This window comes from Trematomus bernacchii, unplaced genomic scaffold (assembly GCF_902827165.1).
Source record: "Trematomus bernacchii unplaced genomic scaffold, fTreBer1.1, whole genome shotgun sequence".
NCBI classification, from domain to species: domain Eukaryota; kingdom Metazoa; phylum Chordata; class Actinopteri; order Perciformes; family Nototheniidae; genus Trematomus; species Trematomus bernacchii.
The window spans coordinates 5,216,685-5,360,863 of NW_022987342.1; the positions used below are offsets into that span (position 1 = coordinate 5,216,685).

General features: G+C 40.5%; 1 pseudogene; it reads right to left on the reverse strand.

The window, feature by feature from the left end:
• Window positions 1–9,686: 9,686 nt before the first annotated feature.
• On the reverse strand, window positions 9,687–70,479 carry LOC117481248 (annotated as a pseudogene).
• Between the last annotated feature and the right edge of the window lie 73,700 nt (window positions 70,480–144,179).

Here is a 144,179-nt window from a genome sequence, read left to right on the forward strand (position 1 = left end):
GCAGTCTTATGAAGAACTCATTGATTCCAGTATTGTGTTCACACCTTAAAAGGTGTGAAAGGAGGGATTGTTAGAAATTAAAATCAATGTTGATGTGGCGTAATTTGAATGAAATACACTATTTCATTTAAATCTGTTTTATTCTGAAAACCGAAGATTCACATGTGACTTCCGGTTTTTCCGCTGGTGAATTTCGTCATTTCCGGTTAGCATTAGCTTGTGGCGAAATGCTACGTTTTCAAACCGTGAATTGAAGGTGAAATAACGTGATGTTGCACACTAAACACCCTGAGTTTAACACTCATTTATTGATGCTGGAATGAGGTTTATTAGGGAATGTTTAGATGACCACAGACATCAGAGTGATGTAATTTAGCAGCAGAAACCGACAGGATTTGCATTGGACACGCCCCCGTCGACGCCGGCCAATAGGAGAAGACTACAGGTCTTACCCGGGAGACCCAAGGAGGATCTCGCTCTCTCTCCTTGCCCGCAGCTGACCCGGACGGACGGGACCAAAACAGCTGGGAGGAGCAAACCACCAACGAGCACATAACTTTTGTAAACCACCGCATCTTTTGTGTAATTAAATGCTGTTAACTTGTATAAGCTTGCCTTGACTCTTTTCAGTCTCTCCTGCTCTTGGGGTTCAAGAATAACTAACAATAGTGATGGAGATGAGGATGAAATGGCTTCACCATTGTCTACTTTCACCCAGCCCACACCTGCCTCACCCTCACATTCCTCAACTTATTATAATTTTCTCAGGCCTCGTCACCGATCACAACCGATCGGACTACTGGAGGAAGAAATGGCCATCTAACTTCCAGGCTGGTGTGTGGCAGACAAAGACTGTTCCCGTTCCTGACGCTGTGTTGGACTACAACCGAAGCATGGGCGGCGTGGATGTGTCTGACGCTTTGATCGGGTACTACAGCGTTCTCCACAAAACGATGAAATGGTACAAGAGTTTTTTTTACCATTTTATGGACATTGCAGTTGTGAACAGCTTCCTTCTCCACAAGGAGCTGTACAAGATGAAGAGTGACCCCAGCAGGACAAAGCCACACACACAGAAGACTTTCAGGGAGCAGCTTGCTGCAGAAATGTTGGAATATGCTGAAGGCTCTGCACCTCCACCACCCCCCCCACCACTCACATGCGGGCCCATATTTTATGGGAAAGATGTCCGTATCAGGAAGTACTGAAGGAACTGCCATGATGCTGGCAAAAAGAGGGTGAAGTACCAGGTCCCTCTGTGCTTGAATATCAAAAATAATTGTTACCAGGAGTGGCATGCCAAAATATTGTAACATTCAGGAGGTAAGTATAAAGTTTTACATTCAGGAGGTAAGTATAAAGTCTACCTATCTAGAGTGTGGTTTTATTGTATAGTGTGTTTGTAAAATGTTTGAAATAAATCTGTAAAATGTTTGAAATGAATCTGTAAAATGTTTGAAATAAATCTGCTCCAGTTGGAGTCAAACTTCATTTTGTATGTTTTTAAAAAATAAAATAATTCAAAGTAATAAAATGATTTTTACAGTGAAAAAGGTCAAATGGAACTGATGGTTCCCAAATTACCCAGAGGTGAGTCCGCCTGGACTTTATTTTTCTAAACCTCTCTAAAAAGGTCAAATTTCACTTGTTTTGCATCAATCTTGATACAGGGTATTTATTATATGTTATAGTTTGGATTCCTAAAGCTTTTAGTCTACTAACCCATCATTCAAGGGTGGTTTTCACTATAAGTAATGGTTTTTTTTAGGCGGAGATTAGAATTTACATGTTTTTACTATGTTCCATATGAATTTACTTTAAAATAAAAACATCTATATTGATTCTGACACTTCTACATCCAACTCACAGATGTAACCTTGCTTTGAGAAAAAAGATTATTAATTTACCCCTTTTAGAAGTGAAGATATAGTCTTTGTTGTGTTAGTGGCATTTTCGAGCCTGAAACCTGAAAAACAGGCTCAGGGCTTAAGAGGTTAACAATACCGTGTAACTGTCACGTTTGAAGGGACGAAACCGTGACATATTCACGTCTCCCAGCATGGTAGATTGTCACATGTTCGGGTCTTGCCGTGATACCGGGTTGACTGAATCATAGCCTGTTAAGACTTCACAGAGGCGGTATAAATCTGCAGTTCTGCTGGGTGCCTGCACATGAGGGGGTAAAAGGGAATGAGTGTGCTGATAAATTATTAAAAAGTGCACTACAAAAGGAAATAACATTACCAGTTCAACTTGGAAAAGGGGAAGGAAAAGCAGTAATTAAGAAAAAAGGGATGGAGATCTGGCAGAAAAGGTGGGAGAAAGGAACCCAGTCTCACGGCATTTCGTGTTATAGTCACGACATTTAATCTATTGATTCGTGTTCACCAACACGATTTTCCCCTTTTTTTCGTGTCACACAGAACGATTTTAAAAGCAATGTATTTCTATTGGTAGTGTGTTTCGTGCCTGCACCACGTCTTTTTGTCCGGTCGGGTCTTGGAAGACCGGAAGCTGTGGGGTTCATAAAAACATCTTCTTACTCAATATCAAGCCACGATTATTGTTTTTATTTAAAATCGTATAATGTCGGACTTTTTTTGTCGTCTGTGAGGAAAATAAATGGGGCTCAGAGCCTCAGGATACTGAAATCTAATTACGTTTCGCTAGAAACTTATTTTCTCCCACGTTACGTTTTTTATGAACGTATCTCAAATACGTTTATTTTCTACATATCTTCTAGAAACCTATTTTCTCCCACATTACGTTTGTTTTGCATGTAACTCAAATACGTTTACTTTCTACCTATCTTTGCCATTTATTTTCTAGCTTATAATAATGATAATAGTAATTTATTAATATCATTTTAGAGCAAACTTATTTTCGCGCTGGCGGCTGGTTAATGGGTAAATAATCACAATATTGTTTGTAGTCATTTCATGTCTTAACTACACACTTTTAAATTGTTATCATCCAAAAAGCCTCTTTCGCTGGTACATGAAGGCACTGTGGGTTATTCAAAACCATTCTATTTATTCTAACGTAAATTACATGCCAGTGTTTTATCTTTTTATTTAGCGATTTGTTATTGCATGTTTAACTAGGAATGTTTTCAATTGGAACCGGAAGTACGTCACTTGACTTCGTCTTCTTCGTCCCTTTTACGTTCCAGACAATGCATGGCTCAGCGTAACAGACTGAACAGCGACCCCAGGTGTGTCTACATTGGAATTACATCTTCATTACTGAAGAAAAATACTTTACCTAGTGTTTGTTAACTGGGTTTTTAATGCAGTTGGCTTTTCTTAATGGTTAAAATATTGCTATGAGTTATATCTGAAGCAAATTATGTTTCTGAAGATGTGTAGTTGATTCCACCCTTCAATGTAGCATAAATGTGAACTCTCATTACAGGAACAGCCTTCTCTTAAACAAACCTTCACCATTTTCTAGAAATAATTCTGGCTGTTAAAGGATATACTATGTAAAACAACAGCAATACTTGTTCTGACAGAAGATAAAACAAATACATAATCAAACAGTGTGCTTTTATTAAAAAAAAAAAAAGCATCTCCGAATTATTGAGAGAGGCAGCCAACCGCCTCGATGGGATGGTGATGTGACAGCCACCGGCTAACGTTAGAGCTGCCGAAGTGGGCACCCCAAGCCCAAGAACCCCTGTCCAAGGTAGGTAACTAGCAAGGTACCGATTAATCAAAATCGGTGTTCTCCGGGTAAACGTAACATTAGCTAGCAAGCTGACTGCCCGCAAACACAATTAGTTTAACGTTGATTATTCAGTATAGATGGCACTAAGTTGTTGGTATGGTTGACAACATTTGATGAAGCAATCTGTCAACGTGATCCTGTTCTATTATAAGAGAATGGAAACATGTCAACTGAATCATTGTGGTAGCATTACTTCAGATAACGAATAGCGCGATATTGACACTATAGATATATGTTGTGCCGTAGGTTGAAGCTTGCCGCAGATTGAAGCCCTGTTTGCAGGGACGCGCACAGAGACGTCATCGCGTGTATTGAGCGTTCGCCTAGTTTTCTAAGCGGAAAAACGAAAGAAATTATTTACTTTCTCTATTTTGAATGATATATTTCCCATCAGATTAAATAGCAAACGTGCATACAATTGCGAGGTGGCTCGTTTTAAGGACACAATCTTCGTATTGGAACAAACTTCCGTTTTTAAGTGTAGTCCCAACTTTATGTTCCTCCTTCCTACAGAACAGACAATGTAAGTATAAGATGTCATTTGTCAGTATAGTCCTATTTCTTAAAACCTTCTCTGTTGTTTAAGTGTCTGATACTTGATAACCACGAATAGTAAGCAATGATATAACAGTAATGATATAACATATATATGATAATGTCAGACACTGTGTTATTTTCGATCAAGCCTAAAAGATAATTTGTTCAAACTGGCTTCACTCGCTTGAATTGCTCGTTTGAATGTAATTTTCCTCTGTGGTTTCCTACATGTTTGTATTGTAATGCCACTCATATTTTATTTTCTATTTTATTTTAAGGTGACATTGAATGTTTTGAAAGGTGCCCTAAAATAAAGTGTATTATTGATCTTATATCTGTGCCTCTATCACACTATTAATGTTCCTTATTTCAGACTAGGTTCATCCTGGTGTCAATAGGGAAGATCTGCACTGTTCTCTACATCAGGGGTTCCCAACCTTTATTGTGCCAAGGACCGGCAGATACATTAAAAAAAAATCGCGGACCGGTTGTCAATTTGAACTGATTTTAATATTTACTCACCACCAGCAGGTAGCAACATAGTCTAATTGTATGTAACAGCCTGAACAAATACTAGAACAATATGCATCCAAAACATATTAACAAAGTTTAAAAAAGAACCGGTGTCATTTTTTGGTTTTTCGGAAAACCAAAAAACCGACGTTATTCAGTTTTTAAACCAAAATGGGAAAACAGATAAATTAACGTTTTGGTTTTGTTTGTATGATTTACGGATAATCCAGTGAATGCTGGGAAAACGTTGGAGAAGCCGCATTATGAACACTGGCATTTGTTTTCAGAAGATATTATGATAGTGTCGTTCGTTCCGGTGCACTCCGACAGCATTAGCACTACATCGAGATTAAGATTAAACTAATTTATTTTGGGAACAGCCGCATATATGGAGTTAGCCATATGTGTGTAAATTACTGTTCATAAACATTTGAAAACAAATGCCGGTGTCGGACAGACACAAACACACCGAACACACAGAGCTGAGCTGAGCAGAGCACATACACACACACATCATGCGCCTTGGTGACTGACTGGACATCTCCTTCATAAAACTAATAAAAGAGGGAGTAATCGGGCAGTTCGATGTGTGTAGAGGTGTGTGTAGACTGAGGTGTGTGTAGAGGTGTGTGTGGTTAACACGTAGCAGCCTGCAGTCACTCTTAAGCTGTTCTGATGAAGTTAAACACAGCGAAGGCGGTGCGTAAAAAGGCACAGCACTTTACCCACTGGTGCTGCACTTCTCAGAGGTGCCTCCGGATGCTGCAGCCGTTTTAAGAAGTGAAGGAGGGTTTCCTTCTATAAAACAGCTGCGGGCAGCTGATACCGTGAGAGTCCCGGACATTAATTCATAGATCAAGGCAGACTGGTTTACTCTTCTGTTTTGCCAATCCGGTGCTTAAACAAATAGCTCTACACCCCTGGCCGACATGTCCTTAAAATGAAGTCCGAGTTTGAAATATATCTCAAATAATGTATGCACCACCATTTCCCCACCCATAAACATAACAGTCTGCAATCAAACGGTTGTCTCCTGTGCGCTCCTCTTCCTACTTGGCGCACCGGTAACATTCTCGTGCGCACGAGAGGAGACCTTAGGCTGAGCCGCCGAATCCCTCGGAACATCATAAAAGCCATTTTCAACGGTTTTCTGGTGAAAGATTAACTAGCTACTGGATGAAATAATATGACTGGTGGCATAGGTGCGAAAATTAAACACTTTTTGAAAAAATATTATGATAAAATATTTTTATATATTTATAATTCTGCAAATATTACGATAAACTCACAGCTATTTCGCGGCCCGGCAGTAACACCTCTGCGGCCCGGTACCGGTCCGCGGACCGGGGGTTGGGAACCCCTGCTCTACATAACATGTTCAGCAGAGCAGGTATTTCTCCTGCCAGATATGGCACCCCCCCTGCAATTTTGTCCAGGATAGTCACAATGTCACCAAAATCACACTGGTGTTGCCTGTTCCCCTCTAGTTTATGCTCACAAAAGCATGTTACTCTGGGCCCAGCAGGTAAAAAACTAAAGAGGGGCTTCCATATCCGGCAGAGCAGGTGTTGTAGCAGCCGGATTTTGAAGCGCCCCCTATAATTTTGTCCAGGATAGTCACAACGTCACCAAAATCACACTGGTGTTGCCTGTTCCTCTCTAGTTTGTGCTCACAAAAGCATTTTACTCTGGGCCCAGCAGGTAAAAAACTAAAGAGCGGCTTCCATATCCGGCAGAGCAGACTTTTAATTCTGAGGAAGATTAAGATCTTGTATTTGCATGCAGTCCAAGTCATTTCTACGTTTCTGTGTAATATCTGAATACAATTACCCTTTTTCCTGGCAAATAAAAATCCCTGTAAGTTCAAGTGTTTTGAATTTTTTCAACAGCGCACAACTTCTTTATTACCCTAGATCAGGGTTCTGCAACCGGCTCCGGAGCCGCATGCGGCTCTTTAACACTAGAACCGCCAGAGGTTTTTGTATACCTAAAACCGCCACCTGGGTCAAATTGACCCGCTATTAGAATGCATTGATTTTCAAGGTAAAATGTTCTTTTATTGAACAGTGAGTTTTGATCGCACAGGGATGAAACGTATACCAATAGAATCTGTGTACTCTCAGCTTTTCATATGACAGGGCTCGACATTATAAATGGCCCGCTGGCCCGGAAGTATTATTTAGACACCCCGGCTAGCATAACGTACTTTCAACTCGCCCCACAGCTGTTTGCTGCGGAGCGCAGCGCGAGCAGTCTCCCGTGAGCGGCAGCGCACTCCTTCACTACAGACTGTCTCTATCTCTCTCTCTCTCTCTCTCTCTCTATCTATAACTATCTATCAATATATCTATCCATCTATCTCTCTCTCTCTCTCAATCTATCTCTCAATCTATAACGGGCCGTCTCCACGGCAGCGTTAAAAAAATCTTGGAGGTGGGCGTATCTGAGGCTTGGGGATTTTTTTGCGATCAACCAATCACATGAATCTCCCGCCCGCGACATACGAAGCCAAAAAGCCTGAAGTAAACTGGATATAAACTCCCCAAAACAGGCGAAAACATACCACTGTCTCTGCCACCTCCCTCCATGCCTGGCTCCTCCAGTTTATATCCCGGTAGGTCTGGTCATAAAGCACCGGGTGATTGATTCGCTACCGCTAATTTCTCCTCCATTTTTTGGAATATGAGGAAATGACCTGCGGTCTGGCTCTCCCAGCATACACGCCGTTTGATTGGCTAGAGCTTGAACTGTCAGATTTGCGTACACGGGATTTGATTGGCTGACGCTTCCTCCTCAGCTTCAAAAGTTGAACATTGTTCAACTTTGGATCTTGAAAATCCTGAGAATCTCCGCTCGCCTGCCCACAATGCATTTCGGCGAAAGCGAAAAAAAGTGACGTCACCCCATTCAAAGTGAATGGGCAGAAGCGTTTCAAGATTTTTTAACGCTGCCGTGGAGACGGCCCGTAAGGAACCGCAGTAGACAAAAGGCGTTGCTATAGCAACACGTCATGTTTATATGAAAAGGGGTAGAAATAGGTATAAATGGCAATTTGTTGGGCGATTTCTTCAATCTGACTTCATATTGACAATTTTTAACAACATAGGGTGCTACATAACACACTTTCAGGAAAAGTCACGGACTGGGAGACTTTAATATTTACAATAAAATAATACAATAAAAAATAATACAATAAAAAACAGCTCTGGGTCAAATTGACTCGATTGGCGGTTCTAGTGTTAAGCCCTCTGCTTTGGCTCCCTTGAGCTTAGACAAAAATAAGAAGGACATTTTATAGGCTACAAATATTTGTAGGAATATTTATATGTTGTTGCATGGTTGAAAAATGTTTTGTATCTTGTATTTTGAGGTGATACTGTGACACATAAATAATATATGCGTTATATCCTGCTACGGTCCCGCACCAGCGCATTTTCTTGCAGGTGAATAACCTGACCCCCGGCTCGATGAGCGACCTATGGATAAATCAAAGAAAATAAAAGTATCGAAGGAAAACAGAGGATTTAATCCTGCGTAGACAGAGTTATATGCTTGCACATGTGCTTTCACAGCTAACGATGCTGGCGTCCCTGGTATGTTTGATCAATCAATCAATCAATGTTTATTTATATAGCCCAATATCACAAATGTTACATTTGTCTCAGTGGACTTCACAGTTTGTACAGAATATCAGTATGACAATACAACACCCTCTGTCCTTAGACCCCCACATCGTACAAGGAAAAACTTCCAAAAAATGAAAAACCCCACAGTTTAAAGGGAAAAATGGGAGAAACCTCAGGGAGAGCAACAGAGGAGGGATCCCTCTCCCAGGACGGACAGACGTGCAATAGATGCCGTGTGTAAATCGAAGAGATAATACATTTTACACCAAATGTTTGGAAATGCATGTGTCTATAATAAGAAGATGAATCCACGAGGATGTCAACAATCCTGTGGGAGCCATCAGGGAAGTAGTATGATGAGAGTCAGGCAGGACCGCAGAGACAGGTGCAGCCACGACTCGAAGTCCAGGACTCAAATCCAGAACTCAGGATAGAGGATCCAGGACACAGGACCACAGCAACAGGATCAGCCACGACTCAGGATCCCGGCGTAGATACAGACACCAAAAAGAAATTTGGGGGAAGCTGGATTATTCGGAACATGAGAGTATGTCCCCCGACAGTCTAACGGCCCGTCCACACAGCGAAGTGCGTTGAAAGCTTCACCATTCACTTTGAATGGGGTGACGTCACTTTTCGCCGAACTGCATTGTGGGAAGCGAAGCGGAGCTTTGCTGGCGTGGCTTGCTGCAAAAGTTGAGCAATGTTCAACTTTTGAAGCCTCGGCAGAAGCGCCAGCCAATCGAATCATATGCCAGTACAAGCTCTAGCCAATCAAACCGCTGCTTGTGTGTCAGGGGCGGGAGACTCATGTGATTGGTTGTTGGTCGAGTTTCAGACACGCCCGCCGGCAAGCTTCAACGCACGCCGCTGTGTGGACGGGCCGTAAGCCTATAGCAGCTAAACTAACGTGTCTACGTACATGCACTCCCTTAGGATAGGTTGAGGGAAGAAGTAAGAAACAGAGGAGGAGAGGCACAACGTGTCTACGTACATGCACTCTCTTAGGATAGGGTGAGGGAAAAGAGTAGGAACTAAGATGTATGCGCCACATCTATACCATGAGTGCATTGCTCCAAAAAGTGTTTCTGGCACTGACACCAATCAACAGTTGTGCGTCGACTCGGCAGGGATCAAGGCACATAAATGCCTCTCCCTGCTTCCACCGTCTACACACAACCAAATTACATACCATCAGTAAGGAAAAAGAGTAAGAACTAAAATGTATAGGGGAAGAGGCACAACGTGTCTACGTCAATGCACTCTTATTCGATTATTTTATCAACTATAAGCTTTATCAAAAAGGAAGGTCTTAAGCGTACTCTTAAAAACGGATAGGCTGTCTGCCGCCCGAACACAAAGTGGAAGCTGATTCCACAAAAGTGGAGCTTGATAAGAAAAGGCTCTGGCTACCATTGTACTTTTAGAGACTCTAGGAACAACCAACAACCCTGCATTCTTGGAACGTAATGCCCTAGTACAGGGGTGGGCAATTATTTTTTCCATGGGGCCACATGAGAAACTGAAAATATTGTGGAGGGCCGGGCCAAAAGGCTGAACTCAATTCTGCATAATATTAATTGTATTTCTTTATAAAAAGCAGTAAATAGCATTGTTTTGACAAGCTGGTAAGAGTATATGTTATAGTTAAGCAATGAAAAAGTGAGGTTGCCTTACAAAAAAATGTCATTTATTAAATCAAATTTCCCAAAACAATGGTAAACAAAATGAACGTTTTTCACCATTTGTGACTCATATTAGTGAACATTTTCAGTCACATTCACTCAAACACATTTTGAGTTTCATTTACTGTTGGAAAGAGGTTCTTAGCATTCTAAAGACATCACAATATTGTCTTTGTACTCCAAATATTAAGCAAGATACATCATATTGAACTGTCACTAAACATCACTGAACTGTGATTTTGAGAAAAAGGCTTCCAAAGAAAGTGTCCCAGTTCACTGCTAGTTGGTGCCTTTACATGCCAACATTTGTAGTCTAACCACCTCATTTGGTGTTTTTAAGTTCTCTTTTCTTGTTCAGTGAGAGAAATCTAGTCTCTGCTGGGCTTTAACGAGTGCATCAAAGTCAGGTTGAATGTCTGAGGTGGAGATGCGAAGCACAGCTGACAGATGATCATCAGTGAGAGAGGATCTATACCTGGATTTCGTAAACTTCATAATTGAAAATGTTTGTTCACATATGTATGCGTGTCCATGCACTCGTTTACCTCCGTGAACAGATCGCTCCCTGTCGTCGTCCCTTTCATCGACCGCATTGCTGCCAGCTCCTCCGTAATCTTGAAGTCCGGTGTTATCCCGCGGACGAATACGAGTAACTGGGCTGTGTCGCGGACATCACAGCTCTCGTCCAAAGCCAAGGAGAAAAAGTCGTAACTTGCCACTTCACGTTGCAGCTGAAGCTCCAGATTCCCCGCAATGTCCTCGATCCTTCTAGTCACGGTTCGCCTGGACAGCGGGACTTGCTCAAATGCGGCTTTTTTTTCAGGGCATATTAGTGCTGCAGAGTCCACCAAGCACTCTTTGACAAACTCCCCCTCCGAGAACGGCTTACTGTTTTTAGCAATTTTGTGGGATATCACAAAGCTGGTCATGGTTGCTGCATCACTGGATGTGTGAAGCTTGGTAAAAAAGCCTTGCTGCTTTTGCAGCTTAGCTAGCAAAGCTTCCGATGTCCGCGCCCTTTCAGCGTCAGTCAAGTTTTTATATTTCTCCGCGTGTTTTGTCTCGTAATGTCGACTCACATTGTACTCCTTAAACACGGCGATCTGCTCCCCGCAAACTAAACACACGGTTTTACCTCCGACTTCAGTAAATAAATACTTAGCAGTCCAATTTTTGTTGAAAACCCTGCATTCAGCATCTACCTTTCTTTTTTTAGCGGACATTTTTTTGAGGGCTAAAGTCGTCTTGTGACAAGGATCCAATAATGTGCACGTCTTGATATACGTATTGCGTCATTATGCACGTGAATAAAAAACAACTTCAAAATAAAAGCAATGCAGCTTTAGTCCATGCATGAGGTAAAGTTAGAAAATATGTTTATTTTGTAATTTCCAATTAGCCTTACACGGGCCGGTCAGAGTCAACCAAAGGGCCGTATGTGGCCCGGGGGCCGTACGATGCCCAGGTCTGCCCTAGTAGGACAGTAGGGTATAATGAGTTCTTTAAGGTAAGATGGCGCCTGCCCATTAAGGGCTTTGTAGGCGAGAAGAAGAATTTTAAATTATATCCTGTGTTCTATAGGGAGCCAGTGTAAGGCAGCCAGAACAGGAGTAATGTGGTCCCTTTTCCGAACTCTGGTTAGTACACGTGCTGCAGCAGTTTTTAATCAGCTGAAGCGATTTAACTGACTTCTTGGTACACCCTGATAATAAAGAGTTACAATAATCCAGCCTTGAAGTAGCAAATGCATGGACTAGTTTCTCTGCATCGTTTTGAGGCAAGATATGCCTGATTTTTGCAATGTTACGTAGATGAAAGAAGGCGGTCCTTGAGATTGATTTTATGTGGGCGTTAAAAGATTAATCCTGATCAAATATAACACCAAGGTTCCTTACAGTCTCACTGGAGGCCAAATTAATCCCATCCATAGTTAGTATATCTTTAGATAATTTGTTTCGTAGATTCTTTTGGCCGAGTACAATAACTTCAGTTTTAGCCGTGTTTAACATCAAAAAGTTTAAGGTCGTTTTTAAGTCCTTGAGGCAGTCTTGAATTTTATTTAGATGATTGGTTTCATCAGGCTTGATGGATAAATATAGTTGAGTATCATCCGCATAACAGTGGAAATGTACAGAATGATTCCTTATAATATTGCCTAACGGAAGCATATATAATGTGAACAAAATAGGTCCAAGCACTGAGCCCTGTGGCACTCCATGGCTAACTTTGGTTTGCATGGAAGATTCATCGTTGACACACACAAACTGAGAGCGTTCGGATAGATAGGACCTAAACCAGCCTAAAGCAGTTCCCTTTATGCCAACTAAGTGCTCTAGTCTTTGCAATAGGATATCATGGTCGATAGTATCAAATGCAGCACTGAGATTGAGCAAAACAAGAATAGAGACAAGTCCTTTGTCTGAGGCTTAATTGACGGTCATTTGTGACTTTAACCAGAGCTGTCTCTGTGCTATGATGTGTTCTAAAGCCAGACTGAAAATCTTCAAATAAATCATTGTTTTTTAACCTGTTCCACTCTGAGCCTGTTTTTCAGGTCTCAGGCTCGAAAATGACATTCCCAGAACAAATGACCATATCTTCCCTTCTAAAAGGGTTAAATTAATAATCTTTTCTCAAAGTAATGATAAACCTGTGAGTTGGATGTAGAAGTGTCAGAATCAATATAAATGTTTTTTATTTTAAAGAAAATTCAGATTTTACATAGTAAAAAACTGTAAATTATAGTGTCCGTCCAAAAATTATTTTTTACAGATAGTGAAAACTACCCTTGGATGATGGGTTAGTAGACTAAAAGCTTTAGGAATCCAAAGTACAACATATAATAAGTACCCTGTATCAAGATTGATGCAAAACAAGTGAAATTTGACCTTTTTAGAGAGATTTAGCCAAAAACTGGGCCATCTGAGGTCATTTGGGTGGATTTGACCTATCTCTGGCCCCCCTTGCTCGATCTGGTTGGTTGACATACCCTTGTGACCGTTAGAGTCAATAGAATCGAAGGAGGATACTTACATAGACACACATTGTAAAGAAAAAATGTTGCCGCTTCGCGTGTGGAAAGCGAAACTAAACTGGAGGAATGTCTCCTTCTGGAGTTTGGAAACTAAAACGCAGTTGTATTGCTTATGGATTATCAGAAATAATTTCAAAGAAGGCACAGACACATAGGATGAACCTATGGATTAACTGCAGCATCGTTTTTTTATCGTTTTAATGCCATTGAAGACCACTTTTGACCAAGGTAAGCCATATTTATATGTTTAGCTTCTTGGCTCCACATGTGATGATGTACGCTTTCGTTGATAGCGTCGCGAATGTTTATCACTGAGTGTTGAGGTGGGCACCGTTAGATTCAGTGTCTCCAGGACACCAAAAAATAGTGTTTGGTTGTGCATCTAGGATAAGTAATAAGGGAGTTCTGAGTGAGTTTATGTGCCTTTGTCGGTCCCGTTTTTTCGATCGAGGCTAATTCAGAGGCTGAGTGCTAGCATTGTGGGTTTTTTTTGAAAAAAAAAATTAAAAAGATCAGTTAGCTGAGTTTCTTCCCGTTACATGGATATAACACATTCATAGTTTTATTCAATATTAAGATTCCTTAGACGTTGTTTCCTGCAAATGACGCGTTTATCCGCCCGGTACCGGGGGGAAGGCGTGAAACAGGTTAAGTAATCACACAACTGTTTTGCGACCGCTTTCTCAAGAATGTTTGAGAGGAACGGAATATTAGAAATAGGTCTAAAACCTCTGGATCGAGGTTGTGCTTTTTAAGAAGAGGTTTTATCACTGCTACTTTGAATGATTGTGGAACATAGCCTGATAATAAAGACATATTCATAATATTTAATAAAGAAGTGCTAATTAATGGAAAAACTTCCTTTAACAGCTTAGTTGGAATTGGGTCTAAGATACACGTTGATGGTTTAGAACAGGGGTCGGCAACCTTTTTGATATTAAGTGCCATTTAAAAAAAAAAAATTGGATCAGTGTGCCGACGATCGTGAACTGTCAACGGGAGGGCGGGGGGAGCCTCACTGCGGGGAAGCAGTGTGTTGATCTCTGTCACCTGTCAGCACAACTTACATGATGCGGTTTAAACAAATTTAAATAATTGGTTTAAACGGCATTATAATAATGACGACGGTCCGTTCTGTGATTCTCCAGAACACACAGATGGCCAGTCCGCCCCTGTGTAGCATATTATTTTCAATGAGAGATGAACAGATCGCCACTGGGCTTTCAACTAAAGACACAGCCACGCAAAAACTGCGGCATGTGTACAGCTCCTTATGGGTAGCCTACTGCAATTTGTGAAGTGCGGGCGCGCTCCGGCAGCACTACACCCCTGATCGTTTCACCACGGAGGAAAGCAGCAGAAAGTCGACTGGAGTTAAAGAGAGCGGGGCTGCGTTGCGTGCGTGGCTTCCTTCTGCAGGTAACGGGGAGACGCGCTCTGGCGGCGGTCTCGTTCAGGATCCGAAAATAAAATTGTAATATTTTGCACACTTATTCCACTTATTCCTAGTGTGCCACTGGTTACGGTGCCGCGTGCCAATGGTGGCACGCGTGCCAGGGGTTGCCGACCCCTGGTTTAGAAGAAAGAATCATTGAATTCAATTGTTCAAGGTTTATGGCTGAAAAGCATTCTAGTTTACTATCTAGTGTAATATTAGAACTTACGTTTCCGGGAGCTGTTGATAACACTATACTGGTCAAAGGCAAGAGGTCATTGATTTTGTTTCTAAGAGTAACAATTTGATCATTAAAAAAGCACATACAATCATTACTACTGAGTGCTATGGGAATAGAAGGCTCAATAGAGCTGTGGCTCTCTGTCAGCCTGACTACAGTGCTGAAAAGAAATCTTGCATTATTGTTATTCTCATCTATTAATGAAGAGTAGTAAGCTGCTCTCGCTTTACGCAGTGCTTTCTTATATTCATTGAGAGTAATATGCCAAAATTAAACGAGATTCTTCAAGTTTAGTGGAACGCCATATCCTTTCAAGTTGTCTTGACTTTTGCGGGTTTCGGCATTATGGCATGGAGCTAGTCTATGTTGTTTTATTTTCTTCTTTTTCAAAGGAGCAACAGAGTCTAATTTTATTCGCAGCGCATCTGTAGCACTATCAACAACATGATCAATTTGGGGTGGTGTACATTTTGTATAAGTTTCCTCCCTTACATACTGTTACGTGCTCTTGGTTGTTTTTCTCTGTCTCTCTGCTGCGCAGGTACACCTGATCCGCCCCTGGCTCCGCCTTCCCCAGGTGTCCTAATTCCATTCAGCTGGGGACTTAAAAAGGAGAAGCTGGAGGAGAAGAGGTCTCTCTCCCTTTCCCGATGCCAGAAGACTCTGACCGTGGATATCTCTCTCTGCCGTTTGGATTTGTAGATCCCTGTTGTATTATGTTAATGTGTGAACTTTGGAGGATCTGTTAGAATAGGTTTTTGCGGCTTTATTTTTCCCGTAGGGTTTTTTGTTAGATCTCTGGGTAGAGGAGGGAAGCTCTGGGTCCTACGGCCCGTGGTGTGGCTGGCCCAGGCCCCCTTCTTCCTTTTGTTTGTTTTTGCCCGTCCTCCAGACCTTGTTCATTTGCCGGTTGGCTCATGTTAGTAACGGCTGTGCTCTATAATAAATGCTCGCCGTTAAGTGCTGCGTGTTTATGGAAAGCCTAATGTGCCATAATACGCATACATAGTTTTGCGCGAATATACGAGGAGGTCCGTATATTCGCGCGAAACTACGCGCGAATATACGGACCTCCCCGTATTTTCGCGCGGTTTTTAATATGATAATGAGCCCCTCCTTCTGATTTCCTTAGCCAATGAGTTCAAAGTGTCTTCAACCAATCAGTGAGGGGTAAAGCCAGACCAAAGCAATCTGTAGATGAAAAGTTCCTGACATTGTGAGGCTGTGCTGTAAATTGTACATTATTCCAGATTCAGGGGACTAAGAATTAATTTGCCTTTGAATATAATAAATATATCACCTTCATTGTCTTTTAAAATAAAATCACATTACCCTTTTCCTTAACCCTCTGGAGTGTGAAGTGAAGGGTATTTTCTCAATTTTTAGATGTCTCCTTAAATCAACTTTTAAATGTACTTCTTATAACATGGCATGGTGTTACATGTCAAAATGTTCAGTAGTCTCTGGTCTTGCTAGAAATGCAAAGCCACTCACTGTCACTCAAGAGCACTGTCTTATGATATACTAAGCTTAGAAATCTGATTTTTGGAAAACTTCAAAACTGTTGTGAAACAATGACTCATGTCATCCTTTTTTTTTGGTGTTTCAGATTTGGTTCACCAGTCTTTGGTTCACAAAAGTAGTGAAATCTATGAATTATACTATAGGCCTATATAAATGTTATTCATGTCTAAAATGAAAATGTGTAAATTAGAATTTGGAGTAAGTAAAATAGTTTTATCACTCTACTTTGTCTGTCTTCCAAGACAGTGGGTCTGGCTGCTGTGTAGGTGGGGGTGATGGTGCATGGGCTGCTGGTGGCTGTGTCGGAGGGAGGTAGGTGGGATTGTCCCGGGTTGATGCTGGTGGCTGTGTGGGAGGTACGTGTGCTGGCGAGACTTCTTTGCTGGCTGGGTTGATCGTGATGGCTGTGGTGGAGGCCTTTGTACCGAGGTGTATCTTAATCTTATGGCAGGCACAGATGGAGGTGGAGGCTGCTGTAGTGATGCTGGTCCTCTGGTCCTTGGTGGTGATGGCTGTGGTGGAGGTCTTTGAACCACGGTAGATCTTGACCTGGGGGCCGGCACAGATGAAGGTTCTGGCTGCTGGATAAACACCGCCTGTGGGCCACTAGGCCCAGGCAGCTGTGAAATCTGAAAAAAAACATGCCTTTACTATTAGCAAATCAAAATAACTGTATGACGTATTTGTCTCTAATAAAAAAATGGAAATAAATTTACATGCCATATTATGACTTTAATGGAGGATTAAACAGGGTGCGTACGGGTGCTGGAAATCCTTGAAAATGCTTGAAATTGTACGAGGTGTTTTCAAGGTTTGAAAAGTGCTTGAATTTTGGGAATGGTGCTTGAATTTGGGATAAAGTGCTTGAAATTGTAAATGCTTTACTTCGCTTTTTAGATTAAAAGAAAATAAAGAAGTCGGAGCGCGCTTAATTGCTTCGCTTTTACATAAAACAGCTCCGCTCCGGCCTTCCCGCGCAATGCGCGTGACCGGCAAGTGTTTTTGTTACGTGTGTGACCTGGGCATTCTGATGAGAGTGATAGATGACAGTATGCCAGGAGGTTGCTGTTTCAACGAGCGTTGGCTAGCAGAACACAAATACAAGCCATGGCTAAGACGAGTGTCAAGCGAAGCCCAAGAGTAGCCTCCTGCAAAGTGTGCAACAATAACGATGCGAGAGTCTGCGCTGACGAGCCACACACCACACGAAAGGTACGCCATAGTAGAGCATTTTAGATTAGGCTATCGTTGCATGTAAAGTACATGACACTTTTCTCTGTGTGCGGCAAAACAAGCTCGCCAAAATGGCTTCACTAGTCTGGCAGTATTTTAAGTGTCCGAAAATGACAATAAAATAGCGGTATGCAACGTGTGTGTCCACCCGCTGTGACGGACCGGTGAGCGGAGCAGAACACACAAGAGTTAGACCTAACACACTTAGCTATTTTATCTACCTCTGGAACAAGCTAAACTAGTTATAAATATATGTATTCTTCACTGTCGGGTCGCTCATTACTGGATCAGTGAGCTGCAGGAGATACTGACGGGCTGTCAGGAGAGAGAGAGAGGGGGAGAGAGGAAAAGAGAGCGGTATCGGCCGATACTGATTCCGGCGATCGGCTCCAAAATTGGCGATTAGCATCCCTAATAATTGTATATGATATGTTTTATAATGCTTGATCATGAAAGTGTTATCAAAGCTGGTAAAGTTGTAGCTAGTTTGAATGACTTTGTATACTGCAGGGTAACTTGTGAATTTACTCCAGGTGGAACTAAAGTCTGATTTAACACTTGATTATATTTCACATCATTCATCCACATCTGTAAAGTAACTAAAGGTATTACATACATGTAGTGGAGTCAAAGTACACCATTTACCTCTGACTTGTGTTTACTGCCAACCTAAAAGTACCTCAAAAATAGTAATCAATAATATATTGAAAAGTTATTTGGCTGATTGTTTTATATGCTTTTTATAGCATAAAGAACATCTGATTTAATGTGAGGTAGGGAAATAATCATTTGAGTATAAGTATGTGTATATAAATATGTAATTTACAACAGCTGTAAGATGCTTGAAAAGCTTGAAAATGCACCTTGAAAATGCTTGATAAGTGCTTGAATTTGACTTTGGAAAATGTGTAAGAACCCTGATTAAAGCCTTCTTAATTTACAGTATATAATACAGTGATAACACACACAACCCGGTTGACTGTACTCCCTTTAACCTGGCTCTGGTGTACACTGATAGGCACAATATTAGCATAGCATTAGCGCTATTAGCATTGCAATACTATGAACAATTATGAACTCAGACCAGCATTTCACATATTTATACAAGCAGAATACACTTGAAATGTAAGCCAAACTAGTGCACGGGAGTCATACACCTAGTAACATAGTGGTTTTAGCCCTACATTATTCAGTGGGCGATAGCCTGTGCTAAAGAAGCTAGCGGACGCCATTAGCCACTGTAGTGGAGCCGAACTAGCTCACAGAATGACATTAAACTACACATAAAGAACAGTTTCAAACACACTTCTTAGATCGAAATATGACATCATCTTTGTACACACTACTAACCTGTTGAACAGGAGAAATGAATGAAGCAGAGGGAACGTTGCTGCCTTTCTGGCCAGAATGCCAAGTCTGAGGCAGACACATAATAACAACGCTTACTTTACGGCGCACTGAGGCCTTTCCGTGTCCTATACTGCCCTCTGCTGTTTGTAATGATATACACTGTTTAACATAAACATGCCTTGGAGAGTATAACTTAATTTATACAAGACAATATACATTGAAAATGTAACCACATATTTATGCGGTTCTCTGAATCATATTTCTACCCCTTATATTCGAAAATATATGATTAAATACGTAATTTTGCTTCGTATGTCGGGGGCGGGAGATTCATGTGATTGGTTGTTGGTTGCGTTGCTCGCAAAAAATCTCCAAGCTTCAGATATGCCCACCTCCAAGATTTTTTTTAACGCTGCTGTGTGGACGCTCCGTTAGGCCCATCTTCTTTATTTATTATATTTATTTTAACTTAATTTAGCTTACACTCTTTTCTGTGACCATCATTCTTCATTTGGCATTATATTGATAGCATTAGCAGCTATATGTTTAATGCTGTCTAGCTACTTTGGCTAGCTTTCATTGTTCGGCCAGATGTGGCGGGAAAGTTTTTCATATCTGCCTCTTGTCGCTACCGCAGTTGAGACGCAGCATCATCAGCACGTCAGGCCGGCGGGCTTTCCTTCCAACTAATCAAATTGTTGGAAGGGAAGGCCGGCGGGCTTTCCTTGACATGTCCCTGACAGCGCACTGTGGGTGTAGTATAGTGAGTGTAGCGTGCAATACTGTGTTTCACCACAGAGTAATTAAGAGGGGCGCTGTTTCAGTCTTTGTAATGGCGCATTTCCACTACACGGTCGGCCTCGGCCACACTCGGTACGGCTCGGTACGGCTTGGCCGCGTTGGGCCTTAACAGGGCCGACTCACTTCATGCTGCGCTTCCATTACAGTTTAGGAACTGGGGTAGTTACTATAGTAACGCAGTGTAGGCGGAGCCGTGACGTCATCTTGAATGAGAACTCCAGAAACACAACACAGCCGTTAGCTGTTAGCACTCAGAGCTCACAGCTCCTTATATATGTTCAGAAACTCGACAAAAGTTAAACAAGTACACACCACAGACTGCCTGTGTCATGGTGAATACAGTCGCTGCTTTATTTATGTCTGTATAGGCCGTTGTTGTGAGTGTGGACGGTCAGAGCATATACTGCGTTAGCTTAGCCAATCTCCATCTAGAAAAACACGCATTTTAAAAGGTTTTTCGCCTGCCGTCTGTCTGCAGACTTGACAAAGCATTAATTCATGGTTTTTACTAACCGGTATCAGTATGTTGTTACTTCGGCATCATTTTGAAACGTGTATTACAATTAAATCACGGTCAAATATGTCCATCTTGTTGTAGTTCTAGCCCTCTTGCCAGCGCTCCTCTCTCTAGTTTAGCATACTCAGCCCGACTCAGCCCTGTTTGTTGGCCCCGATAGAACCACCATTTTCTAGGGCCAGAAAAGAGGTGAAAAAGTGGCCCCGCGCCGTGCCGCGCCGGGACTAGGCCTAGTGGAAGCACAACAAAAAAAGGGGACGGCACGACACGGCACGCTTAAAGCGAGCTCCGCGCTGCAGTGGAACTGCGCCATTAGATACTCACTGACAACAGCGGAGAGATGTTTTTTAAGTGTATTGATCACAAAATGTAAACGGCATGAAATAAAATCACCTAAACATAAGAAAGTAAGGCTGAAACATAACATGTTTTCTCTCTTGTCGTACAGCTGGAGCGGGTTTTGTTTGGAGGGGGCTGGGGAAGTGTCTCGCTGGGTCTGCACCGCTGAGGTCGCACACTTCTCTGCAGTGGTGGGCCGACCCTTCGTCTCTCAAAACACCAGATCAACACAGAGGGTGAGTCCGTGTTCTTCTGTATTCTTGAAACCTCAGTCTTATGTTCTGTGAGACTTCTCCGTTTCTGGTCCCTGTCCTCAGGATACTCCGAGCTGTGCTCCCAGCTCTCCTCGCCTTCTTTTAAAGGCGTCGACTCCTTCTACGTGCGGGTCAATCTCAACATGGAGCCTCACGGGGACTCTCCGTCTCTGGGTGTATCCTGTGATGATATTGTACACGTCAGAGACGCAAGACACAACCCTGTCCTCAGGAAAATATTGCAAAAACTCTAGCTCAGAAACATCAGGTTCACCAGATGTATAATTTCCAGCTTGGTGACCCGTTCAGTAATAAGTGCAACGTCGACAATGCCTGCCCTGTGAATATTGGTTCTCTGAAAAAAGCTGATATTATACTGGAGGGACTGAAATCAGCCCTAGATGAAAATGTCACGATGAATAGCATCATTTATGTCACACATTCGCTGACCATAAAGGGCCGGACATACAGGACTGGATCTGTGCTGCCCCTTAAAACACAGCATCAAGGGGAGCACTTATTTGGGGACATTTTTCAACTTATACCCCACTGTGAGACATTTCACTCTCTCATTAGAATACTGCAAGTTCAATACTTTGATGATCATTTCTTTGCATACGTTATGCAAGAAACTGAAGACTTTGAAATGATAACATTAGGTGATGTTGCTAATGTTACACCTCTTGATCTACTTTTGGATTTTAGCACTGACAAGCTTTATCTGAATCCGAGGTATATGATTTTTTAGGTGGGCTTTTTATAAACTGATCTGTTTATTCTCGAGAGAAAAAATGATTTCATATTTAATAACATATCTGCTTGTAGTGACTCAGTGATATTAAACATTTGACGATTATGTTTATGCAACAATAGTTTGCTGAAGATTAAAGCTCCCATGTCATGCTTTTCCAGTTATTACCCGTCCCCTTGTGTGTTATGAAGGTTTTTATGCATGTAAACGGTGTGCAGAGTCAAAACCCTCAAAGTACACCCTGTAGCGAGTAAAACTCTAACACAGAAAATACCTCCCCAAAACGCCTCGTTGGAGATACGTCACTGCCCATTTGATTCTTCCGGGTACCGCCTGATGTCATGCGGTACCCGGAACGAAATGGACCAATCCCGAAGAGCTATGGCCACACCAGCAGCGGCGTGTTCCTCCTCCAGAGGTTCGAAGAACCGGCATTTCACAGACGAAAGCTTCCAAAACATTGCCCAGTTTGAGGCCGGATATGCACAGCTTGTTTGGACCGTTTGGAGCAGGGGAAGATCTGGGTATACAACCTGTAAGTTTGCATTGTTATTTGTGTATTTATCAAACAAGACTGTTTAAATGTGTAAACTGTGTTGGACTGCTAAGCCATTGACACAGTGCTAACTGTGCTAACTAAGTTGCTAGAGTTTCCATATATCAACTCTAATATCAGCAGATGGCCTTGCATACATGTATCTCATAGCAGGAGAATGTCTGCATTCACACACACGGAATACTCATACAGTATACTGTACTGTGATTTACCGTACATTGTGACCGTACATATACTGCATGTAGCTAACGAGGCTAGCTGTATGCTAGCGCAAAACAATGTATTCATGCAAGTTACATTGTATGGTAGCAGAATACCCGTATACGATTGCAATTATAAACACGTTATTGCTAGCCTAATATGAACCACTAGCTTTTGTTCATAGTAGTTTTATTACACTGCATTATAGTTGCCTTTCCTCCAAGCTAACGTTCATATCGTGTTAGCTACCAAGGTAAACAAAGCTAGGTTAGCATATTAGCAGGCAAGCTGTTCATTACACAACTACTACTAACGAATCTAAAACAACTAAGTTTCTCTAATATTTTGTGATTTGCATTTGATTTCGTCCAGCCAGATCCTGGCGGACAATCCATGACGTGCTAAAAGGCACTTCTACTACTACTGAGGCGTCGTGCTAAAAGGCACCGCACCGACTGTGCCCTGCGAGGAGGAGGAATGGATGATATACCGTGTATATATGTATATTTATGTTCATTTTGTACATTTCTAAAAATAAAGTTTAATGGAAATACTTAGTAGGCCTATCCTTTCTTCCCTGAATTCATATATAGCAAACCATGATTTGATTTCTCATCAAACAGTAGTAGTTTATAACGGGTAAAAATAACTTACTCTTTGTTATGAGCGGCTCGTAGGCCACAACGGAAAGACAAGGAGACATACACGAGTTTACAAAACCACGGCACATTTATTGTGGTAAATGCAGAGATAGGTGGTTGAGAGGATCGCAGAGTTAGTCTTCCTGCAGCCGCTTTGGAGAGAGACTGGGGCCGTAGTGTCCGGAGGTGTCCGTGATCGTGCTGATTACCCTCTTCAGCTCCACCCCATCGTAAGACAAAGGCCCTGGGGCCGTCACACTCTTCTATAACAACAGTTAAAAATATATATGTATATAAAATATAGGGCTGTGCCGACGCCATGATAAGACTGATGTTACGCTGAGAGCAGCCGGGAAAAGCACTGTTAGACATGGGCGCAGCCTCTCTGGTGGTTGACTAATCAGAACGAGTGGCCGAGCTGACCAATCGGAGCACACTAGGCTCACAGGGAGGGGGGGGCAAGAGCTCCAACGAGTCGTTTAGTGGAGAAAGTGAATACTGCTGAATACACATGCTTGACAGAGATGCTGTATGCGAAACCAATGTGAGTTTGGAAAATTGCACAGTATAAATCTATTTTAGTATACCTCAACAATGTAATTATGACCAGTGGAAATGGCCATGACATGGGCCCTTTAAGTTTGTTTTAACCAAGGTTTTTTTAGGTGTGATTTTAGGAATTATCTGTTCTGTCAACATTTGATGAATTCAAAAAATATTAATGTTTTTAAATGTTAAAAATTATTTTCTTAATGAGATATGAATGAATATGTGCTAATGAAATCCTTGTAAATAAATGTCCAATGAATGTATTCTTGCATTTTATTTTTGAATAAAAACCATAACAAGTGTGTTTCTTCAGGACCAGAAGCCACTCCTGGCGTCCGAAATTATAGAAGTGTTTAAGACTGGGAGGGTTTCGGAGCCTGGTTCCAACCGCAGGCGGATGGAGGCCAGGACCATTGGCTTTTGGCGGGACTGGCTGCTGCAGGTGGAGGGTAAGAAATTGCCAAATTAACACAAATTGCATTCCTTATGCAAAGACTCAATAGGCAAAAAGAGATAAAGGACACCTATAGTTATACACTAGAAAGACATAATCATAAGTATGAGAATATTTCCATAATATGTTACACAATCACCTACATTTAATGCAGCACATCTGAATAAAATGATTAGCCTACTGATTTAATATTAGCATGCATAATGTACAATGTATTTGCAAACCTTTATTAACTCTAATTAATTATTAATTTAAGGAAGCCCAGGAAACGCATGTTTCAGCGCACGAAACCAATACTGCCATCTGGGGAGCACAGAGAGAGGGCCAACGAGCCCCTTGAGTCCACAACCACCATGAGGGAGCAGAAAGTTCACGTTGGAGCTCATTCCAAAGCAGTCCCAAAGGAGCTAGAACCTCAGCCTATTGAAAGCATCACCAGCTTCCGATCAGATTATATCGCCCATCCGGTGCAGCCCAGGAAACGCATGTTTCAGCGCACGAAACCAATACTGCCATCTGGGGAGCACAGAGAGAGGGCCAACGAGCCCCTTGAGTCCACAACCACCATGAGGGAGGCCTACAAAGCTTGGGACACACCCAGGTGCAGGCCAATAATGAAATAATTACATTTTATTTAAAAAAAAAAGAAAAATATCCTCAAAAGGAAAAGCTTGGACTTGTCCACGTCTGAACTGGGAGAACTTTCAAATCAATCATATTTACATCATATACAACTAAAGCTTTCTTAAAAAACATTAAAGCTATCATTTAAAATGTGGCCAAATTGTCCATATGCATATCAGCCTTCCATATTATCTTGGGTGCTCCAGTGCTAACAAAAAAAGGACCAGAGGTTAATCTAAGGTCGAGAGTGTGATTATAACAGTGAGTTGGTTTATTTACACTCTTGACGGAGTGGTTTATTTACACTCTTGACGGAAACCAATAGAATCTAATATAGAGTTAAATGCAACAGTAAGGCTATTTTTATCATCGTCAACATGAATATTAAAGTCACCTACGATAATTACTTTATCTGTTTTAAGGCGAGACACCCCAGGTGAATAGGGTAATTTTTTTAACTTAAAGATATCAGCTAGAAATTTCTCCAGTTAATTACTTACAATAAGGCAATTGTTTTTTGTATTACAAGTTTTCTGAAATAGCATGTTTAAATATGCAAATGAGCCATTATCTCATGAAATATGGGCATATTTTAACACATTTCAGGAACCAAAATCTGAATTTTGGATTAAGCCAGGATCAAAATTATTGTTTCATTTTGTAGTCATATTAGTATCTAAGGCTTTTACAGAAGGGATTTTGGATATCTCTTTGTATCACTCCATAAATCAGAAAATACTGTCAACAGCCCTAAAATATCAATTTTCACCATGTTTTTAGGTATAAAATGTTATATAATTCAGGCTATGAATTATATATGACCAAACCCTTCTGTAAAAGCCTTCATAATATTGATAGGAATATAACTGGAAGGTTTGGTGTATGTAAGTGCTACTGAAGTGGAAATTTCGAACTCAGAGTAGGAGAAAAAACTCATTTTGAGAAAACGACCTTTAAAGATTGCAGTGTGACGCTAGCTAAACCCTCCTGTTATCTGGATGATGGCTTGCGCATCGACGCACTCCGTGAAGGTATTTCATGTTCGGGGTCATTTGTTTTTTGTATAACCTTGCTTTGTGCAAGTGACAATTGTTGTCGTCTTCTCTGTGAACGTTTTTTTCTCCGTTATTTTGCCATTTTCAGATTTAAATTTCTAGCGGAAAGCTAACCAGGAAGTGTTTTAGCACACCACGTGACGCATCTGAACGATTCACGTTGTCAGAAATTGACACCAGCCAATGAGATTTCGTTTCTTGGTTTAAGACCCCTTTGCACTTTCACGATTGGTTGCTGATACAAAGGAAATGACCATATTTGGATCCGATGAGATTGTGCAGGAGACACGGAGCTTTCCAACGATACCTCTGAAGACATGGTGCAAACAGCGGTCGCGGTACTTTATGTTACCTTTAGAATGCTAACTTTTGGTGAATTTAGGAGAAATCTACAGACGCAAATAGACAAACTATAGTAAAATAAACACTTAAATGTGTATTTTGTACGTTTTCCTTCCAAAAGCCTGAAAGAAAACATGTTATGGAATCAAAATAGCACAAAATCTCAAATTGACCAGTGCAGGAAAAACGATGTTTTTGCCTGCCGTGTCTCGCCTTAAGTACCAAAGTTGATAAAAACTCAGAGAATTCTGATAAGAATTCTGAATAAGGACCTGGTGCACGGTACACTGTAACAAATAAGATTGGCTGTAAAGTTTTCCAGGTCGGATGCGTAAGACTAAAAACAAGGCTTTCAAAGGAGATATAATTTAATTTTGGTTTAGTATTGATAAGTAAACTTGAGTCAAAGATGGCTGCAACTCCACCTCCTCGGCCTGTGCCTCGAGCAATATGAGTATTGATATGGCTGGGTGGAGTGGCTTCATTTATGCTGACATATTCTTCATGTCTCAACCAAGTTTCAGTGAGACAGCATATATCAATATTATAATCTGATATTAAATAATTTACCAATATTGCTTTAGATGCTAGAGATCTTATGTTTAACCCCTAGATTCCACCGGGTCCGTCTGCGGCGCGTTACGGGCGCTTTTACGGCTGCGCCGCGGTGCTCACGGCGATCGCGGCCACTCTAGTCAATCGGTGCTATTCCACCACACGCGGCGCGTTACGGCTCAGAAGCGTCTCGGCGCAGGGCTCCTCTAAAATTAGGATGAATCCTATTTTTCACGCGGCGCAGCCGTAACGTAAGGTCGGGCAGGCAGGAAGTGGAACGTTCAGAGCATATATATGTGTGTGTATATATATATATATATATATATATATATACACACACTGTTGGAGCAGAACACCTCTGCTACGCGCCGTTCGTTGGATGAGGCTGGATCTCTATTAAATTAAGAAAGGAATTGAAAACACCGGAATCAAAGTTATAACAAATTATCTGAGTTTACTTCTAGTAGGAAACCAAACACATATACAAGTTATACAGAGTACTCGAGCACTGCGGGCTTCAGGTTTGTGACGCGGTTTTACAGGTAGACAGACCAGCTTTCAGAAAACGAGAAGTATGGACTCCAGGTTTGTGATGCGGTTTACCGTCTTCTAGCACCAGCTTTCAACAAACCAGAAGCATTTTTACATACAAAAACATCAGTATTCATATCTATTTTTGGGGCGGAGATGTCTCGACTCTTCCTTCCCATTTTCCTCCCAAGCGAATCAGAGTTCCGTGAGGAGGAGCTGTGTAAGCTGATCACCTCCCCCAAGTGTCCTGATTGGCTGGATTCACTTCTGGTCGAGGTCAATCAGAGTTCCGAACAGAGAGTGAGATCCTAAATTTCACCAGGTCAAAAGTCAACGTTTATCTCCACCCTATCTACACCACATTCCCTTCCTATGGGGGTTTTTCACATAAAGTATCCCTTTTCAGACATTTAAACTTTTCCTCACCTATTTAACGATGTGTCTTTAACGACTTAAAAACAACATCTGTTCTTAGGGGTGATAAGAAGCGATGTAATGTTGTCTTTAACGACCTTAATGACGACATCTGGTTTTAGGGGTGAAAAGGCCAAGTTGGTGTGTGTTGTGAAAACAGAATCTCTGGATCAGTGAGTTTGAAAGTAAGAATATCAGTTCTATATATATATGATTACCCATAAACCGTTGTGATTACATAAAACAGTTCAAACAATACATGTTCACTAAAATACAATTCAAAATAATACATGTTTACTTCAATACAGTGTAGAATCATATCTTTTTACTTCAACACACACACAAACTAATTTTGCAGACCCTATCCCCAGAGGTGTGGACTCGAGTCACATGACTTTGACTCGAGTCAGACTCGAGTCACTAATTTGATGACTTTAGACTCGACTTGACAAAATCACAAAACACTTGCGACTCGACTTGGACTTGAACACCAATGACTCGGGACTTGACTTAGACTTGAGGTGACTTGATAATTTAAATCAGGGGTCTCAAACACGCCGATCGCGAGATGCCACTAGAAGAGCAGACTCCCGTCGGGGAGAGCAGAATCTTCAGCCGCTGCAACTCTTGCTGTGAATCCATGCAGGCAGGGGCGGGACTTTATTTTGCTGAGCCACCATGCGGCCAATCATATGCGAGGACACACTAGGATCATACCATTATGTGAAAGAAGGGTGGGGGGCAGACGCTCCAAAGATAGCAGGTGTAGTGGTACAGGCCAGCTACACAGAGCCACGGGGAGACGGATTTAAATGCAAACGCGCAGGAAAAAGTCAAGAAATTTGCGAAAACCGAAAAAAGAAGTAGCATCTGGCTGCATTTCAATGATATTGGAGAAAGCAAAGCTGAGTGCAGGATTTGTAAAATGAAAATAACCTTCAGAGCAGGGTTTTTATTTTGGTAACCACTCAGGATTTATTGTCAGAGGTGGGAGAAGTTCAGATCTTGTTCTTGAGTAAAAGTACCAGAGTGTAGGAATACTCGGTTACAATAAAAAGTCCTGCATTCAAAATGTTACAAGTAAAAGTACAAAAGTATTATCATCAAAATATACTTAAAGTACCACCTGCAGAGGGATCTAGATTCAGGTGTGCAGAGAGACAATTGATTATTAAATTATTAATGTGTCTAATAAAGAGCAGTTTGATTATTAAGTATTATTCTGTTGATCGATGTCATTACATTTGTTGAAAAGCACATAAGGACTTGTTTAAGACTCGTTTTGTCAAAGTTTAGGACTTGGACTTGACTTGAACTTGCCCATCCTGACTTGAGACTTGACTTGGACTTGAGCGCAAAGACTTGAGACTTAACTCGGACTTGAGCGCAAAGACTTGAGACTTGACTCGGACTTGCAAAACAATGACTTGGTCCCACCTCTGCCTATCCCTCCGTAGTCTTTCAAGTAGGAGGAGAAATGCCAGCGTTCTCCTCCGGTTTACAGGCACTGTGTAAATTATATATATATAGAATAATTATGATGATGAATGCATTTTTTTACCACTAAAATACAGCAACACATCTTTGATTCATGTAGTTTATAACTGGAATATTACAGTTATTATTAACTTTGTCTGTACAAAGTAGCCTGTCCAGGAAATATGCCCAAATCAACAAAAACTGCGCGCCGGCAGGCAAGACGCTCCGCTTCTGAAATGCTTCTGAAACGCGCCTGGTAGGGTATGACGCCGGAGGAGGCCGGACCAAAACCGCGGCGCAGCCGGACCCGGTGGAATCTAGGGGTAAGAGTCCACATTTTATCTTCCTGTTTTGTTGCACTGTAGTAGTTGTTACATTTACTTTTATTAAGTTATTATGTATGACACCTCTATTAGGTTTTACTTTAAATTGTCCTTGGGCAGACACACACACCGTTAATATTGGGTATTTTATTGGAGAGAGCGCAGAGAAGCGTGTAAGACTCCGCCTCCTGGTCTCAACTCCAGTTTGTCATGGATTACGTCCACAAAGCTCTGAAATGTTTGCTGAAATTAGATCTGCACCTTCCAGAGTAGGATGAATGCCGTCTCTCTTAATCAGATCAGGTTTTCCCCAGAAGGCTGTCCAATTATTTACGAAGCCCACATCGTTTGCTGGGCACCACCAAGACAACCAGCGCTGAAATGATGACATGCGGCTATACATGTCGTCATTGATCAGATTGGGGAGGGGACCAGAGAAAATTACGGTGTCCGACATTGTTTTAGCATATCTACACACCGACGCCACATTAGCTTTAGTGCATTCTGATTGGCGTAAACGAACATCATTACCACCGACGTGAATAACAATCCAACTGTATTTATGTTTATTCTTAGCCAGCAGTTTAAGATGCGCCTCAACGTCGCCCGCTCTGGCCCCCGGAATGCATGTGACTGTGGAGGCTTTGGTCTCTAAATTCACATGTCTCATAATAGAGCTACCAATAACCAGAGTTGACTTCTCAGCGGGTGTCTCGCTGAGTTGGGAAAATCTGTTAGATAAGTGAACGGGTTGGTGGGGACCTGCGGGTCTCACGTTATGCCCCTTCTTAACTATCACCCAGTCTCCCGGCTGCTCGGGAGTTGCCGGGGGACGGCTTGTAGGAGCTACCCCTTGCCGGTCCGCACCGACTAACATGGGTTTTACTGTACAGGGTGCGTACGGGTGCTGGAAATCCTTGAAAATGCTTGAAATTGTACGAGGTGTTTTCAAGGTTTGAAAAGTGCTTGAATTTTGGGAATGGTGCTTGAATTTGGGATAAAGTGCTTGAAATTGTAAATGCTTTACTTCGCTTTTTAGATTAAAAGAAAATAAAGAAGTCGGAGCGCGCTTAATTGCTTCGCTTTTACATAAAACAGCTCCGCTTCGGCCTTCCCGCGCAATGCGCGTGACCGGCAAGTGTTTTTGTTACGTGTGTGACCTGGGCATTCTGATGAGAGTGATATATGACAGTATGCCAGGAGCAGTGGCGAGCCGTCAGGGCCCTCTAGGCCCTCTGTGAGGGCCTAAGATATTCCAAAAAATAATATTTAAAAACATTAAAAAAAAATATATTTTTTAAAAATATATATTTTTTTTATATTATTTTTGTTATATTTTTCATTAGTTTTACCGAAAAAAAACTTGATTTAATAAAATAACATTTCCAAAGAAATAAATCCTTCGAATCTGCCTGTTCGGTCTCTGTTTGAATGTGAAGGGTTACATGAAAGAAGGTCTGGCCCTCTCTGCGATTCACAGAGGGCCCGCTATAGTAACTGAACGAGAGAGTAATGTCAAATGACAGTACAATTGACCAATCATATCTTCCCTCTAAATGGGTGGGTTTCATTATCGCGGACTTTATGACAAGTTCCGCCCGCTGTGAAACTTTTCTTGTTTCCATAGCAACAACAACTTCCTGTCAACAGCGTGAACTCGCCTTCAAAATAAAAGCATGCCAAATTACACTTAAGACATACAACTGTAACGAAAGTAACAAACACAATGCAATATCATTTTCAATGTCAAAGAACACAAATTGGGTTCACAGGTGTTGTTTTGTGTGGTAGAGGGTCGCTGTCATTGATGAGTTTTGCACCCTGGGCCGTTGTTTTGATATTCCGCTGAAGTATACGCTGTGACGTAATAACTTTTTTTTCCTTTTTTTCGAGGGAAGGGGTGGGGGTCAGAGGGCCTAGGTATAAAGCTCACGGCTCGCCACTGGCCAGGAGGTTGCCTTTTCGACGAGCGTTGGCTAGCAGAAGACAAATACAAGACATGGCTAAGACGAGGGTCAAGCGAATCCCAAGAGTAGCCTCCTGCAAAGTGTGCAACAATAACGATGCGAGAGTCTGCGCTGACGAGCCACACACCACAGTAGAGCATTTTAGATTAGGCTATTGTTGCATGTAAAATACATGACACTTTTCTCTGTGCGCGGCAAAACAAGCTCGCCAAAATGGCTTCACTAGTCTGGCAGTATTTTAAGTGTCCGAAAATGACAATAAAATAGCGGTATGCAACGTGTGTGTGAAGCAGAAATCCTGCAGCTCCACCCGCTGTGACGGACCGGTGAGCGGAGCAGAACACACATTAAGAGTTAGACCTAACACACTTAGCTATTTTATCTACTTCTGGAACAAGCTAAACTAGTTATAAATATATTTATTCTTCACGGTCGGGTCGCTCATTACTGGATCAGTGAGCTGCAGGAGATACTGACGGGCTGTCAGGAGAGAGGGGGAGAGAGGAAAAGAGAGCGATATCGGTATCGGCCGACTGATTCCGGCGATCGGCTCCAAAATTGGCGATCGGAGCATCCCTAATAATTGTATATGATATGTTTTATAATGATTGATCATGAAAGTGTTATCAAAGCTGGTAAAGTTGCAGCTAGTTTGAATGACTTTGTATACTACAGAGTAGCTTGTGAATTTACTCCAGGTGGAACTAAAGTCTGATTTAACACTTGATTATATTTCACATCATTCATCCACATCTGTAAAGTAACTAAAGGTATTAAATACATGTAGTGGAGTCAAAGTACACCATTTACCTCTGACTTGTGTTTACTGCCAACCTAAAAGTACCTCAAAAATAGTAATCAATAATATATTGAAAAGTTATTTGGCTGATTGTTTTATATTGGCTCAGCCAGGTTATATGGGATGCCCAGTCTACGTACAGATGGGTCACACATTTTGAAATATTAAACTTAGTTTTCTTTTCTAACATTTTTAATTTTTCATCCTCATGTAGAATGCTATTATGAAACACACATTTGGTTGTTTATAGCATAAAGAACATCTGATTTAATGTGAGGTAGGGAAATAATCATTTGAGTATAAGTATGTGTATATAAATATGTAATTTACAACAGCTGTAAGATGCTTGAAAAGCTTGAAAATGCTTGAAAAGTGCTTGAATTTGACTTTGGAAAAGGTGTAAGAACCCTGACTGTAGCTGAGTTACTTTCTAAAATGCGGAGCCGGGCTTCTATAGCTGTGATTCCCGCCTCCAACCTAGCAACTGTACTACATTTAACACATGTAGGCCTATCGGTACCAGTAAAGGAGGAAGGGAAATAACCAAACATAAGACAGATTGTTGTAGCAAAACACCTAGGTGGTGGCTGAAAGCCCCCCCCTCCGCTACGCGCCGTTCGTTAGATGAGGCTGATTCTATTTAATAAAGAAAGGAATTGAAAACACCGGAATTAAAGGTTATAACAATAATCTGAGTTTACTGGTAAGAAACAAAATACGTATACAAGTTTTACAGAGTACTCCGGGTTTCCACTGCTGTGCGATACAGGTATCGGGACCAGCCAGCCAGCAAACAAGAAGCATTTTACATGCATAAACAACAGTATTCATATTCATATTTTGGGGCGGAGATGTGTTGACTTCTTCCTTCCCATTTTACTCCGAAGCGAATCAGAGAGTCCGTGGGGAGGAGCTGTGTGAGCTGCTCACTCCCCCAGGTGTTTTTACTGGTTGGATTCACTTCTGGTCGGGTCCAATACAGCGAATCAGAGTTCTGACCAGAACGTGAGATTCTGAAGTTCAACAGGGGCAAAGTCAATCTTATCTCTGCACCGATATTTACTCCCTTACTTTCCCATGGAATATTTCACATAAACTATTCTTTCTCAGACAATTAAACATTGTGCACAGATATAATGATGCCCAGAAAGAACCTTGAAAAGAATATGTGTTTGTGTGCTAGTGGAAAGGAGGTGTATGTGTGTGTAACAGGATCTCTGGGTCAGTGAGTTGTAAGTGAGAATACAATATCTATATATGTGATTACTTAAAACAGTTCAAACAATACATGTTCACTAAAATACAATTCAAAATAATACATGTTTACTTCAATACAGTTTAGAACCATATCTGTTTACTTCAAGATAGAGCAGGAAATAGCACCCGAGGGTGGGGAAGGAGCCATGGCTAGCTATCAAGCTAAAGTAGCTACCGTTAGCAAACCCGAAAAGAGTGTAAGCAACTGTGGAGTTACAGTCGCTAAGAGAAGGAGAGTTGTGAGTGCTTAAGCTGTAGTGACATGTGATTACAACGTCAGGTAGCTGCCGTGATCAAGAATTGTAAAACGATCGATTTAGTTTAAGATAATATAAGCTATCAGCAGCAGAACAGGCACACAGGATACTAGCCCGGAGGTGACTGACAACAACAACCGGAAGTGACAACACACTTACCGCAATAGTGAGGGTCCGTGTAGGAACAAGCCTGTGTATTTGTTAATTCCCCTATAACGGAACGTCTACACAGCAGCGTTAAAAAAATCTTGGAGGTGGGCGTATCTGAAGCTTGAGGATTTTTTACGAGCAACCAATCACATGAATCTCCCGCCCGCGACATACGAAGCAAAAAAGCCCGAAGTAAACTGGATATAAACTCCCCAAAACAGGCGAAAACCTACCACTGTCTCTGCCACCTCCCTCCATGCCTGGCTCCTCCGGTTTATATCCCGGTAGGTCTGGTCATAAAGCACCGGGTGATTGATTCGCTACCGCTAATTTCTCCTCCATTTTTTGGAATATGAGGAAATGACCTGCGGTATGTCTCTCCCAGCATACACGCGGTTTGATTGGCTAGAGCTTGAACTGTCAGATTTGCATACACGGGATTTGATTGGCTGACGCTTCCACCTCAGCCTCAAAAGTTGAACATTGTTCAACTTTGAATCCTCAAAATCCTCAAAATCTCCGCTCGCCTGCCCACAATGCATTTCGGCGAAAAGTGAGGGAAAGTGACGTCACCCCATTCAAAGTGAATGGGCAGAAGCGTTTCAAGATTTTTTTAACGCTGCTGTGTAGACGTTCCGTAAGAGTTCTTTATTTATTATTAGAGGTAAACTGTTTTCTATGTAATAAATAATAAATGCAAAACAAATGTAGTTTTTGTCTATAATATATACAACTTTATCAAGCTATCAATTATGTTTTGCGGCTCCAGAAAAAAACATTGGTGGAAAACGGGGCAAAATGGCTCTTTTGGTCAAAAAGGTTGCAGACCCCTGCCCTAGATGTATAGACTGTATTTCATAGAAAGCATATTTTAGTTCACACAATTCTCACTGTACATGCATGCATGGTGGTGCGTTTTGTTCAAACAGTATATTTGTGTTTCCGCACATATTTCTTTGGTGCAGAATTCTCCCCATGCAGAAAAATCCCATAACGATGAGTGTGCTTTAGATACATCAGTGTGTAGTTGGTTGGACAAAGTGCTGTGAATGAAGTGTGTGCCATTTGGTGCAAAAGTTTGTTTTGGATAAGTGCTTATGTGGTTTTGAGTGCAGTGCTTCATTTTGCATTTTCATTATGGTGTGTTGTGCACTTTGGGTGTGTGGTTTTCTGAATTGTGTTTTGTGCTTTGGCCTGCTTTAAAAAATGTGTGTAAACAACTGTTAAAAAAATGCAGATGTGGAAATTATTTAACAACTGTGTAAAAAGTACAACTGTGTAAAAAACCTCGGGCTATGTAGGGCCCGTTACGCTCCTATTACGCCACTTCCATCCTTATTTACGTTATACGTAAACAACTTCATGTTAAGTCGTAATTTCACCTTTAGCCAGAAACACTTTAAAAGACGCGCCAGAAATTACATTATCAAGCAGCAGGCTACCTAAATAATGTAATTTGAGTACCAGAGTTTTTACAGGAAAGTTGTGACCTTTTCACCGAATTTTGCAAGCAGAAATGGATCCAAATGTTGTTTGCGAAATATTGAAATACAAAACAAAAGGCAAGTATCCCGAGGGTGCCTCGAGAAGTCAGCAAAATGTAATCCGACGACGATCCATGAAATATAACACCAAAGGTGAGAAATGTAGGCCTACATATAGCCTATGCCTACTGTATTATAAACTATTGTTTTGTGTATTGAATAATCGTTTCTTCATTTTAGGTTTTATTCAGTTATGATTACACTATACCATTCCGCAGAGATGCAGAGGTCAAAGTAGCGTAATAGGAGCGTAAAGGGCCCTATAGCCCGATGTTTTTCAATATAAATACAAACAAAGTTCAACTGCAGTTCAATTGTACTTTTTATGTATTAGCAATGGAACCATTTTTTAACAGTACAATAACATAATGAATCTGTGTTGATTTAACAGGAGGAGATTTATTCTTGAAAGGTAAATCCTAGAAAATAAAAGTGGTCTGTGGTTCTGAGGAAGCGGGCAAAGTCTTCATAGACTTTCATGCAAGCCCCACAGATGCACACTGTGGCCAAAAAAAAAACAGAGATGCCATCTCCAAACGCTTTTTCTGGCCCGGAATGTGCAAAGACATAGATCAATTAGACCCTCCAGAAAAACGCGATTATGCGATCGCATAATTTACCGCATAATCAGCAAAATAGCGCATATTTTTAAAAGGCCGCATATTTCTTAAAAGGTCGCATTTTTCCACACAAAATTGAGGGAAAAAAAAGTTAACGTGAAGTAGTGATGTCATCAGCTCGCGCAGGTAAACAACACCGTAGAGTGAATGTGTGGAACTCACACGAGAGAGAAAAGCAACAAGATCAGCGCCATATAGATTATTATATAGCCTACTATTATACTATTATTATTATATACTATTATAATTATACTATTATACGGCTCTGACCAAGATGAACAAATCGAATCCATCCCATTTGCCTACGAACATTTCTGCTAAAGACCGGGCAAAGCAGTACGCAGATGTCTTGCACGAAAGTGGGGGGAAACTATTCTGCACCCCGTGCAACTGTGTGTTGGAACATACAAAATTGAAGCTGGTCAGATAACGAACGGGTAAATGAAAACAGAATGAGGCGGAGGTGTGTGTGTGTGTGTGTGTGTGTATATCATAGGAACTCTTTAAAAGGGCTTCCTTTCATTCAGTAGTAGCCTAGTAACAGGGTGTGGGAGAAGAATCACCTTTTTTCCGCCTCCCGCATATTTCCGCATATTTCGCAACTTCTCCGCATATTTCGCATAAAAACCCTGCATGTTTAATCGCATAATCAAGGATTTTAGCCCGCATAATCAAGGATTTTAGCCCGCGTTTTTCTGGAGGGTCTAATCAATGGGTGAGCAACCTTGATTATCATAAACTCTTCTCATATCCACATAACTACTTCAGCCCACATACATCTGTTACAATTAATGATGCGTTATCAACCGTAGGGTTACAATGGTAGTGCAGAAATGTGAGAAGAATTGATGCTTATGTTGAATTTCTTTCACCTTAAATTGTTATGTTGAGATGATAAATTAAAACATCAAGGAAATGTACCAATAACTATTGAAATGGTATGATAACATGACCATTTTCCTGCATTAAGGTTGCACAATGTACTGTATGCCAGGCCGGTGCCATTGTCATTAAACAGGAGGTGAAGTACACCCCAATCAAGGTATGTATATTTTGTTAAAATAAAGACCTACACATTATTCATTTGCAGTATAACAGCTTGATAGGATGATTATAAAGAATCCTCTAACCTATTATTGTGATACTCAAATTAATGTCTAATTATCACACCCTCGAGTTACCCTCTGCAAATAGAATACTTCATGGTCTTTCCATTGTTGTCTTTCGTAGGTCACACAACCATTCAAACTAATTGGGATGGATTTGATTGGGAAGCTGGCAATAACCAAAAATGGGTACCAGTATGTCTGTGTCATGATTGATTACATGACCAAATGGGCACAGGCATACCCTCTCAGGTACCAAATCAGCTGAAGAAGTGACCGGGTGCATTCTCAAATTATTTTATCAATTTGAAGCACCAAAAATAATCCTCACAGATCAAGGCAGAGAATTTGTCAATGCCGTAAGTGTTTCTTAATAAAGGCTTAACATCTGTCATGAATAATCAATGTTTACTTAATTTAAGTCTTATTTAAGACATTTCAATTTATTTTACACCATGCAATTATAGTTTTGAGGAAGTAATTTCATGTTTTGTTCCACGGACCAATTTTCAGATCAATACCCGGGTCTGTGAAATTCTACAGATAAAAAGAAGTCTGTGTTCACCATATCATCCTCAGACCAATGGAGACCAATTGGTGGAGAGGATGAATGGTACAATACAGAGGTGAGCAAAGAGTCTGTGTTAATTCATGCCCTGTTCCATTATTAGAAGCAGCAAGAAGTACCTGTCATAAAGATTCAATATTTATTTAAGTTTTGCTTAACTTTAATTGTTATGAAGACATATTTTGTGAGTTTAAAAAGATAATGCAGCTTATTCAATATAAATAGAATCTTATAGAAACCTCTGTGTCTACATGTCAGAATTATAGGTACTTCAATCTCATCTGATCCTTTTTTTTCTTTTTTCAGAGCACTCAGTAAATTGGTCGGACAGAGGCGTGGGATGAGCACCTTGATGCAGTAATGTTTGGTCTTCGGACAAAAAAACAGATGACCACAAAATGTTCTCCCTATTTCCTCATGTTTGGGAGAGAAGCTCGCTACCCATCAGAGGTGCCAGACCACTACATGGTTGGTTAACCTATATACATTGAGTCCAATCTAATCTAGGCTATGTGTGCATTATAAAAATGTTACCTTGAACTTTTTTATGAAATATATTTTCTGTATAGAGTGGCGAAGTCACGCCCATCTACTTCCGCCCCATGGGACCTTATTTCGGAAAAATAATGTATTGAAGTCAATGGAGAGAGAAAACTTATCTTTCGATCCCGTTTGAATTGTGCCATGAATTACACATATGATGTTTGTCAATCTTAAAAAATCATTTCCATGTAAAAAAAGTCACAGTTTGTCGTAAAACTGTTGAAATATATGACTATGAAAAATACGCAACTCGAAAGACTACAAATCCCAGAGTCGCGTAAGTGATGTCACAATTGTTTTCCTCCACTAAGAGATAGCTAAGATCAGCACCATATAGATAGAATCTATCTATATGGCGCTGGCTAAGATAAGATAACTTTAACAAGATGCCTGTGTGCTTAGTACCAGGTTGTTATCATACCAGCAATGGGTCTTGCTCGTTCTTTCGCTTCCCGTCTGATGAAAGGACTAGGAGTGTCTGGATCAAGCTAGCTAGTAGCTAGCACGTTAGTTAGCATTACAGCCTTGTCATTTGTATTAGCCTTAACATGAAGTAACATTAAGTAACCCAAAATGTTAAACAGTAAGAGTAGTAGTCATATTTCGTGAACCCTTTGAAGAGTACTGTCACACTGGTGTGATCATTCTATAATACACAATTTAAGCCAGGGGGAGAAATGCTAACGCTAACGCTAGCGATCTTCTCTACTTCATGCTATCTGCACAAATGGTTGACATTAAACATTAAAAAGACCAGGCAGTTCAGAGAGAATCAAAGGAAGGCAGGCAGGCAGCTTTGCATGACTTTCTTCAGGACGTGTTTCATTGTGGTGATAGTGAGGGTAGTCAATCGTTTTGTTGACAAGACAGTAGTGACGGCCATCTTGGTGACGTGTGTTGTTCTGTGAGACCAGAGATGTAGTTCATTGAGCGTTTCACACAAACAAATGTGTTACTTCACAGTTTTACGACCCTTTTTCTTTTTTGACTTGCAAAATTATCTTTTAAATTGACGAACATCATATGTGTAATTCGTGGCACAATTCAAACGGGATCGAAAGATAATCTTTCTCTCTCCATTGACTTCAATACATCATTTTTCCGAAATAAGGTCCCATGGAGGTCCACCGGAAGGGGAGGGACTTCGCCACTCTATTATACAAGTTTGTCACCAGCGAATTTCTGTGTCATCTCTGGCAAATGAGAGTAATGCAATTCTACAACTTTTTGCAAAGGTTGATGGTAGTGTGGAGGATGTTGTGGGCCAGGAGAGTTTGACAGAGGAAATCCTGCACCTGGAAGACACCCTGAAGGAAGCCAGGGAGAACGTGACAAGGGCCCAGGAAAAAACAAGGCAACGGCTGAAGTCTGCTAGCGGTAACGGAGCGTCCATACAGCAGCGTTAAAAAAATCTTGGAGGTGGGCGTATCTGAAGCTTGGGGATTTTTTGCGAGCAACGCGACCAACAACCAATCACATGAATCTCCCGCCCCTGACATACAAAGCAAAAAAGCCCGAAGTAAACTGGATATAAACTCCCCAAACAGGCGAAAACCTACCACTGTCTCTGCCACCTCCCTCCATGCCTGGCTCCTCCGGTTTGTATCCCAGTAGGTAAATAGGGACTGGTCATAAAGCACCGGGTGATTCCCTACCGCTATAATTAATTTGTCCTCCATTTTTTGGAATATGAGGAAATTACCTGCGGTATGTCTCTCCCAGCTTACGCGCGGGTTGATTGGCTAGCGCTTGAACTGTCAGATTTGCATAAACGGGATTTGATTGGCTGACGCTTCCACCTCAGCTTCAAAAGTTGAACATTGCTCAACTTTTGAATCCTGAGATGCCTGGAAATCTCCGCTCTGCTTCCCACAATGCAGTTCGGCGAAAAGTGAGGCAAAGCGACGTCACCCCATTCAAAGTGAATGGGCAGAAGCGTTGGAAGATTTTTTTAACGCTGCTGTGTGGACGGGCCGTAAGACCGTTTTTAAGGTTGGAGAAAAAGTTTGGAGGCAGAACAAACGCAGCCAGCAGAGGAAGGGAGGTAAGTTGGAGCCCAATTTTCTTGGTCCATTTACAATCTTAAACCTTCAGGGAAAAAGGGGCCCTCATACATAAAGTCAATATAGATCACCTGAAACATTGTAAAGAGGAGGGCCCAAGAATCCCACAGAAAATTAAGGGTGTCGCAAAACCAATGACAAGACCATCGGTCATAGTGTTTGCTGGAGAACCTGCATCCTCACCAGCACCACCTGCCACAGGACCTGCAGCAGCTGCACAACCACCTCCATCCTCACCAGCACCACCTGCCACAGGACCTGCAGCAGCTGCACAACCACCTCCATCCTCACCAGCACCACCTGCCACAGGACCTGCAGCAGCTACACACCCACCTCCATCCTCACCAGCGCCACCTGCCACAGGACCTGCAGCAGCTGCACAACCACCTCCATCCTCACCAGCACCACCTGCCACAGGACCTGCAGCAGCTGCACAACCACCTCCATCCTCACCAGCACCACCTGCCACAGGACCTGCAGCAGCTACACAACCACCTCCATCCTCACCAGCACCACCTGCCACAGGACCTGCAGCAGCTACACCCACCCAGGTCCAGACTCTACCAGACAAAAGTAAGAAATGTTTACACACCTGCTTGTTCTCTGACTTGGAATGCTTTACAGACTAGTGGTATTTATTCATGTTGAAATGTTTTTGTATTGTTCTTGCAGTTGTGAAAGACGCTTGGGCAGGGAATGGGAGCCATGTTCTGGTGTCCAAAATTGGTCCTTATAAACTTTATTACTGGGACATAAAGCAAATTGGTCCAAACATGGAGCTTGAGAGTGAGGTATGATCTTTTCAGCATTTTAAATAAAATTCATGGCACTTATACAGAATGTGTTGGTCTTAAATGTTATTCTTTATATAAAAAATATGTACATATGCCCATGGTGTATTAATAGGCATTGTAGGTACAATACATCTTCCTTGCTGTTCTTTTATAACATTGATGAACCTCTTTTATACTATTTTGTTACAGGTAATAAATGCATTTTTTTTCAAGGACTTCAACCAGGAGAACCCCAGACAGAGAGCCACCTTCATTGACACATTTGAGATGACAAAAATGTGGAATAACGGCACATCAAGGCTCAAAGTTAGTTACTGATAATTACCTATCCCAGCCATGTCAATAAGTGAAACAAAAGTTCTAAAGTGTTTTTTAAATATATATTTCAGATTGATCCATTGGACTATGATGTCATCTTGGGGATCGTCAATGATCACCACCACTGGACATTAACGGTGAGTGGAATCAAGGCATTATTAATACATATTCCTGTAATCTCCCTGTGAGTAAAATAAAATAAAAACGTTTTTTTTTCTTTCCTCCCGTTCTTTGTTCTGTCTTAATAATTAATTAATATCACATATGTGATAAGTACTATTATAAATCTTACTGTTCTTTTACAAAAACTAATATAATGCATGAAGAATATTGAGGGTGGTTGGAGTGGTAGAGGGATTTTCCACAATGCATACTTTTTAACATATTCTCTTTCTACTCTCATGACATGATTGTATAGGTTATGTATCCAGGCCAAAAGAGGTGCCAGTTCTTGGATCCATTAGGGGAGTCCGCTGTCAACGTTAAAAGGTGCACGGCTATAACAAGGTAGATTTGAAGTACTGTTTTTCAGCTGTCACCATCTACTATACATTTTAGATAGAATAAAACAGATGTAAAGACTACTAGATTGGAAGTCTGAACCAGATGTGGATAAAGCTGCAAAGCTGTACAAGTCCAAATTACTCTCTCAAAACGAAAACAAAAAGGCGCTCCTGCTTAGAATGGACTTGCGAGATTCGGCAGAAGACCAGGAGAGATCTTTAATCTGCTTCTACAAGGCTCAGAAGACGGAGTGGGCTAGCCCTCTCAATTATAAATTGGAAGGTACTGGTGGTCTGTCAGTGTTGAAAAATATAAAAATGTGTTTCCTGTACAATTTACTCAAAACATGCAACTTTCTTTCCATAGGGGATGCAGCTGTTGGGGAGGATGTCAACAGGTTCTTCCTCTCAAAATCAATGACCCTCCTGCAGTTTAGATTTCACATCAATTTTGGTATGTTGCGGCTGAACATGTATTTGCTTTGTGGTAAACAATGGGGACTTGTTTAAGGTTGCTTTCCACTTGTTTTTAAATTTGAAACCCCACTGCATTCTGTACAGGGAACACCAACATCACGCGAATGTTTGAAGGAGAGCCAGATCACCTAACTCCATCAACCACTCAATTCCTTCTTGAGAGTGACATGTTCCTAGTGGCAGGTATGATGGGTCGTACTGTGGGGTCTTAACTAAAAAAAAAAACGTTGCTGTTTTAAGGGCCTGTGTCCACTGAGTGCTATTTTTCTGACAGAAGCGCCGGGATGATGCACGCTCCTGTGCAGTGGAGGGGGGAAAATGCACCTGGTGTTTTGTTTTTATGACAACATAACTGAAATATCAACATATCTTCGATCCAGTATCACCACTTTAGCGGTTTTGCTTACTTTAGGATATCCTTTAGCAGGCAGGAGATAGGTTGCCTTCAGTCCCCTTTTTGACCCTGAATTATTTAGCTGACCGAAAATAGGCCATTGTGTTTATGCTCGCGCCTCCCTTATTAGCACCACATTGGCTGTTTGGGGAAAAGTGGCGATGACGACAGGAGAGTCTTTCTTAAAAAGTTAAACTTTTAACCTGAAGCGCTCCGAGGCGGTCATACACTCTGTTCTCATTGGTAACAACTGAAAAGAAAAGTGCAGGTGTTGAGGAAAAAAGCGGCCAGTGGACACATGCCCTTAATCAGTTCTTTGCTATTCAGATGTTTTCTCCTGACCAATAAAAGCATGAAATTAATATTTTCTTTATTGGCAATTTAGGAAGGATGATGGGCCATTCATTCCTACACAGTGGACCCTGCATATCTGGCCTAAGTCCTGCAATAACTCATGTCCTGTTCGGGGGATCACCAGAAACTACAACATCCGTACCACTATCCAGTTGGTAAGAATGTTGGTTGTGTTATTTGTTTGAATTAAGAACAGTGTGTTTCCTCTGTCTCTCTCTCCGTCTGTGTATATATATATGTGTGGCTATACTGTTTAGCATCCAAAGTAAAACAAAGATATGTTCTCACACTCAAGGAGCAAGGTGACGTCCATGTCCGACGTGCTGCTGTCCTCCGTGCTCTGCCTGCATATCTGCATGAAGATGACTCCACGTTTCTGTGGCATTACATGCCACAGAAACGTGAGGCCAGAGAGGATATGGCCGCCCCGGAGAAAGACTATGAGGAGGTGGGCACCGACAGCGTGGGGGACGAAGGAGAAGAAGGGGAGGAGTACTGAAACACTGAAAACATCTGTGGTGAAGACTGACCCTCCATTGTCCAACTTCAGCTCTTTTCACAACAACAACACACACACACACACACACGCACAATTGGAAACAATCCCAATAAAGTTCACTTGGGTTCCGACATGAACTCTGACTCTGTCTTCATTGACTGACTTTACATGAAGGTGAATGTAAATTCCAACTCTTATTGAAAAGGTAAAAGTACATTTAAAAAGTATATAGACACTTAAAAGAAAATGCATCAGTATTGTGTGTGTATTAGTGCCGCAGTTAAAGGTCGAGTAGCTTTAGAGGATTTAAACTTGGTAAACACAAAATCTTTAAAATAAAGTAAAGGCGTCAACATTATATTAAAAAAAAAAACTCAAGTTATTAGTAAAAGTACTCAAATATTTACATCAAAATGTACTGCAAGTACCAAAGGAAAGGTACTCATTAAGCATTAAAAATGAATTGTTTGCATTTTTTTATCAAATGCCAGCAAATAATTTTATATATATATATACACACACACATATGTTCTCATCTAGCTGGAGGACAACGCTGAGTTGACAAAACAGAAAGAGAAAGCTGTCTTTGACCTTGCCTTGTCCTGGGACCTGCCTGGTGTTACAAAAACCAACCGGAAGTGGCTGCATGAACGGCTTTTATTCCATGCTGTGGGTGACGTTGCATGCTACCTTTTTGAAACTGCAGATGTAATACTATGTTCAATAATGTCTGTTTTTATTTATTCTGCGAATAAGGACGAATGCTGCTTGGAGGACAAATGCAGTCGCAGGATACCTGCGCATCTTCATTGAAAAGGGTATGACAGTAATGAAGTATTTTTCTGAAATACATAATGAAAAATATAAAACAAATTTCACAAACTATGTACACATGTTGTCTTGTAAATGTATATAAATTGTGACATGCCCATTGCAATCCATAACCATGAATAGTCCTGTCCAAACTTTAATGATGTATTATTTTGAGGGACAAAACGCAGTATTAGCTGAGGTAGACAGTGCCCTTGGCAGGGAAGCTTAGTGAACAAAGTCATTGACTGGAATGAAACATTGTGTAATTAGCACTTAAAGGAGTACTTGATAGTCATTCTAACATCATCCTAGCCCACGGATAACACATTTTTGAATGCCTGTCATCCAAGCTTTTTTAAGTGATCTTTGAATGCAAAAAAACTAGGTTAAGAACTAGGTTAACATTTTTCACTTCTCCTTTCATAGCATCCTGTGCACAGCTCAAAGTACTCCTCCAATTCTGGACCGGATGGGAACTTCTACCCAGTGAACTGACGCTGAAAGTGGTCAGCAGCGACTTTCCCAAATCTGCAACGTGTTTTGAAACGCTCCGTCTTCCTGCACACTATCATGATTATGAAGCTTTCGTTACTGACATTCAGGCCTGCCTCAACTCCATAGAGTGGCGAAGTCCCTCCCCTTCCGGTGGACCTCCATGGGACCTTATTTCGGAAAAATTATGTATTGAAGTCAATGGAGAGAGAAAGATTATCTTTTGATCCCGTTTGAATTGTGCCACGAATTACACATGATGTTTGTCAATTTAAAAGATAATTTTGCAAGTCAAAAAAAAAAAAAATGTGTTGTAAAACTGTGAAGTAACACATTTGTTTGTGTGAAACGCTCAATGAACTACATCTCTGGTCTCACAGAACAACACACGTCACCAAGATGGCCGTCACTACTGTCTTGTCAACCAAACGATTGACGACCCTCACTATCACCACAATGAAACACGTCCTGAAGAATATGTCATGCAAAGCTGCCTGCCTGCCTTCCATTGATTCTCTCTGAACTGCCTGGTCTTTTTAATGTTTAATGTCAACCATTTGTGCAGATAGCATGAAGTAGAGAAGATCGCCGAAGACCGAATATTACAAGCTTCTGAAAGAAAATGGGTTGTTTTAACTCAAACATTTAAAAAAGTTAATTCACCGCTAATGTTTTGATGACTATGAACTGATTTTTAATATTGTGTATACAGTGTTCAACCACTTTGGGTCATATTGGTGATTGTACTCAAACATTTTTACTGAATCTGTCTGACGCTGGTCTGACGTCATCACGTATGTGCTCCGCCCCCGACGTGCCTGGACGTTCTCTCACCCATGCCTTCACCAGAGTAGAGATGGCAAATCCGGATCCTTTTACGGACTCAGGGTCTTCTGAGTCAGTCATTGAAGAGATCCGGATCATACGAGTCATTTGAGTCATATGAGTCAGCATCACCAAGACCGTAGAAATCCTATCGGTGAAACCGAAAAGTTGTTGCATTTCACGAGCATATTATTATTCCATATATTTTGAATATATATATATATTTGTATATATATATATATATGTAATATCTGCATGTATATTTTCTATTTCGACATGTATATTTTATATTTTATTTTATTTTTCTTTCTATTCTTGTATATTTTGTAGTTTTGTTTTATTGTAAAATGCCTTATGCTGCTGTAACAACAACAATTTCCCAATTTGGGATCAATAAAGTACTATCTATCTATCTATCTATTAAACTGACGTTATATTAACCTCCGCTACACAGTGTATTTTGCTTTAATAAAAAATGTTGATCACAAAAAAAAGGGTTATTTTGCGATTTGGCAAATCTGAGTCTGCTGTTGACTCGCGCATGAGGACGAGTCTGCTGGATCTCTGGATCTGCTGCTATATACGGCTCCGAGTCCGCACGAGTCTGCTCTGCTGTGTGTTGCACAGTGAGTCAGGATTTGCGAATCTGAGTCTGCTGTTGACTCGTACATGACGACGAGTCTGCTGGATCTCTGGATCTGCTGCTATATGGTTACGGCTCCGAGTCCGCACGAGTCTGCTCTGCTGTGTGTTGCACAGCGAGTCAGGATTTGCAAATCTGCGAGTCTGCTGTTGATAGCGCGGGAGCCGGGTGCTGGAGGAGGGGCTATGCTCGTGCACATGACGAGTATGGATCTCTGGATCTGCTATGCTATTACGGTTAGGAGCCGTCGGCTCCTCTGAGTCCCCACGAGTCTGCAGGAAGTTTCACTGATCCGCGTCCCCTCCCCTGAGCCAAACGATAACTTCTGGCAGGCAGCTATCCTGTATACTTGCTAAAGGGTAGGCAGATGGACTGGGGTACGTTGTAATGTGATTTTACATGTTGTAAAGAGAGTAGCGAGTGACGCAATTTATAGTTTTAATTTGTACGTCACACCAAGTGTGGGACTCAAGGACTCGGGTTAATGGAGAGGGGAGACTCATCACGACCAGCTCATTTCTAGGATCCGGATGAATCAGGACTTGCCCATCTCTACACCAGAGTCCGCCATTAGCTCCTCGCCTCGGTTGAAATCGCTCATACTTTTAAGAATACTTTCCCCACCTTGCTGATTGCACTCACTGCCGGAATCTTGATCCTTTTTTTGGCCGCACTACTCTGGTGAGTTACGTCTTGCCTTTGCACAGTATTTAAATGATGTTTTATTCATTTCTGCATTTAATGCACTTTGTGTCGCATGGTGTGTTAGTTTGATTTGAGCTCTTGTTAGCTAGCCTACATTTAATATCTGCCTCACTTGAAAAATGATTTAACTTACGTGTAAGACAGTATTTCTATATTGTTTTAAGTTATATCTCAAAGTGGAACGTTTGTGTTGCAAAAGTTCTCTGGAAAATTCGAACCTAAAATGGCGGCAGGCGGCACGTTTTCTTTCTTCTTTTTTTTTTACCGCATGTCTGGGCATGTTTTATTAACTTAGAGGCATAGAGGATTTACGTTCATTTGATCCACTACAATGTAGGGATGGGTATCGTTAAGGTTTTAACGGTACTACTACTTTTATCGATACCGCTTATCGGTCCGGTCTTTTAACGGTACTCTTATCGGTTCTTTTGGAGAGAAAAATTAGGTAAACTAACTATATGTTGTATGTCAGGGACTACGGATGGAAATTAGCTCAAAGCTAAAATCCGGCATATTTACATTTGAAGCATTATTTGTCTAAAGTGTTCATTAATGTGCATTGTCCCTATTCAAATAAACAATTAAATGAAAATTAACAAATTGTGAACAAAACTAACATTGCTTTTTATTTAAATTAAATACATAATATTTCACATCAATGTTTTAACAAATCATATTAAATAATCTGATGACAGAACTGTGAACAGAATGGCTGAAACTTTAACAAACTAAATAACTCAGTTCCCTCTAATCATTAACCCATGTTTGAATCATTGAGTTAGCTCCGTGTGTTGCTGCTAGCATACATAATATACCTGACGTGGAAACGTTACTCGTGGATGGGGCTACAGAGCTACTAGAGAGGCAGTCGAACCCGGTGCATTTCTCCGTCTGAACGTGGTGCACTTTTGCAAGATGTTTAGACAAATTGCTCGTGTTACCGCCCTGACATGCTAAACTCTTATTGCACTTTAGGCAACAAGCGAGACGGGTAAAGTTTAACCACACCTCGGAGCGCGTTCTCTCCGCCATCGTGTGTGTAAACTGCCCCGCCCCCTCGCACACAGGCGGGGGAGAGAGATCTCTCGTCTGGATTGGAGAGATCGAAAATACAAAAAATGACGCATTTTGCAGTCTTTTTGCGTATTAGAAACGGAGTTGGCAACACTAAAACTGCAATATAATGTTTGTGTAGCAATAATACACATGACATATTTTTTAGATGTCTCCAGTACCGATAAAAAGACCGATAACGTCGGAGCTTAACGGTACCACGGTCTTTAATAATTCAGCCCCGGGGCCCGTTTAATACCGGGGCTCGGTACCCATCCCTACTACAATGTACCATAACCGTGCATTCTGCATGTTTGCAAGCTAACTTGAAACACTAGACTATTCATTTTACAAGGTCATTTATACCTCCCAGCGTTTTCAAATACATGTAATTTAGCAAAGGTAATGATCGCAGTGATGATACTAATACTTCTAGAATCTGTGGAATCTCAGCTTTAATCTGATATCTTGTATGTGCAGTTACGATAAGTAATAAAGTATTTCTACCATGAGTTAGGCATTTTTTCGCTCAGGGCTAATTTAGACGCTTCTTGTGAGACTGTGTTTTGTTTCGGTAAAAATGGTTCGTATCGTCAGTTAGGTGAGTTTCGTTAAGTGGGTATGACACATTAATAGGTTTTTAAATGTTAAGAAGCCCTGAGACAAAGTTCGTGAACAAAAAGCCCTTGGTACCGGGGGCTGCCCGGCTTAACAGATTAATAGTCTAGTGTTTCAAATTAGCTTGCTTTTACAAACATTCAGAACGCACGGTTATGTTACAACGTTAGTGGATAAAATTAACGTAAATCCTCTATGCCTCAAAGCTAATAAAACATGCACAGACATGCATGCGGTAACAAAAAAGAAGAAAAGCGAGCCTCCTGCCGCCATTTTAGGTTTGAAAATAGTGTTTCTCAGATCATTTTGTGAAAACTTTGCAACCCAGCTAGCCTTCAATGTTTTTTCTCTTTAGGAAACTGAAGCAACTGGTGCATTTCTTGCCTAATAACTGGGTGAAGATGGTACAAGCCTTGAGCGATTGAGACTCCAAATCGTAGATGAAGTTACGAGGAGTGATAAAAACCTTCCCTTGATTGAAAAGTTAATGCAGACTACTTTTGCCCTGCAGCGCAATGAGATCATCAATGATGAGCTACCTGTTGGAGAGATCCTGGAACGCTGGCCTGCCTTGAAAATGGAGTCACAGGTGAAAATATTGTATTTATCACCACTATATAATTATTTTGTGTGCCTTTGTCACTGATAACTTTGACATGTTTACTCATATTTAGCATGTTATGTTTGTGTTTATCTCTGCTGCCTTCAGTCCACATGTACATTGTACTGTGAATGAAATAGTCATTTTATATTTTGGCAGATTTGTGCAGAGTTTCACAGGATAACAAACCTCAACCTGAAGAACCACTTCTATGCGGAGTTGGATAGACATGCCCCCCGTCTTCAGAGCCTGTTCAGGAAGAAGGCGGCAAGCAAAGGGAAGGTAGCTGAAGTTCTGAATCAGCTATTCGTCTCCTATGACGTCCAGGTGAGTCGGTTATGCCTCTTGGTGTTTTATTCTCATACTAGAGTGGATTATCTTTGTCAAAATGGTAATCTCTTCAGTCATGGAAGAGCCCTTTCTTGTGATATCAATTGTTGTGTGGCTATACTGTTTAGCATCCAAAGTAAAACAAAGATATGTTCTCACACTCAAGGAGCAAGGTGACGTCCATGTCCGATGTGCTGCTGTCCTCCGTGCTCTGCCTGCATATCTGCATGAAGATGACTCCACGTTTCTGTGGCATGTAAATCAGCATAATAACTGTTTTGAATGTATGTGACAGATCATCAAAAAATATAGTTTATCTTGTTATATTGTTTCAGGAGCTCAATCGCAGGAAGACAATTATTTGAATTTTTATAGGGAAAAAATTATAATAAATGATAGATTTAGTTTGAAAAAGTATGAACTGTCCTGGTGTCATCAAAGCTTGATTCTGTCACTGAGGTTATATTACTCAAACATTATCTCTTGTGTTGCTCACATCCCATTCAGGTTCTAGTTCCAAGATTTGAATATTGCCATAAGAATTGTAATTATTGTAAGGTACACAATGGATATGTTGAATATAATCTCCCTTTACTTCACTACTTTAGGATTTATTTGAAATTAAGCTCTTTAGGTTTCAGTGTTAAAAATGGGCTCACGTGATTTAATAAAATATACAATTAAGAGAGGGCTTTCTTTCCTGCAGCATCAGTGTTCAATACAAAATAATCTCTAGTGTTCCCCATATTTTTGTATGTGTAGTAGGGAGAGATTATACTGTAAATATATATTCAGTTGCCAGTTTATTAGGTACAACTAGCTAATAGTAACACAGTCTAATACAGTGATACAATAAATCCTACCCTTATGAAGGTTATAAATGGGTTTTTTGTAGAAAGCATTTATGGCAACTGATTGGTTATTTTGGAGGCTGAAGTTTCTGGGGCTGTAACATTATGTTGTACAATGCTAATAGGTGTTTCCTTAACCCTTTAACTGCCAGCGCCACCATTTGGTAGAGCACATTTTGTATCTTGATATCTTGTTAAAAATAAGAAAAAATAAGTTGAACTCCATCTGATTCAGCCAGCTCTACCATCTGGTTGACGTGTTATGCACAAAACAACCTCTAGATGTCACTGTGGTTCGAATAGAAAGCCCTTCAGCTAGCTTCCACTGAGAAAGTTGGCAATGCTAAAAATCACTGCTGAAGAAATCACTATTTTTGGTCAACTTTTGTAAGGTAACCATATCAATTTTGACACATTTTAGTGTCAGAGCACTTACTGAACATATTTAGATAACTTGATGCACAACAAAGTTTTAACAAGGGTGTAATCGGTGGAATTGGCTTTTTATGGTAAACTAGCAATATGACTTTTTCAGAGTTTCAGAGATGTTTTGCAATAAAATATGGTAAATAAATAGCTAGATTCATGGTAATATTACTAAATCTAGTACTGCCTTATGAGTCTCAGAGTGAAAGAGTGATAATAATTTATATAGCACCTTTCATGCATGGCATTCAGCCCAAAGTTGCACACAGATGAGCAAGTTAGGCCAACACAGGATGTAGACATTTGCTGTTAGGCCAGTGGTTTCCTGTTAGGCCAATTCAGCATATACAGTAAGATGAGCAAGTATTTTTTTTTATTATTAAAAACACTTTACATTACTTTTTTCCATTTTCTTTTTTTTACAATTATAATTTATTATCTTTTATGAATATATCTGGTTGTATATATTGCTCATTTTCCATAAAAGAAACAAATGTATTTGAGTTTGTGTTTTATTTGAGTTTGATGCGTACAAATACTGTACTGTATATGATTATTCTTGAAAATGCACTTTTACCATAAAAGGCCAGCTTGACCAGTTGGTAGAAGCTCATAAAAACAAAACTGTGTGGTCAGTCAAAAAAAAAAAAAAAATTATTTGTGGCCCATATGATAAAAAAATGCAAACAATTCATTTTTAATGCTTAATGAGTACCTTTCCTTTGGTACTTGCAGTACATTTTGATGTAAATATTTGAGTACTTTTACTAATAACTTGAGTTTTTTTTTTTAATATAATGTTGACGCCTTTACTTTATTTTAAAGATTTTGTGTTTACCAAGTTTAAATCCTCTAAAGCTACTCGACCTTTAACTGCGGCACTAATACACACACAATACTGATGCATTTTCTTTTAAGTGTCTATATACTTTTTAAATGTACTTTTACCTTTTCAATAAGAGTTGGAATTTACATTCACCTTCATGTAAAGTCAGTCAATGAAGACAGAGTCAGAGTTCATGTCGGAACCCAAGTGAACTTTATTGGGATTGTTTCCAATTGTGCGTGTGTGTGTGTGTGTGTGTTGTTGTTGTGAAAAGAGCTGAAGTTGGACAATGGAGGGTCAGTCTTCACCACAGATGTTTTCAGTGTTTCAGTACTCCTCCCCTTCTTCTCCTTCGTCCCCCACGCTGTCGGTGCCCACCTCCTCATAGTCTTTCTCCGGGGCGGCCATATCCTCTCTGGCCTCACGTTTCTGTGGCATGTAATGCCACAGAAACGTGGAGTCATCTTCATGCAGATATGCAGGCAGAGCACGGAGGACAGCAGCACGTCGGACATGGACGTCACCTTGCTCCTTGAGTGTGAGAACATATCTTTGTTTTACTTTGGATGCTAAACAGTATAGCCACACATATATATATACACAGACGGAGAGAGAGACAGAGGAAACACACTGTTCTTAATTCAAACAAATAACACAACCAACATTCTTACCAACTGGATAGTGGTACGGATGTTGTAGTTTCTGGTGATCCCCCGAACAGGACATGAGTTATTGCAGGACTTAGGCCAGATATGCAGGGTCCACTGTGTAGGAATGAATGGCCCATCATCCTTCCTAAATTGCCAATAAAGAAAATATTAATTTCATGCTTTTATTGGTCAGGAGAAAACATCTGAATAGCAAAGAACTGATTAAGGGCATGTGTCCACTGGCCGCTTTTTTCCTCAACACCTGCACTTTTCTTTTCAGTTGTTACCAATGAGAACAGAGTGTATGACCGCCTCGGAGCGCTTCAGGTTAAAAGTTTAACTTTTTAAGAAAGACTCTCCTGTCGTCATCGCCACTTTTCCCCAAACAGCCAATGTGGTGCTAATAAGGGAGGCGCGAGCATAAACACAATGGCCTATTTTCGGTCAGCTAAATAATTCAGGGTCAAAAAGGGGACTGAAGGCAACCTATCTCCTGCCTGCTAAAGGATATCCTAAAGTAAGCAAAACCGCTAAAGTGGTGATACTGGATCGAAGATATGTTGATATTTCAGTTATGTTGTCATAAAAACAAAACACCAGGTGCATTTTCCCCCCTCCACTGCACAGGAGCGTGCATCATCCCGGCGCTTCTGTCAGAAAAATAGCACTCAGTGGACACAGGCCCTTAAAACAGCAACGTTTTTTTTTTAGTTAAGACCCCACAGTACGACCCATCATACCTGCCACTAGGAACATGTCACTCTCAAGAAGGAATTGAGTGGTTGATGGAGTTAGGTGATCTGGCTCTCCTTCAAACATTCGCGTGATGTTGGTGTTCCCTGTACAGAATGCAGTGGGGTTTCAAATTTAAAAACAAGTGGAAAGCAACCTTAAACAAGTCCCCATTGTTTACCACAAAGCAAATACATGTTCAGCCGCAACATACCAAAATTGATGTGAAATCTAAACTGCAGGAGGGTCATTGATTTTGAGAGGAAGAACCTGTTGACATCCTCCCCAACAGCTGCATCCCCTATGGAAAGAAAGTTGCATGTTTTGAGTAAATTGTACAGGAAACACATTTTTATATTTTTCAACACTGACAGACCACCAGTACCTTCCAATTTATAATTGAGAGGGCTAGCCCACTCCGTCTTCTGAGCCTTGTAGAAGCAGATTAAAGATCTCTCCTGGTCTTCTGCCGAATCTCGCAAGTCCATTCTAAGCAGGAGCGCCTTTTTGTTTTCGTTTTGAGAGAGTAATTTGGACTTGTACAGCTTTGCAGCTTTATCCACATCTGGTTCAGACTTCCAATCTAGTAGTCTTTACATCTGTTTTATTCTATCTAAAATGTATAGTAGATGGTGACAGCTGAAAAACAGTACTTCAAATCTACCTTGTTATAGCCGTGCACCTTTTAACGTTGACAGCGGACTCCCCTAATGGATCCAAGAACTGGCACCTCTTTTGGCCTGGATACATAACCTATACAATCATGTCATGAGAGTAGAAAGAGAATATGTTAAAAAGTATGCATTGTGGAAAATCCCTCTACCACTCCAACCACCCTCAATATTCTTCATGCATTATATTAGTTTTTGTAAAAGAACAGTAAGATTTATAATAGTACTTATCACATATGTGATATTAATTAATTATTAAGACAGAACAAAGAACGGGAGGAAAGAAAAAAAAACGTTTTTATTTTATTTTACTCACAGGGAGATTACAGGAATATGTATTAATAATGCCTTGATTCCACTCACCGTTAATGTCCAGTGGTGGTGATCATTGACGATCCCCAAGATGACATCATAGTCCAATGGATCAATCTGAAATATATATTTAAAAAACACTTTAGAACTTTTGTTTCACTTATTGACATGGCTGGGATAGGTAATTATCAGTAACTAACTTTGAGCCTTGATGTGCCGTTATTCCACATTTTTGTCATCTCAAATGTGTCAATGAAGGTGGCTCTCTGTCTGGGGTTCTCCTGGTTGAAGTCCTTGAAAAAAAATGCATTTATTACCTGTAACAAAATAGTATAAAAGAGGTTCATCAATGTTATAAAAGAACAGCAAGGAAGATGTATTGTACCTACAATGCCTATTAATACACCATGGGCATATGTACATATTTTTTATATAAAGAATAACATTTAAGACCAACACATTCTGTATAAGTGCCATGAATTTTATTTAAAATGCTGAAAAGATCATACCTCACTCTCAAGCTCCATGTTTGGACCAATTTGCTTTATGTCCCAGTAATAAAGTTTATAAGGACCAATTTTGGACACCAGAACATGGCTCCCATTCCCTGCCCAAGCGTCTTTCACAACTGCAAGAACAATACAAAAACATTTCAACATGAATAAATACCACTAGTCTGTAAAGCATTCCAAGTCAGAGAACAAGCAGGTGTGTAAACATTTCTTACTTTTGTCTGGTAGAGTCTGGACCTGGGTGGGTGTAGCTGCTGCAGGTCCTGTGGCAGGTGGTGCTGGTGAGGATGGAGGTGGTTGTGTAGCTGCTGCAGGTCCTGTGGCAGGTGGTGCTGGTGAGGATGGAGGTGGTTGTGCAGCTGCTGCAGGTCCTGTGGCAGGTGGTGCTGGTGAGGATGGAGGTGGTTGTGCAGCTGCTGCAGGTCCTGTGGCAGGTGGCGCTGGTGAGGATGGAGGTGGGTGTGTAGCTGCTGCAGGTCCTGTGGCAGGTGGTGCTGGTGAGGATGGAGGTGGTTGTGCAGCTGCTGCAGGTCCTGTGGCAGGTGGTGCTGGTGAGGATGGAGGTGGTTGTGCAGCTGCTGCAGGTCCTGTGGCAGGTGGTGCTGGTGAGGATGCAGGTTCTCCAGCAAACACTATGACCGATGGTCTTGTCATTGGTTTTGCGACACCCTTAATTTTCTGTGGGATTCTTGGGCCCTCCTCTTTACAATGTTTCAGGTGATCTATATTGACTTTATGTATGAGGGCCCCTTTTTCCCTGAAGGTTTAAGATTGTAAATGGACCAAGAAAATTGGGCTCCAACTTACCTCCCTTCCTCTGCTGGCTGCGTTTGTTCTGCCTCCAAACTTTTTCTCCAACCTTAAAAACGGTCTTACGGCCCGTCCACACAGCAGCGTTAAAAAAATCTTCCAACGCTTCTGCCCATTCACTTTGAATGGGGTGACGTCGCTTTGCCTCACTTTTCGCCGAACTGCATTGTGGGAAGCAGAGCGGAGATTTCCAGGCATCTCAGGATTCAAAAGTTGAGCAATGTTCAACTTTTGAAGCTGAGGTGGAAGCGTCAGCCAATCAAATCCCGTTTATGCAAATCTGACAGTTCAAGCGCTAGCCAATCAACCCGCGCGTAAGCTGGGAGAGACATACCGCAGGTAATTTCCTCATATTCCAAAAAATGGAGGACAAATTAATTATAGCGGTAGGGAATCACCCGGTGCTTTATGACCAGTCCCTATTTACCTACTGGGATACAAACCGGAGGAGCCAGGCATGGAGGGAGGTGGCAGAGACAGTGGTAGGTTTTCGCCTGTTTGGGGAGTTTATATCCAGTTTACTTCGGGCTTTTTTGCTTTGTATGTCAGGGGCGGGAGATTCATGTGATTGGTTGTTGGTCGCGTTGCTCGCAAAAAATCCCCAAGCTTCAGATACGCCCACCTCCAAGATTTTTTTAACGCTGCTGTATGGACGCTCCGTTACCGCTAGCAGACTTCAGCCGTTGCCTTGTTTTTTCCTGGGCCCTTGTCACGTTCTCCCTGGCTTCCTTCAGGGTGTCTTCCAGGTGCAGGATTTCCTCTGTCAAACTCTCCTGGCCCACAACATCCTCCACACTACCATCAACCTTTGCAAAAAGTTGTAGAATTGCATTACTCTCATTTGCCAGAGATGACACAGAAATTCGCTGGTGACAAACTTGTATAATAGAGTGGCGAAGTCCCTCCCCTTCCGGTGGACCTCCATGGGACCTTATTTCGGAAAAATGATGTATTGAAGTCAATGGAGAGAGAAAGATTATCTTTCGATCCCGTTTGAATTGTGCCACGAATTACACATATGATGTTCGTCAATTTAAAAGATAATTTTGCAAGTCAAAAAAGAAAAAGGGTCGTAAAACTGTGAAGTAACACATTTGTTTGTGTGAAACGCTCAATGAACTACATCTCTGGTCTCACAGAACAACACACGTCACCAAGATGGCCGTCACTACTGTCTTGTCAACAAAACGATTGACTACCCTCACTATCACCACAATGAAACACGTCCTGAAGAAAGTCATGCAAAGCTGCCTGCCTGCCTTCCTTTGATTCTCTCTGAACTGCCTGGTCTTTTTAATGTTTAATGTCAACCATTTGTGCAGATAGCATGAAGTAGAGAAGATCGCTAGCGTTAGCGTTAGCATTTCTCCCCCTGGCTTAAATTGTGTATTATAGAATGATCACACCAGTGTGACAGTACTCTTCAAAGGGTTCACGAAATATGACTACTACTCTTACTGTTTAACATTTTGGGTTACTTAATGTTACTTCATGTTAAGGCTAATACAAATGACAAGGCTGTAATGCTAACTAACGTGCTAGCTACTAGCTAGCTTGATCCAGACACTCCTAGTCCTTTCATCAGACGGGAAGCGAAAGAACGAGCAAGACCCATTGCTGGTATGATAACAACCTGGTACTAAGCACACAGGCATCTTGTTAAAGTTATCTTATCTTAGCCAGCGCCATATAGATAGATTCTATCTATATGGCGCCATATAGATAGAATCCAGAGCTGTTTAAATAGTTGTTATTGCTTCATTACTTATGTACAAAACATACTTCTAAAATACTGTTACTGCTGGAGAGGTAGATTTGGGGACAATTTAGGCTGCAGTGTCTACCCAAATAGCCTCCCTATAACATTTCGTTTAAAAATGCTCAGCATGCACATAGGGCATAATTTGAACTGAGTTTCAAAGGAAATATCCAAAAATGATATTGAGCGGTCTGGCCTCGAAGCCCAAATACAGCACACTCTTGCCTACAAATGTCCCCCTCATTCTCCAGCAGGTCGTAAGTGCACTGTGTTCAAATTAGGAGCGGTCGGGACACACTGGACTAAACTAGCTAACGTTATATAAAGTAGTTAAAACTAGCTCCACCTGGAGCAGCTCCAACAGTAACATGCTGCATCAGAATTTATTATTATTTACATTTTATTGCACAACATGTACTTTTACTGCTGATACTTAAAGTGGACCTATCATGCTATATTTGAATAATATAGTGTAGGACCATACCTATATAAGGCATATTTATACTTTTTTTTTTTCAAAATACCAAACAGATCATGCATTTTAGCCATGCCTCATTTTGCTCAATTTGACATTTTTTAGATCTGTTTTAGCAAGGGTTGATTCTGTGAGCAACAGCACCATCTAAAGGCCTGGCATATGTACTACAACGTCTCCAGCGCTTTCGAACGGCAATGCCGTGGTTGTCTCCTCCTGATTGGTGGAGTTGGCCCAATAGCCGTAGCGCCACTTTCCTGACGTCAGGAAAGTGTTCAAATCTGGATCAGTTTTGATCAGATCCGTTGCAGCCCCTTTTTTAGAGATTTGGGTATGGAGGAAAATAGAGAGGGTTGTGTTTTCTGACACTTGGTGAGTTCCCTGGAACACCGGGGACACATATTCATGTATAAAAGATGTACAAAAGTGCATTTTGCATGATAGGTCCCCTTTAAGTTACATTTTGTTGATAGTATGTCTGTACTTTTACTTGTAATGGAGTATTTCTACATTGTTGTATTGGTACTTTTGCGTAAGTAATGGTTTTAAGTACTTCTTCCACCACTGCTCAAATCGTGCAAAGAAAATGTTGCCTGACCTAAGGTTCTGGGTTCAACATAACTCTGAGCGTTTGAACAGTTTCAAAACTGCCAATGCTTGACTGAAAGGAACGTGGGGGTTTGGTAGGGCCACAAGATCTTGTTCACTCAATGGGCGCAGGAGCTGGATCTCAGGAACAAAATTAGATGCACAGGGGGTATGTGGTCCTTCCCAGTCCACACCATAATCCTCACCAACCTGACATACAAAAGGAATACAGCCACAATGGCATTAAAACGATAAAAACCCTGCTGAAGTTAATCCATAGGTTAATCCAATGTGTCTGTGTCCCTTTGAAATGATTTCTGATAATCCATGCTTTTCCGTTTCTAGATGTCAGAGCTAGAGTGTAGCTTCACTCTAATGCAAAATTACATGCGCAAAGCCCCCACCTTTTTGTTTCACAATGAGTGTGTGTGGGGGACTCCCCCTTCGATTCTATTGGCTCTAACGGTCAGAAAGAGGTGTCAACCATCAAAATCGACCAATGGGTTCCAGAGATATGGAAAAAAAAAACATTTCCACCCAAATCACCTCAGAGGTGGAGTGTTTTTGGCTAAACCTCTCTAAAAAGGTAAAATGTCACTTGTTTTTGCATCAATCTTGATACAGGGTACTTATTATATGTTGTACTTTGGATTCCTAAAGCTTTTAGTCTACCTTACCATCATCCAAGGGTAGTTTTCACTATAAGTAAAACATAATTATATAATTTACAGTTTTTTACTATGTAAAATCTGAATTCTCTTTAAAATAAAAAACATCTATATTGATTCTGACTTTTTTACATCCAACTCACAGGTTTATCATTACTTTGAGAAAAAAGATTATTAATTTAACCCTTTTAGAAGGGAAGATATGGTCATTTGTTCTGGGAATGTCATTTTCGAGCCTGAGACCTAAAAAACAGGCTCAGGGCTTAACAGGTTAAAATACATTTCAGTCAAATAAGTCTCATTGTACTTCATTTATTACACATTTGTAGGACATTACATACCGAACTCGAGATGGCACGCCATATTGGCCAACAGCAGACAAGAAGCCTTCAAGAACAGTTGTAGCTCTGTTGTTGGTGGCACTACTTAAGTACACAATTAGCCTAGAGAATCCATCAATGCCACCATGAACAACAATCCTCCATCTGTGTGAAATATAACAGGATTAATTGGTTATTTAATTGGGGCCTCATGTCCAAATCACAGTTGAAAAAGGCACATCTTGTTCATTAAGCTATGTTAGGAATAGGGTTGGAGGGGTATGGTTGTGGCAGGTTGGGTGATAACGTTGGATATTGCAATAGTAACATGTCCTGCAATATCACAAAACATTATTGCCATTGTAATATCCAACATTATCGTACATTGCATATGTTATCCTTCTTTAAGTTAAAAAAAGTTGTACATAAATAAGCAAATCCAGTGGCTTAATTTACTTTACCAAGGCAAGCAGATTTGTCAGCTGGGTGAACATTTATATTTTAAAGTACCTTTTTCCAACATCTAACCTCATCTCTACTAAAGATGGAATCACACAAGGTGCTAAAATGTTGGTTTCCGGTAGGCTAATCTCCGTAAAAGGACTTTGCCAATGGGTCCTAAGATTGTTTGTAGGCTAACAATGATTAAACCACCTCAGGTGCTATTACAGTGCCCTAACACAGTAAATATGAAGAGGAAACATGTGATTTTAAACTTAATTTCTGCCGCCCAGCAATTTCATGGTACTGTTTGGAATTGAGACATATTCTGGATCATGTTCATACCTTTGAAAATGCTTCTAAATAATGTTGTATGTCAAAGCTTACACAAATTTGTTAAAATACATCATGGGTGTCCAAACTAAGGGTCAGTGTGGGTGCATATCAACCAAGCAGAGACACACCCGATTCCAGTGCACCAACTAGTTGTAAGTTCATGTGTCACTGCTTTGTTGGAACACATTCACACCAACCCTTTGCGGATAAAATTGGACACCACTGACATTATGGTACTATCAGAACATAGAGCTCATATTTAGGTAGGATGTATGTGGTAGAGGGCTTGCCCCCATGCAAGGACTGTACCTTTAGTAGCATCTAATTTTGTTTTTGTTTGAAATTCAAACTCAATTATTATCTAATGAGTAGACAAGAAGTTCAATTCATATCCTCAACTAACTAACATACAGAACCCTTAACATTGTTATATGTTGTATTAAAAAAGGATAAAGGCATCTTTAAGTATTAATGACCTGGCCATATATCTTTTAATGTTACTTTTTCCTCAGCCTTCAAATTGGTCTTACACTCAATACTTCCAGGGGCGCAATGTCTGTAGATAGGCCTACTTATTTCAGCAATCACACCTTCACCTCTGTTTTCTCACATGATGTTACTATTTAGTGATTTCAGGTGGTGTGGTACAGGCTTAGAACAAAGAACTGCAGGACTGCAGCCAGTGGCGTAGCCAGGAATTATTGTGTGGGTGGGCCTGGAGAAATGTAGGTGGGCCAGGGGGAGACATATTAAGCGTGGGGTCTGAGCTGAAACTTCTTTAATGATTTTAATGATATTTTAATGCACTAATTGAACATTAGCATAAATTAGCAGGGAAAACAAAAACATAGGCACGGCGGCCTCAGAATGTGTGTAAAACTGACATCCATATGACTAGGGATGGATATCGTTAAGGTTTTAACGGTAGGCCTACTACTACTTTTATCGATACCGCTTATCGATCCGGTCCTTTAACGGTACTCTTATCGGTTCTTTTGGAGAAAGGAATAAGGTAAACTAACTAAACAAATTGTGAACAAAACTAACATTGCTTTTTATTTAAATTAAATACATAATATTTCACATGAAACAACAATGTTTTAACAAATCGTATTAAATAATCTGATGACAGAATTGTAAACAGAATAGCTGAAACTTTAACAAAATAAATAACTCAGTTACCTCTAATCATTAACCCATGTTTGTATCATTGAGTTAGCTCTGTGTGTTGCTGCTAGCATACATAATACCTGACGTGGAAACGTTACGGCCCGTCCACACAGCGGCGTGCGTTGAAGCTGGCTCCATTCACTTGAATGGGGTGACGTCACGCTTCGCCGAACTGCATTGTGGGGAGTGTAGCTACGCGTTGCTCGCTGCAAAAGTTGAGCCATGTTCAACTTTTGAAGCTTCTGAAGCTTCGGTGGAAGCGTCAGCCAATCAAATCCCGTTTATGCAGCCAATCAAACCGCGTGTATGCTGGGAGAGACACACCGCAGGTCATTTCCTCATATTCCAAAAAATGGAGCAAGCTTCAACGCACGCCGCTGTGTGGACGGGCCGTTACTCGTGGATGGGGCTACAGAGCTACTAGAAAGACAGTCGAAAACGGTGCATTTCTCCGTCTGAATGTGGTGCACTTTTGCTAAATGTTTAGACAAATTGCTCGTGTTCCCGCCCTTACATGCTAAACTCTTATTGCACTTTTGGTAACGAGCATTGTCCACATCGAACAGGTAAAGTTTAACCACACCTTGGAGCGCGTTCTCTCCGCCATCTCCTCCGGTGTGTGTGTGTTGCATGCATGTAGCAGCTGTGTGTGTGTAAACTGCCCCGCCCCCTCGCACACAGACGGGAGAGAGAGATCTCTCGTCTGGATTGGAAAGATCTGAAATACTAAAAATAATCAGACGCATTTTGCAGTCTTCTTGCATGTTAGAAATAGAGTTGGCGACACTAAAACTGCAATATAATGTTTGTGTAGCAATAATACATATGACATATATTTTTTACATGTCTCCAGTAGCGATAAAAAGACCGATAACGTCGGAGCTTAATGGTACCACGGTCTTTAATAATTCAGCCCTGGGGCCCGGTACCCATCCCTACACATGACTGGCACGGCGGCCACAGGTTGTTTATCCTTGTGGGCACACACTGAGAGTCTTTTCATATTAAGCAAATGTGTACACGAGTGATTCTACAATTTAGGGTACATTCCATGTCCATTGATGTCCATTGATGATAATTATAATTATTCTAAGTATTTTCTACAAAAATATCATATTTTGCCTATTATTGGAAAGCATGTTATAATATCACACAAACATTATGTGTATCCTATGCTTTATTTAGCTTGAAATGTGTCATGATGTTCTTAAATTGTCAATTTTTGCTCTGTCCGTTTTTCAGTTGAGGGTGTCTTGGTTTCAAAATAATGAATAAAAACCATTAAAGTAAATAAAAAAAAGTATTCATTTATTTCCAAAGTCTAAATACTAAAGAATAATAACATCTTTTTAATTGATTTCCTCCTTTAAATAATTTAAATATCTTAATATATGAATGTCCGCAAAAGTTCTGTCAACTATGTTACTAAGAGAACTCCCCCCTTTAACTCAAAAATGGTTTGTCCCAATACCATGTCACCAGCATCACATGATGCCATGTTCCTCTTTGGCAGACATTTTGAACACACTGTGGTGATTGTCCTCTAATTTTTTACAATATTTTATGTATAATAGCACATGGTCAATTAATATACTCATTGACAATCAACAATGTTACGTACATTGTTATGGTTTACAATTGTTTAATGATTTTAATTCAATTATATGTTCAAATGTGATGTTAACCTGTTCAAGAAAATGACATGTGGTCATCCAAGCAAGGCCTACCATTGAAATGATGGGTCAAAATAGGGAAATTGTCAACTAAGTTACCTGTCAACTAAGTTACCCAGTACTGTAATAACTGTAGTAACTTAGTTGACAGGTAACCTAGTTGACAATTTGTAGGACATGTAGACGTCATTACACATCATTATCAATGGAATTTTGCACTTCTGCCTTGAAATTAACATAGTGCTGATGGTTAATAATGTGTCCAGTCAACTATTTTATTTGCGTCAAATGTTTGACTTTCATTGTCAACTATGTTGCACCTCATTTTTTCAAATTTAAAATATCTAAAATAGTGCTTCTGATATCCTTTATAGTATAATGTATATCTACACAGGTTGGAGTTTTACATGACATCTCTTAAAACTATCAAAATGACCTGTATGGTAGTTTTATAATACAAAATATCCCTAAACTTAATGACAGTGCTGAACATATCACATGAAAAAACAAAACTTTAATACAATTATTTTTTAAACTTTAAAAAATCTTTGGATATATGGTAGAATAGACTCAAGAGCCTTTCAAATGTGATTTTACTTGAAGTGCAGGACTTAATCAAATGATTGTAATGACATCAAGTTTGTCCGTAACATAGTTGACAAACTGAGTAGTGAAAACATCCTTTCCCTTAAAATAAAATAAAATAAAAAAATGTTTCAGCTTTGCAACTAGTGGATATGTTACACTGAAGAATATACTAACTTGAACCACTGATTGTTCTATTGAGAAAGAACACTTTCTTTGTACTGTTTTGTTGATGTGAAATGCACCCTAAATTATAGAATCACTCACACGCTAAACTGCAGACCTCAAGAAGAAATAAGACTTTCATTCACTCACGGCAAAACTTACTTTACTTACTAATTTACTCACGGTAAAAAAATGCCCTCCCTATTCCATAGTCATGAAGGTGGAATCTAACTATATCCAGAATACGTTTGATTGGATGCAGGCTAGAAACATGTTTATTTCTGCTGTAAAGTTGGGCATTTTAACATGGGGGTCTATGGGGATGGATCCTTTCTGCATCCATCCCCTGTCGGCCACTAGAGGAACTGCAGTTTGTGGCACTTCCTTCTGGGCTTCCCGGCTCTGCGCTATGAAGCGCTGATTGGCTGTGGGTGGGCCAGACGTGCATGTGGGTGGGCCTGGCCCACCCACAGCTACGCCACTGCAGCACTTGAGGACAGGAGTTCAAGAGCAGTGGCCAACTAGATTATAATGGGCACAGTTAAAAAAAGCAGCAGGAAAAACGGACCTGATCAGCTTGTGATTACCGTCTATATGCCATAGACTATTTGGTGCAGGAACATTGTACTGACGACGCCTTGTAGTCTGGAGGGTTAACCTTCGTATCAAGATTGCTCCTGGATCAACTCTCTGCATTGACGCCCTTACTCGATGCTCTGATTGAAAAAGGAGATTTATTTGTTTATTCAAATTGGCGACTGGCTAAACCCACGTCATTTGGAATTGGGTTGAACATTGAGGTTAAACAAACACTGTTAATTCTTACTTTGAATGTGCATGCCTCTGGACCGTAGATGTCCCAGCATAATTTTATATCCAGCATTCGGATTAGTGCGCTGAATCTCCAACACCAAGGCATCTACATCGTCATCGTTAATCGAAGAGTATAGGTCTGATTTACTACAGTAGATAAACATTAAAAATATATATGTGTAATGTTATTTAAAGGAGAGGTGTCATGGCCATTTCCACTGATCATAATTCCATTGTTGAGGTCTACTAAAATAGATTTATACTGTGCATTTTTCCAAACTCACATTGGTTTCTCATACAGCATCTCTGTAAACTACTTGTATTCACTGAATTTCACTCTCTGCCTTTAACGGCTCGTTGGAGCTCCCAAAGCTCCAGCCCCCACCCTCCCTGTGAGCACAGTGTGCTCTGATTGGTCGGGCCGTTGTGAATCGCGCTGAGCTCCGTGGAGGTGTTGTTTCCTTGTTTAGGATACATAGCGAAACACAGCCAAACTCATCCTGAGCACACACAAACTCACAGCCGAAGTAAAAACAATAAGTGTGGCTTGATATTGAGTAAAAAAAAGGTTGATAAACGCTGTGAGAATGGGTCTGCAGAGAGAATCCCAACTGTCTGTTATCAGCCTGCAGCCAGGGAGGAGAAATCAGCTGAGCTGCCTGCTCCCTGCACACAGATGTGTGTGTGAGGAAGTCCGTGGATTGGTCAATTTGGACCAATCAGCGGGGGCTTAACGTAACGGCTCCGCGGACGTAACGTAACAGCTCCACGGATTGGTCCATTTCGTTCCGGGTACGGCTTGACATCATGCCGTCCCGGAAGAATCAAATGGACAATGACGTATCTCCAACGAGGCGTTTTGGGGAGGTATTTTCTGTGTTAGAGTTTTACTCGCTATAGGGTGTACTTTGAGGGTTTTGACTCTGCACACCGTGCTGTATCAGCATTCCCACACACTATCCACTATCCCTTAACCCTGTGACGTTTTACACAGAGGTCAAGGAATAGTGGATAGGAATAGACGATTAGAGCTGATTTTTGGACAATTTGACTGCAACCTCACAGCTACGAGGTGACACAGCAGTTGCCAAACCAATTCTGACGATCTCTACCCCAGACCCCTGTATTTAGCTAGTTCTGAGAGAATAATCAACATTGTGCATAACAAGATAAAACCATAACACCTCTATCAGCTGACTCCAACAGGCAGGAACAGGGAGACAAAACACTAAGAGCACAGCAGCCCAAGGTGCAGGCCTGTGCTCAGTGAGGTCAGTACACACTGATAAACTGGGTTGAAGTTATGGGCCCAGGAAAATATTTCCCCAACAGTAACCATGACGTTCTTAACATCTATATATCGATAATACATGTCTATCTTGTTCTGCAGTTTATCTGTAAATTTGTCCATGGAACTCTTTGTAAACAGCGTGTTTCATGATGGACAAACAGCGTTGAGTCGGTCAGGTCGTGCAGCAGGTGAAGTCAGGTGATGCAGACTCTCTGTTGGAGGGCTTGAGAACCCACTACCCCTCGCTTCCCCTCATTGCATTTAAGAAATTGGGATGTCTTTCAACATGGCGTGAGTCAATCGATTTCTGGTTCAAGTTATCGAGAAAAGAGAGGGACATTGGGAGACTTGTCTTTAGGGTGACTTACAAAATCTACAGATGAAAAATAGACTCTTGGCTAACTGGCACATTTACAGAAATGTTGATTAATGTGCACTGTCCCTGTTAAAATGAATGCATACAAAAATAAAAGGGAAACACACAAAGGCAGGAAGGGAAACACACCAAGGCAGGAAGTTATCTGAAACGAGAGGGAGAGGTTACTACAAAATAAAACAGGAAGTCACGAGTCAAGGCACAGGACAAGACTTGAACTAAATTAATTAACTTAACATAAATACCTGGACACCACACAATATAAAAGTGATGTTATCTGATCTCTTCCTATACTTTTGGATTCCCTCAATGCAAATAAAGAAATAGAAATATCAATAAGATGCCTTTTACTAACTAACGTGTTTGTGTAAGACAACAGAACAATTTGTAGTAAGAGTAGAAACCAATAAAATGTGTATTTAGTGGAACATATACAACCAAATACAGATAATTATTTGGAATCCTTAAAGGGAACCTATCATGCTATATTTAAATGATATATTGTAGGGCCATACCTATATAAGGTATATTTATACGTTTCTGTTTTCGAAATACCAAACATCATGCATTTTAGCCATGCCTCATTTCGCTCTATGTGTTGTTTGCTGTCTACGGGTCTGATTCTGCTGACCACGCCCCCCTGCAGGAGAGGGGAGACGTGCTCTGATCAGCTGCTGGGCTGTCAGAAGAGGGGGAGAAAAAGAGATCTCCGTCCTCCGTGTTTTATTATATAGAGTCGTTATTCATTTGTTTTAAAGCTCAATAAATAACAAAGAAGACCTTTGACCGGCACTTTTCTAATTTTGTCCGAAAGATTGAAACTTTAACGGACATCTTGCCCGGCGAAAGTAACTGAAACTGAAACTCTGCCGCACGGTCCCCTCGTTCCTTGGAAGAGACGGAGAGGTGGGTGTTTGTCATCTGCTGGTGGACTAACCGGAGATAATTACAGTGCTTGCCTCGACGGGGAGGGATTGCATTGCATTAAAGCAGCGGGAGCAAACGCTTGCCTCGGGGAGGGAGAAAGAAAGCCACAGCGGAGAATAAACAGAAGAGTAACCATGGTAACCAAGTCTTCTTCGCTGCTTTTGTGGCAGACTACAGCGCCACTTACAGGCCTGGCATATGTACTACAGCGTCTCCAGCACTTTCGAACGGCAATGGCCGTGGCTGTCTCCTGATTGGTGGAGTTGGCCCAATAGCCGTAGCGCCACTTTCCTGACGTCAGTAAAGTGTTCAAATCTGGATCAGTTTTTATCAGATCCGTTGCAGCCCCTTTTTTAGAGATTTGGGTATGGAGGAAAATAGAGAGGGTTGTGTTTTCGGACACTTGGTGAGTTCCCTGGAACACCGGGGACACATATTCATGTATAAAAGACGTACAAAAGTGCATTTTGCATTATAGGTCCCCTTTAAACAATCCTACTTGCTGAAGTGTCACTAAGGTCCCTGAAAGGCAATTTGTCTTTGATTTCAAAACTTTTCTGGGATTGTTCAGTCATCCGCTGCTTGGAAATACATATTTTGTTAATATGAAATGGATTTGAAAGGATTATTAATGAATTGGACTCAAGTAAAAGGGAAACAATGTTACCTGAAAAAAACAACAACAAAGAGACACAGTCTCCTTATTACTACAAATGAAACTCTTCTCTCCATGGCCATATCGTGATAAACGAACACTACTTTTGAACTTACTCTTAAAACTTTCCACATTATTTGGAAAGCTGCTAATAGTATATAGTCATGACATACTGTTGCATTTTTGTGAATGCCATTTCACATGAAATATCTTAAGCACATGATTTACAGCTTAATGTTTAGGTAATAGTCCTATGGTTGGCTTTCTTTAATCTTTTAAATCTGTTTTGGTTAACCAGTAGTCTGTTCATAGCCTTTCTGATCATGTGACTGCTCGAGTTTCTTTGAAAAAACTACAAAAATAAGAACAAGGTTTTAGTATTATGGACTTTTTCAGTGGACATAAGCAACCGCAAAATGTTTACATCAACACAGGTGATGACGTCTGCAAAATGACTCAGTAATGTATGTCTCAGGGCAGGGGTCGGCAACCCGCGGCTCTTGGGCCGCATGCGGCTCTTCAGCCCCTCTGCAGTGGCTCCCTGTAGCTTTGAAAAAAGAATATGGAAATAAATAACGGCTATTTTTTTCTTTTTTTCTTTCAAAGGGTAGACCTCTTATTTTAGAGATCGAGGTGATACTGTGACACTGAAATAAAAAAAAGTGTTTCATATTTAGTCCACTAAAATATGCCACACCCCGGCGCCTCTCCATGCCTTCTGCAGGTGGCTAATCTTGAGTTTCCGATCCCCGCGGTAAACTAAACCATGGATAAATTTAAAAAAAGAAAAGTCTCGGACGAAAATAGAGAGTTTAATTCAGCGTGGACAGCTTCATTTGCTTTCACTTCTAACGATGCAGGCTTACCTGTATGCTTGATATTTGGCGAGAAATTAGCGAACAATAAAAAATGTAATGTTGAAAGACATTTCCACAGCAAACACGAAGCATTTGCTGAAAAGTACCCAGCAGGAGATACTAGAAAAAGAGCGATTTCGGAACTGGTGCGGAAAGCTGAGCAGAACAAACATACTTTCAAGAAGTGGATCAAGTCTCCAAACTCAACTACTGCCGCTAGTTTTGTGGCTGCTCAGGAGATAGTAAGGCGCGGAAAGCCATTCACAGATGGAAAATACATGAAAGAATCATTCATTAAAATATCTATTCTCGGACTTCAAAAACAAACGTGAAATTGTTCAGAAAATTTGAGATATGCCTCTCTCTGCAAAGACCGTCAAGGACAGGACCATTAAGATGGGAGAAAACATCACCAGTCAACAAATTGAGGACATTAATTCAGCTCCAGCATTTTCAATCGCCTGTGATGAGTCAAGTGATGTAAACGATATTGAACAGACAGCGCTGTTATGCAGATATGTGAACTCTGATGGGCCACAGGAAGAAATCATTGAGTTAATACCGCTAAAAGGCCAAACACGGGGGGAGGACATTTGTAAGGCTGTAATTAATTGTTTATAAGCCAAAGGAATAAACACCACCCACATCGTGTCAGTGGCTATTGATGGGGCACCTAGTATGAGAGGAACACAGAAGGGGTTTGTGACTTTACTTCAGAAGTCGCTGGATCGAGAGCTGTTGACGTTTCACTGCATCCTGCACCAAGGAGCACTGTGCGCTCAAACATTTCCCCCCGAATGCAAGGAGGTGATGGACCTTGTCATTCAGATAGTGAACAAAATAATGGCAAAAGGGTTAAACCACTGACAGTTCTGTTCATTATTAGATGAAGTCGACAGCGCATATTCGGATCTCTTGTTGCACAACAAAGTCCGGTGGCTGTCCAGGGGAGGGGTGCTGAAACGGTTTGCTGCTTGTCTAGATCACGTGAAAACTTTCCTGGAAAGCAAGGGCCTCACTTATCCAGAACTGGAACATCCAGATTGGCTGGAATAGTTGCACTTCATGGTGGATATGACAGGTCACCTTAACATGCTGAACAAAAGTCTCCAGGGAAAAGGAAGCACGGCCCTTCAGATGCTGGAGGATGTTTTGGCGTTTGAGCGCAAGATGACAGTGTTTGCCAGAGATGTGCAGAAAGGTACGTTCTCTCACTTCCCCTCCCTGAGAGAGTTCAAAGAAGCACACAACCACATAAATTGTGAGTACTTACAGCGTGCGATCATCGCAATGCAGACGGCATTTGGACAAAGATTCAGTGAGTTCAGAAAGGAAAAAAACACATTATCCTTCCCCGTCACACCCCTGGACATCGACCCATCCTTGCTGAACATGTCACCATTCACAGGAGTAAGTCAACCCGATCTTGAAATTGAACTGGCCGACATAGCTGATAAAGAATTATGAGTGTCCAAGTTCAAAAGCCTGACAGCTGATCTCGAAGATGTCGCCCGTCAGAAGGCTATTCTCGCTCGGGAGCACAAATGGAGCGATTTGGAAATCCTCCCCAAACCCGACAAACTTGTGTTTGAGACATGGAATGCCATTCCCGACACGTATATAAACATGAAGAAGTATGCATTTGGAGTCCTGTCCATCTTTGGATCCACATACTTATGCGAGCAGATTTTCTCCAGCATGAACTACATAAAATCCAAATATCGCTCGCGCCTCACAGATGACAGCCTGCAGTCCTGTGTGAAGATCAAAGTCACGTCTTACAGCCCCGATATAGAGAAGCTCAGCAGTGATGTTCAGAAACAGAAATCACATTAAACAGGTGAGAACACTATCATTTAATAGGCTATTATTTTGCAAAAAAAACATTTTAGAACCTGAGCTGATGTAGTTGTGTTTTATGTTCAGGCTCGATCGTTGATTGCTGTACGTGGCTGAGGAAAAAACAGAAGAGGATGACAACAAACTGAGATGGACTGAAGTCATAATTAAATACAAACTGGCCTATTTTTATGTTTACTCTTTTTAAAGCTATTAGGCTGCAGCTATATGTTTTATTTATTTCAAAGTGGGCTACTTTTTATTTTATTAATTTTCCACAAATAAGGGAAGGACTCAAATAGACCTGCACGGTTCTGTGTTTTATTTCAAAGTAGGTACATGCCATTGTTTTTTCTCCTCTTTATAAGAGTTTGAGATTTTCCTTTGTTATAACAGGTAAAAAAAGCAATAACATGTCAACAATTTTCTTTGTGTTGTTTTATTATTTCATAAATGCATCAAACTATAGTTCTTTTACAGTGGGTGACAACAAAATAACGCGTTAACGCAGACATTTTTTAACGCCACTAATTATTTTAACGCCACTAATTATTTTAACGCCACTAATTATTTTAACGTGCGATTAACGCATGTGTATTTGTCCTCGGCCCGCCCCGTAGTTTCAGAGCCCAAAGGCTTGACGTTGTTGTTGTTGTTGTTAGTTGGATGGTGGGAGATTCTAGCGAGAGATATGGATACAAGGTGTTTTAAACAGCAAGCCAAGCACCCAGCTGATGCCGACAGCCCCGCTCCTGTCGCTCGCTTGCGGCAGACCACGCTTGAAAGTTTGCCGGGGAGACGCCTGGACAACAACAGCGATAGCTAAATGGGTGGCTACAGCTTAACATTGTGGAGGACGAGGGGCTGCGTTAGATAATTTGGATCGCATCCAGAGTGTAAGAGAGAGAGAGGTTCCAGGTTGTTGTGTTGAGAATATTCAGGAGAATATTTGTCAATGTTCCAATGATAACAAACAAACATTTGCATAAAGCATATGTGTCCACTCATATGTTGATAAGAGTATTAAAAACTTGAAAAATATTCCTCTAAGGTACATTTAGAACAGATAAAAAATGTGCAATTAATTTGCGATTAATCGCGATTAACTATGGACATCATGCGATTAATCGCGATTAAATATTTTAATCGACTGACAGCCCTAATAACTATATATAAAACGTTATACACTGTGTTATCTTCATTTTAAGGGTAAAATAGGTTTTGCGGCTCCAGATACATTTTATTTCGTGGGCAAGGGGCCAAAATGGCTCTTTTGATAGTAAAGGCTGCTGACTCCTGTCTCAGTGGAACACTTCTAAAGTTAGCTAAAATTAGCTATCAAACCAAGTGAAGTTGTAGCCATTGAGCAGGACTGTGTTTGCATAGAATAATTTTTCCATTTGAGAAAGTTGGTTCTGCTTCTGAAGTACCTAAGTACATTTACTCAATACATGCACTTAAGTACCATTTTGAGATACTTGTACTTTACTTGAGTGTTTCCATGTAATGCTTCTTTGTACTTCTACTCCACTCCAATTCAGAGGTTAATCAGATACTTTTACTCCGCTGCATTTATTTAATAACTTTAGTTACTTTACAGATGTGGATGAATGATGTGAAATATAATCAAGTGTTAAATCAGACTTTAGTTCCACCTGGAGTAAATTCACAAGCTACCCTGCAGTATACAAAGTCATTCAAACTAGCTGCACCTTTACCAGCTTTGAGAACACTTTAATGATCAATCATTATAAAACATATCATATATATTATTCTGAAATGCACCAATCTGCAGAATGAGATCATTTACTTTTGGTATGTATATGTTGATGATAATACTTTTGTACTTCTACCCGAGTAACATTTTGAATGCAGGACTTTTACTTTGAACAGGCTATTCACTCTGGTACTTCTACTTTTACTGAAGTACAAAAGTTGAGTACTTCTCCCACCTATATATTACATATACACACAAGTGTATAGTTCTATAGTATATTCATATGTATACTACTGTCTATATAACACTATTATCTATATTTCTACTAACTCTTAGATAAGATAAGATGGACCTTTATTCATCCCTTCAGGGAAATGCAGGTGTTAAAGCAGCATCAGAATAAAAGAGAAAAACGTACAGATAAGAATCTCACCAAGGATAATAAGAATACAAATAATAGCATACATGTAAGTTACAGTATAAATAGAAATAACAGCAATAACAAAAATGTAAAACACTGCTCAGCTGAATGTACATATACATATATGTGAAGATAGTTAAACAGTATAGTGTATTCAATATTAAGGCTAATTTTAATAGTGTTTATACCTTCATAGTTCATACTGTATATGCTTTAAAAATATGTTGAATGAATATACTTATATTATTATAATACATTAACATTACGCTGCACTTCTCGTTAGTTGGGACTGCATTTTGTTGATCTAGTCATTTTACTCTTCGCAATGACGATCAAGTTGAATCTAATGATGTTATTAGGACAAATACATTTGATCAGTCTTGTGTTTACAGAGTCAATGTTTCAGCATCTATTTGTTCAGTTTTAGATATTGTCCCCTTTAATAACCCTGTACACTGTCAGTAGTTTATAAGTTTTAACAGGCAATCCAAACTAAAATGCACAGTACGTCATATTTATGAGTCCCTGTCACACATTATATAACGTTGTGAAGCTTTAAACATGACTTCCTCCAGTCTCACAGTTTCACCTGCATCAGCCAAAGCTTCAGACATGGCATGCAGAGATTTGACAAGCAGTACACTTTTCCCTCAACAGGGGGAGATGTGGCTCTGTCATTTTGGGCTCAGTTCCGAGTCAGAGAGAGGTCCTCCTTGTCGACAGTGACGGGTGCCATCCTGCCACACGACCCGCAGGCTGCTTATGTGGTTTGAACTTTCAGTTTTTATGTTATTTAATAGGATTTTCATAGCAATGTGTCACTACCTGCAGGTTTTCACTTCCACTGACGGAGTGCAAACGTATGCTGGGAGCTGGCAGGGAGTTCATCATGGTTGTCTTAACATGGAAAACCTGATTCTGCATGGACTGTCAAAGCTTAGGCCGAGTGAAACAGCAGGAATGACCTTCACGTTGATAAAAAGGTTTGCTCTAAGGTGGCCAGCAATATCCTGAGTGAACATGTCATACTTGGTGACAGTTCAAAGTGAAGCAACAAGGATATTTCTTTGCTATACTGTAGCTCAGGGGTCGGCAACAGGCGGACCGCGGTCCGGATCCGGACCCAGACGCCGACCTATACGGACCCGGACCTATAATCAATACATTAATAGGGGAATTCAATTTTGACGGGGCGATTCTATTTTAACCGCCGCCAACAGGGGGCGAAAGAGACAAGTGAGCGATACAGGGAGAGAAACACAGAAGAAGAGACGAGAGAGTGGCAGAGAAAAGCGGAGAGGAAAGTGAGCGAAGAGAATAATTAGCGATACAGGGAGAGAAGCGGAGAGGAGAGTGAACAGGCGTGTTAGCGGCAGACAGGGAGAGACAAATAATGACACATAGCGCTCTCCAAGAAGAGGAAAGTAGACAGTGAGAACAGAGCTTTTAACCCTGAGTGGACGGACTCATTCATGTTCATCCTGCCCACTGGGAGCACAGAACCAGTGTGTCTCATTCAGAGACCGTAGCGCTCATTAAAAGTGCCAAAACGCCACTATGAGACAAAACACAAAGTGTTTGACCAAACATTCCCTCTCAAGTCAGAACTGAGGTCACAGCAGGATCAAAATATCAAAATAAAACTAAATATCGTTCCAGGGCAGCCTAACCGAGGCTAACCAATGAGCACCTCCATGTGTGTATGAGAATGGCCCTGACACCATTTCAGCCCAGATTTAAACTCCTGGCAGGACAAGCTCCAGCTCAATTCTCGCACTGAACAAAACAAAGTGAGTGAGGGACTGCAATATAAGAGGGAAAGAAAGAGAAACTTTAAAACTGTTCAATTGTTATGATGTGTAAAGACTGATATTGTTCTATAATCGGCTGAAACTGTTAAGTCATGATGTGAAACGGTTAACACAGAAAAAGGGAAACTCAAGCTGCTGCTACACTTTATTTTATTTATCTAAAATTAAGCACTTTTAAGATGCACATATTTTCAAAAGCTATTTTATTTATTTTCTCCTATTTTATTTTTAAATGCAGCCAGAGAGGAACATTACACATATCCACAGTATTTGACTGTATATCTGTATAGTTCAATGTTAATTGACAATAAATATTGTTGTTTATGAATTGTACTTTCTTTATTTGATTGGCAGTCTTTTGTTGATTACATGCAGACGTTGATAAAGCTACAGGCTACTTCAATATATATCACACTAATTCATAGAGCAAGTTAGACATTTTGATGTTCCGGACCTTTGCATGGGGAGATTTTCTCTAACTGGACCTCGTTGAATTTTAGTTGAATACCCCTGCTGTAGCTGTTATCATATTAACTGAATATGCTTGCGATGCCCACACAGATCATGTTCTTACAAAATATTTTTTTGTAAGTTCACCATGACCTGACAAGACTCACATCTATCTAAGAGGGATACCAAAGAACCAGGTGACTATTTCATATGACATCTAGCCAAGTGACTTATTTTATATCTCTATCTTGTCCAAATGTACGCCTCAGTAGCACTTTTACTCCAATAAGGAAGCTTCTAAAGCTGATTGAGAGACTTGTACGGACTGAGGTTACATTTAGCTAATCTTATGGCTAACCATTTGGTCTTTGCACTCCTCATTCCTTCTTGTTTGACTTAAAAAAGAAACAAGGGCACACTATTATACCAATTGGTGAACATATTTACTTACACCAGAAACTTTTTTTTTTCGTCAAATATTCAGTCTGTCAGGGTTATAGCAGGAGGTTGGACCCAAACCCAGGAAAAAAAGAGTATAGGGCAGGTGTGTATAACAATGAGCAAGCTTGTATTTTACAAAAGCTGATATAAAAAAAAAAAGAAAGAGTACAGACCAGAGAGGGCACAAGAAATGTAGTAAAACACTGGGAATCAGGCAGGGACACAATAACAGCGAACATTAGGAACCAGAAGGAAACAACGCCAACAAATTGACAGAGAACACAAGGGGAGAGAGGCATATGCAGTATACACACAGGACTAATCAAAGAAAAGACACAGCTGAGGAGGGCAGGCAAAAACACAAGGGTAGCAGGGGAAAATGATCACAAAATCAAACAGGCGGGAGAACACAAAGACACTTTTTCAAAATAATAAACTGGAAACTTGAAACCCACAAACCAAGTTCATGACACCATCCCCGCTGTTTGAAAAGGTAGCCACAAAATATTTGTAGCATGTTCATAGAAACTTGTTGAAATGTATTGGACCATAGGTGAAAAGATAGGAGAGCAGAAGATTGGCATAGTCAATGCACATAATGTAGTTGGCAGAGGTGGGAAGTAGTGGAGTACAAATACTTGGTTACTGTACTTAAGTACATTTTTCTGGTATCAGTACTTTACTCCACTACTTCTTTTTCTGACGACTTTTTACTTTTACTTCTTACATTTTTAACACAAATACCTGTACTTTATACTTCTTACATTTTCAAAACAGGCTTGATACTTTAGTTTGAATGTGTGTTTGGTGGCGTGATCATTATTATTTAGAGTTATTGCGTGCCTATTGATTTGAACACGATCCGTGTATCCATCATTTCCTGAGGCCTGTACTACGAAGCTGGTTCAACCTAACCTGGATATGTTGGAGTTAGCCGGTTGGCCTAAGCCAAAACATACGCGCTGGCGCTAAGCTGTACTACGACGCCGGTTATCAAGTGGATCGCTCAAGCCAGCCGTGTCCTATCTAGTTAGGTGCGCGTTCACATGAAAGGGGTGGTATTTGGAGCATTCGACCAATCTCAAACACGGAGAAGCGTACTGACAGCGCAGCGTCATACTTCCTGAATGAAAAGTGAACTTTAATATTAGTCAAATATGAAGAAGTTAAACTTTAAACATCCATGACTTAAACACTTTATCCAGGATAAAAGCCACATAGCTGCACCTGCAAGGTGAATACAGCTGGTAAAATAAAAAGTGTTTGAATGCGTACATTAACAGGTTTATGAAATCACTGCCCCGTCCAAGACACGAGTGGATCTGACTTTAATTACATTTGACTCGAGTGTTTCGTCAACTTAATGTGTTGCTTAAAATAATACTTCTGCATACAGTATGTGACACTGTAAGTGTTGCACGGCCAGATACGGCTCAAGAAGCTGACTCAAATAAGGAAATATATGATACATTATGATGTGATATGATATGAATGATAATGGGACACATCGACGTCTGCACTCACAGTGCCGCGGACTGTACTTAATGTTACTCTGATCCGGTTACTTATGTCGTGGCAGATATTTAAGTAAGCTTTCTTAACGCTAATATTATAATAGTCAGATTGCTCTGAAGATGGGAGGGGATATTCTATTAATTTTCACGGCCGTCTTTCCTGCAACGGCAGTTTTTCTGTATTTCCTCTATCCTGTAATATGAATTGATCGCTTTAAACTCCGCACACGGAGCTCTGATTGGTCAGCAGGCGGTGCTTTCACTGAGTTGATCTCTTAGCCTGCCACCTAACCTGCTCCGGAGCAGGTTTGCCGCTCAGCATAAGTTACCATGGAAATCTAGCCTGCTAAAAAGAGAACCAGCGTCGTAGGACCGGAAAGCCCGAGATTTCCCTGAATTTAGCCGGCTAAGCGAAAATCCAGCTTCGCAGTACAGGCCTCTGGTCTTCTCTAAAGAAGAGGGACCAATGAAAACGTTGTCATGTTGCCGTTGTTCAGCATGGAAACATTCATTAGCTAACAACGACATTATTGTTCTATTAATATAAAGGGAGGTCAGGTACTCTTTAAAACAGCTGCTAGTTATGGGTACTTTTTACTTAAGTACATTTCAAAACCCTCTTTACTTTTACTTGAGTAAAGAAGTTTAGTCAGTACTTCTACTTTTACCAGAGTATTTTTAAACACGAGTATATGTACTTCTACTTGAGTAAAGGATGTGTGTACTTTTGCCATCTCTGCTAGTTGGTTAGCAAAGTTTCTCCGTAACTGTTTGATATTTTGTCATCACTTTGGCAAAACTACGCTCAAAAAGAAAGCAAAGTAAAAGATGATGGCATGACATGGTGCCTGTTTGGCTCTAATGAATAGAATAGGTAACAGGTTATGAGCCTAGAAGCCAAACTCAAACTGTATGCATGTTGTAAATAAACACTTCAAGTGTGAGATGTCTGACTGGAATAATATTTTCTCAAAGCACTTTGGCTAAGCCTCACTGCTGCTGTCTTTCTTTACCCTCAATAAATTAGTAGCACATCCATTTAGAAGAGTCCTGTTGCTAAAGCTTAATCCACACATTCCAACAATTCAGAATGGCCATAGTACAGTGTCCTGTATCAGTCTCCTATTGTTTTTTTAATGAAAACCTAAAATATATATATATGTTATGCTATTTGGGTTTTCCCTTCACTGTAGTGTAGGTTTGTGTGCATGTAAATGATCTGAAATGGCTTAAATCCCAAAGTTCCCTCCTTTGTTTACTTCTGTAACATAATGACATCACTATGTAACACTCACGATTCTATTGGCTAGCACATTGTACGTGATGTGCTAAGGGGCGGGACATTTCGGACAATCGAAACAGAGCCAGCCAGCTAACCAATCAGAGCAGAGTGGGCTCTGGTTTCAGACAGAGGGTGAAAAGAGGTGCTGCAGCACAGGAAGTATGAGAAAAATAAAGAGCTTTTTGAACATTAAAGCATGGAATCATGTAACAGTAGAGGCACACAATACAAATATAAACCTGGAAATGAGCATATAATATATGTCTTTCTACAATAAAATAAGAAAGGACGTCTGGACTGAGGATGGGCCATGCTGAGTTCAATTTTAAAATGTTTAATGCCTGTGACAAGTATGATGTTAATGGCACAAATGACTGTATCATTATATAGAAAGCCCTAAAAAAAGACATGTCACCACTGCGGCAGTAAACCTTCCTTCCCATAATGCCCTCTGGCTGTGTTCTACATTTCGGGATCATGCAACTTTTCACCCTGAACAGCAAAAATCTGAGCGATAAGTCAGACGTGTTATTGTCTGGCTGTGCACGCACGCAGCAGCATCGTAAACATGATAACCGCATTACGCGTGTGGAACAATGACATAGATGCATTGCTTAACACAGCGAGGACCCTTTTTATGTGTATAGTTTACAATGATAAACTGCTGCACACTATCGTAGAGTTTCTAGAGTCTACGGTTATGTGGGAAAAGTACAGAGAGGAAAAGAAGACAAAAAAATATCTCCTCAGTGATCATCTCAGCTTTCATCTGAACAGGAAGCAGAAGGCAGAGGACCGCCCTCTCTGTGACCCGTCTCTCTGTCTCATTCTTACCCTCTTTGTCTCTCTGTTTGCTTGATGCACCCCCGACCAGGTGACGCACTCCAGATTATAAACTGCTTCTCATTGATGCGGAACAAAAAGCAGACAATGCCGCTCACAGGTAAGACGCTAATTGTTCATCATCCAAAAATGGAGCTGAGAGATTGACGACTTGTGTGGGAGTTTTTTTTTTTTTAGGTAATAATGAGGACTACATTTAGATTCATAAAGAGTTCAGGCTGGGTACTGGCAACAAAAATATCATAGCAACCATAACTTTTCCTGAGGGCTTGAAAGATGTCATGTGTATGTTGTTTGGCTCTGTAAAATGTATTTATTTTTCGAGTAATGTATGTGCTTGAATTTCACACAAACAAAGCAAAGGTGTTAAATATGTTTGCACTAGATGGCACTGTGCACATGGCTGTGAGAAAGACGACTGAGTGGATCAAACATGTTTTATGATCAGTTATTGACACACGGTTTAATGTTTAGACATCACCCCCACATCAGAGCGGCTCTGTTGCCGTGGGAACAAGTCTAAAACAGGTGCACAAATCCGCACGGTGTGATTTACTCCCTTTCTAATGTCTCTAAGGCGACTCACTGTAATGCATACGGCAGCTGAGTTGAGTCAGCAAAGGTCACAGAGGATGACACTACACTCCGAGAGTGAATTAGCGAAGGGGTCTGCCAGGGCCAGGTGCTGAGCCGTTAGCCGTCGTTGGCTTACAGCCAGCCAATAAAAGTCAAGTCTTGGAAAGTGATGTCCTGTAAAAGCCAAGTCTTACTTCAACACAGCGCTGGCCAGGTAATCCAGGAGTTGAATAAAATGTCAGGCTGGCAGAACGTGATCAGAACACCTGATCTAGAAGACTAGACTGCTCTGTTATAGATTTACAGTGAAGCTAGAGCAGCTCACATCCACACTCAGTTATGGCATGCTCTATGTCAATAAATACACTTTATTGTCATTGTACAAATATACAAACAAATTCAAGTAAACTCAAGGACCAGACAGAAAATATAAAAATAGGTAATAAATAAAATAAAAAATCCACCAGAAGGTTTTTCTAACTAAAAATTGTTTGTTTTATTTACATAAAAGTTAAACAACACGGGGGGGACAGACACTTACATTTGTTACCTAATGAAAAACAAGTCTATTTTTACAATAACTTTTTTAGTCTATTTCTGCATATCCAGACATCCATGAAGAGTGTCAGTGCAAGAAGGCTCTTTTCCTTTACAGTAGTTACTTTAATGTGCACAACTGTATATATATAGAATACAAGCATTCTTTGAAGTGTCAATTCTTAATTTCTTAACAACTGAAGATTTTCATTGAAAGGCTTGGCCTAGGAAAACAATTAAAAATAACAATACAAGCAAATACTTGCACATTGTGTTTGTGACAGTGAAGCTAGAGCAGCTCACATCCAGACTCAGTTATGGCCTGCTCTATTTCTTCAAATGATAACAAATAAATACTGAAAATATAAAAATAGGTAATAAATAGAATAAAAATCTATAAAATCAATAAATAAATGCATGCATTCCATACGCACACTCATTCTAATAGTCATCATATACAGTCTTTAATTAACTATTAGTAGAGAATAACGATGAGTAAAGAATATACTTTATAGGGATCCTATTAATATCTAATAATACAATTATAAAATGCAATAACGTGCTTCAACCAGTAGGTGTCCCTTTCTATCAGCTGTGCACCGTTATGGCGTAAATACAGCCTATCTACCAATTGGATCAAATATAAAAGTCAGCCGAATTAGTGTTGATACTGCAAGGAGACGTATTGTGTGAAAAGAAATGTAAGATGTTGTTTAATTGCTTATATATTTAAGATCCACGTCAAGTTTTCAGTTTAGGCGGCAGTTCCTGTTTGTCTAGAAGTCTTGTCATCAGGGCTCTATAAATAGAGTTAACTACGGCAGATATGTCATATTTAATGCAGCCGAAACGTGTATTACAATGCCGTTATGTGATGACTTTCAAAGAGAAAAGCAAGCACACTCGGAATAATGTATTATTTAATTTTTTTATACAGTCTATGGTTGCTACAGAGGATTGTGGGTAATGTAATGTCTTCGGCCATCCAAAACTCATAGAAAACTACTTGTTTCTCAGAATTGTACACACACTAAAACCTATCAATGTCGTTTAATTAACAAGGATAATCTGGTGTTTTTGAGTTGATGAGTAGTGGAGATATCACTGTCAAATCAATCCACAGTAAGGGGAATACTTACTTCCGGGTGTACAATTCTCCGTTATCCAATGGGAATGGACGCTCACATTGCCTTTAACAGCCTCCGACACAAACGAATGCCGTGCTTCCATGAGCGTCAAATCCCGCCGCAGATGGGAATACATTGCAATCAGTTGAAAGCTATTTGCGTCTGTTTATGAAGCTGAAGGAGCCTAGGAGCGTCCCAACTGCACGCCTCGGGACCCTGACCAAGCGTCGCTCCTGGACGTTTATGGAGTGAGAGTGTGTTGCTGTGGAAGCCGTAATACTGTAAAAAGCACGACCAATCATTTTAGCCGGCCCGGCTAAAATAACTGGATGGCCTACCTGCCTGTCAGCCTTCCATCTGTGCACAAACTTATCTCGTGCCCTCATTGGTCATGTGCGCGTTCGTGTGTGTTGGAGGAGGGGCTCTATGGAGCTAATTTCCTGCCATAACTCCACAAACAAACTAAACAGGTTTTACAAATGCCTCATGATTCACTAACAAACACAATGTGGTTTGCAAATACAAAACACCATCTACAAACTAATGCATTTAGTTTTGCAAAGAAAAAACGTATCTATCAAATAAACACATACCATTATTCTAATAAATCATGTTTCAGAGACAAATTCAGCATAGGTTTTACAAGTACACACATTTTTTTTACAACTCCAACACTTTTTTTTACAACTACAAAACTTTTTCTTCTCACGGTGGAATATTACTGCCAAAAGTCACGTGACTCACTCACGTGACTTTTGGCAGTAATATTCTGCCGTGGTTGTGCTCATACACACTCACACATGCTCACTCACACATGCTCCACGGCAGCAGGGGGCACTACTGAGTCCATTGGGAAGGCGGGAGGTTGAGCAGAGCATGGAACAGCCCTTGCCAGCCTGATGACAGCGGTGTTTCTAGCGATCCAGCGATCTGAATTTAGCGATCACAACGAAAACAGCCAAGACACATATTGAGCCCAGAAAATGAATGTTCTTAGGGCTGTAAATATAATAAGCCTTTGTCTAAAATGGACAACATTGTAACTAAGGAGATTTAAACTATACAGCGATTCTGCACTCGGTCAATCAGCTGCTCTTCATTTTCTTTCCTGCTATATTCAATGAGTGATACAAATATTTTTTACCATACATTCTGAATAAAACTGATACTGTTGGACTCGGTACTAGTTGACTGCTACCAGAAATAAAAGGAAGTAGCCTACTTTACTGTGTACTTTGTGAGTAATCCTCTGTCAGAGTCCCCTCCATAGTACATAATGCATGTTTTTTGCTATCTTTGATGAATGATAAAAATAAAATGTTACCATTAGTTCTTAATGAAATTGATACGGTTTGACTACTACTAACAATACATTGAAGTACTTTTACTGTGTATTTTTTGAGAAATACTCTGTCAAAGTCCCCTGCTGAGAACAAAATCAAGCCACTTCTGCTAAGTTTGATGAGGGAATTCTTTTTTGTTGCCATTAGTTCTTCGTGAGATTGATCCTGTTGGACTCAGTACTACTGAAACTACCCCCACAAGTACTATGAAGTACTTATTGTGTACTTTTCCAGTAATCCTCTGTCAATGTCCCCTCCTGAGTACAAGAATGCATGTTTTTCTTTTAATAAGCGTTAAAAAACATTTCTTCCTGAGACTGATATTGTTGGACAGAGTATTTTAAGAGGATGGTAGACATGATATCAGCAATAATTCCAGTCAGTACTCCGGCAGCAGCATTTTCACACCTTGGAAAGTCTTTAGAGCAGGGGTTTCCAACCTTTCTTCATCTGAGAGCTACTTTCAAAAAATGAAAGTGGCCAAGAGCTACTTACATCACATCGCTTACATTTATTCACATAGCCCTCATCAGTTGAATTAAGCTATAGTTTTGTACACGTGTGAAATTGCAATACCTAAAGCTTATCAAAAATAAGGTCCAAGAAAACGAAGATTTCTCACATATTATTATGGCCCACATAATAAGTACATCACTGAACATTCACATAAGTGTCCTTAATCACCACCTTACAAGCATTTCACTCTTTTGTTAGTGAGATGAATGGCACTGCATGCAGTCCACCATAGATGTGTATGCTGGAGTCATAGAATAGAGTCATTTAAATGTTCATCAGTTGGTCTTGTTCTGTATTTAGATTTCATTCATGTCAGAAAAAGCTGCTTCACAAAGGTATGTAGAACAGAACCAAATAAAGCAGACATTTTCAGTGCTGCTTGGTGAATGTTCTATAGTTTTCGGGGTCTACAAGGCTCCAGAAATGTTGTGAGTTTTGCTGAGACTTAAGCGGAACATTATTTTGGAGATCTCCACAGGATTGACACTGAACAGTTGTTCAGCCATCTTTTTCTTCTTCTTCTTCGTCTTGACATTAAATTATAAACCATAATAAATTAATTGTATAGGTCTAGCCTCCCTATATCTGTGTGTGAAAATGGTTCCATCCTCAAAAACAAAAAACTAATACTTCTGCAGTCTAGCTGCAGCTTCTAGCTACAGTCTTCTGTTAAAAAAAAAGACACTGAATGTCTTGAATGCATCACACACAGGACTTGAGTCTGAAAACAGCAGGAGTATTTACAATAGCATTATAAAAACAAAAATAGTGCATGTGGGTGCACACTTACATTATCTGTCTTACTGTTACATAAATCCCATGAATGTATGAGATTAAGTTAGCTTCATCATATCTCAATCAGTGATTAAGTGAATAATAAAGTTTCTATCGGGTCACTATCAGCCTGTCACTCATTATTTTCAGGGAGGGGGCGGGGTTTGGAGGAACGGAGAGGAGACGGTGATCGCGGAAGCTTTCCTCCTGCCTTCACAAACTTTACACAAGTATTTATCAACTGAAAATAGCAAGAGGACATTCATACTCTGCAATCCAAGACTTGATTAAATCCACCAAAAACCTGACATGACGATAACGAGTGTTTTTCAAAAAACACAAATCCCTCCCTGTGTGTCTCTGACGCGCAGCGACAGGGCCTGATTCAGAGCGGGTCATTCTGCTGTTAGTTCTGGACTGGTGTTGGTGGAGAAAGCAGACTGCTCCGTGTGTGTTGTCGCTGTGCTGCTGTCACGTCTGTTCCTTGATCTCTGCGTCACCGACCATTTGATATTCGTGTGACAGAAAAAATTCTAAAATAAAAAAACGTTATTGTCCAGCCGCGGCCGAAAAATCAATAAGCAACCTTACTACGCTATAATCAATAATCGAGCGGCGAGCTACTGAAAAGCTGCCCGCGAGCTACCGGTAGCTCGCGATCGACGTGTTGGAGAGCCCTGCTTTAGAGTCTGGCCTGGAATGGATAGCTGGTCACAAATATCCTTCAGCAAAGTAACACACTCTGTCACATGGTTGCCCTCTTATGATGCTGCTGTCTTTTAATATATAATTATTCCTCTGCCGCTAGTTCGTTCCTCGCAGATTCTTCAGTCTCATCAGCCTCATCCTTCCATCAGTCCCAGTTAACGCCTCCAGCACACTTCCAGTATCTGACTCCATATGATATTGTCCTGATGCTGTAAGGGTGATGCCCCATGATCACAAAATGACCCCTCTAAAGTCTGAGTGCCAAGGACCTCATATTATGTCTGTCATTAATGTTACATCACCCATTATAACAATTTTCTTTCCTTTTTTTTCTTCTCTTAACTGAATAGTCCTGTCTTTAAGTATAACCCAATGTAAAGTCCTTTTCCTGCACCATTTTAAGGCTTCATAACAGGCATGTTTACTGTATGTGTTTGGAGAAATAACACAATCAATGGCCCAGAATTGTACTTTATAAACTATGAATCTTGTGGTGCTTGAAGAAATACAGACGGGTTAAGCCGGCCAGGTTATATATATATATGCCTTTTTTGGAGCCATTTTTTTCAATATTTTTTCAATATTTATTAAAATGTCACTAGTTATTTAAACAAACCACTATCTGAGGATAATACAAGCAACCCTTTATCTAGAGAGCCATTGAAGCCCATGAAGAATTTATCCTTCCACAAATCTTTTCAACTGCTGTATTAATAAAGTTGCCACGTGTTTTCAAATTCAAGTTAAGGAACTATCTGTGTAAAACATTACAAATATTCTTCATTTGCAGTATTTTAAAAATGTTCAGAAAGACTGCATCAATTATATGCTATATATATTATATATAAATATATATATATATATATATATAATATCAATATTGTTATTAACTTAACAAAAATTGGATAATTGCCATGGATGTGGTGTTTGATATAGTTTACGTTCAATTTTAACTATTTTAGGCAGAAAAACGTATATTGACAAAACCTTTTTTAATAATTTACTATAATTTAGAAAGGTTTTTGTGAGAAATCATTTCAAAAGTAAACTTATTTTTCATTTTATATTTCAATTTGAAATGTTTGCACACAACATTATTAATTTATACATTTTTATAAACATTTTAAATTATGAATCCATTAATTTGATTGTATTTCCTTGAGGCTGGGGAAGATATCCAGCATGTGGTTCAACATGTAATACAAGTAAGTATATGTACAATATGGAAAAGTAAATAAAATAAGTTTAATAGGAGGATGTGGATTTATTTTCTCTCACCTTGTAATTACACAATCAAACAATCTATAATTTAGCTCTGACCTTCACAAAAACATTTTGTTGAATTGGACACATTTTTCCAAGCTCTATTGACAGACATGCAATGACTGGGACTGATGGAAGAATCTGAGAGGAATGAACTAGGAGCAGAGAAATAATCATATTTAAAAGACAGCAGCCCCATAAGAGGCCAACAAGAGTCACAAGGGTGTGTCACTTTGCTGAAGGATATTTGTGACCAGCTATCCAGGCCAGACTCTAAAGACTTTCCAAGGGGTAAAAATGCTGCTGCTGGAGTACTGACTGGAAGTATTGCTGATATCATGTCATATCCTCTTAAAATACTCTGTCCAACAATATCAGTCTCATAAGAAAGGTGTTTTAACGCTTATTCAAAATAGCAGAGAAACATGCATTATTGTACTCAGGAGGGGACATTGACTGAGGATTACTCAAAAAGTACACAGTAAAAGTACTTCATAGTACTTGTGGTACTAGTACTGAGTCCAACAGTGTCAATCTCACGAAGAACTAATGGCAAAAAATATTTTTTTCCCTCATCAAACTTAGAAGAAGTGGCTTGATTTTGTTCTCAGGAGGGGACTTTGACAGAGTATTTCTCAAAAAATACACAGTAAAAGTACTTCAATGTATTGTTAGTAGTAGGCTTACTAATACAAAGTCAAACCGTATCAATTTCATTAAGAACTAATGGTAACATTTTATTTTTATCATTCATCAAAGATAGCAAAAAACATGCATTATGTACTATGGAGGGGACTCTGACAGAGGATTACTCACAAAGTACACAGTAAAGTACTTCCTTTTATTTCTGGTAGCAGTCAACTAGTACCGAGTCCAACAGTATCAGTTTTATTCAGAACGTATGGTAAAAAATATTTGTATCACTCATTGAATATAGCAGGAAAGAAAATGAAGAGCAGCTGATTGACCGAGTGCAGAATCGCTGTATAGTTTAAATCTCCTTAGTTACAATGTTGTCCATTTTAGACAAAGGCTTATTATATTTACAGCCCTAAGAACATTCATTTTCTGGGCTCAATATGTGTCTTGGCTGTTTTCGTTGTGATCGCTAAATTCAGATCGCTAGAAACACCGCTGTCATCAGGCTGGCAAGGGCTGTTCCATGCTCTGCTCAACCTCCCGCCTTCCCAATGGACTCAGTAGTGCCCCCTGCTGCCGTGGAGCATGTGTGAGTGAGCATGTGTGAGTGAGCATGTGTGAGTGTGTATGAGCACAACCACGGCGGAATATTACTGCCAAAAGTCACGTGAGTGAGTAACGTGACTTTTGGCAGTAATATTCCGCCGTGAGAAGAAAAAGTTTTGTAGTTGTAAAAAAAAGTGCTGTAGTTGTAAAAACAAGTTTTGTACTTGTAAAAATAAGTGTTGTAGTTGTAAAAAAAAATGGTGTACTTGTAAAACCTATGCTGAATTTGTTTCTGAAACATGATTTATTAGAATAATGGTATGTGTTTATTTGATAGATACGTTTTTTCTTTGCAAAACTAAATGCATTAGTTTGTAGATGGTGTTTTGTATTTGCAAACCACATTGTGTTTGTTAGTGAATCATGAGGCATTTGTAAAACCTGTTTAGTTTGTTTGTGGAGTTATGGCAGGAAATTAGCTCCATAGGGCTCTATAAGGAAGTGGCAGATTTTCTCCGGTTGTGTATTTTCAAATTCTAGCGATCTCGAGCCGGTTTCTCAAACTTACCTACCCTACCTTTAAGAGAAAAAAAAACTGAGTCAAGCAAAATAAATGTAATTTAAAAAATACAACTATAAGTTGCAAACAAATCATTTGTGTAATCATGTAAACTATAAGTATTTTTTTCTTTGTTTTAACATATATTTTAATTTGCAGTTCTTGTTGCTTCTTTCTCAATGATCAGACTTTTCCTCTCGCTCCAGCTCTCTCGTTTGCGCTCACTCATTTTTTGTTTTCGATTTTGACACAAACATCCCAGGTGGGCAGGACTTTCAGGGGTGCGTCCCCATTGGCTACTCAGTTTTTGAGTGACAGCCCACTACATCACAGATCATACAGTGCAACTCATGCAGCAAACTCCGGAGTCCACTCGGCCAGGTTAGTGTTGGTGTCTCCTGGGGAGTTTTCATGAAAATATCGGACTTATCTTATGGATTGCTGTGCATTATACTTGTGTTGTGTAGTTTATACTTTATTCCAACTTTAAATATTTTAATACCTGAACACACTGCTGCTGTTAAATAATTTCCCAATTTGGGATCGATTATTTATTTTATAGATAAAAAAAAACACACCTATGTATTTTCAAGCTAAAGGTGATACACAATATAAACAGTATACTGTTATTTTTTCAAAGACATGTTACATATCAAAAGCATATATTGCTATGTTTAAGACAAACAATTAAAGTCTGCTTTAATTTAACAAATTCTACAATATAAAAGTGGCAGATTTGCTTTATTAAACAGACCAGACCTAGGCTGCATACCAACACAATTAGGAACATGCTCACATCTTACTATGTTGGTCTGAAGAGCTGAAGCATTCATACACAATGGATAAAAACGGTGTTGTCTCATTCTATATCCTGTGAGAAAATGATATACATTTAGCATTAAAAATTCTACATACTATTCCTAGCCTGAGGAAGATATGAATAATCAACAGATTTGAATGGAATCTGTAATATTTTTATGTAGAATAAAGACAAAAGAGTAATTATACAAATTACATTTATTGAAATTTGAACCAGAAGATTAAGTCTCAAAGAATGTTTTAAATAAAAGGACATAAAACAAAAAAGTTGGATAATAATAAAATATATTAAATGTATATGTAAAGACATTTGGTCAAATGAAATGACACTGAGCAAGTGATAACAGCAACGCCCAGCGTGGATGAAGCTGGTGCAGGTCTTTCTTCATGCCCCCCCTCCGTGCTGTCCCCTCAGAGGAAGTGGGAAAACGGGATAAGACTCTGGACACCACGCTGTCTCAATGATCCACACTGTTAATATGAGGAAAATAAATGTTTTAGGAAATGAAAAATATGAAGTTAACAAATAAAAAACAGCTCAGTCATGGACGGTAGATTTTCCTACAAAGTTAACTCAGCCTCCATTGATTTTCATATCAAATTAGCGTGTTAATAAAATAAGCTATCATGGCTTATACTTGCATATCTAAACATAATCATGAAAGCCTGTTGGTAGAGTCAGGCACACAAGTCCGTTTGAGTGTGTGTGCCGGTGTCTGAACGCTCACTCACTGCTAGCTATGTAGCTAACTGTAGGCTAATTAGCTTGCATTGTTATGGATCTAAAAGGTAGCCAAAGCTAACTTTCATAGCACAGCTTTACTTCTCACTTAACACAATAAAGAAACAGACCGTATAGTACAGCACAAACAACACAAATGATCAATACTTACATATATTTTCACTTGTAGTATTATAATAATTGAAATGCTGGTTCTTCTGGGGGTCTTCTATCCAGGCTCAGCTACCGCACCGCAGCTGCCTGCACTGTACAATCGCTGGAGGACAATCTTCATGCGACTTCAACTGCTAACTGTTCATTCATACTTTCACTCAGAAACCTCATTCCAACTTTAAAATGTTACACATCTTTCTGACATTATTCGTGTAACACAACTTTTAAATCGGATTCTTACTTTTAGAGATATTAAACATTGTTCAGACCTTGGTAAAGAGGCTTTCTTCAGATTTTAACATTAACTAGAGTGCGTGATGTCACAGCTAGAGGGTAGGAAATCTTGAAATTTGCCTTCATATTTTTTTTTAAAACTGCCATAATTCCCAAACCCTACATTCCTGAGAAATAATTTTTCATGACAAACGTAGGAAAACATCTCGTAGCTTGAAAAATGACAAATAATTAAGCAAAAATAATTAAACAAAATGCCTCTTGAGGGCATGAAGTGACAAAAACTTTCAACATGTCTCCATTAAAACCCATTGTAATTTCAGGCTGATATTTCCTCACAGCAGCAGCTGCACACCTTTAGTTAAACTGCCAAAAAGGCCACATTATTAACCCGAAAGTACACACAAATTACACTTCAGATACTCAGCTTCCTTGACATGCTTCACGTTTTGAAATTTCACAGATATCTGTTATGGTTCTTCCACAAAACGTTCACATGTAAGAGGTTTATCTCATTCAGAACAATGCAAACCTTTGATCTCTACAGAGCTTGTTAGCTCAACTATAAACACCTGTGTAATGGAACACGATGATGTCATCACTCCAAGTGACAGCAGTCAGTTCTAACTGTTCATTTAGTGGGAATGCTGATACAGCATTCCAACTATATGTTATGCTACGGACAAAAAGTGTATTATTCCATCCAATTATTTTGTCCGTTTTCTCCTCCCACATTCAACATCGCAGAAACTCCGTTCAAACATCAAAACGTTCAGCTCGGTCGGGAATCGGGCGCTATTACTTTTATCATTCATAACTTTCATAATTCCAGAGATACATCCCATAATACATCACATTTTTAACATTTTAACTTTAACATTGCGCAGCTCGTTAAGTTGAGTGCGTGATGTCACAGCTAGAGGGTAGGAAATCTTGAAATTTCCCTTCATATTCTTTTTTAAAACTGCCATAATTCCCAAACCCTACATTCCTGAGACATACTTTTTCATGACAATCACAAATAATTAAGCAAATAAATTAAACAAAATGCCTCTTGAGGGCATGAAGTGACAAAAACGTTCAACATGTCTCCATTAAAGCCCATTTTAATTTCAGGCAGATATTTCCTCACAGCAGCACCCGCACACCTTTAGTTAAACTGCCAAAAAGGCCACATTATTAACCCGAAAGTACACAAAAATTACACTTCAGATGCGCTTCTATCTAGAGAGAGACGGAGCGAGAGAGAGAGAGAGAGAGAGAGAGAGAGAGAGGAGGAGAACGAGAGAGGAGAGAGAGAGGACGAGAGAGACGAGAAGAGAGCGAGAGAGAGAGAGAGAGAGCGAGAGCGATGCGAGAGAGCGACGAGCGAATAGTAGATAGCGCGAGAGAGCGAGATGAGATGATAGAGCGAGCGAGAGATATCGATAGACGCTCTCTCTATCTGCTCTCTCTCTCTCTCTCTCTCTCTCTCTCTCTCTCTCTCTCTCTCTCTCTCTCTCTCTCTCTCTCTCTCTCTCTCTCTCTCTCCATAAAAGACGATGTCGCTATAACTCCTATGAAAATGTTCAAAAAGTGCTCAAACTTCACATGTGTGCTAACAGTCCAGCCGTGAAGCCATCGACGGGACATGCCGTGGCAACACAATGCCCGCCATGAAACACGGTTTTCTCATAACTTCAGTGAAAATGGCCCAAAATTTCACAGGTTTGGTAATGACGCAGCCATCAACGCATCTAAGCGTATTATGGGATGTCATCAAATGCCGTTGGCATGGCGACAGATCATTCGCCATCAAGTTAGTTCAAAAGTTTGCATTTAAAATATTCTGCTGCTTTTCCAAGCCTTTTTACTTTCTTTTCTTCTCTCATCACACATTCAAGTCTCCAGTGTTCATGTATCATTTCAATCTAAATTATTCACTTTCTTCTTACACATTACATTTCAGCATAGCAGTTTAGCATCAGCTTTTCAGCATAAAGCATTCCCACTAGCAATTTCTTCAGGAATTGTATTCTCTAGTTTCATACAGTATCCCAGCAGGTCTGTAAATAGAATAGAATAGAAGAATTGGGAGGGATGAAACCCTCTTTAATGGTCACACATGCAGAGCACACAGCACACAGCACACACAGTGAAATTTGGCCTCTGCATTTAACCCATCCTAGTACCAGGAGTCTAGTACTAGGAGCAGTGGGCAGCTATTGTACAGCGCCCGGGGAGCAATGGGAGTGAGGGGGGAAGGGGGGTGTCCGGTGCCTTGCTCAAGGGCACCACGGCAGGGCAGGAGGTGAACTGGGACCTCTCCAAGTAGAAGTCCACACTCCATATTTAGGTCTGGTTGGGGACTTGAACCAGCGACCCTACGGCTCCCAGTCCAAGCCCCTACTGACTGAGCCACTGCCGGACTGACTGAGCCACTGCCGGACTAAACAGGAGCGAGCAGTCACTTGAAGATCATTTGAATGTGGGTAGCTACGAGTGCCATCTTGAGAGGTTTGTTTGTAACTGGGGCAGATGAGGTGCGTGTCAGCAGCAGAGTGAGCGGTGTAAAAGCATCGTAGTTAACCGAAAGAAGTTTTATTGTGTTTGTTCACTGCAATAATACCAGGTTCCGGTGCCCATCCCATTTCGGTGCAAGAAATAGTTGCGTCTTCCTCGTCAGATTCCATTGTCATCAGGTGCTGACACTCACGCCAAGCCTCTACTTGGTGGAACAAGTACAAGATTCTAATTATACTTGTGTGTTTCTCTGTTATAGACCACACACATACACTAAACCTGCTCCATGGCTGTATTACTGTGCTGTTGTGTTGATATTAATATGTTAAGGAAATCAACCGCTACCAAGAATCTTGTGTGTTCTTACCGACACCCCAAAGTGTAAGTCACTCCGAGTGAAACCTTCCCCTATACAACAATTCCTTTTTCCAAATAACTGAATTGGTTTTCTTTTGTTGTCGACAAAAGGCCCTCTTTCCGTCATTTTCATTGAGCTGAAGTAAACATACCACCGATTGGCTAAGAGTGAGTTTGGGCTTTTAGGGAGGAGCAAACGCACACCACTGCAAAGGAAAGGGGTACGCTGAATTTACAACCCAAGATAAAACGAGAGCATAATGCGAAACAGAATGCAGCACAATAATCTTTTTATCTCGATTATCTTGTATTGTCAGGAGCACTTATCGTGTGTCAAAAATGTGCACAATCCTCTACTCTGTGGTTTAAGATGGAATGACTTAATAATTACAATTCAAGTCTTACCTCTGCAAGAACTCCAGGGTAGCTCCCAGTTCTGAGCGATAACTGATGTTGAGGCAGTAATATGCTGCAAACATCAGTATCAGGGCGTCGACAACATTCGGGACACTGCCACTGACGATTGTCTGGCCCTCTGCTATCATGTAGTGTCCAGCTGTCTGGGGAGAACTCCCTTAAGGTACACAACAAAGGAAAAAGTCACAACAAAATTATAAATCCCAAAAATATTTGGTGCAGATTGTTTATTTATTTTTTTACTGGTGATCACATGGCCAATTGTATTTTAGGAATGATCAGCTCCTGCAGCTTTCTTTTCTTTCTTAAGTGTTTCCTAATGTTAACAGTGTAGAAAATGTCACATCATAAAGGGATAGTTTGGGTGTTTAAAGTGGGGTTGTATAAGGTACTTATCCATAGTCAGTGTATTACCTGGGTTGGTGGGAAGGGAGAACTGGGCCTTGGCATCGGCAGGAGTTGTAGTCACCTATGAGTATTAGAATTTAGATGAACAAAGGCATAGAAAAACCCTGAAATATGTACTGACACAAAGCTACAACCCTCTATTTTTTTAAGTAGTAGACATATATATACAACAATACGCATAGTGCAATTAGCAGTAATAACATAACTGAATAAATAACTAAGCTGAATAAAGTGACATCTGAAAAGTAAAATTACAGTGAAATGAAATGACAGTGTGTTCCTCGCCACTGCTATCCGGTTAATCTGTCCTAGTGTCTTCTTGTGGGTCTGATTCCTCACCACTGCCATATGGCTCCTCTGTCCTCTTGACTTGTGGTTCTGCAGGCTTAGTTCGACCTAGGAAATTCAACAATGCTCCTGTAAAATATATAGTGTTGTAGCAAACACTGTTGGATGGTGGCTCACAGCCCCCCTCCGCTACGCGCCGTTCGTTAGATGAGGCTGGTTATATTTAATAAAGAAAGGGATTCAAAACACTGGAATAAAGGTTATAACAATAATCTGATTTTACTGGTAAGAAACAAAACACGTATACAGAGTACTCTGGACTTCAGGTTTCTACTGCTGTGCGATACAGGTATCGGGACCAGCCAGTCAGCAAACAGGAAGCATTTTACATGCAAAAACAACAGTATTCATATTCAAATTTTGGGGCAGAGATGTGTTGACTTCTTCCTTCCCATTTTACTCCGAAGCGAATCAGAGAGTCCGTGGGGAGGAGCTGTGTGAGCTGCTCACTCCCCCAGGTGTTTTTACTGGTTGGATTCACTTCTGGTCGGGTCCAATACAGCGAATCTGCCAATCAGATCAATCTATTGCTGGAAAGGGGTGGCCTCCCCGAAATCTGTGAGATTGATTGGTTTTATGATCACTGGCACGTAATGTGTCCAATGAGAATGTTAACACGTTTTAGAGCGTTATAAAAAATATTTGTTTAGCGAAGACGGAGGTCAGTTTTGGATAGCGGAAAGCTAAATTACCCATGATCCTCAGCCAGTCAGCCGGAAGTGGCGCGTTCGATTACTGTTTTGGGCTGTCTGACGTGGATGGGCTCCGTTCCACTCCAAATAGCCGGTTGGCCGTAACCAGAATCCAAACGCCAGCCGTTTTATGGATTCTCATTTAATTTCCAAGAATATCTCAGTACTGGGTTATTTCCAATTTCAAAATAAACATATATATTAAACAAATAGAAATAAGAAGTAAGTATATTATAGTATTCAAGAATGAAAAAATGTGCATTGCATTAGACACATATATATATATATATATGCTTGCATATGTGACCTGCTCCAGAGCCGTATAATAGAAGAGTTACGACATCTCCGTTCACTCCAATGGACCAGTTTTTTTACAGCAATGGCGGATCGTGGAGCCGTCAATAGTTCCCCGGAAGTTAGCTTGCCGCTGACTTCCGGGGAACTATTGCGGCCAGCAACACAGTAGAGTTGCAGCATAATAGACCGTTCGTGATGGACTTTTAAAGGTAAGAAGACGTTTAAAGATTTATATTGCGGATATTATCAGCACATCTGAGTCAAATGAACATGTGTATTAAAGGATGTTAGTGGATTATCCCTAAATCAGTAGATTTAGGGAACGTTTACAGATAACAGATTAGGCTAGGATACTGGATAAAGTTAGCAACACACGTTAACCATGAACAGCTATTAATCCGTTCTCCTAATGTTATTTCATCCAACGTTGTGGAATTAGAGAAAAAGGGCTTCTAAACGTGATTTTTTTTGTGGGGTGGAGGAATATAATATTAGTTAAATATAACATTGGGGCACGTGTGATTGTAATGAGTGGAGGTGGAGAAATTACGATCTCCATTTTGGAGTAGACCTACAAGCTAGTATAATAAAGTTAACGTTACACAATAATAAGAAAGAGAGCTATTTGATATTAATTTAGAGTGCATATTTGAGACTTCCAAACAGTAAACAAAAACGTAATTTATGGGTGAGTGTTTTTAGTGTATTCTGTTGATTATTACCTGTCTGTATTATGTTGCAGCTCAGCTGATTTTGAAATGATGGCAAAGTGAGAGTGAAAACACAAGGTAAATGTAATACTACTGTTGTATATAAGTAAGCATACTAAACATGTATTCTATCACTGTATTATATAAGTAATCTTGTTAGTGTATATTAGTAACCTACTGTATGGCAGGTGGAGGGGCAGTGATGTTACAGGTGGAGGACTTACCGGACATGTATACACTCATTGCATACTGCACGTAAAATACGACCAAGAATGTGAGACAACTTTATACAAATTCATATCACATCCATTACTGATGCCATTTGTCATACTTTGTTAAACTCACAAATAATAAAGTTCCATAACTTCAGTTGGAAACAAAGACCACACCTTATCTCCCCAAGGCAATTTCCCATCCAATAGGTGTGCTATATAGGTGTGTATAACCAGGGGTGCACAGAACTTTCTCGGTGAGGTACTCAGATGAGTACCTGGAGTCAGTGTTTGGTACTCCAACTTCTGACGAATGTCAACGGGGGAGGGGGGGTGGAGTACAGCGCTTTGCGATTGTCAACGGGGGGGGGAGGTAGCGTCAGTGGAGTACAGCGCTTTGCGATTGTCAACGGGGGGGTGGTAGTAGAGTACAGAGCTTCGTGACCGCGGAGCGTGTGATCGTTGTGATCAGCTGTTTTAGCGCAGGGCTGCTGTACAGACCGACGTTAACAGCAGCCCTGTCTGTGCACACGGAGACCGACTCTGTCGTCCGGTGAACTAACCGCCTTCTGGAAAAGCTTCACATTTACATCGGTACGCAAATGCGCTTTGTGACACAAGTGACAGTACGCATTTCAGATTGTTGCCGCGCATGCGTACCTGCGTACCAGTTATGTGCACCCCTGTGTATAACCCATTCTCCTGTCTGTTTCTCCCTCTTTCAGCACAAGAACCAGAGAGGGATTCAATAGAGCCTGAATACCTGCATTGAGACCCTCACCCTGCACCCTGAGTCTCAACTCTCAGAGTTTTCAAGCCTTTCCCTGTTATTTGTATTAAACCAAACATTAAGCTTCCCAATGGTGTGGTCTTCGTTTTGTGAAAAAGTGCAAATGCAGTGTTTGAATATGATTACCTCACATATTTTGTTGCGGCTGTTTGTTTTGATTGTTAAATTGCTCCTGCTGACTTGAGCTAGCCATTTTTTCCTCCTCTCTGTGTCAGTGGGGAAGCCGTACATTCTGATTCTTACTCCTTTCTCTGAGCGATTGGAGCATCCCCAGGCAGCACAGCAAACCATGGTGGAGACTATATGCCAGGACAACACGGAGGAAAAGGCACAGACAAACTGCATGACATGCTATTCAATGTTTATTGAATTCCATGTATTTACAATGGATGTTCCTAAAACAACACTTTTAACGTCATAATCATGTTGCTGCTAGTCCATTGATAGTCACCTGTTGGTCTCCTGTCCTTTCTGAAAGTCATAAAGAGTACATTAGTCATTTAGATTACTTATGTCCTCAAGTACCATGGGATTACTGAAACCACCATGAATTGATCTAATCTAAATTTTGAAGCATTCCTTGCCATCCCCTCCCTCTAAATATATCAATAAACATTAGGAAGTGATGCTCCTGACTACCATACCTGTTTAAGAAGATAATATTTGTTTTAAATAATTCAAAGCAATACACAACAGCAACAGGCTCTTTAACCAAGGCAACAGCCTAACATGTATATGTTAACAAGTAAACTAGCTGTTCACACTATTCCTAATATTATCCATAAATATTAGCAGATTCTATTTTATTTTTAATACATATTGATGTGAATACATACACATATCGGTATGTTGTATAAATATTGCAAATCAAGACCTTTATTCACTACTTATGGGTATCTGTTATCTTTCTTACAGTGCAGACGCTTTTCTGCTTGCTCTTGCCTCTGCTTACTTTTTATGCTGATTTTCCTATTCTTATTCTCTGAAAACTTCGAGCAGCGGCTCCTGGACATTAACTTATCACTGGGACAGTTATTCATCGTAAATAGACGGAGGGTTTCAGCCATATTTCAACATTTTTACGACGACCTCAGTCTTACAGTAGCGTGGCCTAGCAACAGCTAAAGCCTGGTAGGCTACTGCATGCTATTTAGCTTAAGCTAGTTGGTAGCAAAATGCCTCCGTTCTCTACAGATGACTTCCACAAACTTCAACAGAAGATGGCTGTGTTGGAAATGAAAATGCAACGGTTGGAAGTTAACGTGGAAGTGAATGGACTATGTTGTGGGAATAACACCACTTTACCAGTGTTGCAAGATAATGGAAAAGGGTATGCTAACTCACAGCTAGTTAGCAGCTACAAGGTTTCCAAGGAACAGGAGGGCTGTGTACTGGGTAATAAATCTACAAGTGGTAGTCCTCCCTGGAACTCTCTGGGTGCAAAGCCTAAGAGTAAATCATTTCCATGGGATTTGGGAGGACGAATAACAGGCAGAGCCCAGCGCTCTGAAATCTGTGATGCGACCGGCTGGCCTGCATTGTTATCACCCAGGAAGAGTGCCTCTTCAACCCCTATTCATACTAGGAAACAGCCGTGGACAGCTACTAAAGGGAGAACTACAAACAATCCTCCTAAACCACCAAGTGTGCCAATCCAGAACAGATACGCTCCGCTGACCGAGAACCGGAGATCTCTTTCTGATGACCTGGATAACCCGTCCTCTTCACACAGCAGGGTAAGGACCAATAGCTACTCCAAAAGTAAAAGGCTAGAGGGAAAGCTAACGGCTGGGCCTGAAACTCTGATTGTGGGTGATTCTGCTGTAAGAGATGTAAAAGGTCTGTGTAGTAAGAACAACACCAAAGTACTCTGTTTTCCCAAGGATATGGTCTCCGACTTGGCTGAGAAGATCCTGCATATTGGGGCTGAACATCCGACTGTGAAGAATGTGGTACTACATATTGGAACAAATGATGTTGTGAAACAACAGTCAGAAGCGCTGAAAGAAGACTTTAAATGTCTGTTGGAAACTGTCAGCTCTCTAAATGCGGAGGTGTTCATCAGTGGCCCTCTACCGCCAGTCAGAAGAGGAGTGGAGAGATTCAGCAGACTGTTTGCATTGAACATGTGGCTTTCAGCTGCCTGCACTGACCATTCTGTCCATTTTATTGACAATTTTAACTTTTTCTGGGATCGCAGACATCTTTTTAAGGCAGATGGAGTTTGCCTGAACAAGTCAGGAGTGAAATTGTTTATCTCTAACATATTCAACTGCCTGCGTCAGCAATCTGTTCCCTCTGCCAAGGACAAGCGGCAAGAGGAATCAAAACAGGAGAAAGACACAACACATTGCGCAGAAAACCCTGAAGAAGTATCACTGCACCCGCCTGAGGAATGTTCTGATTATGGGAGACCTATGACACAAATGGAGGAGTCTCCACTGCCCGTCACCCCCCCTGTCAACGCCTTGGAGGATACTCTTCATTCATCTCCCAGCTCTCTCTACTCTCCGCTCACCCCTTCACCCTCGCCCTCCCCCCTGGAGTTCGATGACCGCATGAAGGCGAGATGCAGGGTTGGCAGCATGTCCTTTACCCCCGCCCCTCAACGACGCCCACCAAAATCACCGAAGCAGAGACGCGCACCATCTCCCCCGTCTTCATCACTGTGCCTATGTCAACCACCTCCCATCCCTTCAAGAAAGCATCTGCAGTCTCCGAAGCCTGATAAGGATGTGTGTGTACAAAACGCAACAAACTTTTACTGATATGTGCTGGGTCCAGGCTCAAGGGCATATGGCACTCTCAACTCTTTCCAGCACATGCCGGGGCCCTGCCTGCCAGTAGCTTTGCCGATATCTGTGTTGATAGGTAATAGATTAAGAGCGGTAAATCAGCTTAGAAACAGGAAGTGCTCAAACGTTTGTGTGAGGTTATCAAATTTAGCAGTGATTCCATGTCAGCCACAGCTTGTCACAAATTTTTTTACTGATAGTGTATTTAACAAACTTAAACTAGCTTTATTAAATGTCAGGTCTTTGGCAGGAAAAACATTTTTAATCAATGATTTTATCACTGAGCACAATCTCGATTTTATGTTTTTAACGGAAACTTGGATTGAACAAAATAACAGTGCAGCTGTTCTTATCGAATCAACCCCTCCCAACTTTAGTTTTATGAGTCAGGAAAGAATGCATAAGAAAGGGGGTGGAGTTGCTATTTTGTTCAATGATTCCATTCAATGCAGGAAGACATCTTATGGGGACTTTGCTTCTTTTGAATATGTGGCCCTTCAGCTGAAATGCTCCTCTCGAGCTCTGTTCCTAAATATCTATAGACCACCCAAATACTGTGCAAGCTTTTTTGATGATTTTACTGAACTGCTGTCTATAGTGTGTATTGACTTTGACCGTTTAGTCATTGTTGGTGATTTTAACATCCATGTTGACAACCCCCAGGACAGAGGGGCTAAAGAACTGTTTTGTGTTCTTGATAACTATGGACTGACTCAGCATGTGGCGGAGCCCACGCACAATAAGGGGCACACTCTGGACTTAATTATCTCAAAGGGTCTGAATATCTCAAAGGTTGTGGTGACTGATGTTGCACTCTCTGATCATTCCTGTGTTTTCTTTGAGAGCTCTATTTCTGTTCACAAAAATGTTCAGAAAGAGGTAACCACAAAGCGATATTTAACTGAAAATACTAGGGAAATGTTTACTCATAATTTCTCATCCACACTTGCCCCTGCTAACATCTCAGTAAATGAGCTAGTAGATCATTTTAATTCAAAAATTAAAAATGTTATAGATACCATTGCTCCAACTAAGGTAAAGGAAGTGATTAGCAAGAAAATATCTCCATGGAGAAAGGCCATGACCGTGAGAACAGAAAAAAGAGAGTGTCGTAAAGCTGAACGTAGGTGGCGAAAAACAAATCTCCAGGTTCACTTTGAAATCTATAAAGAGAGACTTGGCCTTTATAATTTGGAATTGAAAAACGCACGACAGTCTTTCTTCTCTGACATCATTACCAAAAACAAAAACAACGCACGTGCCTTGTTTGCTACCGTCGACAGACTAACTAACCCCCCAGTGTCAGTAGCCTCTGAATTTCTATCCACCAGGGCGTGCAATGATTTTGCCTCCTTCTTCACTGACAAAATTCAGAAAATTAGACAAGCAGTCAGTGCCTCTACATCAGGTACAGCAAATGTTTTGTCCCTATGTCCACCTAATATCAATTCAAACACCATGACACAATTCCATCAGATTAATGGTAAAAATTTAGAGGACATTATTCAACTTCTGAAATCCTCCTCCTGCTGCCTTGATATTATTCCAACAGGATTTTTCAAAGATGTTTTTCCTTGCATGGCCTCAGATCTACTTCATATAGTAAACACATCTCTTCACTCAGGTATTTTTCCAGAGGCCCTGAAAACTGCAGTCATTAAACCGCTCTTAAAAAAGAATAATCTAGATGCCTCAGTAATGAACAATTACAGGCCAATATCAAACCTGCCATTTCTAGGTAAAATCATTGAAAAAGTAGTATTTCAACAGTTGAGTAACTTCTTGCATTTAAATAACTGTTTGGATGTGTTCCAGTCAGGATTTCGTCCAAACCACAGCACTGAGACTGCTCTTGTAAAGGTCTTCAATGACATCCACTTAAACACAGACAGTGGCAGAACTTCAGTGTTAGTATTATTAGATCTCAGTGCTGCATTTGACACTGTTGACCACAACATATTACTAGACCGACTAGAAAACTGGGTGGGATTTTCGGCAACAGTTCTAAATTGGTTTGAGTCCTACTTAAAGGACAGAAAAAACTTTATTTCTATAGGTAAATACACATCTGAGTTGACAAATATGACATGTGGGGTACCTCAAGGCTCCATCTTGGGGCCTCTTCTCTTTAACATCTACATGCTACCACTGGCTCAGATAATGAAAAACAACAAAATAAGTTACCATAGCTATGCGGATGACACACAAATTTACGTAACAATTTCACCAGGAGATTATGCTCCAATTCAAACACTGAGTAAGTGCATTGAACAAATCAATGACTGGATGTGTCAGAACTTTCTCCAATTAAACAAAGATAAAACTGAGGTAATGGTTTTTGGAGCCAAGGCAGAACGTATAAAAGTTAGCGCTGAGCTTCAGTCTGCAATGTTCAAAACAACAGATAAAGCCAGAAATCTAGGTGTAGTCATGGACTCTGACCTGAGTTTCAACAGTCACATTAAAACAGTTACTAAATCAGCCTACTATCACCTAAAGAACATATCTAGGATTAAAGGACTAATGTCACAGCAGGATTTGGAAAAACTTGTCCATGCTTTTATCTTCAGTAGACTCGACTACTGCAATGGTGTCTTTACAGGCCTCACTAAAAAATCTATTAGAAAGCTGCAGCTAATTCAGAACGCCGCTGCTCGAGTCCTCACTAACACTAAGAAAGTGGATCACATCACTCCTGTTCTGAAGTCTTTACACTGGCTTCCTGTGTGTCAAAGAATAGATTTCAAAATATTGTTGCTGGTTTATAAAGCTTTGAATGGTTTAGGCCCAAAATACATGTCTGACCTACTGCTAAATTATGAACCATCCAGAACCCTCAGGTCTTCAGGGACTGGTCAGCTTTCTGTCCCCAGAGTCAGAACTAAACATGGTAAAGCAGCATTCAGTTATTATGCTCCGAATATCTGGAACAAACTCCCAGAAACCTGCAGGTCCGCTGCAACTCTTACTACTTTTAAATCCAGGCTGAAGACTTTTCTTTTTGCCGCTGCTTTTAATTGAACTATTCACATCTTAAACTGCACTGTAACTTTTAACTTTTATCCATGTATTTTTTCTTTTAATGTTTATTTTATTATCTTTCCTTTTTAATGACTGATTTTAAATGCCATTTTTAAATGTCTTCCATTTTTGTAAAGCACTTTGAATTACCTTGTGTTGAAAGGTGCTATATAAATAAACTTGCCTTGCCTTGCCTTGCCTTACTTATTACCAAAAATCGTAGTTCTATCTCCGGTAATCATGCATTCATATGTCCCGCCACGAACTTCCGGGGAACTATTGACTCTCCCTGAACCACGTGACGATCAAGCATTTTGGACTTCCGCTGTCGTAACTCTCTCTCTATATGGCGCTGACCTGCTCCATCGAAATCAGTCGCATTGTAAAGGTCTCCTGACTGTGTTACAGACTGTTGTTGATAATTTGTGATCTTCTCGCTCCCAGGAAAGAAACTTAAAATAACGAGACTAATGGAGTCTCTGAAAAGGTTCAAATGGGTAGTTTAATTAAGTAACGTGGTTAAAGAACAAGCATGGTGAATGGAGAGACAAAGCCGGTGTTGTCTTGAGGGAGGCTGCAGCGAAGGAAAGAGACCGAGTTATCTTTCGTCCTGCCTTTTTATCCACGTCTCGTTGTCCCCCGCTGTGCAAATAGTGGGTGGCCCCCTACTCATTTGCCGGTTCGATATCGCGAGAGCACAGATGATTTCGACATTGATATTCTCTGCCTACTTCCTTAAGCATTTTCTCCTCATTATCTCTGTCATGACTTTCTATTTAATACCTTATAAACAGCTGTAATACTTAGTTTAGAAGTCCTAGTGGTTCCGCTCCGGCACAGTTCTTATTTTACGGAAATTCCCTCTGACGTCATAGCTTCTCACGTATCTGTAAACACTACGATCAACTAGACCTTCATTTAATATTCAGCAGTAATAATATCTTAACGTCTATCGATGTAGTGTTAAAGTCCGTACGTTTGTGTGTAACACTCCAAGTCATTTTCACTTTACATTCAGAAAACGCAACATTAGTCACAAGCTAACCGGATAAAGGATTTTTCAAAATAAAAGCTTGGCATTGATTTCCTGAGAACTTCCGGGCTTTTCCACAATAAAACAGCTTTAAACTGACGATATGTTTTAGACTGAATTATGCTGTTTAACATTGATTTTAATTTCTAACACTGTCATACTGGTTAGTGGTTACTCTGAGTGTTGGATTTATTTTGTTAATTGGATGGGACTTGATTGGATTCAATATTAGAGTAACTTTCTCGTTTGTGTGTTTTTTTAAATATATTTGGCCTTTGTTTATGTGTTTGACTGATTTACTCAAATAAAAAGGTTGATGAATTATCATCTAATGATTTGTATGATGTTTTATTTATGTTAAAGGTCACTTTGAATGATTTGAACTAATGATAATGTAGAAAAACTAATATTTTAAATACGGGACGGTCCACATTAATTTCGGGACGGTTCCGGGAGGATGGTGAAAAAAGTTAGTCGAGAGCCTTGGTGGTCTCCACAGGTCTTATCCCGTTTTCCCACTTCCTCTGAGAGGACAGCACGGAGGGGGGGCATGAAGAAAGACCTGCACCATCTTCATCCACGCTGGGCGTTGCTGTCATCACTGGCTCAGTGTCATTTCATTTGACCAAATGTCTTTACATATACATTTTAATATATTTTATTATTATCCACCTTTTTGTTTTATGTCCTTTTATTTAAAATATTCTTTGAGACTTAATCTTCTGGTTAACATTTCAATAAATGTAATTTGTATAATCACTCTTTTGTCTTTATTCTACATGATTCCATTCAAATCTGTTGATTATTCATATCTTCCTCAGGAATAGTATGTCGAATTTTTAATGCTAAATGTATATCATTTTCTCACATGATATATAATGAGACAAAACGGTTTTTGTCCAATGCTTCAGCTCTTCAGACCAACATAGTAAGATGTGAGCATCTTCCTATAATTTTGTTATATGCAACCTAGGTCTGGTCTGTTTAATAAAGAAAACTGCCACTTTTATATTGTAGAATTTGTTAAATTAAAGCAGTCTTTAATTGTTTGTCCTAAACATAGCCAGATATGCTTTTGAAATATGTCTTTGAAAAAATAACAGTATACAGTTTTAAGATAGAAGATATATGTCATTAAATTCGAGTTAACCTGTCTGATGAGGTGCTCTAGATGAAAGATGCAACCATCAGGGTGCGTACGGGTGCTGGAAATCCTTGAAAATGCTTGAAATTGTACGAGGTGTTTTCAAGGTTTGAAAAGTACTTGAATTTTGGGAATGGTGCTTGAATTTGGGATAAAGTGCTTGAAAATGTAAATGCTTTACTTCGCTTTTTAGATTAAAAGAAAATGAAGAAGTCGGAGCGCGCTTAAATGCTTCGCTTTGACATAAAACAGCTCCGCTCCAGCCTTCCCGCGCTATGCGCGTGACCGGCAAGTGTTTGTGTTACGTGTGACCTGGGCATTCTGATGAGAGTGATAGATGACAGTAGTATGCCAGGATGTTGCCGTTTCAACGAGCGTTGGCTAGCAGCAGACAAATACAAGCCATGGCTAAGACGAGGGTCAAGCCCACGAGTAGCCTCCTGCAAAGTTTGCAAAAATAACGATGCGAGAGTCTGCGCTGACGAGCCACATGAAAGGTACGCCGTAGTAGAGCATTTTAGATTAGGCTAACGTTGCATGTTACGTTTGTTTAAGCTAACGTTAGCAAGCTGAATAGCGAACTCGATGAGGGATAATAATAATTGCAGGGGACAATCATTTCAGAGGAGCGTACCTATGTTATGTGCGTTACAGTCGCCATCCTGTGGTGTTCAGAGGATGAAGCACTCACTGTTGTCATTCAACCCAGTCTCACGGCATTTCGTGTTATAGTCACGAAATATAATCTATTGATTCGACACAGAGCGATTTTAAAAGCAATGTATTTCTACTGGTAGTATGTTTCGTGTCTAAACCAAATGTGACTTGCTCTATCGAAATCAGTCACATTGACCCGCAGACACATTTTCGTTTGTATTACTGGTCTGGGGGAAGCTCGCGAGTGTGTGTGTCTTTGTGTTTGTGTATTTTTGCGTTTGTGTGTATTGTGTTTGTGTACCGGGGAAACACTCACAAGAAACACCGGCTGTTATGCTTGCTGTGACGTTAAATTACTCCGTTCTCCGCTTGTAATTATGCCGTTACAAGCTTCAAAGTTGTATTTATCATCTGAATTTGCCGAAACAAGTTTAATATTCTGAAAGCCAATACTTTGTTTATTTGAAAATAAACAAAGTATTAACTCTTCTTCCATTTACAAGCTTCAAACATGTATTTATCATGAGATTTTGGCAATAATAGTTTCATATTCTGAAAGCCAAGACTTTGTTTATTTAAAATCAAACAAAACACCCGAACCCTGAAAAACTAGTTTTTTTACACAAATCCACGTTTATTTTTTAAATGAGCCGTTGCGACTTTTGACTGATTTCGATAGAGCGGGTCACAAATAATAACAAATTAGAAGGAAAAAAATATATACAGATTTCAGTATTCTGAGGCTTGATATTGAGTAAGAACCATAGACTGTATATATAAAGGTAAGAACATGTTTTTATGAACCACACAGCTTCCGGTCTTCCAAGACCCGACCGGACAAAAAGACGCAGGCACGAAACATACAACCAATAGAAATACATTGCTTTTAAAATCGTTCTGTGTGACACGAAAAAAAGGGGAAAATCGTGTTGGTGAACACGAATCAATTGATTACATTTATTTCGTGACTATAACACGAAATGCCGTGAGACTTGGTTGCGTAATTAGACCTTAGCTTGTTAGTATGTTGTTATAAATTATAAACTGAGGATTTGACCGCGTCACTATGGTTGATACTTTTAGAAATAGTCTTTTATATAAAATATTTAAGTATTATACAAGTAAAACTACATTTTGCTTTAATCCCATGTAATTGTAGAATGAACACAGTCTTCCTTTGAAGATGTATAAGTCAGGTGTCTTGAGTAGTCAAAATTACCTACAAATCATTGTACACATTTGTAAATATTAAATAAATTTGTAAATATTGTGAATTTACTCCAGGTGGAACTAAAGTCTGATTTAACACTTGATTATATTTCACATCATTCATCCACATCTGTAGAGTAACTAAAGGTACTAAATACATGTAGGAGTAAAAGTACACCATTTACCTCTGACTTGTGTTTACTGCCAACCTAAAAGTACCTCAAAAATAGTAATCAATAATGTATTGAAAAGGTTATTTGGCTGATTGTTTTATATTGGCTCAGCCAGGTTATATGGGATGCCCAGTCTACGTACAGATGGGTCACTCATTTTGAAATATTAAACTTAGTTTTATTTTCTTTAATTTTTCATCCTCATCTAGAATGCTATTATGAAACACACATTTGGTTGTTTATAGCACATCTGATTTAATGTGAAGTAGGGAAATAATCATTTGAGTATAAGTATGTGTATATAAATATGTAATTTACAACAGCTGTAAGATGCTTGAAAAGCTTGAAAATTCACTTTGAAAATGGTGCTTGAATTTGACTTTGGAAAAGGTGTAAGAACCCTGAACCATGTTAATATGTGATTTCTAGAGGCTGCGTTTCCCATTTCCTACTGTAACAAGATTAGGATATTGATTACATTTACTCACACTTACTCACACTTGTAATCCTAACGGATACATTTTTAAACCCTGCTCAAAGTACAAATATGTCAAAAATAGTGTTCTTTGGAAAACTAAAATGTCTGTTTTTTTCACAAAGTATACTTGCATAGAGATGTACATAGGTTCATGATGCAAACATAGTTCAAACAGATATAAGCATTGGCATGTTTGCAGCATATTTAGTTGTTATCTGTTTTGCAGTTTTATGGTGAAGGCTGCTTTGATAGTGAGCATAATAAAAAGACATGCTGCCACAGCGCCTGGGACTTACAGGCTATTGCACATTTCCTGCACTGTGAGTGTAATCATCTTTCTCTCAGGGAAATCAATACCATATCATGGTGGGTTTCCAGAGACCATCCTGCTGCCCGAGTCAAAGCTAATCATGATAACCGCCACTGTACTACATATTAAACTGTCCTTCTTACTCCTGCAGCTACCCCGAAACAACATCAACCTCTATGGTAATGACACCTGCTGTAACAGGAGAAACACCAGGCGGTTATAGGGGAGGGGGCCCTGTATCACTGAGCTTGCATCACTCTGTGGCCAACCTCCAAACAAAAAATCATTGATAATAGAATAAAATAGAAATGTTTACTTCCTAGTGGCACTCGAGTCAAAGGATCAACAAATTCAGTAGGGTTTGTCCTCTGGGGACCATGAGTGTGTCTCTTAAATGTCACGGCAATCCATTGTTATAATTGCTATAATCCAGTAACGACTGAGAAGACTTTAATGTGTGTCAAAACCGTCCAAGCTAAGGCCAGGGGGCCAACTGGGGCCGGTGCTCCTGTTTGACATGGCCCGCAGCAAATTCTAAAAGTATAATACCAGGGTATATACAGGAATCCTGAAGTCAAATGTAATACCTTTTAAAACCTTTTTTTAAGACCCTTTCCATACATTTTAAGACCTCATTGCCACTTGGAGTTTTAACCGGTTACATTGGCGACACACTTTACCTCACATTGACTATATACAGTATTAATTGTCCTTCCTCCTTATCTTCCAACCATTTGGACGCAAACTTGCATTTTCCCATAACGATGTTGTTTAACAACCGGCGTAAACGGACCTTCGCACGCTATCAAGCAGTGAGCGCGCGATGTCCTGTTCAGATGACGTCAAATCCAACGGGATGCCATAAATAAACTACACAGAATCACACTACACACCTACGCAATGATTACATTCAGGCAGACTGTAGAATACAACCTCTTTGGACAATTTATATACTTATTGAAAACAAGCTACAAAATGTAATACCTTGGAAAATGCCGTTTAATACTTTTTAATAGCCTTCATTTTCGCTAAATTGATTTATCAACTTTTAATACTTTTTAAGACCCCGCGGACACCCTGAATACAATATGGCCCAGACATGATCTTGTGCTTGTCTTATATTGTGTACTTCTTACATATGTATGTAAACATATATTACACAGCATTCATTGATGTTATGTCAGTGTGTGTCAATTAAAGTTGAAAACATTTTCTAACAAACTCTTAGTTGATAAGAAAAGCCCAGTGACTTATTTGCATAAAAAGTTGGAAATATACATTTTCTATTTTTCTTTATTCCTAAATGTTTTTGTATGTGGCCTTCAGTGAAAACAGTTTGGACAACCCATGGTCTCAAAGTTAAAGATGCTGACAAGTGACTGGTGTTTAGCGTTGGATGCTACTTGTGAATCCTCCCATTTAAAGGGTCATGTCACATTTCCTGTGACAGTATGAAATAGAAGATTATGTCAGTAAATTGTGTATATCCAATGTACCTGTTCGATCAACACGGTCTCCCTGAACGTCCAGGAGCGACGCTTGGTCAGGGTCCATGGTGTCCAGTTGTGATGCGCCGAGTCTCCTTCAGCTTCATAAACGGACGCAAAGAGCTTTCAACTGATTGCAATGTATTCCCATCGGCGGCAGTATTTGACGCTCAGGGAAGCACCGCATCGGTCCATGTCGGCGGCATTTAAAGGCAATGTGAGCGTCCATTCCCATTGGATAACGGAGGATTTTACACCCGGAAGTAAGTATTCTCTTTACTGTCGATTGATTTTACAGTGATATCTGCACTACTCATCAACTCAAAAACACAAGATTATCCTTGTTAATTACACAACATTGATTGGTTTAAATTGTGTACAATGCTTTTGTATTTTTCCCCTTCGATTCGGAGATACAAATATTTTTTCGGAGTTTAGGATGGCAGAAGACACTACACTACCCAGAACCCTCAGCTATCGTTTGGGACTACACCATGTGCTTTGCTCAACAAACCCCGTGATTAGTCCTCAAACTCTGTGATTGGATGTTGGAGTGGCAGTGCGCGAAGTTTACAGCGAGTGTCAAACAGCACTTTGAAATGGAATGAAACCCATCGACGGCACACTGTTCAAAACAGGAATCGAATGTGTCCTACCCCCCCTTAGGTCACAGGCTCCTCCAACAGTGCAACACAATAAAACAGATACACAGAAAAAATAGTACAAGTAAATACAAAAAGAAAAATAGTAAAATAGTAAAAAGTGAAATAGTGCAATAAGAGTCTACAAGTGATTGGAATATGATATATTAGACAAATAATTTCTAAGTAGCAGCCAGATGAATGTTATGGATGTTGTTTCAAAGTTCATGTGTTTAATAGTCTTCTGGCCTGTGGGATGAAACTGTCCCTGAGTCTGGTGGTTTTAGTCCTGATGCTGCGGTACCGCCTGCCAGACGGCAGCAGACAGAACAGTTTGTGGCTGGGGTGATGGGGGTCTTTTATAATCCTGAGGGCTTTCTTTAAGGTTAACCTGGTATTTTTACTCCACTACATTTATTTGAGTTACTTTACAGATTTGGATTAATGATGTGAAATATAAACAACCCTTAAATCAGACTTTAGTTACACCTGAGTAAAATTCAGTGAAGGTGATTGTCATGTGCAAACAATCAGGCGAGATATGTATCTGCAGATCCCTATAAAGCATATTCATTACTCGTTATTCTCTAATCGTTCATCAAAAACTGTATATAATGGATATTTTGCACATCCCTTTCAAGATTTCAAGATTTTCAAAGGTTTATTGACATATCATATACACAACTACGGTTGTTATGCAATGAATGAAAAACTTGGGTCACAGGTTCCTCCACAGTGCATTACAAGACATCTATCAATATGTGTGTACCTCCACCATTAAACTGTCATATTCTGCACATGTCTTATTCTATCTACATACATCTTATAAGAGTATAATAAATATGTATAATATCGGTTAAAATAAGTGCTTCAACATAGTTAACAAACCATGCAATATATTAAACGTTAAGTACTTTGTCAGGCTTAATAATTATCTGTAGATACCCCCAAAGCTTTTTGCTTACATGTATTTAAAAGAAGACCTTAACCTAAAGTATTATTTTAATGTTTAAATAAATTAGTTTGTCTGTTTTGCACATTCTCCTATTAATATCTTTGTACATCCGGCACTAAACTGTTTTATTCTAGATATCATTTACAGTATCTTCTTGATATTTTCTATTCTATATTTCTATCATTGACCTTCTACTTTCCTCCTATTTTGTATGTACTCTTAATATTTAAATGTTTTCATAAAATATAACACATTCAAAAGTGCTTTACAAAAATGAAAGACATTAACCTGTTCCACCCTGAACCTGTTTTTCAGGTCTCAGGCTCGAAAATGATATTTCCAGAACAGATGACCATATCTTCCCTTCTAAAAGGGTTAAATTAATAATCTTTGTTCTCAAAGTAATGATAAACCTGTGAGTTGGATGTAGAAAAGTCAGAATCAATATAGATGTTTTTTATTTTAAAGAAAATTCAGATTGAACATAGTAAAAAACTGTAAATTATAGTGTCCGTCCAAAAATTCTTTTTACTTATAGTGAAAACTACCCTTGGATGATGGGTTAGTAGACTACAAGCTTTAGGAATCCAAAGTACAACATATTATAAGTACCCTGTATCAAGATTGATGCAAAACAAGTGAAATTTGACCTTTTTAGAGAGATTTAGCAAAAAAAAAACACTTCTGGGGTCATTAGGGTGGATTTTCCATATCTCTGGCCCCCCTTGATCGATTTTGATGAATGAAATCTCTTTATAACCGCTAGAGCCAATGGAATCGAGGGGAAGTTCTACACACACCAACACGTTAACAAATAAGGAGTGAGAGTGATGCGTTACCAAAACCGGAAGCTGCATACACTCTGGTGGCTACCATTAGCAGCTAACTTTTTTTTTCTATTCTATATTTCTATCATTGACCTTCTACTTTCCTCCTATTTTGTATATACTCTTAATATTTAAATGTTTTCATAAAATATAACACATTCAAAAGTGCTTTACAAAAATGAAATACATTAAGAAAAAGGCATTTTAAACAGTCATTAAAAAGCAACACAATCTACCTGCATTGCAATTACTCTAAACGTATAATAACGTGCTTTAACCAGTAGTTGGTTTGGGTTAAAAAGCTGTCAAGTTTACAGTGTTAACAAAATAAAATATACTGCTGTTTCCGGTTTGATTTACGACGGATATATTTTGTTGAAAAAACCCACAGCAACACAGAAAAGATGGTCTTAACATGACCCAGCGGTCTACTAGTTAATAAAAAACAATAATATCAAAACAAAATATTACTACTAACTTTATTGTGAAATTAAAACAGAACGGTAAAAGAATAGTTTCCGGTCTATTCTGAGGCCCGATCTCTGTAGATAAATAAAGAACTACGACAGATGTGTAATATTTAATGCAGCCGAACCATTTATTACAATGCATTCATGTGATGACTTTCAAAGAGTAAAGCAAGCACTGCTGAATAAAGTATGATTTTATCTTTTACGAAACGTTTTTTTTCATATGGAATGCAGTTGGAGGTCAACCAATCACTGAGCTTGAGGACTAATCACGGGGTTTGTCGAGCGAAGCACATGGTGTAGTCCCAAACGATAGCTGAGGATTCTGGGTAGTGTAGTGTCTTCTGCAACCCGGTATCACGGCAAGACGTGAACATGTGACGATCTACCATGCTGGGAGACGTGAATATGTCACGGTTTCGTCCCTTCAAACGTGACAGTTACACGGTATTGTTAACATGGCCCAACCAGTGGAGAAATACCCGGAAGTGCCAAGCAAATGGTCTACCGCGCCTATTGGTTGGTTTTTATTGTCAAAATTAGATGTTTTTAATATATTTTTTAATCGTCACACTCAATTTCGCCGATTTTCTTGTTGCCCTAGCTGGTCGACACCTCTTTTAGCAGAAACAAAGGCTACATTAATGTATTAAATCGATGTTAATCCATGTGTGTGGATCATAGACTGTATATAAAGGTGTGGATGTGGAATTAACGGACGTGACGTTGTGCGATTGCGTTGCCAGGCAACAGCTTCGGTTCATGTTCATTTATAAACTCTTCAACAAGAACCGTAGTTATATTTAAAAACATTTTAGAAGGCCTCATGAAATACTTTAATGTACATTTTAATGTAAATGTGAAGGAATGTGTGTATAACAAAATACAAACATAAAAAAATACCGGAAACAGACGTAGGCAAGGTCCTCAGCTCGGTGAGTTGATGGTTTAGCCGCAATGCATGTTGGGAAATGGTGTTTATGCGATGTGAAATCCGAAAACATTTAAAAAAAAATAAATAATACTTTATTGCGAGTGTGCTTGCTTTTCTCTTTGAAAGTCATCACATAACGGCATTGTAATACACGGTTCGGCTGCATTAAATATTACATATCTGCCGTAGTTCTGTATTTATAGAGCCCTGATGAGAAGACTTCTGGACAAACAGGAAGCACTGCCGCCAAAACTGAAAACGTGACGTGGATCATAAATATATCAGCAATTAAACAACATCTTACATTTCTTTTCACACAATACGTCTCCTTGCAGTATCAATACTAATTCGGCTGACTTTTATATTTGATCCAATTGGTAGATAGGTTATATTTACACCATAACGGTGCACAGCTGATATAAAAGGACTTGTAGTTTTAAAAGATATTACTGATTTTCTTTGAATATAAGAACGTAAATACTGAGTTGAGAGAATAGTCAGGGGATTTGGGTGATGGGAGACACATCTATGGATTCAGAATTCCAATAGCTTACTGTTAAATTACGGATATACCTTTCTGTCTGTGATGTTTTACAAATCAGATATTAGAAGTAAAACATGTGAAATAATATAGCAATATCCTGTACAATTATGTGAAAACATGAATAAAACTACACATCTTCAGATGTTATACATACACAAGTGTCCTACACTAATAATAATGGCTGTGTGTACCCTGTGTGCACCGCCTAGTGGTTAAAGCACGTTATTGAATTAGTTGTGTATATGATATGTCAATGAACCTTCGAAAATCTTGAAATCTTGAAAGGGATATGCAAAATAGCCATTATATACAGTCTTTAATTAACTATTAGTAGAGAACAATGAGTAATGAATATACTTTATAGCAGTGGTCGCCAACCAGTCGATCGCGATCGACCGGTCGATCGCGATCGTGGTGTGGTGCGGGTAGATCGCGGACCGTTAAAAAAAAAAGTAACAAAAGAAATAAAAATAAAATAAAAATAATAATGTTTGAAAAATAAGTTTTTAGATGTAAACCTATCATCCACCACCCCGTTTGCAGGTGCCACTTGATTGACGTATATTTTAGACACCTCAATAATATAATACATTAACCGTGCTTTACGTGAACCTCATCATGACACAAGAGAGGACGGCAGGACTGCAATTTCCCGTGTTCAGTGAATGCAACAGAGGCAAGACACCAGACCAATCAGAGAGTGGCATGGAAATACACGTGTGCTTGTGTCATTCAAGCTCGGCTGTGTGTGTGTGGCAATAGCCCATTTAGTGTGAGAGAGAGGGAGAGAGAGGGACCGGTGCCAGCGGGGACCGTGATGTTAGCATCTGGTTAGCTAGCTGCAATAACGGACATAAGGAGCTGTTTCCACAACAAGCTGGAGGAGAGTCCTCTCCTCTCAGACTGAGGGGCTCAGGTGAGCTAAAGGACTCTCTGAGTGTTTAGATATAGTTCACTTTAGTCCAAGTTATCTCAGTGGGTCTCAAACGGTTTTGTCACAAATTATTCAAAAGATTATTTCCGCGGCACACCTTCATATGATCATTATAGTTATACAAACAATAAGAGAAACAATGAAAAACAGGTATGAAATACTATATGGCAGTAAAACAAGAATACAGTTTAAAAGGGGAGTGATTTGTAATATATCCATAAAGAAAAATAAAATCTGTTTACAGTTCTGTTTCATATGGGTGCTGAGAGAGGTATCCATAGATATCTTCATGTTGCTCTCAAAGTGCACCAGATTGATGCTTTTAACTTCAATATTTAAACAAATATATTCCCGGGGGAGCATCCCCCCGGACCCCCCAGAGGAGGTGAGGTCCGCCCCCCACTCATAAAAAAAGAGCACTTTACCCCTGCCTATATGCCGTGAGCTGATTATCGAGCCTTCATTGTAACAGTAATTCAGATGCAGCCTATATAAAAGGCCTCAAATTGGAAGCACTGTCTGGGCCGTCTTTTTCACTCAATTCTGCAATAGGTAGATCTCGCCTTTCACCTAGGCCGAGGTCGGTGATCTTGGGCTTAAAAAGGTTGGTGACCACTGCTTTATAGGGATCTGCAGATAAATGTTTAGTCTTCTCAAGCAGCAACTATCAACTATCTCTCCTGATTGTTGGCACTTGACAATCACCTTTCCCTGAATTTTACTCAGGTGTAACTAAAGCCTGATTTAAGGGTTGTTTATATTTCACATCATTAATCAGAATCTGCAAAGTAACTAAAATAAATGTAGTGGAGTAAAAATACTCAAACGAATGAGGGACACAGACACATTGGATTAACCTATGGATTAACTGCAGCATCGTTTTTTTATCGTTTTAATGCCATTGAAGACCAGTTTTGACCAAGGTAAGCCATGTTAGCGTTTCTAGCTACTTAGCTCCACATGTTATGATGTACGCTTTCGTTTATAGCGTCGCAAATGTTTATCACTGAGTGTTGAGGTTTTTTACACAGATTCAGTGTCTCCAGGACACCAAAAACGAGTGGTTGGCTGTGCATCTAGGATAAGTAATAAGGGAGTTATTGTGAGTTTAAGTGCCGTTTTAGGTTACATTTTTTCGCTCGTGGCTAATTCAGAGGCTGAGTGCTAGCATTGTGGGTTTTTTTTTGATTTTTTTTTTAAAAAGATCAGTTAGCTGAGTTTCTTCCCGTTACATGGATATAAAACATTCATAGTTTTATTAAATATTAAGATTCCTTAGACGTTGTTTCCTGCAAATGACGCGTTTATCCGCCCGGTACCGGGGGGGCCGTGCGTAACAGGTTAAAAAGAACCTGAGGTTTATGGCTGTTTTTGGAGATTAACAGAGAAATGTGCTCTGTTTTGGCTGCTTTGACTGCCGTCTGGGAGTCGGAAAGGCAAACACGAAGGATTTCTAAGGAGACATGGAGTTTATCCTTTTTCCATTTTCTCTCTGCACGCCTGCAAGCGCGTCTGAGAGTACGAGTACAGTCATTGAGCCACGGCTCTGAGAGAACTTTGGTGCGTCTAAGCGTAAAAGGAGCAACAAAATCCAATATTAGTGTACATGTCGAGTCAAACATGGAGATCAGCTCATCAGCACTAAAAGCACAGTTCACCTCTAATTTACAGATCAGGGAAGCATTAAAAACATCAGAAAACTGTGAGGCAGTCAAGGGGTTAATCGAACGCAGACCACGCGCAGGGGCACGTGATTCGACTCTTGCGGAAGGGATCGAGGTTGTAAACAGAACCGGTAAATGGTCTGAGATACGCGTTGCTGCACAGATATCATCCACAGAGACAGACAGTCCAAACGATAATACTAAATCTAAAGTGTGTCCTTTTTCGTGTGTTGGGCCAGCCACGGACTGAATGAGACCAAAATAATCAAGGAGATTTAAAAAGTCCCTAACCAGAGGTTTGGACTCGCAACACACATGGACATTGAAGTCTCCGGAGATCAAAACACGATCATATTTCACCATGATCCCAGTCAGAAAAGTCATTTATGAAATCCTTATTGCACATTGGCGGACGATACACGACTGCAGAGTATAGGCGAGGCCGGGTTCAGTTCAAAAAGCTGCAACTCAAAGCTAGCGTAGCTAGTTACAGGGTGAAGCAATCGGCAGTGCTCTAAACACTGATGCTATGCCCCCACCATGGCCGGTGGTACGGGGGGAGCTGAAGAATGTACAGTCGGGAGGAAGAAGTTCAGAGAATGGTGTATACTCGCCAGCGTGGACCCAGGTCTCCGTCAGAAACATAAAATCCAGTTCACGAGAGGTGAAGAAGTCATTTAGCAGGAACGTTTTGTTTGCTATCGACCTAGCATTTAGCAAAGCCATGCAAAGTTTTCGCTCCGGGCTGGCCGAAGGTGTAGTGCGTCTCAGCTGACGAAGATGTGCGTGTTGAACGCCGCGCGGGCCGGGAGCAGTCAGTCAGTCAGGCAGGAGGAGCTGCCAGCGGGCCCAGCTGAGGCCGCAGCTCCGGAAAGACAGGGCGAATCCATCGATCCCTCACATGGCGTGCAGCGGTAGGGCCATGACATCCGAGGCGTGGATAAGTCCCAGAAGAAGCCGTCAGGTATGCTTTTTGATGGACCAGTGCACCACCACGCTTTCCCCGTCGTCTAAAGCGCTTTCGGCGAGGCAGGATGCAGGGCATCCTGCGCAGGTAGGTGGGAATATCCGACAGTAGAGGGGGGGGGGGGGGACGATTTATGGTTGCCAGATGTAGGTTTGGGCAGCAGTATAAACTCCAATGAGGGTCTGAGGTGGAGGAGAGCTTGGCGATCGTAGACGAGCAGAGCAGAGACATTCTGACAAACATAAGACAAAAGCAGGATAGCTAAAGGCAGATAGCTGAGGGAGCGGCGAGCCGACACAGGCGCCATCTTCCCACACACTGGTCACAGCTGTACGGTCTCTCACGTGTGCAGCACAATGCAGTTTCGGTCTCCATTAAGGCGAGACACGGCAGGCAAAAACATCGTTTTTCCTGCACTGGTCAATTTTGAGATTTTGTGCTATTTTGATTCCATAACATGTTTTCTTTCAGGCTTTTGGAAGGAAAACGTAGAAAATACACATTTAAGTGTTTATTTTACTATGGTTTGTCTATTTGCGTCTGTAGATTTCTCCTAAATTCACCAAAAGTTAGCATTCTAACGTAACATAAAGTACCGCGACAATTCATCAGAGGTATCGTTGGAAAGCTCTGTCTCTCCTGCACAATCTCATCGGATCCAAATATGGTCATTTCCTTTGTATCAGCAACCAATCGTGAAAGTGCAAAGGGGTCTTAAACCAAGAAACGAAATCTCATTGCAGGGTGCGTACGGGTGCTGGAAATCCTTGAAAATGCTTGAAATTGTACGAGGTGTTTTCAAGGTTTGAAAAGTGCTTGAATTTTGGGAATGGTGCTTGAATTTGGGATAAAGTGCTTGAAATTGTAAATGCTTTACTTCGCTTTTTAGATTAAAAGAAAATAAAGAAGTCGGAGCGCGCTTAATTGCTTCGCTTTTACATAAAACAGCTCCGCTCCGGCCTTCCCGCGCAATGCGCGTGACCGGCAAGTGTTTTTGTTACGTGTGTGACCTGGGCATTCTGATGAGAGTGATCGATGACAGTATGCCAGGAGGTTGCCGTTTCAACGAGCGTTGGCTAGCAGAAGACAAATACAAGCCATGGCTAAGACGAGGGTCAAGCGAAGCCCAAGAGTAGCCTCCTGCAAAGTGTGCAACAATAACGATGCGAGAGTCTGCGCTGACGAGCCACACACCACACGAAAGGTACGCCGTAGTAGAGCATTTTAGATTAGGCTATCGTTGCATGTAAAATACATGACACTTTTCTCTGTGCGCGGCAAAACAAGCTCGCCAAAATGGCTTCACTAGTCTGGCAGTATTTTAAGTGTCCGAAAATGACAATAAAATAGCGGTATGCAACGTGTGTGTGAAGCAGAAATCCTGCAACTCCACCCGCTGTGACGGACCGGTGAGCGGAGCAGAACACACATTAAGAGTTAGACCTAACACACTTAGCTATTTGATCTACCTCTGGAACAAGCTAAACTAGTTATAAATATATTTATTCTTCACTGTCGGGTCACTCATTATTGGATCAGTGAGCTGCAGGAGATACTGACGGGCTGTCAGGAGAGAGAGAGAGGGAGAGAGAGGGGGAGAGAGGAAAAGAGAGCGCTTCCGCTAATTTCTCCCATGTTATTATCCCAAGTTAATGTAAACTTGAATAATGTACTTCATTTGAATGTAATAATTATGTTGGTTGGTTGGTTTGTGGAAGCGCCAGTGAATGAGCCCCATTAACTGCGTTTCAAACATCACTTTAAATGGAAGATCCCCATAGGCCCCGCCCACTCGATCGGTATCGGCCGATACTGATTCCGGCGATCGGCCCCAAAATTGGAGCATCCCTAATAATTGTATATGATATGTTTTATAATGATTGATCATTAAAGTGTTCTCAAAGCTGGTAAAGGTGCAGCTAGTTTGAATGACTTTGTATACTGCAGGGTAGCTTGTGAATTTACTCCAGGTGGAACTAAAGTCTGATTTAACACTTGATTATATTTCACATCCACATCTGTAAAGTAACTAAAGGTATTAAATACATGTAGTGGAGTAAAAGTACACCATTTACCTCTGACTTATGTTTACTGCCAACCTAAAAGTACCTCAAAAATAGTAATCAATAATGTATTGAAAAGTTATTTGGCTGATTGTTTTATATTGGCTCAGCCAGGTTATATGGGATGCCCAGTCTACATACAGATGGGTCACTCATTTTGAAATATTAAACTTAGTTTTCTTTTCTAAAATGTTTAATTTTTCATCCTCATGTAGAATGCTATTATGAAACACACATTTGGTTGTTTATAGCATAAAGAACATCTGATTTAATGTGAGGTAGGGAAATAATCATTTGTGTATAAGTATGTGTATATAAATATGTAATTTACAACAGCTGTAAGATGCTTGAAAAGCTTGAAAATGCACCTTGAAAATGCTTGAAAAGTGCTTGAATTTGACTTTGGAAAAGGTGTAAGAACCCTGTCATTGGCTGGTGTCAATTTCTGACAACGTGATTCGTTCAGATGCGTCACGTGGTGTGCTAAAGCACTTCCTGGTTAGCTTTCCGCTAGAAACTTAAATCTGAAAATGGCAAAATAACGGCGAAAAAAACGTTCACAGAGAAGACGACAACAATTTTCACTTGCACAAAGCAAGGTTATACAAAAAACAAATGACCCCGAACATGAAATACCTTCAGGGAGTGCGTCGATGCGCAAGCTATCATCCAGATAACAGGAGGGTTTAGCTAGCGTCACACTGCAATCTTTAAAGGTCGTTTTCTCAAAATGAGTTTTTTCTCCTACTCCCTAGTTCGAAATTTCCACTTCAGTAGCAGTTACATACACCAAACCTTCCAGTTATATTCCTATCAATATTATGAAGGCTTTTACAGAAGGGTTTGGTCATATATAATTCATAGCCTGAATTATATAACATTTTATACCTAAAAACATGGTGAAAATTGATATTTTAGGGCTGTTGACAGTATTTTCTGATTTATGGAGTGATACAAAGAGATATCCAAAATCCCTTCTGTAAAAGCCTTAGATACTAATATGACTACAAAATGAAACAATAATTTTGATCCTGGCTTTATCCAAAGTTCAGATTTCGGTTCCTGAAATGTGTTAAAATATGCCCATATTTCATGAGATAATGGCTCATTTGCATATTTAAAGGGCCCATGTCATGGCCATTTCCACTGATCATAATTACATTGTTGAGGTATACTAAAATAGATTTATACTGTGCAATTTTCCAAACTCACATTGGTTTCGCATACAGCATCTCTGTCAAGCATGTGTATTCAGCAGTATTCACTTTCTCCACTAAACGACTCGTTGGAGCTCTTGCCCCCCCCTCCCTGTGAGCCTAGTGTGCTCCGATTGGTCAGCTCGGCCACTCGTTCTGATTAGTCAACCACCAGAGAGGCTGCGCCCATGTCTAACAGTGCTTTTCCCGGCTGCTCTCAGCGTAACATCAGTCTTATCATGGCGTCGGCACAGCCGTATATTTTATATACATATATATTTTTAACTGTTGTTATAGAAGAGTGTGACGGCCCCAGGGCCTTTGTCTTACGATGGGGTGGAGCTGAAGAGGCTAATCAGCACGATCACGGACACCTCCGGACACTACGGCCCCAGTCTCTCTCCAAAGCGGCTGCAGGAAGACTAACTCTGCGATCCTCTCAACCACCTATCTCTGCATTTATCACAATAAATGTGCCGTGGTTTTGTAAACTCGTGTATGTCTCCTTGTCTTTGTGGCCTACGAGCCGCTCATAACAAAGAGTAAGTTATTTTTACCCGTTATAAACTACTACTGTTAGATGAGAAATCAAATCATGGTTTGCTATATATGAATTCAGGGAAGAAAGGATAGGCCTACTAAGTATTTCCATTAAACTTTATTTTTAGAAATGTACAAAATGAACATAAATATACATATATACACGGTATATCATCCATTCCTCCTCCTTGCATCTTGCCTGCGCACAGTCGGTGCGGTGCCTTTTAGCACGACGCCTCAGTAGTAGTAGAAGTGCCTTTTAGCACGTCATGGATTGTCCGCCAGGATCTGGCTGGACGAAATCAAATGCAAATCACAAAATATTAGAGAAACTTAGTTGTTTTAGATTCGTTAGTAGTAGTTGTGTAATGAACAGCTTGCCTGCTAATATGCTAACCTAGCTTTGTTTACCTTGGTAGCTAACACGATATGAACGTTAGCTTGGAGGAAAGGCAACTATAATGCAGTGTAATAAAACTACTATGAACAAAAGCTAGTGGTTCATATTAGGCTAGCAATAACGTGTTTATAATTGCAATCGTATACGGGTATTCTGCTACCATACAATGTAACTTGCATGAATACATTGTTTTGCGCTAGCATACAGCTAGCCTCGTTAGCTACATGCAGTATATGTACGGTGAAGTAAGAAGATATGATTCTACACTGTATTGAAGTAAACATATATTGTTTGAACGGGTTTTGATAATCACTTAGAAAAAGAATGTTATTCTCACTTTTAAATTCACTGGCCCAGAGATTCTGTGTTTCATACACCAACATTGATCCTTATCACCACTAAGAGCCAGATGCTGTTTCTAAGTCGTTAAAGACATCGTAAAATAGGAAAAGATCCCCTGGGAAGGAATGTAGCAGTAAGATAAGGTAAAGATAAACATTGACTTTTGACCTAGTGTGGTTTGGGGTCTCACTCTGTTCGAAACTCTGATTGACCTCGGCCAGAAGCGAATCCAGCCAATCAGGACACTTGGAGGAGGTGGTCAGTTTAAACAGCTCCTCCCCAGGGCTTCTCTGATTCGCTTGGGAGAAAAGTGGGAAGGAAGAATCGACAAATCTCCGCCCCAAAGACAGATAGAAATACTGACGTTTGTGTGTGTAAAATTGCTTTTGGGTTTGGTGAGTTTGTTGGTCCTGATATCTGTGTCCGCATCGAATCACAAACTTGAAGTCCAATTTCTTCTCGTTTGATGAGTTTGTCTGGTCCCGATGCATTTATCCGCATCGCATCACAAATCTAAAAGTCCGGGGTACTCGAGTACTCTGTATAACTTGTATATGTGTTTGGTTTCCTACTAGAAGTAAACTCAGATAATTTGTTATAACTTTGATTCCGGTGTTTTCAATTCCTTTCTTAATTTAATAGAGATCCAGCCTCATCCAACGAACGGCGCGTAGCAGAGGTATTCTACTCCAACAAGTGGTGACTCCCGACGTTTGTGAGCTGATCTCTAGAAAGGAACACCGATAGCCGGGGGACAGAATCCAGTCCAGGGGGAGGACACAGAGATACTGGTGACAACTAAACCAATGGCCATATACAAAAGGTGAGCAGACACCTGTTTTTATTATCGAAAATCTGTGATTGATTATACTAAAATTTTAGAGTTGTCAGCAGCGTTCTCAGTGTTTTTAGTCACGGTGGGAAATACAATACATATTCTAGTTAAATTAGATTATTAGTGCTTAGAGAAGGGTATTCAGTCCTGGATCTAGAGCAAAAATAGTGTTTGAGTGTGGCGGGTAGATCCCAGCCCTTCACTCACTAAATACGAAGGCTGCAAGGCTAGAAAAAGAGGGTTAAATTCCCCGCAGATCATGATAAGATTGATTAATGCGGTTACCTTGCAGCGCTTTTATTAAAGACTACAAAAGGTGTAAAAAAGGGTTGCATTCCCCGCAGGTCATGATCAGATTGATTAATGCGGTTACCTTTCGTGGTGCTTTAAATGTATAAAATGTCTGTAATTGTTATATGGTGGGTGATAGAGGAGGAGAGAGACGCGACCTCCAACTAATTATTTGGAACGACCGTATCTCATCACAAAACTGTTGTGGGGATAATCAGGCTCATTAAACGTGACGATAAAGAGATTTTGTTGACTGAGTTTTTAACTCTTGACCTGAAGTCGCAATCACCGTGAGGAGATTGTAGAAGCCTACTTCTGGAAGTCACGCTATCTGTTGAAATAAACATCGCACAATAAAAATTTGCCTGAATGTGATATGATAAGGTATGAGAAGCTCTGTGTGATTTTTTTAAAGTCAAATCTGTGTAATACTTGAGAGACAGAGAGCAACGAGAAGGTGGTATAATGTCTGAGACCCTACCTCCACCCTACGGAGATAAGGGCTCACAAATGCCACTTATGAGTATCCCATCTAATACTCCTAAAGGAAAACACATTGTTAGACCTGATATTCAGGGATAAGGAATGTTGGAAATAGTAATGGAAGATATTGAAAAATCTTAAACTGGATCAACCAACCATGTTAGTGAACCCTGCTAATATGGAGCTAATACATGTAGAAAGACTAGCAGCAGCTCTGGCAAAGACAATAGGTCCTAGCATGCAAGCACAGAGCGGTAATATGATAAGGGCTATTAAACTGACCCTTTTTGGAAATGGGATTTTCCGTTACATAACGGAAGACTCGATTCAGGCCTTAAAGAACGCTTTACAAACAAGTCAGGGAGTGTTAAATGTGGAGCTACGTTGCTCAAAAGGGAACTTACACTTTTGGGAAGAGATCTCCCTTTCTATGTCCTGAGGTGCTGCAGATTCAAAGCAGCATACAGGGTCAAAGACAGGCGTGACCTCTGGAGAGGAAGAAAATCTAAAATCTGAACAGACCACAGAGCCCATTAAAAGGTTTTATGGCCTCTACACTGAGAGGAAGATCTGGAGATTGTAAGGAACTCTCCCTGAATATCCACCCCCACACCATTGAGGGGAAGAGTGTTCCTTTCACCAATAAACAAATCATCTCTTAACCAAGTCAGATTTCAAAATAGCCATACCTCAAGTTGTTAAGAAAAGAGGGAGATTCAAAAAGTTATCAATAAATTGCCCAGTATATTAAATAAATACAAACAGACACGTATCAATATAAGTCAGATAATGTAGACGAGGTCAATCATGGAAGAAGGCTGACATTTAATGCCTGATATATAAGTAATAGTAATAATAAATATATAGCTGATATTGAATAACTGATGTATAAGGCTCGATATTTCTGAAAATGGGAACACCGTTAACGGCGTTCTATTTCAGTAAAAGGGGGAAAAGGATAGGATATACATCAGACAATATGTATGTGAGATTATTACGTTTTTAGGAGAAATTTATCAATTTAAAATACTAGTTATGGTATTTTTTGTTTTGTTTTATTTGTTGCTTTTGAGAGAAATTGATACATTTAAAATAATCTAGCTTTGGTTATTTTTTGTTTTGTTAGTTTGTTCCTTTTTTTGTTTTATTTTTATTTTTGTTCTATTTTTTATTTTTATTTTGATTTTTGATTTTGATTTTTGATTTTGATTTTTTGAGATGATTTCAAAACCATATACAAAAGCAACTTAAGGGCTTGGTATGAGACTTCTCCACACAGGCTGCTGACGTCAAAAGGGGGACACGAGAAACACAAGGCCAACACAGCAGATTACGTCTGGTTGGAGGGGACCTCCCATGCCGTTCGCCTAGATGGAAAGGGAGACAACTGGTACCACTGGAGCCAGTGTGCGGTCGGGAAAAACACCTGCGAGGACCCTGGACGACATCAGGACAGAGTTGGCCCTCGTCGCGAGGACCCTAGACGACATCAGAACAGATCTGGCTCTCGTCAAGGCAGTCGACCCAGGAGGCGCCATCAGCGGGCCGGAGGAGGAGGATCAGGACATCTCTCCAGCAGTCGACCCAGGAGGCGCCATCAGCAGTCCGGAGGAGGAGGATCGGGAGGACATTTCTCCAGCATCGACCCGGAAGCCGCCATCAGCGGGCCGGGGGAGGACAATCAGGCCACATCTCTCTAGCAGGCACCCCAGAAGCCGCCGTCAGCGGGCTGGGGGGACGAAGATATGGCAAACCAAGACGGCACAGGGAACTCCATTTCCCGCTGAAACAGGTTGATATAGCCGGTGTGGAACTTTGTCTGAACAATCCATTTTTTTTGAGGAACTTTCAACTTTATTTTTATATCCCATAATGTAAGGGATTTGTATTTTTTATTCTACAGAACTATGTGTTACCAAAAGAGGGAAAAGTATGATAATGTCTTTTCTGATTTCTGTGGCTACTTTTATTGCCATTTTGGTGACATATGGTTGTTGTTGTGTGCCTTGTATCTGCTCACTGTGTGTTAGACTCATCAGTTCCACCATTGAGGGAAGAGTAAAGATGACTCAGCTGACAAGGACTTTGCTTTTTAGACATATTTTATTCTCCCTCCACTGTCATAATAAGTTGTTGTTGTGGACTGTTCCTAAAGGTTTAAAGTGCTCTATATCCCAACTTCTGATGGGTTTATATAAATGTTGGGACAGACACAGTAAGAAGAAAATTGACAGTGGTAATGTTTCAAATGCTATATGTTGATCTCGTGAGGTGAGATCAAAAGAGGGATTGAAGTAAGAAGATATGATTCTACACTGTATTGAAGTAAACATATATTGTTTGAACGGGTTTTGATAATCACTTAGAAAAAGAATGTTATTCTCACTTTTAAATTCACTGGCCCAGAGATTCTGTGTTTCATACACCAACATTGATCCTTATCACCACTAAGAGCCAGATGCTGTTTCTAAGTCGTTAAAGACATCGTAAAATAGGAAAAGATCCCCTGGGAAGGAATGTAGCAGTAAGATAAGGTAAAGATAAACATTGACTTTTGACCTAGTGTGGTTTGGGGTCTCACTCTGTTCGAAACTCTGATTGACCTCGGCCAGAAGCGAATCCAGCCAATCAGGACACTTGGAGGAGGTGGTCAGTTTAAACAGCTCCTCCCCAGGGCTTCTCTGATTCGCTTGGGAGAAAAGTGGGAAGGAAGAATCGACAAATCTCCGCCCCAAAGACAGATAGAAATACTGACGTTTGTGTGTGTAAAATTGCTTTTGGGTTTGGTGAGTTTGTTGGTCCTGATATCTGTGTCCGCATCGAATCACAAACTTGAAGTCCAATTTCTTCTCGTTTGATGAGTTTGTCTGGTCCCGATGCATTTATCCGCATCGCATCACAAATCTAAAAGTCCGGGGTACTCGAGTACTCTGTATAACTTGTATATGTGTTTGGTTTCCTACTAGAAGTAAACTCAGATAATTTGTTATAACTTTGATTCCGGTGTTTTCAATTCCTTTCTTAATTTAATAGAGATCCAGCCTCATCCAACGAACGGCGCGTAGCAGAGGTATTCTACTCCAACAACGGTCACAATGTACGGTAAATCACAGTACAGTATACTGTATGAGTATTCCGTGTGTGTGAATGCAGACATTCTCCTGCTATGAGATACATGTATGCAAGGCCATCTGCTGATATTAGAGTTGATATATGGAAACTCTAGCAACTTAGTTAGCACAGTTAGCACTGTGTCAATGGCTTAGCAGTCCAACACAGTTTACACATTTAAACAGTCTTGTTTGATAAATACACAAATAACAATGCAAACTTACAGGTTGTATACCCAGATCTTCCCCTGCTCCAAACGGTCCAAACAAGCTGTGCATATCCGGCCTCAAACTGGGCAATGTTTTGGAAGCTTTCGTCTGTGAAATGCCGGTTCTTCGAACCTCTGGAGGAGGAACACGCCGCTGCTGGTGTGGCCATAGCTCTTCGGGATTGGTCCATTTCGTTCCGGGTACCGCATGACATCAGGCGGTACCCGGAAGAATCAAATGGGCAGTGACGTATCTCCAACGAGGCGTTTTGGGGAGGTATTTTCTGTGTTAGAGTTTTACTCGCTACAGGGTGTACTTTGAGGGTTTTGACTCTGCACACCGTTTACATGCATAAAAACCTTCATAACACACAAGGGGACGGGTAATAACCGGAAAAGCATGACATGGGAGCTTTAAACATGCTATTTCAGAAAACTTGTAATACAAAAAACAATTGCCTTATTCTGGAGAAATGTCTAGCTGATATCTTTAAGTTAAAAAAATTACCCTATTCACCTAGGTGTCTCGCCTTAATCAACACACAGATAGGTATTATTTTCCAGATCCTAAATCAACTCTTTATCACTCTTATTTCACTTGTTAATCCACTCGGGAATTCCTCCACTTCATCTCTCTGATTCTCCTCTCTGCTGCGCTCTGAGCACTCTAGCTACAAATGACAAGTGTCTTAAAGGGGAAGCGTCACATTTCTTGTCGGCATATATGTAATCGTTCCAAGTAAATTATTGTCAAAACCATTGTTAAATGACTCTTTTTTTGCATTTTTACTTTTTAAACATATTTCTGCATTTGAATGTGTGTTACACAACTTGTATACATTTGGAATCACTTAAACATGTTTTCCTGTGCATGTTCAATGTTCTATCCCCGAGCCCTGCAATCGACATGAAGTGTCCTTGGGCAAGTTACAAAACCACAAATTGCTCCAATGGTGGGAGTGGGTGTGCTTTTTTAGCAGTTCTTAATAAGCAGTTGAGCGAAAAAGTGCATATTCTGTACATACAGGTCATCATGGGCACTCAAGAATATGCTGTATGTTCGTGTGTGCCTCCTCACTGAATCAAATGAAACATTTTGGAGGTGCAGGCTCTCTGTAGCACATCGGTGTAATAATACTCGTTTGTATGATAATAGCTTCAACTTTGTCTTTGTGACAAGTGTATCTGGTTTAACTAATCAACAGTGACTTTTGCTCCCCCACACTTGGGAAATTCTAATTATCTCTGCAGCGCACCAAATTACCCGAGCGTACACTCTACAGTGCTATGGGTTAGTAATTACTGACAATTGTGACATAAATCAGTAGGTGTTGAGTTTCTTGTACTGTGACCATACATCACTGAGAAGGTTATTTCTGGTTTGGGCAAACAACTCATATGTATTATTCCAACACCAGCCAGTACAGGTAGAAGCAACACTGATAACAACATATGACTTTTTATTTTACAAGGATCATCAAACCATTGTGAGTAGAGTAGCCCACAAGTTGCAACATGACATCACACAAACGGAGTGTAAACTATTTCTTTCTGCACGCCTTAATGGATTTGTTTGACATAATAATTTTTAATATGATTGAAGGAAAGATTTCCAACTCAAGCGGTTGAGGAAAGATGGAGCATTATACAGTAAAGAAGCGTTTTTATACACGGTTCCCTATTTTTAAGTTCAACCGGCCAAATAAACAGTCATAGATAACATTTTCTTTTTAAACACTTTGTTGAGACTCCTTTGAAGGAAATGACTGCCATAAGTCTCGAACCAATGGACCAATGGATCACCAAATACATGCTGGATCAGGTGGTTACATTCGCATTGCCATAATATTCTATTAATTGGCCTTTAGAAACTTCTGGGTTTCTTTTGCACTCTGTTTGTGGGTCATTGTCCAATCAACATTGCCCAATCTGTCTTTTATAGTATCATCAATGAACACTTGTGATCCAGTGCCAGTTGAAGCCATGCACAATGCCATCACATGTGATAAGCTTTGAATCATAAGCAGTTCTGATCCTGCTACTTTAGTTTTCCATAATTCTAGCACATGTTGATATTTTCATATCAAAATAATGCGTATAAAGAACTTGGTGGCTTTTATTACATATTTTTGTCCAATCTGGCCTTCCTTGATGCTTCTTAATGGTTCCACGTTTTCTCCTTAGACCTGGATAATGACATGCTTAAATTCTGGAGAGAAATCTTCACTTAATTAGATGCTGTTTTATCTCCAGCACCACGCTTTTCCCTATTTCCAAATCCGTTAGTGCACTTTTTTCTCAGGGTAATCCAAACTGTTGATCTGGCCACTCCCAATGTTTCAGAATCCGAATCAGGAACATGTTTATTGCCAAGTAGGTTGACATTTACGAGGAATTTGCCTTGCTTTATATGGTGCATACATAAACACAGTCAAAGAGGAACAATTGTAAGAAAAGGACCATAAATTAAAACAATGAAAAATAAACATTTCAATGACATTAAAATATAGCAATATTTACATTGAATAAAGATGAAATACAGATATACTCGGAAAAATTTAATATAGTACAATTAAATAAAAAAATGTGCAGTATTGGTATGCCAAGTGTAAAGCCCTGCAGATATAAGAGGTAGCTTTGTGTATAATGTTCAAGTTGCAAGATTCATAGGATTGTGTAGGACTAGTTTTCTTAGGGTTAGTCTGTTTCACTTGCAGAGAGAGCTCACTTGACCACATGTTGTGAGTCCAACAGCTTTTAAATGTAAATGCCACACTCATCTTCAGTGCTAATTTTATAAACAAATAATAAAGGAACAGCCCACATCTGTCCATGAAACATCTTTTGAATCTAATTGTATTTTGAACCCCTTTAAAAATATAAAGATACAAGTTTAAGAGCTGTAATTGCTGCACAAATCTTGGGCAGGAACCAATATTCCTGAAATGTGTTTTTAATGCCATAATTAATGCATAAATTATTCAATATTCTTAAAGGAGAGGTGTCATGGCCATTTCCACTGATCATAATTCCATTGTTGAGGTATACTAAAATAGATTTATACTGTGCATTTTTCCAAACTCACATTGGTTTCTCATACAGCATCTCTGTAAACTACTTGTATTCACTGAATTTCACTATTTGCCTTTAACGGCTCGTTGTAGCTCCAAAAGCTCCAGCCCCCACCCTCCCTGTGAGCACAGTGTGCTCTGATTGGTCGGGACGTTGTGAATCGCGCTGAGCTCCGTGGAGGTGTTGCTTCCTTGTTTAGGATACATAGCGAAACACAGCCAAACTCATCCTGAGCACACACAAACTCACATCCGAAGTAAAAACAATAAGTGTGGCTTGATATTGAGTAAGAAAAAGGTTGATAAACGCTGTGAGAATGGGTCTGCAGAGAGAATTTTGCCGCGATCCCAACTGTCTGTTATCAGCCTGCAGCCAGGGAGGAGAAATCAGCTGAGCTGCCTGCACACAGATGTGTGTGTGAGGAAGTCCGTGGATCGGTCAATTTGGACCAATCAGCGGGGGCTTAACGTAACGGCTCCGCGGACGTAACGTAACGGCTCTTCGGGATTGGTCCATTTCGTTCCGGGTACCGCATGACATCAGGCGGTACCCGGAAGAATCAAATGGGCAGTGACGTATCTCCAACGAGGCGTTTTGGGGAGGTATTTTCTGTGTTAGAGTTTTACTCGCTACAGGGTGTACTTTGAGGGTTTTGACTCTGCACACCGTTTACATGCATAAAAACCTTCATAACACACAAGGGGACGGGTAATAACCGGAAAAGCATGACATGGGAGCTTTAAAGCAATACTGGGATTTAACCACTTGGAGCTGAGTGAACCCCTCGACTTCTTGGCGCTCTGGAGGGCCTCTGTGGCTTGAAATGCAAATACCAGAATTGCACACCTTCAGCATCTCTGGGGTCAACTCATTCTATCTCAGATTGGCAGAGGTAACAGGAAATCATTAGAAGTGTCATCCAAACGCTGTGATTAAAAGACCCAACTTCATTCTCCTGAGGGTCAGTTGTCCTTGAACCATGGCAGCCGCCCAGCTCTATTAAGCTGATACAATTCTTCGGTCCGCTGCACAAGATTGTATAAAGAAGTATCTAATTTTGAGCAGATTACAGTATTTTCTAGCAATATTGCATCATTATCTGTTCGGTTATTTTTTCCTTTAATTTAAAAGGCATCTATGTATTTATTACCTCACATGTGCAAAACTGACCTCCTGCTAAAAGGCTTTTTGTTGACATGTGCACGAGATGAGAGAAATGTGAATAGTCTTTGGTAAAGAGGTAGATCTGTCTGTGTCATTTGGATAAACAGATCGAGAATCTATGTGGAAATGTATAATCTGTAAATGTAAAACACCTTCCACAAATGCAAAAAAAAGATCTGTGTAAAATAGATTTACAAAATAATAAAAAGCATATGTGACCTGCTCTATCAAAATCAGTCACATCAACCTCGAACACATTTTGAAATACATACTCTGTTCTTTGCTTTCTAACTATATCCTTATGGTTTTTGTCCTTTTCGTTCTTTTTTTTCTTTTTTGCAAAAGGCCCTGAAAGTAAGCAGATACGTTTTTAGCCAGTCATTTCAAAATGGGGCTCAAGGCTTAATATTTTGGGGTTATTACCCCTTGCGTCAGAAGGCATAAAAAAGTATGGGAATGTGTTTGAGTTTGAGTGTGTGTGTTTGTGTGTACGCTGCCAAAACATTGTTTTTTTAACCTCTTAAGCCCGGCGATCCCCCCATTGGACCCCTCCCACTTTTTTTTTTTTTAGATAATGTCTCAGGGCTTCTTAAATTTATGAAACTCTTAATGTGTAGCACCAGATTAACGGTAATAATCTCAGCTAACTGAAGATATGAACCATTTTTAGCTAAAATAAACACAAGAGTAATACCAAGCCTTAGAATTAGCATTTTGCGAAAAAATGCTAACTAATGCTAACGGAGTTTTGCACAGCACTCACTCTCAAAATGCCCTTATTACTTATCGTAACTGCACAAACAAGATATCCGATTAAAGCTGAGACTCCACATATTCCATACATGTAGTGTCATCACTGTACGACCCCGAATTTGCGGAGCTTTCAGCCAGAAAAGAGAAAGTAAACAACATCCGGTTTCAAAAATATTACAATAATTACATCTTACCTTTTTTGATTTGTGATCAAAAGTTGTGTTCAACGGAATAAAAACGCCGCTCAAGGTTAATCCAATGTGTCTGTGTCACGTAGAATTTTTTACTGATAATACATCATCATATTTATGGCAATAAACTGGGTATAAAGTTTTGCAGTCAAGGCTTGTACTTTCAGATGTGCTTCGTTTGTTTCTCTATTACCTCCGCAATGGTAATGTTTACGTAGATTTTGGAACTGCCCATCGGATTCTATTGGATCTAATGGTTAAGAAAAAGGTGTAAATCACTCAAATCGACCAATGGGTTCCATAGATATGGTCCTGCGTAAAGTATAAATTGTGAATGCCAGCGGCACACACACTACGCACCACACTCTACGCAGTGTTTAGTACGTAAACAAGAGGAATTGCAGCAGGACCCAGAGCGCAGAGCGGACAGCAGATAACGGAGCAGACTACAAGATTGGCGTTTAGGACTTTTGCTATACTTGCTATACTTGTAATAATGGCTTGCAGGAAAGAGATGCTTACGACTTTACAGGCAATGGAAATGGTGACTAATGCTGACAGCGATGCAGACATGTTACCTGTTGATTCTGAGTCAGACGACGAGGACCTCTTGCAGCCAGAACGGAACCCGGAGCGTTGTGACTGATGATGAAATTCCACCACGGGAAAGGTATGTAATCTCTCTGTTTTTATCTATTACTTAGTTATTTGGTGTACGATTATTCATATAGTTAATAAATAATTAAGAGGTAATAGAGAAACAAACTAAGCACATCTGAAAGTACAAGCCTTGACTGCAAAACTTTATACCCAGTTTATTGCCATAAATATGATGATGTATTATCAGTAAAAAAATTCTACGTGACACAGACACATTGGATTAACCTTGAGCAGCGTTTTTATTCCGTTGAACACAACTTTTGATCACAAATCAAAAAAGGTAAGATGTAATTATTGTAATATTTTTGAAACCGGATGTTGTTTACTTTCTCTTTTCTGGCTGAAAGCTCCGCAAATTCGGGGTCGTACAGTGATGACACTACATGTATGGAATATGTGGAGTCTCAGCTTTAATCGGATATCTTGTTTGTGCAGTTACGATAAGTAATAAGGGCATTTTGAGAGTGAGTGCTGTGCAAAACTCCGTTAGCATTAGTTAGCATTTTTTCGCAAAATGCTAATTCTAAGGCTTGGTATTACTCTTGTGTTTCTTTTAGCTAAAAATGGTTCATATCTTCAGTTAGCTGAGATTATTACCGTTAATCTGGTGCTACACATTAATAGTTTCATAAATTTAAGAAGCCCTGAGACATTATCTAAAAAAAAAAAGGTGTTTCTTTTCAAAGTGATGGGGATGAAATGGCTCTATAGTCACTAAATGTGTTTCATTCACACACTCAAAATGGCATGTTTACTGCCAAGGAAACAGGAATTACAGGAATTAATCTAATCTCTTTGTTTTTCCACATTTCTTTTCATAGTGATGGAGATGAGGATGCAATGGCTTCACCACTGCCTACTTTCACCCAGACCACACCTGCCACACCTGCATCACCATCACATTCCTCCAGAAAGAGATCTGCACCAGTATTGGCCACTCAGCCTGCATCCAAAAAGCACTCACTTACCATCATCTGGTTTCTACCAGCTTTCTGCAGCGTCAGATGCATCTGTAAACCAAAGGAAGCGTGGCCGAGGTGGGGCTCCCGCTCCTCAGCCAGGAAAAGGAAAAGCATCAGATAAATGTGTAAAACGCAGGAAGCGTGGCCAAGGTTCTTCCTCTTCCAGAATGACAGAAGAAGAACTCGGGTGGCAGAGGAGAATGACCAAAAAAATTGTTACGAGGAATGGCATGCTAAATTGTAAAGTTTTAAATAAATCTGCTCCAGTTAGAGTCAAACTTCATTTTGTATATATATATTTTTTTTTTTTTTTTTTTTTTTTACAACAGTTGTATTTGGATGGAATGAATACCTATAGTGATAATTCAAAGTAATAAAATGATTTTTACAGTGAAAAAGGTCAAATGGAACTGATGGTTCCCAAATTACCCAGAGGTGAGTCCGCCTGGACTTTATTTTTCTAAATCTCTCTAAAAAGGTCAAATTTATCTTGTTTTGCATCAATCTTGATACAGGGTACTTATTATATTTTGTACTTTGGATTCCTAAAGCTTTTAGTCTACTAACCCATCATCCAAGGCAGAGTTCCCGTTAGAATATTTTTTTGCCGGTCAACATGTCCGTTAAAGTTGAAATCTTCCGGACAAAATTAGATAAGTGCCGGTTAAAGGTCTTCTTTGTTATTTATTGAGCTTTAAAACAAATTGATATGATTCGACATTAAACAAACTAATTATAGTAGATTAACTACATTATTCAAAAGTGTACAGTAATTTACAAAAACGCGGGAATAATAAACGGAGCGCTCTCTCCTTCTCCTGACAGCCCGTCAGTATCATGCAGCTCGCGGATCCAGTAATGAGTGACCCGACAGTAAAACTAAACATATCTATAACTAGTTTAGGTAGTTTGAGAGGTAATTAAAATAGCTACGTGTGATTTTCTAACCTGAAGTGTGTTTTGCTCTGCTCGCCGCTGCAGGGGATCATGCAGAGCTGCGTGTCGACTCGTCAGCAGCAGCCGATCTCTCTCTCCTGTCAGATTAGACTTTACTCGCATTTATGTCCATATCGATCAGATCTAGCTAGTTCTAGCTAATGATATGACTACCTGCTTGTTAAAAGACACCTAAACAATAAGCGTCGCTATGCAACCGGATGAGGCCACAAAGTATAGCGCAGCATTATGCATTTGTTTACATGCCCACCGGAACCCCGAGGCATTACCAACAGATCAACGCACAATCAACCCATACAGGACATCTCTTTCTCCACATTAAGTGTTAGACATTAGAATTGACAATTTTTGTCTGTCACATACTCTTTTGTCTGTCACATACTATTCTTGTCTGTCACATAAGTGGCGCAACTGATGCGGTATTGCGCTAAGGGAAAATTATTTTGACCGGACATTTTGACCGGAGAGATTTAGATTTGCCGGACTTCAGCATATTTTACCGGTCATTGTCCGGTAATTACCGGCTAACGGGAACTCTGATCCAAGGGTGGTTTTCACTATCTGTAATGGGTTTTTTTTAGGCGGAGATAGAATTTACATGTTTTTACTATGTTCCATATGAATTTATTTTAAAATAAAAACATCTATATTGATTTCTGACACTTCTTCATCCAACTCACAGATGTAACCTTGCTTTGAGAAAAAAGATTATTAATTTCCCCCTTTTAGAAGTGAAGATATAGTCTTTGTTGTGTAAGTGGCATTTTCGAGCCTGAAAGCTGAAAAACAGGCTATGGGCTTAACAGGTTAATTTAAAATTAGAAGAAAACCCAATGTCCCAGACCCTGCTGTTTTAATATCAACAACCACAATAAATGTGCCGTGGATTTTGGAAACTCGTGTGCGTCTCTTTGTCTTTCCGTTGTGGCCTACGAGCCGGTCATAACAACTGGGGGCTCGTCTATCGTGAGTATGAACCGGGAGTTGGTTGGGTTGTTTTGGCGTAAGCTGTGCCTGAATTAGCCTGTGTTCGTGGCTAGTTGGTAGCCTGAGTTTTTTGAGGGGATTCCCTCTGAGGACAGTGACGTATGTGGCCTTATATGGTGTTGTGTTTGCACTCTACGGGTGCCTAGGCGTTATTTTGGAACGCGTATGGTCCCGGGTTTGTGGGATTTGATGAGATTTTTTTTTTGTCCGGTAGCTGTGATCTGTTCTCCTAAATATTCGCAGAAACATACGAGGTAGTGGTCCCACCTGTGTACACAACACCTGTAGGAGTGTTTCCCCTGGTAGGTTCAAGAGGCGTTTCCCCTTTGGGTTTCGTCTGGGGGGGGCTTTGATAGTGTTGAGGTACGGCGGTTAGAGCTTCACTTTCCTTTTTCCCTAAACTTGCTCGGGAGCACGTCCAAAGCTGCGGGTGGAGTTGCCAATTGCTGGTTGCTTTACCGGGCTTGTGGGTTTAAGTGCATAAGTACCCACCGCTACGCCTCATGAAGACTAGGGGGGGAGTTATGTAATAAGTTTGTGGTTAGGAAGTCAGCTAGCGGGGCTGCTCATTCCTACTGTGTGCACAGGTGGACTAAGAAATTGCATTTCCTCTGTGAAAATAGCTATTATTGGGTAAAAATTGAGGATATTGTGGGGGCGTTTGTGGCTGCACCTTCTGAAGGATTCTTGGATCAGTGCATCAAGGATCAATTAGTGAGCATAGCTCAGTATTATGGTTTTGAAGTTGGCGATAAGAGAGTGAAAGATTCGGTGAAAGCGAATTTGAAGGCTTGTTTGAGAGCAAGGTGTTTGATACTCCTGTCCCCGGGCGCACAGTAGAAATGGCGGGTCAAAGTGCTGTTTTGAGTTTCGACCAACAGAAGTGTTACGATATCCGATAGGACCCAAACGCAGGACACGGCAGAGTGTTGGAAAAAGGTTTATTGTGAGGTGGAGGAGCGTGGAGAGTAATCCTGTAGGAATGAAGACTGGTGAGCGTGGAGAGTAATCCGGTTGGAATGATGACTGGTGGCGGCAGGTGATGGTAACAAGGCGGCTGGAGAGTGATCCTGGAGCATAAGAGAAACAGGTGAGAAAGGTATTCCGTGTACAGAGAAATAGCTTAAATCGGCTAAGAAGGCTGAGAGTTACCACTGGGGTTTAAACAACGATCTGGCGCTGACATGTTGTGGAGCCTCCGCTGATATACCATTAGTAAATGGCTGATGGGAATCAGGTGTGTAAAGCTGATTGCAGCAGGTGGAGATTTGCAGCAGGTGGAGATTGAGCCGGGAGCCAGGAGTGACAGCCACCACGCCCACACAGACAGGGAAAGGGAACACACACTCACAAGGGAGGTGGCTGAAGAGTAGAGCCACCACAAGAAGGAGTTACTCAGATTACGCTTAGAGTTGGAGACGGAAAAGGAGTTAGCCGTGGAGGGGATGCGACAGGGCATTGAGCTAGAAAGAGCGGTGTCCTTGGAGAAATTGAGGCAGGAAACTGAGCAGGCTAAGTTGGGGTTTCAGATGGAGAAACTGGAATTTCTTAGAGAGGGCAAAGTAGCGGCTGATGTCCTGTTTCCTGATAATCCAGCTAGTCGAAGCGGGACCCCAGGGAGGTCAGTGGATGAATTAAATTATTTGAGGCTGGTGCCCAGGTTTAATGAAAAGGATCCAGACATTTTCTTTTCGATGTTTGAGCGTCTCGCTGTTGTAAGGGGGTGGTCTGAGGCCACTCGCATGTTATTGTTACAGTATGTGTTAACCGGGAGGGCTCAGGAGGCTTATTCGTCTTTAAGTGGCAGTGACTATTTGCATTATGAGTTAGTAAAATCTGCCGTTCTCAAGGCTTACGAGCTGGTGCCTGAAGCTTATCGTCAGAGGTTTAGGAATTGGAAAAGAGGTGATAAATCTCACCTCGAGTTTGCTCGGGATATTTCCACCCATTTCGATCGCTGGTGTGCGGCAACTGACGTTGATTCTCACGGGGCATTGAGGGATCTCGTTATTCTGGAGGAATTCAAGAATTCTGTACCGGAGCACATTGCAGTGTATATCAGTGAGCACGCAGTCAGGACAGCTGCTGAAGCTGCTGCATTAGCAGATGACTATGTTTTGACACACGTTGGTGGAGGTGCTGCCGTACAAGGCAGTCACGGTGGAAATTCCTCCGGTATGGGAGCGTGGTCTGGTCGTCCAGTGAGACCTGCTGGGCAAGAGAGTGGGTATGTACGTGGTGCACGTGAGCCTGACAATGTGTGTCATTACTGTCATGAGCGAGGGCACTGGAGAAAAGACTGCTATGCATTTAGGGCCAAAGCTGAGCAGGAAGGGACTAGTGGTAGTCCCAGGCCAGCAATGTTCGTGGCACCTGTCGCTGAGCAGGTGACTGGGCGTTTAGACAGTGAGTTGAAACCACAGGGGTCTAGCCCAGAACTGCAGTCTTATTTGCCTTTCATGACTGAAGGTTTTGTTTCTCTGGTGGAGAGCGATAAGAAGGTGCGGGTGAAAATATTACGCGACACTGGATCATTTGATTCGTTCATTTTAGCATCGGCCTTACCGTTTTCAGAGGACACATACATGGGGTTGTTTATTCCGACACTGGGAATCGAATTAAATTTTTCTTCAGGTGCCTCTCCATAAAATGATGCTGTGTTCGGATCTGTTTCAGGGTGAAGTAGCGGTTGGCGTGCGGCCCGCTCTGCCCATAGATGGGGTCACGATGATACTGGGTAATGACATTGCAGGTAGTCGTGTGTGGGCTGATGGCTGGTTAGTATTAAGCCAGACAAGAGCGAGGCTGGGTGCCCTGGCGTGTTTGCAGCGTGCGCTGTGGCACGGGCGGTGAGACGTGGGCGGGCATAGGACATGGGCACAGTTGAAATCGATGAGGCCTCACTGCAGCATGGGGTGACGTGTCTCGAGATTCCCTGGTCGGTTTCTCACGCTGAGCTGGTGGAGGAACAGCGTCCTGATGCGTCTCTGAAGGGTCTAAGGGAGAGTGTTCTTCGTGGTGGTGAGGTGAGAGGTCGTGCTCAGGGGTATTCGCTTCAGGAGAATGTTCTGATGGGGAACTGGGTACCTCAGTGGGAGTATTTCGCTGGTGAACCTGTTTACCAGGTCGGGGTGTCTTCCAGGTTCCGGTGCATGGCAGGAAAGAAGAAAAAGAAAAGAAAAAGGAAGAAAAATGTAACGCGCTATAGTTAGCTGAACTAGTCAGTGACTTGTTTGTTGTTTGTTTTTTCTTCGTTGTTGTGGGCGCCATGTTCTGTGTGGGGTGTTTCGTTTGTGTGTAGGTGACATAGGGTGGTTGGTTTGGGTGCCAGGGTTCCGATGGGGACTCTGACTTTATGGGGGGGGCTGTGACGGCCCCTGAGCCTGTGTGCAGGTGTTTTTGCAGGTCTTATGATGGGGTGGAGCTGAAGAGGCCAATCAGCGCAATCACGGACACCTGGCCGGAGCCGAGGTGCCATTAAGCCCAGCTGCCCGGAGTCACACAGCGGTCCTCACTCTCTCCAAGGCGGCTGCAGGAGGACTAACACAGCGATCCTCTCCCCTCGTCCATCCATCTCTGCATTTAATGAACAACCACAATAAATGTGCCGTGGATTTTGGAAACTCGTGTGCGTCTCTTTGTCTTTCCGTTGTGGCCTACGAGCCGGTCATAACACATTAAAGGTGGGGTATGTAATCTTGGAGAAACCAGCTCGAGTGCGCTAGAATTTGAAAGTACACAACCGGAAAAAATCTGCCTCTTCCTTCAGACTTCTTTACAGAGCCCCTCCTCCAAAACACACAAACGCGCACATGACCAATGAGGGCACGAGATAAGTTTGTGCACAGATGGAAGGCTGACAGGCAGGTAGGCCATCCAGTTATTTTAGCCGGGCCGGCATTCCATGGAATATAACAAAGTGTTTCTGAAATAAATGACATACCCCACCTTTAATTTGTGTATTCCTGGCAATAAATATGTATTCTTACATCAAAACCGTCTCTCCTGATTGAAATATATTAAGCCTCAGTATCAATGGTTGATAAAAAAATCAAGCCATTAGTTTAAACATTTAAACACTTTGCAAAGGTAAGCGTTGCCAAAGTATATGTATAGCTTTGATATAAAGTAATTTTTCATGTCTACGTTTTCCAAGACAATCCTTCAAAAGACCAAAAAAAAATAAGTCAAAGATGTATTAGCTCTGCACCATTTATAACTGAGAAAATGAATGATTTATGGCTAGTAATGTATCAAACGTCCCATGATAAACCTCATGAATGTAAAGCAACAACCTTTTTTGTTCAACATTTGACAATGGATCATATTTACGTTGTGATTACAGGGGGAAAAACACAACTTGACTTTTCTTGTGTTGGGGGCCAAGAGAAAGGAGTGAAATAAAAGATTTGAAGTTCTATCCGCCTACGTGTTTTGATGAATGGGAGCTAGGTAGCTAAAGCTGAGGTCATCCATCATGAGCTATAGTGTTAATTAATGTTGTAGGAGGGGAGCCAACGAGGCCTGCTCCACATCAGCAAAAAGAAAAGATACTGCCTCTCTTGCAGCCCCTAAGAAGTACTGCGGATTAAAAATGTAGCTCTCCGCTTCGAGAGTCACTCAGATCAGGATGCATGGGGTACACAGGGGACACACACTGATAGAAACACACACATTGCCGCACACAGGCAGTCAGAAAACCAGCCTCATTTGATTTCAACTCAAACACAGTATCTTGATTGTCATGAACATAATAGCATACGGTATTGCAAAAGCAAATAATGACAATTACAACATGCACCTATGTATCCACATTTAGAAAATATTATTGAGCTTTTATACATATTGGACAAAATGATATGTGTTTTCTTTATAAAGAACACAATGTACTTTTTTGAGCTTGAACAAAGACATTTAACAAGCCCTAACCTTAAATCTGTGATGTGACACAAAAGAAAAAGAACAACAGGAATCAAATTGGAGGATTATTGATTATTGTGCAGTATATAACTGACAATATATATATCAATATTACATAAAAAGAGAAGAAAACATAAAACATAAATACACAAATTATACAGACAGTTGCATAAGATTGCAAATAACATAACATACACTACAGATACAGACAGCTCGCTCGTTCATGTTGAAGCAGCTTGAGCTATTCTTCAAGTATTTTCCTTCCTTACAATAACCCAAGTATGATGTTTCGTTTTGTAATTTTCTTATTTAACCTGTTAAGCCCGAGAGACCCCGGTACCGGGGCACTGCCGCAACATCTTGCAGGAAACAGTGTCTGAGGGCATGTTCATTTAATAAACTATGAATGTTTTATATCCATGTAACGGGAAGAAACTCATCTAACTGATAATTTTTTTTTTTTTTAAAAAGAAAACCCACAATGCTAAACTGAGCCTCTGAATTAGCAACGAGCGAAAAATGCTGACACCTTACTGCACCGAAAATCACTCACAAAACCTTATTATTTATCTCTTCTCTACATCCATGACATCGTTTCACATCGTGAGGTGACACAGAATTGCAGAGTGCCGTGGTTCATTGTTTATTAATGTGTTTCAGCGGCATTTACCGACCGCTGCAGTGCTGGCTGCTCTTCCACGGGAGTTTATTCTCCCGTTAGCTCCGGGTTAGCTCACACGGCTCTAAAGTATTCACTGTCTGACTGTCACACAAGCAGCTGATACATATCCCCAGTTCCCCTTAAGTGAATGTGTGTCAGTCTGAATTGACGCTGTTTGGCATCACAACGCTGTTATGAAAGTTTCTCTGGTATAACACAGGGTTGTCAACTTTGGGTACCTGGCTGGAGTGAGATTTTGATATCATGGGTTTAATTCGGTTTAATTACACATATGCGCACGAAATGACTGCTATCGTGTCAGCAGCGGGACCTTAGCATATAGGATATATATACAATATATACAAATACACAATAATGGACACAGACTATAAAGGGCACACAGTTTCATTCACTAATGAAAGTCAAACATGTTTGTTTCCACTGTTTTATTGTGTGCCTGTCGCGATAAGCAATTAATTGACTTATCGTACGATAAATAAAAATGAACTCGATAACTTTTCTGACCTCGATAAATTGCCATTTACATGAGGATGTGACTAGCAGTTTGAAAGGATGTACTTGAATTATTATTATATATTATCATTATGTCTGTGGTCTAAAATGGTCATACAACAGTGCCGACAATATTATCGTTTATATAATTTCCGGGAAAATGTATCCAACAAAATTAATTATCGTGAGAGGCCAATACATGAAACACACACACACAAACAAATCTACAGACTTACTCCAAACTGCCAAATATATTAATTAACACACTCTCACTCTCATATACTCTTTGACTCTATTTTGGCCTAGTAGAACAATAAGCAGCAGACTTTTTACTTTTTTATCATTTCTACTGGATCTTAGATCTGCGCATGCGCAATACGGGTCGGTAGTTGCGGCTCCAGAGTATTTTTGTTGGGTAATGTATGGTAGGGCTAACCCATACATGGTGGGGCTCAAGTCAGTATTTGCAATGTAATTACATACACGCTCCCCCCGACAGTGAAACGCCACGCGTGAGGTTTAGATTATTTCCCTGTCTCAATCCAAATTGAACTGTATGAAATAAAAAGGCACATTTGTCTTGTAGTAAATAAAAAGGGCGACCTGGAGCCAATCCTGCAATTTCCCCACAGGTGAAAGAGTTGACATGCTGAAAACCCAACCCCTGTAGGGGGGTCTGGGGGGATTCTCCCCCAGGAGATTTTTTTAAATACTAACATAAAATACACATTCTGGTACTCTCTTGAGAAGAAAAATTACTACACGACATATTTAAAAAAATGAATGCTATTTTAGTTTTGTGTTACTTTGTTCTGAAAGCTGAACCTGCTGCAGCAGTGCTGCTCCTCACAGAGAGAAGAGGGAAGAGGCTGTGTGAATTACTTTACATTGTGGATAAGGGTGGATAGCCCCCATTGTTCTGTGTGTCAAAATGAAAGACAGCCCACACACCTATCAATCATCAAACCGTGGGGTCTTATTTCATTACGTGTTGATTTCTATCAACAAGTAATGTTGTATCGATGTATAGAGATGTACTACCGCAAAAGTATTCTCCGTCCGGACTTCCTGCAACAACACCACGCCGTTATCGTGATTCTGATTGGCCAGAAGACATTATCAAAGATGTTCTATTGAGAAGACGATCACTACGTGACAAAAGTTTTCAAAACCGTTTCTAGTCTTCGGTATTCTTGTTTTTGGCGTGAGAATAGTTTGGGCAGCGTGAGAGCGTGAGATTGAGAGTGAAAGCGTGTGTCACACGCCAGATGCGTGAGAGTTGGCAACCCTGATAACATGGGTGATGTTAGCATAGCAACCGAAGCTAAACTGACTACTTGCTAAGCCGTTTTCTACAGGCACATTTTACCGGCGTATTTTTCATTATGATTCTACTTGTGATAGTCGGACATGACAACCTGTGCAGCCCAGGTATTGATTCCATCCGATAGCTGCTATAATAAAAAACAAATGTCTGCCTGCTCTCCACAATGATCAATAACAGCGAACGGATGGTCAAAGTAAGGTACAAATAAACAGAATCACACGAAGCCTGGTTAGTGTTGCCTGACTTTATATAGTGTGTTTTTAGTGTGTGGTTGCCTTCTAGTCACTTTGCTCAGTGCTACTGCTTGTAGGCAGGCATGACGAGACTCTTCAGTCGACCCATGTTCAGGGGAGGTGGGTTTAGTTTCCTGCACGCCTCGACGTAAGAGAGACGTAAGCGACGCCGCCTCTTAGCTCCGGAGTCTTGCTTCTAGACCGACAATTTTTTGGAGCTGGAAACGAACTGGATTCCGGAGCTAAGAGGAGGCGGGAGGCGCCGCTGCGGTGTGAACAGGAAAAAACGGTACTTTTCAGGCTCTAGCTCCGAGCCGGCGCTGAAAACGCGTTGGTGTGAAAGGGGCAATAGAGGTTCAAGGTTCTTTATTTAGTCATACGAACATAGCTACAGTGTAGTTATGCCGATGAAAATCATAGGTCACAGGCTTCTCCGACCAATATAAAAGGCTCATGACAAATGGGAGCAAAGCTTCATGTGTATGAAGTTGTTTGTATTTATTGTGTGTGTTTGGGGACTATGAGGGCTGGTTTGGGCAACACACACTCACTCCATAAACGTCCAGGAGCGACGCTTGGTCAGGGTGCCGAGGCGTGCAGTTGGGACGCTCCTAGGCTCCTTCAGCTTCATAAAGGGACGCAAATAGCTTTCAACTGATTGCAATGTATTCCCATCTGCGGCGGGATTTGACGCTCATGGAAGCACGGCATTCGTTTGTGTCGGCGGCTGTTAAAGGCAATGTGAGCGTCCATTCCCATTGGATAACGGAGAATTGTACACCCGGAAGTAAGTATTCCCCTTACTGTCAATTGATTTGACAGTGATATCTGCACTACACATCAACTCAATAACACCAGATTATCCTTGTTAATTACACAACATTGATTGGTTTAAATTGTGTGCAATGCTTTTGTGTTTTTCCCCTTTGATTCGGAGAAACAAATATTTTTTCGGAGTTCAGGATGGCAGAAGACACTACACTACCCAGAATCCACAGCTATCGTTTGGGACTACACCATGTGCTTTGTTTGACAAGCTCTGTGATTGGATGTTGGAGTGGCAGTGTGCGAAGTTTACACGCGTCAAACAGCACTTTGAAATGGAATGAAACCCATCGACACACTAACCAAATCAAGACTCGAACGTGTCCTACCCCCCCCCCCCCCTCCTTAGGTCACAGGCTCCTCCAACAGTGCAACACAATAAAACAGATACACAGAAAAAATAGTGCAAGTAAATACAAAAAGAAAAATAAGAGTCTATATACAAGTGATTGGAATATGATATATTAGACAAATAATGTCTAAGTAGCAGCCAGATGATTGTTATGGATGTTGTTTCAAAGTTCAGGTGTTTAATAGTCTTCTGGCCTGTGGGATGAAGCTGTCCCTGAGTCTGGTGGTTTTAGTCCGGATGCTGCGGTACCGTTTGTGGCTGGGGTGATGGGGGTCTTTTAGAATCCTGAGGGCTTTCTTTAACCTGTTACGCACCGCCCCCCCGGTACCGGGCGGATAAACGCGTCATTTGCAGGAAACACAATGTCTAAGGAATCTTAATATTTAATAAACTATGAATGTTTTATATCCATGTAACGGGAAGAAACTCAGCTAACTGATCTTTTTAATTTGTTTTCCCAAAAAAAAAACAACACAATGCCAACACTCAACCTCTGAATTAGCCACGAGCGAAAAATGCTAACCTATCACTGCACCTAAACTCACTCATAACTCCATTATTACTTATCCTAGATGCACAGCCAACCCATCGATTAGCATCGCCTGGAGACACAGAATCTGGGGGTGCCCACCTCAACTCTCAGTGATAAACATTTGCGACGCTATAAACGAAAACGTACATCAAAACATGTGGCGCTAGGTAGCTACAAACGCTAACATGGCTTACCTTGGTCAAAACTGGTCTTCAATGGCATTAAAACGATAAAAAACGATGCTGCAGTTAATCCATAGGTTAATCCAATGTGTCTGTGTCCTCTTTGAAATGATT